We start from the raw sequence: 143,503 nt of genomic DNA on the forward strand, positions 1-143,503 counted from the left end.
TGCATCACGTGCTGCGCTGCTATAACTGATAACTAAAGGCTAATTTATTTTTATTTTTTGTTTGTTAAAGCACGCCATCTTCATATGTACATCTGCATGTGACATTCTTGCCAGGTAGTCTGTGGAGACTGTGGAGACAACCTGTGGAGACAACCTGTGGAGATGTCATATGTACTTCTATGCCTCAAGTTTCCTCTAATAACCTTATGTGTCCTTGCTGAGACTCTATCATGGTGCAAATGCTTCTACCCAGCCAGTTTGTGACAGACGCTTGTGTTTTTGACAGCTGTTGGCGTCCTTCAATGGCCCTGTCCCATCTGCCACTCAACGCTCCCTCAGCTGGTGCCAAAGCTGCTTGAACAGAGGCACTTTTGATTCCTTTGGGGACCTAGTAGTAGGGCCCTTCCTTTATTATGTGCCATGTTGTCACCTCCAGCTGTGGTTCTGCACCCCTACAGCCTGCCTGTCTACCCTCCGGCACCCCAATGTTACTCTGGGCTGGTTCAGGTATGATCATTTGTAATTATATATAGATTTATCTATGTGTTTGTGTCTGTGTGTGTGAGATAGAAGAGACATTTCTGTGTCAGTGACAAAGCCCAGCTGTGGCTGGCTTGGTGGTCTTGGGACAGCTGATAAAGCTTCCCCCCATCGATAAATCTCTCCATTCCTGAGTTATTTTTACAGAATTGCTTAGACAGGGAAAGTCTTCTCCTTGTATGGGAAGAGATATTTACAGCTTCTGAGAACCAGGAGATCAATCCATTCTGTCCCATGTTCTACAGATTTCCTTTAGTTTGTACACCACATGGAGTCTGTCCACTGAAAGACTTTAGAAATATAATGGATGGAACCTCTATTGTATATATTTTTTTACTCACTACTAGTCTTAAAGTTTAAATAGTAATCTTGAAAAGCAGAATTGACTTTGGCGGACAGCACAATGGATTTGATGAAAGAGAAGGTTACACCACTCAGATTCTGCTCTATTTTGGGGTTGGCTGTCTTCTAATTTCACAATGATGCCACCCCATATGTAATCCTTTAATCATCCAAAACTGATAGTAATTTTGAAATGACATATAAACAAATACCATTCCACCCTAAGCTTTAATGCATTGAGGGCCATTCCTGATATTATAAGCATTTTGTGAAAACTAATTTACAGGTGACAGGATGTCCTCACTTATGTCACAAGTTTAAATTGTGCTCAGTCTCTTAGAAGGAAAGATGTTGGTGTACATGAATGAACTGATCATTGGTAGGGTTAGCAAAATTTTGATGCTCAAATGGCTTTACCATATAGGTGAAGCATCTTAAGATCCCTTGCAGGTATGAGATGGATGGAGCTGGGAGATGAGCTGCTTTGATGGTGCCCTGAGGAACATACTCATCTCAAGCAGTTTTATTTACTTTTTGACCAACCCTGGATACTTAAAGAATGATTAAAATGACATAATTAGCTCTTAGATTGCCTAAGTGTCTCCCTCCCACCTCCCATATTTTCATTTTCTAACTGGGATTGTGCAGCCCCCTAGACTAGGCTAAAATAGGATTGGGGGATTTGTGGTCCAACAGTTTGGTGTAGTGGTTAAGGCACCAGGCTAGAAAGTGGGAAATGGTGAGTTCTAGTTCCGCCTTAAACATGAAAGCCGGCTGGGTGACCTTGGGCCAGTCACTCTCTTTCAGGCCTAGGAAGGAGGCAGTGGCAAACCACTTCTGAAATCTTGCCAAGAAAACTTCAGGGACTAGTCAGGCAGTCGCCAGGAGTCAACACTGACTTGAAGGCACCAAAAAAAAAAAAAAGTTTTAGGAACCCAACCATTGTCCTGATATGCGGTATGAACCAAGCCAGCATATCAAGCCATAATATGATTTATGTTCTTGGGCACAGCATGTCATGCAAACACAGCAATTGCATTGTCTTAATTTGGACTAGGATTTACCATGTTGTCTGAACTCAAGCTCTGTGTATTCATTTTTGATGGCTAAGTGCATACCACATGATAACCAACAGCATGTTGACTGAGGTACTTTTGAAATGATTCAGAATTCAAACTTTTCTGTCAATCCTTTGTCAAAAAATGTGTATCTGACCTTCCAGTCTTATTTTGCATTAATTATTTTATTTTTTGGGGGGGTGAAATCCACACATATTGTTCTACCTTTATCGCTGTGAGACACTTGTGTCTCACAAAATAATAAGAGGAATTTGAACCATTGCAAAGCCACCGATTAAAATGAAACAAGAAAACATATGGAACATAATAACAAAAGCAGAACAATAATGTTTGCCAGAAACAATGTCCATAACAAACCAAGGTAGACCCCAGAGATAGTGTAAGACATTTTGTGACCTCAGGTAGAAATTTGAATCTAATAATATAATTAACATGCTTTAAATGATTTGTTACTTGTGTTGAGTTATTATAATGTACAATTCAATTGTGCCTGAACACTTTTACTGCTTACAAGAGTGCAATGCAGAACTAGATAACCTTATGCTCTCCAGCATCCAATCAGCATCAACCAGCTTGTCTAATGGCAAGGCTCTGTGGGAATTGTAGTCCAGACATCCTGTGAGCATCAGCTTGCTTATTCCTACTTTAAAGGGTTGTGAATTATCTGCTTATTTTATTCTTTCAATACAAAAGAGAAGCACCACTGAGATTTTATTTTTGCTCCTTTCATCATAGCATTACTAATAGTACTAACATTAATGAAAACATCTGACAACATTTTTAGAAGCTTTCCAAAATGGGCTGGCCCTACCATTAGACAGCTGTCTTTGGTGGTAGATGCTTAAGGGCAGTACTCACACTCACCTGACTGTTCTCTTGAACCTCCTGAACTTTCCTCTCTGTTGGAGGGCCACTGTGTGTGCCACTGTTCTGCTACTTTTAGATATGGTAGAGATATACTCAGCAATGATATCCGAAAAGGCGCTCCCTCTGCTGACACATTGCTAATTGCTATGTGTGGCATTAGCAACGAATAGCCCAACTGACTCATTTGAAAGCATAGGCCCACTCCCTGGGCAAGAGAGCATTCATACAATTACATTTAATGAGCCGGCTATGACCATTCCTGAGCTAATTGAGTTTGGCAGAAGTTCTCCACACCTTAGAAGTTTCCTAATGTAATTAATGCAATCTGCTGTATGTGGAGCTACCCTTGAAAATCGTTCAGAAGCCTCAAATGATGCAATATGAAGAAGCTAAAATGAGGAAGCCGGTTACTAATCAGTGCAATTCCACCTGAGTCATCTAATGCCCATATTTAATTCCAGGCACAATTCAAGATGTTAGCATCAATCTTTGAGCCCTTAAAGAGTCAGGGCCTGGCTGAAGAACCATCTATCCTTTTATAAACTTTCTTGAATGTTAAGATCTGCAGGAGAATCCCTTTCAGAGATGTCCTGGACTTCAGAAGCCCATTTAGCAGTCATGCAGAAGAGCCTTCTTTCCCTTTGCTTCTAAGCTATTGAGTACATTCTCTTCTCGGCTTTCCTGCTAGCCTCATAAAAATGCTTTGCTAACCATTTTTGAGGGATGTGTCCTCATAATGTCATCTCCATCTTACCCTCATCCTGGACCTACCTTTAATTTCAAGTTGGAAGCGGTGTTTTCCTTCATCTCCCAATACAAAACTACCTGTGCAGACAATCTAGTGTGCCTTGGGGACAAGTTGGGGATGTGGTGGTCACAGAGCACAATCTGCTCTAGAAACATCCTCTCCTCATTTGATTGCTGGCGCTGCCCCCATGGTGATTTTGGCTTTCTCTGCAAGAGGATTGAATATCTGCCTTTTTTGTTTTGTTTTGTTTTGTTTTTACACAGGAATATCAAACTCCCAGGAGATTGATAAGCCTGACAGGACTCCTGGTATTTGGGGGTGGGTGGGAGGGTGGGGTGTATATGTATCTGCTGGAGAGATCATATAGGAAAATACATGGTGTGTGCATACACACCCAACTGTGGAATGGAAAGTAGAAGAGGCTCTTTGCTTGACCAAAACAATTTGAGGGGGAAATTGGTTTCCTGAAGGAGAAAGAAAAATCCAGAGGCACAATCGCATCAAGAGCTTTCTGGTTCCAGCTGCACATTTTTGTAGTTTAAATCAATTCTTCCAATTACTCAGGCAAACCTTGGGAGGGATGGGCTATTTGGCATGGGTGTATTGATCTTCTGTTTTTTCTGAGAAGGCTCTCAATCTCCTGGGAGAAGCAGCGCACAGTAAATAATTAAAAATAAGGCTAAATAAATAATAAAAAGGAATGGTTGAACCCCCCAGAGTGTTTGGCGGTTGGTTTTCCAACTGCAGGTGACACTGGGTGGGAGAGGACTCTGCATTAAATTGTGAAAGGGCAACAGAACTGCCCCCTCTTATTGCTGAGATATAGTAAAGGTGGGAGTAGCTCAATTTATGTTGATATACTTTCCTCCTGAGTCAAGGATGAGAGGAAAACGCATTCTGTTCTCCCTTTAGGACAGCAGTTTAAGACTCGGCTCATCAGCCAGGCTTGAACTGTTAGTGATTTTAGGAGAATTTATATAGTATTCACATATTTTAATGTGTCTTAAATTGTCTTGTTTTTATACTTTGTTGTTCAGTCTTTGTTGTGCTTCCTGGAGTTATTTTTAAAACAAAAAATAAAAAAACCCCACAATGTTGTTATCTCCCTTGAGCTTTCTGTGAATGAAAAAGCAGGGTATGCATTAAATCAAAAGCAAATAAACTCAAAATTTGACATAGACTCTGCCGTCAATGCACTTATTGCTGCCACCACACTGGTCAAAAATTTAAAAGAAGTTATTAGTCTATCTCCAAACCTCTCAAAAAAGGATAGAGGCAAAGTTAGGCTAAGAGACTACAAGATAGGGTTTATCCTTGGAACAATGGCAAACCTGAAATGGATACACAGGAGGCGCTAAAGTCAGGGCCTATACCATGCTTCCCTTACTTGGTGCCCTCCAGATGTATTGGACTTCAGTACCACCGCCAGTCTGGTGGTCTATACCATCTGGAGGCCTTGGTGCAAGAAGTATATCTCATGCAAAGAAAACATTGAGCTTCTTGAAAAGATCTTCATCTTGAACAGTTCTTGCCAATGATTGGGCACTTGTTCAGTTTGCATTACTGAAATGGGAATCATATCAGAAGGAAGTAAATCAAGATATGGGACGGTCACAGCTTTATGAGTTGTGTGCCTGAAAGCATGCGGGAAAGCTTGACTCTTATTATTAAAATAGTTCAAAACAAAACAAACGTTCTGAGTATTAGCTGTGAATTTATTATTATTTTTTAAAGTTTTGCAAGATATAGGAAAATCTCTTCCTAGAAAAAGCAGGGACTAAATTAGAGGTGTTCCCCGTGCAAAATGTCCTGCTAGGCAGAGAAAAGACAACAAAACAGTATTTTTCCAGGTCATGATGGTACAATAATAGATTTTAGGATACAGGGGTATTTCAAAGCATTAGAGCAATGTGAAGTGGTTTGCATGGTGCTTATGACTGGTGTTTGCAAAAGATTTCTGAAAGAGAGGTCCACTTAACAACTCTAAGCCTGGTTTCCTGCCAAAGGCCCCTCATTAAACCCTCCCCAAACCTCCAGAAGATTCCTTGATATATGTTCTATTTATGAATGTATTTCCCCCTACCCCCCGCCCTTTTGGGCAGTGAGTGACAAGAAAGTGCTATAGTCAAGTAGAGCTATTTATAAGAGCTGAAAGTGGAGCCAACCATGATAAGAAAGAGTGTTGGAGGACTGGTTTTCAAACAAGCTGGTGATACTGTTTCCAAGAAAGCGATTTTCCCTTGTTGGGGTGGGAGAGAGTACATCAGTCTCGGGAGCAAGTTGCAAGGCTGGAAAATGTCATCCATATCTATATTCTCCCTTTGTTTCCCAAATGGATGGCAAAGGCTTTTTTAGGAAACAGGTGGCACAAAAGCACCCCTATCCTATCAGACTAAGCTTGTCTTCAGCTGCCATCTGTGTGAGAGCTTCTTGGTTACAAACACGCGCACACCCCCTCCCCCCCCCCCCCCCCCCGGTTGTAAGCAGATCAAACCTACTAACTCCAGAATAAAGGTGTATCTATACAAGAGTTTAGTGAAACTCTCTTTTCACGTGTCAGACACTCTGGTGGGTGGGCAGCAGTTTTCCAAAACACAATTCCTGCTCAAATAAGTACACAGCAACCAGTATGACATAATATTTGCTTTGTTTAGAATGTGGTGCATAGCTTGTACCTCTGGCAAAATAGGAGACGCTTGTTTTTGGCAACCAATAGTTCTGCAGTTGCCGACTTCAGCTGCTGAGCGTTTGCTTTTTAATCCAATAGGCTGTCTGTCATCGTGATTTCAAACTATCCTTCCTTTATTCCTGGGCATTTAAGGTAACTTTTTCTTTTAAGAAATCAAGCCTCTCTTAATCATCATTCCTTTGAAGAAAGCAGAGACCTCCCTGCCCCTGCTGTGCCCATTTAACATTTTGTCCAAGTTCTAGTCACTTTCACAATTGGACCTTACAAAACCATCTTATCAAACAGAGCAGTCTTGTCAAGTCTTGAAGCCTTGATTTTCCCTGCTAATATAAGTAGCAAGAATCTTCCCCTAGCAGTGATCCGCTTCTAATGCTGCCCAATACGTAGAAGGCGTAATTACACAAAAGCCCCATTGTGAAAGCAACTAGGGAACACACTTTTGAGGGATAATAGCATGAAGACAGGTTGGGATGTTATCATGTATTCTGTGAGTGAAACAGTTGTCACACTGACAGAGTAAAACACTCATGGAGATCACTCAACACAGCTGTTTCTACAGTTTATGGAATGAGTTTCCATATGCTCATTCAGACACGAGAGAAATGCAAATCAAAAAGCATTTATCTTGCCTCTCTGTTTTTTCCAGAATAAGGGCAGGATTTAGTGGGAGGTCTCTGGATATTTGCAATGTGCTCCTAAGGGTTTCTGATATTTAACAGCCTCCCCAAAGGAAATGAGGCTGTGATCCAAGCTCTGCCCATTTTGTATGTGCATATATGTACGTATATACACAAAAGGCTTGGACTTCAATGCCACCTTTTCCATTTCTTTCTCTTTTGGCCCACTTTGGACACTGTAATAAGAAGTAATGTAACACCAGACTATTTCTGTAAAAGAATTGTTTGATCCTGTGAAATCACTATGTTCGAAAAATTAACAACAATGCCTATTTATATTAGTACTGAAACAACAATGCATTTTCTTTCAGGCCATCTCAATTAATGATTGGGTTCACACAATATTTCAACCAAGGTTTACCTAAATATGATTTGTTGACTAAGCGACAGTTGGCTGGGTTTACAGTGTAACACATGGTGCTGTCATAAATCACGACTTATAAATCTCAAAGTCTGGATTCACATATCACAGTAAATTTTATAAGCTCATTATGATTTTACACCGTGAGTGGATCAGGCCTCTGTCTTTGATTCTGGAGGCCAGGTTAACTCCTATCTTAATTACCTTTGGAAACTAGTGAAAATGGAACCTATCTGCAGAGAGCATTGGGGGGATGATGAATGGGCTCCACCCGAGCTACTATTTCATTAGTTTGAGTTTTATACCTTGTTTTTATTGTTGTATACTGTGGGGAGTCTGTGCAGCTTACAGCAGTATATTAAATGGATAAATAAGTAAATAAATATTGGTGGAGTTCATACAACTTGCTAAGACATCAGCTGTGCTTTGCAAAACACAGTGACTGAGCTCACATCGCAATTCTTTCTGCATCTGTTTAATAAAATCTGATTGGATCTCATTTCTGTAAACTCATGCGTGAAACCCTATGTGTATGTACACACAGATTCACAGATTGGGTCTTCAGGGAACAGGTAAGATTTCACAAAGGGAATAATTCTTTGGAGGGATAAGGAGACAGAGATTCCTACCCGTATATTCTATTCTCACAGTATACTTAATTGAGCCAGGGAGAGGAGGTGGAGGTTAGTATGTCATGATAACAGAAAAAATAAGATAATCAACTCAGTCATTTAATCCTGAGGAAGTTAAATTTAATCCCAAACAGATATAGTCAAGATTAGGGCAAGACTAAAATCTTTATTCCTGACATCTCTTTTTCTATATGAAGGCATTTCCTCTTAGCATTCAATTATGTCAGTCCAGGACAAGAGAAAACAACTGGGCCTTAATTTCTTCAATATTCTTCTGGCGCCTTCTTGTAACTATCTAATCATTTCTTATCCAATCTGTTTCTGTCTCTGACAAAGAAGATGTGTAGGGAGTAAGCTCTGAAAGATCAAGTTCAATTTGGCACAGTGATTTTTAATTAATTATTATTATTGTTGCATCAGTCCTCTCCAAACACCAGTCTTTGTAGAAGAGGTGTAAAATCCACTTGGCATCCACAGCCTGAAATTCATGGCATGGTTGCGTGTATTAACGTCAACTGGTGCTTAAGGTAATGTGACTTCCTGGAATTGTTGGAGCGCTGAACAAGGTGAACCTCAGTATCAATGCCTGGTTAAAATGCTGAATGCTGCATGAGATGACCACATAATACTAAAAGCAAATGGAATTTTAAGAGTTAAATTGCTAAAGTCTGCAACCCTATTTAAAACTTTTCATGTAACTATGCCATAAGTAGAGTAAACAAACTCCCTATAGATGTTTTGGACTATAGACCCCAGGGTCTGTAACTGTTGGAGTTATTACTGTTTGCAGGAGCTGCTGTCCAAAACATCCAGCGGCCACCGGATTAGCTATTCCGGCCTTGAAAAGATGCCTAGAGCAAAACCATTTCGCCTGCTTTTGTCTGAGGCATCGCTGCACATCCTAAGAATCTCTCTCAGTTTTGCATTCTTTCAAGGATCAAACTTTGGCTCCGATTAATCCCCGTGCCTGCCTTTGGACAGGTGGGGCAGGTGCTAAACCACCGCAGGACAAATTGCAAATTCCGAGAAAGATCTGCAGCTGTCGGCGGCCGCCTTGATCGGGTCTGGTCTTTTAAAAAAATCTCTCCATCCCCCACCCCCGCCTTTCTTCAAACAGCTGAAAGACAAAGACTCGGTGCGGCAGCTCCAAAGAAGAGCAAAGAGGGAGTGGGCGGAAGAGCTGATAAGAGAGCAGCCAATCCGAGAACCCGTGCGCGCTGAGGTTCACGCTGATTGGCTGCGAGAAAAGCACAAGGGATGCCTTTATAGTCGCGGGGCGCGAGCCGAGGAGGGGACGTGTGGATGGGTGGGTGTTTTTCCCCGAGCGTCCTTCCCTGCGTGGCAGCGGTTCGCAGCAGAGGTGGCAAGGGATGGGGCCTGTTGGTGTAGGTGGGTGAAGTACCTCAAGCTTTTGAGAGTTTCCCCTCCGCCTTCCCCCTCGGTTTTGGGAGCTGGGACCCTTGGCGGGAGAGGGGATGGAAGGGGGGGCGAAGGGGCTGCAAAACTGAGGGAGGTGGGAAGTCTCGCGCATTAGCTGGGGATCCTTCAGCTCTGCTCCGCGAGGGTCCTAGTTCCTGCTGCAGCATGAGAATTAGAATGAATTTATGACTTTCTTAATTCTTGAGGGCAAAGGCATTTTATTTCACTTGGCATTTTTATAGCTAGTCGGGATTTGAAGCGTGCATGCTGGGAGGGTAGCTTGCGTGCTCTGTTCAGATGTTATGCTGGTGTGTGTGTGTGTACACATACATTCACACACATTGGTGTTCTCTGCTGTACTTCACTATTGTATGTGTTGTGTGGCTGTTGTAATGGGTTACTCTTATCATCTCTTCAGCTCTCCAATTATTGCTTAGCTTACACATCTAAAAAAAAAAGTTGTAGAGGAATACAGAGCTAGTTTTGATTCTCTTTAATGTAAGGGGGATGGTGGTGGTAGAGGGAAACTGAGTCAGGCTGTCAAGATTCAGCTATTATACCCTATAACAATAGTGTTGCAGTAGTCCTGGCGGTGTCTGTTTCCCATCCTGCCCTACCTTGAAGGGCAGGATAGTTTTTCCCAACCTGGTTGCTTCCCAATGCACCAAGCAATACAGCTTCTGGAATATGGGTGTCCCATATTCTCCCCAAAGACCTAGGAACAGTTTTAGGGTGCTGAGGATAAACTGAGAAAACACCCCAATCAGCTTATATCTCCGAGCATTTTATTGCATGGCTAGATAACACACATACATATGCACATGTGGACACACACGCACACAGAGTTTTAAATGTGTAGTACAGAGTTCATAGGGTTTACCCCACTTTGTAGGGTTGTAGTGAAGATTAAAGTCTCCAGGGCAGTTTGAGCACAGAGGGAAGATCCTTGTCATAAGATTCCCTGCCTTAGAGAAGACTTGAAATCTCTGGGGAGGCAAGAAATACATTTGAAAGAAGGGATGGTCTTTCAGGTATCTCTGTGAAAGTAATTGTTGTTTAGTGGATATGTGGATGTTATGTTTTATTCTCAAAAGTCTGCTTTGGAAAATGGTTCCTTTTGCTTCTCTTGGCTCACAGGTTGTGGCGGTGGTCAGCTTCATTTTCTCCTGATCTTTACTCTTTGCAGGGTAGTCCAGATGCTGCGGTGCCACCCACTGATGCCATGACACAGACGTTCCCAGCTCAGTACCCACCGCCGCCACCCCAGGCCCGGCTCCCCCCACAGTACCATCTCCACAGTACCCCTTCGGAGTACCCATCTCCAACTGCCCTGGATCACAGCCTGCGCATCTTCCCTGAGCAGGGAACAACTGCGCCGGAGCCTTTACCGTTGCCTCCACCTCCTGCCGTAAGTGAAGGGTTGGTGGCCTAGCCCTCATGAAGGAAGTGCCAAGGCTGAGGGCCACCTCTGGGCTGGTTGGGGAACTCAACTGTAGGTCCCAGCCTACGTGATAACTCTGATAATTTCTCGGGTATTCCTCAAGAACATTCTGGAGCTAGAACAAGGTTTCTAAAAAACAAGGGTTTTTTTTTTGCATTCTCTCTGGCAGAGAAAACAAGTCATGCTAAGAAGGGAATTGGATGGCCTACATTCCATTTCTATCACATCCTCTTCCTGCATCTCTGTATTTGGACCCCAGTGTGTCATATTATCCCAGCTATCAAAATTCCCTGCTTCTTTATGAAAGGGATAGCACAGTGTTTCTCAACCTTGACAATTTTAAGATGTGTGGACTTCAATTCCCAGAAATCCCCATGCTGGCTAGGGAATTCTGGGAGTTGAAGTCCACACATCTTAAAGTTGTCAAGGTTGAGAAACACTAGGATAGCATCTATCACAGTGGCGTGTTTGGTGGCTGGGTTTCCTGAAAGGTAGGGGGGATTTAGGATTTAACATGGGAATGGATTAAAGTAGGACTCCGACATACCCAAGGTTTGGCACACAAGACTTTGCTTAACCCACAGCTTCCTAGAATGCTTGGGTCTGTCTTATATCCCCAAACCCTTTGGATTTCCATGATTGAGCCTTGGTATAGATGAAGCAGTAGAGAAGAGCATCTCTGACCATGGGCAGAAACTCTGCTCTTATGACCCCAAAGTTAACCAGAACCAGCTCCTCTCATTTCTAGAGTCCAGGGGTGACTGAGGATGAACAGAATAGTCAAATGGTGTACCTTCAGAGCCAGAAAAGACTTGCACTTTTCATTTTGTAAAAGAAGCATGGAATAACCATCACATGTCTGTGAGGTTCTGTTGCGTGTAAATGTTACTGAGCCTTTTTGCAATAGCATAGTTATAGTAGGTGGTCGGACCATCCTTGGTTTGGATACATTTCAATCAATAAGGAAATTCTCTCTCGCAGCCCTCCAGGATTATGCACCACCTCCTGGATTTCCTTTTCCTTTCACTTCCTGTCTGCCTATCTAGAAAATTGCTCCTTTCCCAAGGATTGATTGATTTATTAGTTTTGTACCCATCCTTTCATTGAGGAGGTCAAGGTGGCATACATTGCATTCCCTCCTCCTACTTTTCACACCGCAACAACCCTGTGATGTAGGTTGGGCTGTGTGTGCGTGCATGAGAGAGAGACTGCCCAAAGTCACCCACTATACTTCCTTAGCTGAGGGTAGACAAAAATCTGGGTGTCTCTGCTCCTTAACACCTTCACTGCTACACCCATTGGCTGTGTTGAGGATTTTCGTTGGACCTATTTCCTTCCTAGCCCTCTGCTATCTGCCTCTCTTCCCTTTCCATTCAAGCAAGCTTTCTCTTCTCTTCCCTAATCCCAGTTTCTTAGAAAACGTATATCAAGACATCTAACCCAAACCTAAAATAGGATAAATTATTCAGGGTCTTGAATTTGTTGTGTATTAGGACTTTCAAGGAATAAATTCTGGAATGCAGAAAAATGTCTTTTACTGAGCATCTGTAAATGGTGATTTACTTTCTATGGAATCTCTAGTCCTTGTTGACTGTCCATGCATAGCCTTGTGCAGATTAAGATGCAAAGTCACAAGACATAATTCAACATATGGAACAACTTCACTGAGCTCTTGGACCAGCAGTTCCTAATTAAGCTCAGGTCTTAGTTTTTTTTCCTTACTTTAAGAAAATCTAGTCCCTGCCCATGAAAATCCACTTTTGGGCCCCTCTCCTTCATTTCTTTTTAACAGCTCTGAACCTGACAGTATTCACTGCTTCTCTGCTCCCTCCCCACTGCAATATGCAAGGGTTTCACTTCTTATTGCTTGCTCCCATCCAGGGCTGCATTGTGCTTAGGCTCAACCTACAGATTTGCTTTCATAATGATAGGCTGTTATTTTTTTGTTTTAGTGCAACATAGATCTCCTCCTTGAATATTCCCAAAGAGAAGCAGACTTTTGTAGAAGGAAAGGATGGTTAGCTTGAGGCCAGAGACCAGTAAGGTTGGTTTCTTTGGGGCTGAGAAGGAGGTAGTTCTGCTGAAGAGAGGAGACTTTAAAATAATACAGGTACAGGCATAACATATCCTTCATTTTTTCAGCTGCTTGCTATCTAGAGCCCACCCCACTTCCTTTCTAATACTTCTGTTATTTGTGGAATTGTAAAGTGATCATAGGAACTAGATACTTGAGATCCCTCATCACTTCCATTCCTCCTAAGCCATGGTTGAGGAGAGGTATGGGATTTCATAGTGCACCAATATCCCTCCAACCCTGCAGTGCACAATGTTTGGACACTTCTTGGTACTCAAACTAGAGTGTACTGTAGATTGCATTGCCCTCTATCTTCATGGATACCATCGTTGTAGAAAGAGGAGAGAAAGTATCAAGCTGGGAAGGTGGGGAGCTGCAGTGTGAATGCCCCTAATGTACATCTGCTTAATCGTGAAGTAAGATCCTTCTGTCTTGACAGTGTCTTTTTCCATCCATGTTGCTGACAGGTACAGGACCTGCCTGAGATGTTTTACTATCCGTATCAGTACCCTATTTTTTTCCCCCTGGAGTGGCTCAAGAAGTTAAATCCCAGCAGGAAGTTCCACAGTCACCATGACTTGAGTCTGTCTGCTTTTTGACTGTGTTAGTAGAGGCATTACTTCCAGCAGTTTTCAGAATATATTTGTTCTCTGTAAATAAGCTGCAAGACTCTTTTGTTCTCTAGAGAAGCATTATTCTTTCATGTTGATGCATGATAAAATCTAGCCTGCAGCTCTTGCTGGACTCTCTCACACTTCTATGACATATAGTACCTACCACTTGCTTGCTGGCAATTTTCAGTGCTGAATCCCACATGTATTTTTAAAAGATATTGCGTACTGAAACTTTGGCAACCGTAGCTGATCCCTTAAGGGCAATTAGACAATTTGTTGTAATTAATAGGCAGGACAAACCATTCCAGATCTATTCCAGACTTCTGCTAGAGAGACAGGATCAGTGAGGCAACCTAGTACTTTCCAGATATTTCAGACTACAAGTCCCAGAGGTCCCAACCAGCATAGCAGATTGTGGGGGTTGTAGTCTATCTGGACAGTAACAGATTACCTCCCCCCTCTCATTCTGCTGGCCAGATGGCAGCCCATCTACTTAGAAATCCTCCAGTGTTTTGGCTGGGGGGCACCTTTTGAATTTGGTGAGCACTAAGTCTGCTGAGTGGCTTCCCATTCAGAACATGGCTGCTCTGGTCATATGGCCTTTCACAAACCAAAACTTTAGAAGAGACATGGAAACACAGATCTCTGGCCCTACAGTAAGTCACATAGTTGTTGAGAATCTGTTGCAGTCTTTGGGCCGAGAGTGAGCAGTGGAGTTAAATATTGGTCAGATATGGGGGCAAGATGGTTTTACATTGGCTTTTCAAGCGGTGTCAAAACCCGTTCGCCAAAAATCCATGGTACTCGATACACTATCTGTCTGTGAGGTATTGTATGATGGCTATCAATACACAAAACATACCCACACAAATGGCCAATTATTTATAAAGTATTAAGAGTAGTATTAGTTTAAACAGGACTTTGAAAAGAAACATCCCTTCCTGGTTGCCTGAAGGTAGGTCTGATTTATTGTTTGTGACCAGTTGAGTGTCCACTGACAATTTGGTATTCTGTCAGTTTCAGCTTTCTTGGTTTATTGCCAACACTACCCTGAGATAAAAAGTATTTTTAAACACGTGTAGTAGAGGAGTAAAATCAAAGGTTGTGTGTAGTGCCAGAAACTCTTGCATGTGGCCTCTCCAAAATTTCCCAAAGTTATCGTCAAGCTGTAATTTTCAAAGTGGCAGAAAGAGGAAACAACTAAATACACAACTGGAGAGTAATCATGTTGATTGTTCGCTTAATTAAATAATAGAAAAGAAATACAGTTTTCTCTTGGTCCTGTTATTTGGGGGGGGGGGAATTATCCGCTAAGACCAAATGGGGTCTTTGGCCTGGAAAAATTGGCACAACCTGAGGTATAAAGATGAGGCAATATCTTTCAAACGGGTAGAATGGAAAGGTTTTAGATCCAAAGCCTTGGGTCCAGGCAACCTCTAATTCATGGTCAGAAGGATCCAATAATTTCTCATTCGGATGCACCATGAAATATCTCCTTCCTTTTCCACCCCTCAGGGCAACAGAATCCTCCTCCCTCTTCCTAATCCATCGACTGAGGCAGTGGCTTTGGTGCCCATATTGGGTAATAACGCCTTTCTCCAGCCAACAGCTGCACCCCTATCAGATTCCCTGCTCTATCTCTTTCACCTCCTCCCCCTGCCCCAAATCTTTCACCATCTTCACCAGCAGCTGTTTATCTCTGCATGGACAAGTGGCACATAGCTGATAGCCTCATTTCAAGGACACCACGTCCTCTGATAAATTGTAAACAGAGATGGCCAGAGACTGTTTCATGCCTGAGGCAAGAAGTCCAACAACACTTTTTCCCCCCTTACATGTGACAAAATAGTAATAAATAAATGAACAAAATGGATGCTTTTTCAAAAACATCCTAGCATCTGTCACTTGAAACAAAGACAGACCTACCATTAAGCCAAATGCAATGGTTGACTTGAGCAGATTTGGGTGGTTACAACAGGATGGAAATTAGACTGGTGTTTGCATTGTTTTTGGCCATTTTATGGCCAGAGAGAGAGTTGTGGGACTTTCAGTTCCAAATGCCAAGTCATTTTGCAAATTTTGGGTCTTTTGCATCTTGACAAGTGGGTAGAGAACATCATTTTGCTCAGACAATAAAAAGTCTTGGCTGATCCTGAAGCAAGTTGCCGTAGGCAGCCCACAGCTTCTAAGAGAATCCTCATACACTGCTCCAGCCTGTTTCACAGACGCTAATTTACTCTTCGCTCTTAATTCCCAAACTAATTGGGTTGCCAACTGCCCAGAGGAAAAGCAAGAAAAGAAAAAGGGGGGGAAAAAAAGCAGATCTCTTGCCTTTCTTTTGTGCTTCTAATAGCAGCGCACAAGTTGCAGAAATCAGCAGGGCAAATTTTTCATAGCATGGAGCCGCACAATCGCCTGCTAATTCCTACAATTCAAATTGTTTTTAAAGACAACCGCAGGGACTGTTTCAAAAGTTGGCAACCTCGCTTGCCAATTCAGCACCTGGCTCTTGTACATCCAGGCAATTTCTGATTTTTGTTTTCCTTGCACTGAATAAATGCCAGAATATCTCAAGGGAGAATGATCCTGCTTGGCCATATGCTTCCAACTCTCCTTTTTACCTTCACCTCTAGCAGGTTGAGATTGCAGGGATTAGACTCTGACCCCCAGCCTCACCCCAGATACTGCTGAGGCACGGCTGTGTTTTGGGTGGTGTGCTGGAAATTTAACACAGCGATATCTAGAGGGCCACAGGTCCCCATCCCTCATGTTAAAAGGTATACTTATTATAGAACAATATGACTCTTTGTCCAACGTTTTTTTCCCCCCACAATTTCGAGGGTGTCCTTTGGTGCCAGTTATGTCTAGGATGCTTAATGTAAGTGCTTAATTTACGTTGAATGTGTTGGCTGCGCTAGCAGCAATCCTGTCTGTTCCTTCCCCCACATATTAGTTTTGTAGCCTACTTTTCTTTTTTAGCATACCATATGCTTTAGTTACTGATACATCCTTTATGCACTTGTCATGGTGGACCAAACAGAGGGCGTTGCTGTAACTCGTCTGTGTGTTTTCTTTCTTTCTTTCTTTTTCTCATGGAACGTGAGAGCTGCAAAAGAACTCCTAGCTTGTAGCAAAGCTGTTCTTGCAATGACTCCTTGTGTCTTTCCCGGACTAGGGCCTTTTCCCGAGGTGCTAATGGCAGCGTGCGTGGACCTCCCGCCGAGCTCAGGTTTTCTTCCAGGCATCTTGGATTCCATCACGTTTCTCTTGTTCTAGTCTCATTAATACATGAATAGTTAACCTACTCACTGTGCAACTGCACCTGCCTGTCTTCTCAGCCTGACACTTGCCCCCTCCCCATCCCGCCACTCCCTCTGCATTTTATCCTCCCAGCAAATGTTGGGCCCTGTTGGAAAGAATTTAATCCCTGTTGAACTTGTCTTTACAAGCAGGAGTCTGTAGCCTTGGGGGATGCATCTGGCTGCTTGGGGGGTGGGCATGACGATGGGAACTAGTGTGGTATATTGTCCTTGGGATGGGTAGAGGAATGGGGGCACAGGGGAAGGTTTGGTGGGCTGAAGGGGATTGGCTACTGCTTGGTGGGTTGTCTGCATTTGGGAGTGGCTGGAATTGTGTGTCTTTGTGCTTTAATCGCAATACTACAGGTGCTGTGTGCTAAGACAAGCAGAATCACGGTCCTGTTCCCTAGTCTATAAGCATGTTGACAGAGGGTGCGTGCATTGGATGAGCCAGGCAGATATCACTCTGGATAGGGTTCAGAAAGGAAAAGGGGAGCCATAGGAAGAAGGTTGATCTGAGTCTGATTCCCTGCCAATTCCTGAGGGAAACTGAGTTCCCACAGTCTCTAGGCTAGGAAAAGCAGCTGAAGAGACATGTTTCTGAATGGAAGTTCAGGAGAGAAAAGGTTGGAGAAGACTGACTTCATTGCCATGCTTCAGCTCAAAGCTCCTGCCTCCCACAGCTGCTTTTCATCTTTAAAAGATGGGGAAATGTTACATTCGTCTGCTGTGCAATTCCTGGTTTGGTGCTGAATGAAACACGTTGCTATACACCGAATAAACTCTTCCAGACAAAATATAGAAGCATGCATCAGATTCCAATTCAGATTGAGCCCTTCTATTTTTGGAAAAATAAACGCCAGCTTTCAGAATTTGAAAATTTAGAAAATGCTTGAGAAGGAAGATACTGTATTTTTCCAGCCCAAGGGCATAATCAAATGCAAATTAAAAATGCATAATACACATATTAAATTAGCAACAGAATAATATATGTTCCAGATAGTTTGACTTAAAATAGGCTTGGTTTTTATAGACGGCAGATGAGAGAGCAGCAAACCTATTTATGGATTGTGCCACTTTAGATGCAATAAGGGCTCATATAACTGAACGCTCAGTTCCATATGAAATAATAATTAATCCCTACACGTAGATGTTACGGAAAATTTAATCTTGCCTTTTGCTACATGCTAGCGTTCTTCTGTGGAAGTGTACGCCAAACTCAGTTTTCTCAGTGTATTTGGCTATTCAAGCAAATTCAAGTATTTCAGACCGGGACTAAATTAATTCATTACAGGCATGTAGGTGGCATTACAAGCATGTAGGTAAGCATTCAGTGGTGTATCCCTCCCACTCTGAACTCAATGCACTTTCCACCATATACAGACCATGCACATTATCTCTGACCGTTCAGGCACACTTTCCATTCATACACAGTTAGCCTTGTTTTGTGATTAATCTCTCATGCTGTGACCATTGCTATCTCAGCTGATCATATGACTACTGCTTTAAATAAACTGGTCTGGTTTGCGCATTATGTTTTGCTCAAAGGGGACTTGCTTGCTTATATAAAAGTAGCCATCATGATTTGTAAAACATGGTTTATCACTTAGCATGATGTGAATCCAGCCAATCATGTGTTTAAAGTTGTAGCAGACCCACAAGTTCTCTTTGTACGTGCCTGTTATTTTTCTGGTAGTTGCATCCATATGTGATCATGCATGCCCCTAATAGGCCATGCCCTCTCATGGCTAATCTGTAGCAGGAATTTTGAAGACAAGTTCAACTCCCTCCCCACCCCGGCCAGATTAATGGCTTTTCTGGCTCTTCTGTTCCTCCCCCAATCCTTCGGCACTTCAGACATTGCAAGATAGAGGCTGTGCACATTTGCTCTGTTCTCAGAATGCTGCATCGTGGAAGTTGCATTGTGGAATAAGAAGGGCCATCTGCATGGAGAAGAGAGAGGTGTGGTTTTGGGGTGGTTCTCTATCACTGGGTACCCTGATCTTCTCCACAACATTCTCATAAATTATATCCTCTCTCAGCTAGTCTTGCTTCTCTCCACTAACAGTTTTCCCTGTGCTGCCATGTGTCTGTCCTGTTTGCTAACCCAAGACAAAATGTTTGCTGGTGCATTGAAATATGTTCTCAGTGAATTCTTTTTCTGGGGGTGGCAGGAGGGGAGGTTGGAAAGAAGAAAATCCCGTTCCCTTTAAAAGGGAAATAATGGATGTGGTATTGAAATTGAGATTTGTGAGAGCGAGGAAGAACTCTGGATTTCTCAGAGCTTGCACATCATTAGGCAAAATGAACGTGGAGTCATATAACTGGGGCAGGAGGCTCTTAGTATGACACCATTCATGAAGTTAGCAACATTATGGATGGTTTCTAAAGAGCAAAAGATAGGCCCAAGGACCTAAACTGGATTGGAATCCTGGCAGGGATTGATGGAAGGTTTGTAATTCATTGTTCCCTTGATGCAGTTCCTCCCAACTTGTTATTAACTGGGGGAAAAAACATTCACATTATTAATAATTGTGGGAAGGGTATCCCTCTGCTTGGCCAGCATCACTTACACCTGCAAGGGACTCGAGGCTTGATAAATGCTCCTTCATGTTAGAAGATATCCATGCACATAGAATATTGGCCCACCTGATACATAATTAGGCTAGAAATCATTTCTCAGATGGGCTACTTTTCTTGTTTTTTTTTTTTATTTATTACTTGAGAGAATACTCAAACCTAGGATCTTCCACTTGGTTCCTTAAGTGATATCTTCCTAGGAATTCTGCTCCATAGGTATATGTATGTATTTATTTACATTTATCTGCAGCTTCTTTGTGAATGCTGTGCAATTTGAAAATTAATAGAGATATTAGGAAGCAATAGAGACAATAGGAAAAAGAAACCAGGAATCAGTTCTGGTATCTCTCTTTTGTACTGTTACATCATAAGCCAGTGTTGTCCAAACTTGGCCACTTTAAGATGAGTGGACTTCAACTCCCAGAATTCCCCAGCCAGCATGGTTGGGAATTCTGGGAGTTGAAGTCCACTCATCTTAAAGTGGCCAAGTTTGGACAACACTGATCATAAGCCAAGTGCAAGGGATAGTTCAGAAAACATAGAAAGGATTGACCATCTTCTTGTCTGAGCTAAGCCCACTAGAGAAAGCCTCATTGCCCTGAAGGGGTCATAAATTTGACTTTGCTCAAAGCAATCTTTTGTCCAATTGGGTACCCTCCAAAGGAGTAGGGACATTAGGTCCTGAAATCTCCAGCCACCATGGCTGGGGAAAATCTCAAAGACCCCTTCCTGAAACCCTGGAGGGATCACGCCATATGAAGAAGACAGTTCTAGCTCAGTAGATCTATAGCTTGAAAGCAGTTTTCAAGATTCAACATGAGGATGGTGTAGGTTGATGGTTACCAAGTTTTACAGAGGATGCAAGGGGCTGCTGCCACCATATGTAACCCAGCCTCTGTGCTTTCTCCTATATAATGGCCAATACATTTCTCATGGAGATGTTGCTATATAAGTCTTCCCTGTGCCTCATGGCAACTGGTTTTCTTTCCATAGACTGTAGTCAATCACACTGCAAATTTCAGTATCCTCCCTTGTGACTGCTTCAAACTTGAATTGAATTCAACCTGATCTCAGACACGTTCAGCCTTCTTTTCTCATCCATGGCTGAATTACAGGATTTGGAAGGTCCCTCTCTTGGTGAATATGGGGAGAGTTGACCCAATGATGTGTGTGATCCTGCTTTCTTCCCGTCCCCACCCTTCCCCATAGCAACCTGAAGAAGTCCCTGCACCTGAGCTATCTCCAGAGACAGAAGAAGCCGAGAGCGAGGAGAATAAAGCCCAGCCCAAGCGCTTACATGTGTCCAATATCCCTTTCCGCTTCCGTGATCCAGACCTGCGGCAGATGTTTGGGGTAAGTCAGTTCTCCCTGCATCCTTAAGGAGACTTACCTGACTTCAGTGCTGGAATCCTTAATCTTTTCATTTACATTGGTTTCTTTAGTAAAAAAGATCAGGTCTTGTGTTCAGGAAGCACCTTGCAATATCTGTGAGTCCCAGACAGTTGTCCAGTATTGTAATACTAACTTCAGCACATTGCCAGCTCTTGAGATCTGAGCTAGTAGAAGCACAACCTGTATTTCCTGATGTAGGAAACTATGTGGGATGGGCTGGATCTCCCTGCCATAGGATGTTACAAGTGTCTATATTTCAGGTGAGTTGTTGGAACAATACCTGCAATTTGCTCCAAAAAAACATTGAGACCCCAACAATTCATCTAAAGAACATTGGTTATTGGATAGAATAAAAAGCAAAATAAACAAGCATATACTTTTAACAAATACTGGTATATAGTTTGAGCCCATATATATGGCTGTGAATGAGTCTCTTGATAAGAACAGGGCTGTGCATTGCTTCTGACAGTGATTGATTTTCTTTCTGTTTTCCAGCAATTTGGAAAAATCCTCGACGTGGAGATAATCTTTAATGAGCGTGGCTCGAAGGTACTGCCAGGAGGGGGAGTTTCCTAAGGAGGATGCTGTATTGTCTGCGTTCTGTGAGCAGAAAAGAAATGCAGGATTTGGTGATGGCAGACAGTCAAGCAATGCAACTTTTTTGCAAGGTTGCATTGATTTTTAGGAATGGTACTGATCCAGCCCCAAATTTTGCTAGTTATTGCCTTGACACATTCTGTGACAGTGGGCGTATGTGTTAGAATGATGCTTTGCTCTGACTCATTACTACACACCAGACCACGCGGGTGATGTCACTAAAGTGCCGTGAGCTTCCCTCCTCTCTTTGCAGCGTTCCGGTGTGTAGTAATGAGTCAGAGCAAAGTGCCGGCTCTGCTTTGCTCTGACACGCTGAGTGCTGGACTGCGCGGGTGATGTTACTAAAGACTGCAAACAGAGGAGGCATGGTTTAAGTGCCATCAGTTGGAGGAGGTGGGAAGTGCGCAGTTGCAGCCCCGGTTACAGCCCTGGCTCAAATGGAGGCTCCGCTCTCCCAGCCCTGCTGCTTGAGGTGAGAAGCCGCAGGGCTCATACATTGGCATATAATACGCATATCGGTGTATAACACACAGCTAGGATTTCAGCCCCAAATTTTAGGGAAAAAAGTGTGTGTGATACGCCAATAAATATGGTAATAGTGTAAGCTAAATATAGCTATATTTCCTTTTCTTATCTCATGCCTTTAATTTCTTTGGCTCACTATTTCTAATTCCCTTTCTGTTGCTTTTTATGTGTGTCTATATGAATGTAGCCCCAGCACATCTGTTGGGCCCACAGTTGGGCAAGGCAGCTATAACAATTTTTCTTAGGGATGATACCTATCCTTGCCTGTCTCTTCAGGCAAGATGCTTGAGTATTTCAGTGTGAATTTTGGCTTAAAGTTTGAAACCAAAATAAAGAACTTAATTCTCTGTGGGAACAGCTTTGTACTACCATTAGAACAGGGATGAGATCCTAAAGACCTCATGAATCCTTAAATTAGTAAAATATAATCAATGCATGCTCCAAGGTTGCTGAATTCAAAAAGGTCTCAGGATTGGCAGCAAGATAAATAGGAGAGAGTTACTAGGGTTGAAATGCTTTGGATTTGAAACAAAACGACACTTCAGAGTGCAAAGAGAGATCCTGTCTGCAACTCTTTAAAGCAGCCTCAACTTTCCCCAGGATCACATGGCAACTACAGAGGACTCCTGCATGTTCTAGTAGCACTTTTTTGGAATTCAATCTGAGTGCTGCACAGCCATGTAACTCACTTCTGATTGTTTTTGCATTGCAAGTAAATCTTTCCAGTTTAATCTAGTGACACAGATCTGCTATTTTCTTAGGGTTTTGGGTTTGTTACCTTTGAAAACAGCCAAGACGCTGACCGGGCACGAGAAAAACTAAACAGCAGTATTGTGGAAGGGAGGAAAATTGAGGTGAGAGTTTAATTCATGTATCATACAAGCATGTATCAGCATATATAACTTTGTTCAACATGGTGTTTACTATTGGCCCCAACTTGGGAGTCTTCTAGATATATCAGCTTAAGCTCCCAGAATTCCCAGTCACCATGGTTATTGCTGAAAGTTTTAGGAGTTGGTTGGGCAAGATTGGTGTAAGCCAGCCTTTCACAACCTGGTGCCTTCTGAGTTTTTGTCCTAGAATCCCTGGCTGTGTTGGCCAGGGGCAGGGAAGAGTCCTGCCCAAACCATCACGTTTCTATAAACTAATAATACATTTAATTTTCCAAGTGCTGTTTTTTATGTCAAGTTTGTTTACTTCAGAAATTTCTGAACTGCCCACTCAGGCTAATCTGGGGGTTGCAGAATCTAAAATATCAGCATAAAACAGCACTCTTAGATGCCCACATAAATCAACCCAACCAACATACATACATACATAAAACCAGCAAAATGTAGCCCACCATAGCCCCCCAAGTCACCACTAGGTTATGTCTCAAATGTCTGCTTAAAAAGAAGTCCACATCTTTTTCTTCTCGTACAGAGATGGGACCTTAAGCAGACCCTTTCTAGATGGTCTCATAAGACTGGAAGAATCATCTGAAATAAAATGGTCTCTTATATAACCCAGAATATGCTGTATAGGTCTTTGATGACCAGCACTTTAAACTGGGCCCAGAGCCTACTGGCAACCACCACAGCAACCACAAAATCACTATTGCAATAGTGTTCTGTACTATGTACAATTCTGTACCAGTTGTAGCTTCTGAGTTATCTTCAGAGGCAGGCCTATGTAGAGCGTGTTACAGTAAGCATGGTAATAAAGATGGGACATCACGAAGTTGAGGTGGGGAGAACCCCAGAACAGCCCAGTGAAAACTCTTGTGGGGAGAAAGACAGAAACTGCAGGAGTGGAAGCAGAATAGAATACTGGGGACTAGAACTATCCCTTTTGTTAATATTTATTTGTACCTGAGTATACTAGAGGAAGCCTAAGTCTTTGAGTGGTAGTCCTTATGTTGCCAAAATATGTACCACCAGCACATAAGAGGGAGTTATCAGAAAAACAGCACTTCAAACTGAGCAGTTCACTGAAGGTTCCTCTTCTAAGACTCAGTGCAATACTTAACAGCCAGGGAAGCAGGATATGTTGTATGTACCTGCAAGGAATACTGAACAGATTTATATGTGAATTCACCCAAAGTCTTGCATCTTAACAGCCACGTCAAGACTTCTTCAAAGACAAGTTATAATACCAGCCTGCTTTACTTCTAGAAGAAATGAGTACAACTTGATGCCCATGTGATCTGACTTTCTGCTTCTTTCTCCCATGCAGGTCAACAATGCCACTGCCCGTTTAGTCACCAAGAAACCCCCAGTGGCACCTGTAGTGAACGGTATGCAATAAATGCAATATGTTTTCTTCTACATGCCATCTTTAAAATAGACAGTCTAGGGTTCTCACACTAGAACATGACAGCAAAGGCCTGCTCTTGTGCAAGACAGTACCTTCGTTTTTCTGACTAGCATGGCAAGTAGGTGCTTGGGGCTAAGGCGAAGCAGGTAGTCTGCAGTTCTCATATGTCCTCCCCCAGACCTCTTTTTCAACCTCCAGAGCCCCCAACTTTGGAATGGGTGGTTTTTTTTTCAGCCTTTTTTTGTGATTTGGGAGATTTGGGGGTTTTAAGGAGTTAAATGATGTCATAAACTTGTAGAAGCTTAAGACATATTTCATACTTCAAAAGCCATCCACCCCCACCCTCAAATTGGACCCATTAATTCTGATTTGGAGGAGGTTAAGGAGCCCAAAGCATGCCTTAATTATTTGCCAGGCTTAACACCACCACATTTACCACCACTACCCAAAAAAAAACCCTGCCAAAAAAGCACTGAAAATGATGGCCCTGTCCAATCCAGTGATGTTATGATGTCACTGGCCATGACTCCCTGGGCAGAGGAAGGATGATGATGATGATATAGCCCTAGTCTCAAGTAAGTTGCCAATTCCGAGTACACAGTGCTCTGCATCTTTCTTTTTGTCTTTACTCCCATGCATTATGGCTAGATTTGTACAACATGTTTAACCACGCTGGTATAGACTTGCTGAATTTGGTTAGTTTTTTTGTGACTTAGTGTGTTGTGCAAATGCAGCCAGTTTGGTTTCTTTATGACACTTTGTTGGGTCCAGATGCTTAGAAAAGTCTCATGGTTCAAGAATATTGTATGAACTCAGAAAATGATCTCATTCATTAACCAGGTTAAGAGTGTTGGACAAACCCAGTTTATATCTTCCAGTTTTTGTTGCAGCGGTGCTGCCAGGTTGAGCTGGCCATCTGCCAGCCCGTTAGAAGAAGAGCCGTGGCAAGGGATAAAAAGGCCTGTATGCTGAAGTGCAGTCAGTAGGACCTGGTGCCACATGAAAGACTTAGGCTTCAGTTGTCTGGAACCCGGTACAGAGTCCGAGGGAGTAGAATACATCAGATGTCACGCTCCAAGTTCAGAGAGTGACCTCCATCTATTGAAAGGAAAATCCCCTAACACTGTCCCATTTCCCCCAGCCCCCAACTTTTCCTGATACAGTAATTAGAAACTCTGATATTGGGGAAGCTAAAATCCATACCAGGAGAAATTGTTGATATGTCTTCTCTCCCCTCGACACCCACCAAATATTGGGCTTCTGTATCCAGAATTCCCGGCAATGGCCGTGCTGTCTGGGAGTTAAAGTCTATGCATCTGGAAGGTACCCAGGCTAAAAAATGTTGCTTTAGATCCTAAGCCCCCCCATGCCTCTACCATGCTTTCAAATGTAGAGGCTATATACCACCAGGACACTGTATAAAGTTGGCAGAATAGAAATGAATCAATAAATGGGGCAGCTTGTAATGGGATGGAAATATTTAAGATGCGTGCAGATTCCACAAAGGCATCATTTCTGCCCTGGCATTCTGTTGCTGGCATGGATTTCCAATAGTTTCCAGGGTTGTAGTACTCCAACTAACAAGACAGAATTACTTCAACCAGCTGTCAGACACAGTCCCTGTCTTTCTAAAACATATGCATGGGCAAATGGCTTGGCATTTTCTGTCAAGGTTGGGCAGGTTCTGGTGAGCTGGGAGATTGGCCAGATATGTGGGGAGACTGGCAGAGCAAGAAGAAAGAAGATATGAGGCATATTTTTCATTTGATTCTTCTCTCTGCCTGGATGTCGTTATAGGATGGAAAATCAATCCTGTAGTTGGTGCTGTCTATGCTCCTGATCTGTACACAGGTAAGTGTGTTATGTGTTAAACTATACGCAACAAAATTGGCATGAAATACATGCATGTGTACACACACACACACACACACACACACACCCCTGCATTCATACAGGTCAAGAATATACGTTTGTGTTGATTACATACATATTTCAAACTAATATGTGTGTATATGTACATTTGTATATGCGTGCACATGTGCACGTGCACACACACACACACACACCCTGAGGCTAAGAGAAAAAAGTATATAACAATGTTAATTTAATTTCCATATTTTTTAAAAAAAGTTCAATTTTTTAAAAAAGGAAAAAACAATGCCATAAGTTGATCAAATGCTGGAAGTTCTCTTCATTACCCCATTTAAAAACAAAAATGGAAATGTTGACAGAAAACATACTCTCAGCAATCTGTATCCTCCGAATGTGGTATAATGACTAGGATTATTATCCTCCCACTTAAATTTTTGGGATTATTGGGCCTAGCATTTTTACCCCAAGTTGAAACATTAAGCACACTTAACTGTGGTTGCTTCCTAGAATCATTCTTTGTAAGCTGCTCTGCCCCTTGCACTGGTAATGCTTTGAAGCACAAAACAATTCCTTTCTTTGTCTGTTCTGCTCAGTTCCACTCCTGTTCCAAGTCTGCCTCTCTCATTTCTCCCTGTATTGGAATGTGCATTTTCTCTCTCTGTTTCTGTCTTTTATTGCTTCCTCTCACTCAGTGGCGAGCATCCCTTACCCCATGATGGCACCTGCTGCTCTGGCCTATCGTGGGACCCTGCGAGGGCGTGGCCGAGCCACTATCTATAATCCCATTCGAGCGGCACCTGCCCCCTCTCCAGTTCCAGCCTATGGCAGGTGAGCATTGACAGAGATCAATGAGGAGCTCATGATGGCTTGTAGGACACTAATAATGCCTGCTTAAAACACCTTCCCAGTCAGAAGCCCTCTAGAGCAGTACAGTGGATGATGGGACCAACCATCACATCTGGAAGGTGCCAAGTTGAGGAGATTTCCTTAAGACATCTTACTAAAAACCTGGATATTTCATTTTGTTTAAAAGTGTATTTCAAGCAATATAAAAGTGAGGCGGAGGAATGCTTTTATTTTGGACTTGAGTTTCCTCCTTTCCTGTATCAGCTCTCGGGTTGATTCAGCTCTTCTCCTCAGAGCCATTAAGGCAACTTTTAAAGCAGCTGCACCTTGCTTCAGTCTCCCACAGAAGCCTGAAAGATGTGGTTGCTTTACTAAATGGCAAAGAAGTGCTGTGCTTGTGCTTCCATGATGTTTGAAGCTCTTCTACATCATTTTCAAAGCAGGCACAACCCTCCTGGATGGTCGGTTCGTAGGTAGGTAGGAAGGCAGCTAGAGAGGGAGGGAGAGAGGCGCTAGGGCAATATTTGGGAAGAAATGCCTTGAATATAGGAGGGCAAATTTGGGGCTGTGGGAATGGAAAGATGGTATTTGGATTCAAAGAAATGATTGTGGGAAGGGAAAAGAAATACAGAATTGCAAGCTAGCTACAGGGTTGCGATGTGCCTCAAAAGTCCCAAGATGAAGTGATGGCCACTGGCTCAGATGGCTTTAAAAAACTTCCCCCTCTCCTGCCCACTTCTGCCGTCCAATAATGTTAGGACTGTTGACTAAGGAATGTCAGGGAGCCACAGTCCCATCCTCTCTGGAGTGGGGTGGGGAATTTTGTTCTCTGGTGAGCTCAGGTCAGGATGCAGATAAATGAAGCCTTCAGAGATGTTATGCCTCTCATTTACTGGAGTGCAGTGAACAGAAAAGGCATCGAATATTCTTGCTTTTTTCTTCGTTTTTTTCAATAACCGCCTGCCTGCTGCACTTGTGGCCTGATCCAGCAAGTCTTGGAATGGGCATATGAACATCAATACTCAAGTGCTTTGAAGACTCTCCATAGTCTCTCATGCCAGATGCACAGTTCTTCTTTCTGGTTGTTAAATGGTCCGGGGAAGGGCATTGTGCAGATGCTCAGGATCATGCTTTGCTCCTCATATGTTGTATGATTAAATTTATAATTAAAAGCAGCTTCTTAAGAAGACTAGCTGGCATTTGAAAGGGGTGGGTCTAAAGGGAAAGATGCTTCCTGCTGCATACTGATATTTCTTCTTCCACCCAGCGTGCTCTATCCAGATGGTCTATACAGTTCCGACCTCTACGTAAGTCCTCCTCTGGGTATTTCTGGGGATTAGGGCCCAAGGGTCCTGGATGGGGGTGCCCAGCTCAACAGTCCCAAAGCAGAAAAGGGGTGGCAGGACTCATGACCCTTGCAGGGATACGGCTATGTTCTTTGAGGGACAGAGTCAGTTCAGAGCCAAAAAGGACTTTGCGTCATCTTCGGGAATGCCAACATCATGCTTATTCTTCACTTCTAGTTTGTGCTTCAGTGCAGAACTTAAAATGTAGGTGTCCATCCTGGATAAAAAGAAGGCATGGTGCATTCTGATGTTTCTTGCACTCATGTCATACACACTGGAAGGGGGTCACACAACTTGCTAAGGCCATTTAGGAAAGTTAGCCAAGTTCTCTTCCTTCTTAGCAGAGAGGACAGACAGAGGTCTTTTCAGTACAAGTAAACTGGGTCATTCATCCAACAGATTACAAGACTGAGAAAGCAGCTGATCACTTTAATGCTCCTTTCCCTTTATATATCTCTTTTAGTAGGTTTTCCTAAAAAATTTGCTAAAAAAAAAATCATCTCCTTGGCCAATTTTTCTAAATGCACAGAACCTCCACTTGCTTAGCAGGGTTGAGATCTGCCCTGCCTTTTTCTTTTTTCTTTTTCTTTTTGGCAGCCTGCCTGCCATGGGCGAGCCCTACAAAAGCAACTATATTGTTTGATGTTATTTTTCCTTCCTCATAGGTGTGGCTGTTGCAAGCAAAAAAAGCGCTGCTAGCGCTTTTTTTTTACCAGAATAATATTACAAAATAAGAGACAGGAGCAAGTGTGAAATGCACATGTATACCAAAGCTCAACAAACACGCTCAAACCAAGTAGAACCTTCATATTTTAAATGCACTCTGAAGCTTAACATTAATGGGGTGCAATGGCATGAATGTTCACACCAGAGATTAAGAAACCAGCCAACCCAACATTGGAGCAACAGTTTTCACATTTACACAACTCCAGCAGCAGTAGCCATATGTGTGTGTGAAGCACACAGCCTTGTATTACCTACTGCAGAATAAAGCACAGCACATGCAGTCTATCATCCACCCACATTGCTGCTGTATTCTTTTTAAAAGCAGCAACTTGCTAGGTTTGAACCACACAGCAGTGCTTCTGCTTCACAACCACGTCACTCAATCCAGTCTAAACCAATAGCAACAGCAACATGAATGATCCCTGTTGCTCTGCTGGAATTTTTTTTTCCCCCAAAAGCAACCCAATCCTCAACCATAGAACAATTTTTCCAGTTGAGGTGCTCAGAATGCTCAAGCAAAGCTCTACAAAACAGCTAATTTTTATTTCAGCCTTGAACTGAAATTGAATGGAACTCTTGGAACACCTCTGCTTTGTTTCGTGCTCAGACCCCTTGTTTTCAGAGTGGACCTTTTTGCACTGAAACATTTTGCATGTTCCTACCGCGTCATAAGCCACCCAGTCCCATTTTAGTGAATCTGTTGATTAAACCAAGTCTAGTTAGGTGGGCAGGCCAGACTACAACTGAAAGTATAGGGAAAGGTGGGGAAAAAAGGGTGTGCTGTGGCATGGGGCTAGCTCAACTCCAGTGCGCACTGGAGGAGAGAAACCTATTATCACGTAGTTGATGTGTAAAAAGAAAAAAAGGCTCTTCTGAGCAGAATCAGATAGGCAGAATGACAGCTCAAGGTTCCTCTTCAGTTGACAGGTTCAGGAGCAGGAAAAAAGATAGGTGGACGAAGTCCTTCTGTTTTTCCCTAAGAAATTGATGGGAGGTAGGGGTGGGGTGGCAGGGTGTTGGAATGATTTTTATGTTAGCTGCTTTTTGCATTTTAGGGTTATCCTGCAGCGTACAGAGTGGCCCAGACACCAGCAGCTGCAGCCACGGCAGCAGCATACAGCGATGGGTATGTAGAAGCTTGGATTGACAGCATCAACTGTTTTTTGAAAGCCTGTTGCAAGGGGAAGGATTCTTCAAGAGTATGGGGATCGTTCGTGCCTCCCTTTCTAGTAGGCAACCTCACAGAAATGCCAAGCTGCCCATTGGCAAGCAAGAGCTTTTCCTAGCTTTGAATGTCCTCCTTTTCCTGGGAAAAGAAGTTGATGAACCCAGCGGGGAAGCCCTGCGGGCCATATCTGGCTCATGAGTCCGAGATCCCCCCCACCCCTCACCTTGCCTACTGATGTCTTCTCAAATCTTTTCCCCACTGCAGGTATGGACGGGTCTACACTACTGCTGAGCCTTATCACCACGCAGTGACCCCTGCCTATGGGGTTGGCGCCATGGTGAGTCATTTCATGAAACGGCCACGCACGCCACATCTGGAAAAGAGCTGGGCAGGGCCAGAAAGTCATGCTGTCCAGTCATATAGCGTAAGCCAAGAACATCTGTACAGTTTAGGCTCTAGTGCAGTGTTGTCCAAACTTGGCCACTTTAAGATGAGTGGACTTCAACTCCCAGAATTCCCCAGCCAGCCATGCAGTATAAATACTGAGCAGATAAACAGTGTCCCTCCTGTTTGAGTAGCAGACGTTTGCACATCAGTTGCATTTGGAGTAGCCAACTCTGGAATGGCAAAAGAGAAGGGGGGGGAATAATAGTGAAAAGTTGTTTAATAAAATATGCACAGTAGTCATGCAACCATCATCAGTTAGAACTCGCAGATCTGAAGAATACAGATGCATGTAGAAAGAATAAACTTTGAGGTATATGGTTACAGATATATAAACGGTGATTTTTTCCCGTGGAATATAAGATACACAGATGCAGGATTCTTTACCCATCCCCCTCAAAGTTTGTTAAAGCCGCAGCTCTGAGTGTGTTTTTATGAGTGGGAATTGGGCAGTTTTTGAAATGTTAAAATCATAATATCAAATGAGGCATTATTGTACCACTGCAAAATGCCCAGCAGATGGCAGTGTTCACTTACTCACTGACAGTGTTCCTGCCATTTCTTTATGTCCTGCTAGTCCACACCAGGTAGGTAGTAGGATTCCAATTTTGGTTCTTGATTTGCCTGTTGAATGACTTTTAGTGGGAAAAACCCTCTGCGATACTTTCAGAATAGAAATCTTCCATCTCCCCTAGAGGGGAATGCAGAAGTGAAACCACCAGCGCAGCTCTCAACCTGTGAGAGTACCTGTGGCACCTGTGACAGTAATGTTGCATTAGGTCTGAAATTATGTGTTACACTGGTGAGGGGCAGGAGAGGGCATTCACGGGGAGCAGGAAAGTAAAATATAGATTAGGGAGGGTTTCTTTTTTTCCCCCCAAAGTGACATTTTCTTGCATTAAATCTATTTAGCTCAGGGAGGATAGGAGTTGTGGGTCTGTATCCTCTTTTATCAATTGGGTTTTGCATCTTCCTTATCTTTAAAATTCCAGTGCTGTTGGCTGTTATTGACTGACAGGTGGAGAAGAGGCCCTCCTTAGAACCTTTGTTCAAGCATTCCATGGCTTCCGTTGCTTCGAGGTCTTTATGCTGTGTTTCTAAACCAACCCTCACCTCTCACGCTTGCTTTCTCTCTTTCTGGCAGGCTAGTTTATATCGAGGAGGATGCAATCGCTTCACTCCATACTGAAGGACCAAGCACTGGGGCTGAGCAACCAGGAGGTGTCCGTCAGTCGATGGCACGGATGCTGGGATCCAGTGCTGAGAACCTTGTCTCTCTGTGTGTGGGTGTGTATGAGTCTGTGTATGAAGGAGAGAATTAGGCCGTTGGTGCAGATATCTCCCACCCAGCAATACACTTGATACTGGGGGCTGCTCAGGAATTTTCCCTGACCCTGTAAGAATCTTTAGTGTTATTCACAATTCTGGCTTCTTCTGTGTCTTCTGATTGGGTAGAGGCAAGGAGGTGGGCAGCACACCGAATCTAGATGCAGACCAAACTGCAGACAAACAATCACGGCTAGGTTATGGGCCTTGGGATCAGCAGGTGTTATATTTAAGTAAGACCACGGTGAGGGGAGTTTGGGGAAAGCCATCTCTTGAACTCTGTCCCAAAATTCTTGTATGATCCAGCCATGATTAGAGAGGCTTCCAGTCTTTGTACTGGATCTGATGCATTTTAAAATCTGCATTGAGGCTCTTATACTTGTTACGGCCTCAGATAAGGAACTGGGGGGTGGGAGGGGGGCACACTGCAGTTCCATTTGCCCAAATACTCAAACTCTGATCAAAATAATTAATTTCCAAGCCCGTGGGGTCAAAACTATAGACTTACGCAGTCATGGTTTTCCCCAGGAACCTTGGGAACTATTATTGGGAATTGCTGAAAATGGTCAATCCAAACTCTCTCCTGGTCCACTTCCCATAGTTCCTGAGGGAGAAGGCATGGTAGTTTGCTGTTACAGAGGTGACATGGAGCAAGGGTGGAAAATGTGTCACTCTGCTGAGGTGGTTGGATTCCAGCTCCAGTCATCTCTGCCACTGGCTAGGACTGATCTGGAAAAGGCCATCTGGAGGGTCTCAAGGTCCCTGCTGCTGCCATACCAGTAGACTCTTTTGCAGTTCTCTGCTTTCACCCCTCATTTGCCTATCCTTTTCCTTCTCCTTGACTGCTCTTTTATATTTTTCTCCTTCATGCTGAGCTCCCACTCGTCTCTTTTTTTGTGTGTGTGCTTTCTTGTATTTCCAGTCTGCTTTGGGTATCAGCTCAAGACAGGTGGTAGCTGAAACAAGGCTCTTATTTCCTGTAAAAATGAAAATCATGTTTTTTGCTTACAAATGTTCCCTGTTATGAAAAGATGTCAACACATTTCAGATGTCCTCCCCACCTCCCGCCCCCACTTCTCTGAGTGGCCATGATGCAGAAGAAAGAGTTTGGTTTGCAGGAATGACATAGCTTTACTTGCATCAGGAGAAAGCAGCTTTATCCAAGGGAGTCATTCTCAGGGCAAGTCCTAAATAAGCAGGCAGTGCTTTTTTCACAGTTCTTCCATACCCCTCATTCGGTGCAAGGTCTTTTTGTCTGGGTTGAAGAACAAAGTGCTCCTGTCTCCCTATTTTCAGAAGCTGACTGGGCTGGGAGTGAAATCTTCCTTTAGCATTGGCCGCGGAGCAGTATCTTGCATTCGTACTGAGGGCAACAGGCTTGCTTACTGGGCCCAGGGCCAGCTGTGTGGCTTTGCCTTCAAACACTTTGTCATTGTTTGTCATTATATCCAGCATGTATCGGCGGAGGCAACCATCACGCTCTGCCTAATGAACTGCAGCAGTTCAGCCCATCAGCGTATGGAAAAGCACGCAGAGCCATACGTATAGGCATTGTCCGTGATTACATCCACCGCTGCATCATGTTCTCAACATTTTTGGAAATGATAACAGTACAGACTGTTACGCTGCAGCCTATGCACTTAAAAGGCATTTCTCTAATTCTGGTCTGTGACCGTAATAAAATATTGATTGATCGAAAAGGCATTTCTAAAATGTTTTGGCGTGGACTGTGCCTCGCACTCCTATCTCGATCTTTCTGATTTTAATGCCCTAATTTTGCTGGGATTGATCTCATAAATCAAGAACAATTAATAGGGAAGGGTTATTATTTTTTATATTAAAAGGTGAATGCTTTTAGCTGGAATACAGATAAATACTTCATTGTGGATGTCTAGGAAAGATCAACAGATTAGTAATATCGGAAACTTGAATGCTCATCGATTGGGAAATTTGCATCCACTGACATATGTTGATATAGATATATACACACATGCATGTTAGTATAGGACTGGAGCCTAAGGATTTTTTTAAATGCATTTTTTTAAAAAATGGAATACATCTAACCATCATTTTCTCCTAAAGGCTGTTGATCCCAAAGCAGAATCCATTTCTGTTTCTGGCCATTTTGCTTCACTGTATTTCTGAGTTTCTGTTGCAGTGCCTCTTAAGTTCACAATGCAATATCTCAGGGAAAAACTTCTAAATATAGATGCTTGTTCTTCTTTCTGCTGTTTCCATGTTACTGTAATAAAATCCTGATTCTGGCTAATTTCTATTATTCTGCTTCTTCCTCCTTTTCCTCCATCTCTTTTTCTATTGCTGCATCCTTCCTCTTTCCCTTGTTCAGAATGATGCCTTATTTCCAGCAGTCCATTGGGGGGTTGGCAGGGGTCTTTCTGAAAGGGGCAAGCTAAGATTGGAAATAGGCATTAATCTGGAGAATTGTGAGTGGCTTGAAAAAAGAAAATGTTCATTTGTTATTTTTTAAAGTTGCCAAACAGTTTGCCTAATGGTGATAGTAGAACAAAATAAACATGTATATGTGCACGTGAGAAGCAATGCTCTTGTCAGATCACTTTGGCCCCTATAAAACTTTTTGCTTGCCCCTGTTTAAAAAGATTTGGCTGCCATAAATATCGAAAGCTTTCCTACTACTCTTTGGAGAAAGGAAATCCAGTGTAGCGATAAAGTAGGGTGAGTCTGTTGCCATTTTTAGAATGCCCTCCCGTGAAGCCATTATGTAATGCTGGATTTTCACCGTATCTGCAGCAATTGGTAAGTTGCCTTGGGTGCTCCAAGACTCTGAATTACATTTCTAGCCCCTGTAGACATGAAGTATGAACTTAGAGGGCAATGTTTGCTGAAATCTTAGTAAGCAAAAAGATCAGAGGAATTGGCCTAATTTAATTTAATTTAATTTATTTACTTATCAAATTTGTATGCCAGCCAACCCCCAATGGCTCTGGGCACCTCACAACATCTAAAATAAGGAAAACACAACAATAACTAGTTTGAAAATTGTGTGTGTGTGTAATCATAAATAAAAGAGTCAAGGTTGGGTTTTTTTTTACTTGACCCAGTTCACTATCCCAAAAGTGATGTGGCGTGAGTGTATCTATGATTTTTTGAACTGCAGGGCGTGATTTGGAGTGCTGTTGTTTCTGATTCCTCAACCTACCTTCCCACTCCTTTCTCCTAACATGCTGCTTTTCCTAAACTAATATTTTGTGTTGCCTTGTTTAATAATGCCTTTTCTTGGAATGATTGCAGGCTGAACTAAGATCTCTTGGCTTCCTAGAGTTGATTCCATTTCACTGCCATCAAAAGACAGATCTTTCTCTTAGAACCTCTCCCCATGTTTCTGAACAAAATTGTGTTTTTCCCCAGCACGGTCACCCCTACTAAAGAAATGTGGCTCCAGACAGTGGGGCTTTTGCACCTTGAGTTAACTGAGTAAAGCAAGAATCTACTGCAGTACAACTTACTGGTACAGCTATTAAAGGTGCAGGAGCTCTGCTTTCTTTCGCACCTGGCCATCCTAATCCAGTCTACTGCTGCAGCAAACCTCTTCAGAACACTTGCCTGCATTTCAGCTAAAAATTAAACCCCTGCAAAGAAAAATTCTAAGTTAGACTTTCTCCCGCTGTGCTCATTTTGAATCTGGGGGGAATTCTTGATATCTGCTTTCCTCCCACATGCAGGCTGAAATGATTTAGTCCATTCTGTCCACTGGATTCTGCCCTCTCATTGCTACAATGTGCAGATCAAGCTTTGCAAATGAGGTTCAGGGTGTTTTAAAGGTGCTTGTTGGAACATAAATCCCATAGACCTCTGGGACATGTATTTCTGCATCAGTGGGCATCGTTATTTGAGAAAGGGGTTCCTTGCCTTTAGAAGTTCATTTTTGTTGTCACGCAGCTGTCAACTATAGATGTATATGTCCTTTTGCAATCTGGTTCTGCTCTAGCATTCTGGTTTGAATTCTTTTGCACGCGCTTTTGCTTTCTGTGAAGCCATTTTCCCTCAGTCTTTGCTTTCCTCCACTGCCTCTTTCCTCTAATGGTTTGCTCTCATACTTTTCTTTCTCTCTTTCATCTCTTTCTCTTTTCCTATAGCTTTGCCTCTTTCTTTGCTTTCATGCTTTCTAACTTTCTTGCATAGCCCCCCCCCGCTTTTTTTTTTGTTTGTTTCTTTTCCAGCTCAGGTTCAAATTAGACATGACACGGGATGAATGTGGATGGTTGGGTATAAGAAAGGGAGGCAATGGCATAACCCATGGTTTCCTCAACCTTGGCGACTTTGAGACATGTGGACTTCAACTCCCAAAATTCCCCAGCTAGCATGCTGGCTGGGGAATTCTGGGAGTTGAAGTCCACACGTCTTAAAGTTGCCAAGGTTGAGAAACCCTAGCCTAACCTTTTCCTTCTATGTTTGCTGCAAACTGTCTTGTGTTCCCAATTCAGGAAGGGATGTTCCTTCCCTTGCAGAATGAAAGCCCATCTTAAAAGGAGGGATTTTCAGCAAGTCACCTTCTGGATGGGAACAACAGCTTTGCAGTTTCTTCCCCAAGCCCTTTCTGTTTACTAGTCTGTTTGTGCTCACAACCTCTCCAGGTAAATTTTTTAAAAAAGGATGGAAAGATACATGTGACTGGATCCTCCTGTCACATTTAGGTGTAGTTTCTTGTCACCCACAGAGATCAAGAAAAAAGTCACCTTGGCAGCAGAAGTTTCTTTTTTTCCTCCTCAGATTTATAATCCCCAGTTGAGGCCTCACATAGTCACTATGTTAATCCATCACATTTATTTAATGGATCCATGATTTATTGAACAAACTACAACTGGCTGAGTTCACACAACAGAAAGCCTAGTTTACAGTGTGTTTTGCACAATAACAAAGATTAGGCCAAACAAACTCTACTGTGGTTCTGTGCTGCTTCTCATTTGTTCCTCAGCTTCTTGGAGTTTAACTGGACCCTTTCTTCTCTCTCTGCGTTCTTTGACTGTTTCCCCCAGGGCAGACTCTTTCTGGTTTGGCTCTTTGCTTTCTTCTTCTTTGCTTTTGTTTGCTCTTCTCATGCATGTGTGCTTTCTTGCTTGCTAGCTGACTTTTCTCTCTATAGCTTCATTTCTGCATGCATTCTTAGGTGAATTCTTAGGTTCACTACGTTATAATATAGCTATATTGTAGCTATATTAATTAACTGCAGTATGAAAGAATGAGACTATCTCCTGTTCTTAAAATTAAGGCAAGAAGTCATTTTGCACTGCAGTGTTTTTGTTCCACCGAATTTAAATTATCCCGGAAACGTACCTGTAGCATGTTTTTTTCCTCTTTCCAGCTTTGTTCATACGTTATCCAGTCTGCTTCTCCTCTGAACTCTTACTGCCATTTCTTTCTTGTTCAGCTTCTCCTTGTTTCCCCTTTTTCTTCTGCATTCTTGTCTTTTTTTCTTTCTTTCCTCTCTGACATTCAGGAATCTCCCCTTTTTCTTGGTCCCATGTTTGCTTCTTCTGGTGTTCCTCTTGTTTACCAAAAGCCCAGTGTAGGATACTCTTTTTCAAACCATGGCAGACACCTGTGGTTGTGATTTTGATCAAAATGAGAACTTCTACCTAGATTTGGGTCAGTATTCTGTATGCCAGGCTGCTTTTAGCTTCACTAGCAGAGGAAGATGGTGGTGGAAATCCACATATGTGTATGATGCTATGTACCCTTTAGTCCTCATTATTATTTATTTGTTCTATCTCCTGTCCTTGACAGCAGCATGCATGTATGACCTCAGAGGATCCACTCTCATGTATTGGCCAGATCCTCCTGTCCCTGAGCCACTCGCACCTAAGCATGATACAACCATGCCCTGGTAATATCTTCTTCCTGCCCTTTTCCTGTGACTCTGTCTTCATCTCATCCCTTTACTCATCTCTGTGAATGAGACAGGCATAAGTAATTCCTAGCTGTACCAGTGTTCAAGTACTGTACTATTTCCCCCTTTTTGGCACCCCATCAAGGGCAGCCTCAAATTGCGGGAAATCTGTCAGGTTGTTATTTTAGAGAGAAGCCAGGTGATCGGCATGACAAGAAAGAGAGGCCACAGGGGTGGGATAGAGACAGGCAGTGGGAAGAACCAGTTTCACGCCAGGATAGCTTTCTGCTGATTCACAGGTTGAGGGATAGCATTATAACTCAACACTGGGGAAAGGCCTAATTCCAGTTCAGCTAAAAACAATTTAAGCCAGTCTCACTCATGGCCTGGGGACGAGATGGAGGCAGCATCATGGGGGTAGGGTGCACACAGAGACAAAGATGTTACCAAGACACATTTCCCTTCTCTTCTTTCCTCACTGACTCATTGATCTTTTTTCTTGTTTCACTCTTGCTTGAATTGCCATCTCTTACACCCTCCAATCTCTTGGCTGGCCTGCTCCATTGAACATGTGCTATCTCTTTGCAATTTTCGTCTTGCATCTTCTTTCTTCTCATTGTTTACGATCACCCATCCAACCTAGCCAGGCTTTTTACATTGACTAAACATGTGCTCACCCATTTGGCTATAAAGAGGGAGGGGGAGCTATTTTTTTATCATGAAGATGGGGCAAAACAAACAAACAAACAAACCATCTTATCTTCATGTTCTTCTGTTTAATTCTTCCCTTACCTCTGGTTCAGTTCCCGTATTTAAAATAAGCCAGCTGGGAGAAGTCTTCAAGTAGCAGAACATGAGAAGAGAGAGCAAAGCAAGACGGATGTCTTGCTCGCTTCTCCCTTGCATTCCACTTAGTAGGAAGCTAAAGACATCCCTTGGGAAGGAGAGGGTGGATTGAGCAAAGAAGTTTCCATCTTGTCTGGGCTTGCCTGCTCTCCCTTCTTTGCATGCTGTTCCCTCCCCCCCCTTCTCTTTCTCTGAGTTGTGCTTGTTCTCAGTTTCTTGGTCTCCTGTGGTTTGAGGATCTATCAGTCTAAAAAAGGCAGTTATCCAAGAAATAGAATAAATGGCCAAAAGAGAGAGCCAGGGAACTTCCTTTTTCTTTTTCTTTTGAAAATGAGCTGAAGTGCCTTTAGCCTTTCACAAGGACTCTGAGAAGAGAGAGGATTGTTTCCTGATTGGATGGCACAAGGCAAAGAATTGGCCATCTTTGAAATAACAAGGGTAGTTGCCACTGTTAACTGAAATACAGTGGTACCTCGGGTCACGAACTTAATTCGTTCCGCGACTCTGCTCGTGACCCGAATCAAATTTTCCCATAATGTTCAATGTAAATACGGTTAATCCGTTCTGACCCCTACAAATTTGGTCGCCAACCGATTTTGGTCGCGTCCCGAATCAAATTTTCCCATAAGGTTCAGTGTAATTACGGTTAATCCGTTCTGAACCATATGTATTTTTTTTTTAAATCACAAAAATATGAAACAAAATACAGTACAGTGCAGTACGAAGAGAGAGAACGCTAACCTTGCTCGAGGTGACTTCTGGCGTGGAGGACAGGAAGGCGGTTATTGCTTGGAAGGAGAGTCCCCCTCCCTACAGGAAGCCACAACCACGTGTCACGGCAGGGAAAATGGCCACGGATCCTGTTCGTCACCCGATGCAGAGTTCGCAGATGGAAGCAAAATTTTGCGAACGGTGCTGTTCGTGACCCGAATTGGTCGTGAACAGAAGCGTTCGTGACCCGAGGTACCACTGTATTACCCTGCAAAAGATGGAACAAACTTGATACTATAGAGAGAGAACCAGAACTTGTGGAAGGAAATTTCAGGGAAGCCAATATTGACTAAACATTAGGAGAAGATCTCCAAGTCCCACTCTTAGACCAAAGTGAGATTTTTCTCAATGGCCCCTTCCCCATCCTTGCTTTTTTATTTCCTTAAAATTTCCATCTTATAAAAAACAGTAGCACTATGAATGCTCTTACATGCATCCCCTGCCTCTCTCCCCCTTGAAAGATGCAATCCAGTAGCCCTCGATGGATGTGGGTTGGAATACAGCTCGCATTTCCAGAAGCCATCATGGTCTTGCTGACTGAGGACAACTGGAATTATGGTCCCAACGTATTTTAAGGGTGTTAGATTTGGCAGACCAATAAGTAACCACTCTTACCCATTTCTTGCCTGCTTCTTTTTCGTTATCCTTTTCTATTCACATGATTTTGTCCCTCCTCCTCCTCTCTTCTGCTTGTCTGCTGTGATATTTTGATTTGGGCTTTCTACTTACTACTGATGTTTATCTTGCACTTGCTCAGGCCATCAACTTTTTTTCACTCTTCCTGTTGCCTTTGCCTATCTCTTTTTAACTTACCGCTTGCTGTCTTTGCCTCTGCAACACTGCGCACTTTCTTCCTTTGCACACTTGTCTTGCTTGCCATCTCTTCTTCCTTCTTTCTTCTCTCCTCAAAGCATTTCCACCATTTGCTTGTCATGATTTCTCTAAGGATGTTCTAATCAATTTTGCCACTTAATTGAGAAACAGCTGCAAGCGGGTATTTCTGTTCTAGAAATGCCAAGACTTCTACTCGGTTGCTGTGCAGCTTTTGTGCTATTGTCAAGCTACCAATGCTGAATCAGCACTAATGCCATGTTGTTGATATGCAGAAAATGTTTGGCATTTAGAATGATCCTATATATAGAATCTATATGCAGCTCATGTCTTTCCCTTTCTTGCCTCTCTTTTCTCTCTCCTTCCCCCCTTGCATCCCATACCTAATTCTGTACTGATTTTTCCCCCAAGTCCCCCAAGACTTTTTCATGCATGATGTTCCAGCCATCTGCTTTGAATCACCTCCTTAATAAAACCAGCATTGTCTGGAATGTATATTTTCAAAAATCTTTTGAATGTCCTCTCTCTGTAATTGCTTTCATACATTTATATTGAAAAGCTGTGATGTGCTTTTTAACTTCATGTGTGATACTGTGCTTTTTTCTTTTTTTCTTCAGCCTTATTTGCTCAGCCATATGCACTCTGCCTTTTGACTCTGTTCCTTCTTCTTCCATCTTTTCAGAGGCTGTCCTTGACTCTTCACTGCAATGTAGGAACCACTTTTACAAGCGGTGTTCCCTTTTCTCTCTCTTTTGCTTCCTCTCTCTTTTGCTTTCCCTTTTCTTGCTGTCCTGGCCTGTTGCCATTTTTTCATTCACTCCCTTATTAAGATAACAATTGGGGTTAGGGATTTTTCTTTCTTCAAAAAAGAGCATCAGTGACTAGGATGCTACTGATTTGAATTAAATTTGGGTTGGGTGTGGAGGATAGGGTTAGGATCAACCTAATAGTAAATCTGAACTTGGCTGATGAAAAACAACTTGCTGTTTGTTTACTCTTGTTTTTTTCTGCCTTCTGCTTCTCTCTAATGCGTCCTGAGCCATTTCTCCTTCTCTACCCAATTATTTCTCTTTGCTTTTGCCCAGATTCCTTTCCTTTCCTTTCCTTTCCTTTCCTTTCCTTTCCTTTCCTTTCCTTTCCTTTCCTTTCCTTTCCTTTCCTTTCCTCTCCTCTCCTCTCCTCTCCTCTCCTCTCCTCTCCTCTCCTCTCCTCTCCTCTCCTCTCCTCTCCTCTCCTCTCCTCCCCACCCCTCTTTCCTTTCATGGTAATGAAATAAGAGTTAAACAGCCTTGTTTAAAGACTTTCTAATTTACCCATTTTGCTTACTCCCAATTCCTGGCCTTCGATGCATACTTCTATCTCTTGCTTATTAACTTACTTTCTCTTGCTCTGTTCATGCATACTTGCCCATTCTTACTTCACATTATCTTTCCTTTCTTTTTCACTGACTCTTCATTCTTACCTGTTTTTGTTTGTGCCTTCATAGAATCCATGTTTTCCTCTCTCCTCCCTCCTTCCCTTTGTCCTCTGTGCCTCTTCTCTCTGTTGATCCCACTCTGTTTCTCACATCTTTCTACATCCACACACCCTTTCGTCTTTATCCATCCCAGAGTGCTGCAATGAAATTTTTTTAGTCTCTGGGCTTTAGAGACCATTATATAGGCCATTATATAATGTTATTCAGTTTCTTCAACATATACGAAGCTACCTACTCTGCTTTTGCAGTCTACCTTTTGAGTCTCTCCCAGGACACTTTGCCTGCAGTTCTGTCTTGGTGGCGTTCCTGCTCCTATGGCCATGAGCTCTGAAGAGATACTTGGTGTGTTCATAATTATCTTACATGTGAGTGCTAAGGCTACTTGTGGTTGGGCTTTTGTATGCTATGCTCACAAGAGTCTATGAGCAATAGAGCACGGCCCACTTCTTCAGGTATTTGGGAATGAATGTTAATCCTCTTCTTCTGCTTTCTGTTACTCTTCCTATTATTCTCTTTTCTCCCTGCTTCAAGTGCTCTTTCATTCCTTCCCTTTAAGATATCTATGCTACAATATTGCCATGTTGTCTCCAATTTACACTGTTCTGATCAACCTAATGAAGTAATACTTTCTTAGCAATCACGAAGTAATAAGTAACAGGGATTTTGTGCAATAAACTACTCCCTGACTGCTCTTTCATACAAAAAATATGGGGGAAAATAGTCAGTTGGGTCTGCTTTTGGTCTGCATTGATAATATTTGCCAATACAGGATGGTATTAATGGAGGTGCCTGTTGTATTTCTTCTGCCCTCACCCTAAACTTAGCAAGGCAGGAATATCTGAGAATTAGCATACCTTCAGATTATAACGTTTATGATCCACCATAGTAGTATTCTCATCATAGTCTGTGCACATGTACGGCCTTCGCCATTAGAGAAATTGTTTTTCAGCAGAAATTGGTTGGAATATTACATTTATTGGCTGGTTGTTCTGTCAGTCACAACGCCTTCTCTGTCTCACTTTTTGAAACCAAAAAAAAAAAAAAAAATACCTAAGAGTATAATCATGCAAAGCATATGTGTGTATATAGATGCGTGCAGGAGCCAGCAATAGACTTACAAAACAAAGCTCGCTCATACTGTCACAGCATTTCCATTCACAGATCTGCTTATATACAAATACTGTAATCACCCTGTGAAAGTCATAAGTAGGTAAACATTTGCAAACATTGCTTTAAAAAAAATAAAAGCTTATGCAGGTAGTAACGCAGCTCTTCTTGCCAAACAGCAATATTCTAATCACTGCATCACAGGAACACACAGTTACATTGCAAATTTACAATGTCAGTCCCATGGTCTGTATGGTAACATGTGGATATTTATTTATTTATTTCAGTAGAATTTCTGGTTTTAATTCTCTACATCAGATTTTGTGTTGCTATATCACCATTCATGTTTCTGAGAGAAAAACATCTAAGGATTGGGAGTAACCAAAAAAAAAGTCCCAGTGTATTCAGTGTTCAAAGCAAGTCCCAGAGTGTGACGCACTGTTCTACTTTTTATTTACAATGCTCATTTTTGTTGAATATTTTCAAATGTGTGTCTTGTATTTCTAATAAAATGGAATTTCATTTTATTAATGTTTGTATTTTTCCCCATTTCAGAGTACTAATATGGTAATGCCTATTCTAATTCTCCAAGAAATAGGATTTCAGTTGTTTCAGAGAGCTTGATTTCCTTGGAATGACATGGCTGAAGAAAGGTATGAAGAAATGCATAATAATTGCATTTGTTAACAAGTAAACTAATTGTAGGCATAAGGTTCACAGCCATGAACATTCCAAAAGAAATCTGCATATTCAGTCTAGGGATTCTGATCTCTTCAAGAAAAACCAGGATTCCCAAATGCTCTCATGCAACTCAGACTCAGCTTTTTGAGGTTGGACAATTCTGAATTAGTTTTTCAGGACAGATCCCACACTATTATCTGTTTTCAGAGGCTAAGTTTATATATGACTCAAGTCTGGTTTATTTGAAACGACTACCAAAAAATGATTTTCATTTAATCACTGCAGTTCTGGGGGTCGTATGGATGGTCTGCTTTCTCCTTGTTGGAAATGCATGTTTTGCCCAACCTCCTAGGCTCAAGCTAGCCAATACGCTTAACTTTCCCCTTCCCCAGTAAAGATCCACTATTCTACACCTGAAGTTTGTTTCTTTCTGCATTAATTGTTTAGAATTTCTCTTCCCCCTTTCCCATTCTGATGTCCAAATCAAAATAAAGCCATAATCATAGTTATTGGGGAAAATGCTGGGTTGCAAAATTGGCAAAATGCTATCACTTCACGTTCATACCTCATAGGGACTTTTAAATACAACACAGGGCTGGTGGCACCGGAGGTTTTTAGAGGATGCTTTTAGTTTTTGATTGACTCTTTTTTTTTTTTTACTTAATCTTCCCTTGCACAGCTTCCCATTATAGCAACTTCTCAGATTCTTCTCTTCTCTTTTCTTCACAAACAAGAAAAGAACAGATGCACACAAATAAGTGCTCTGAAAAATATGGATCAGGAGATATGGGTCACTACCAATTTATTTTCTTTTGGTGAGGAGGAGGAGGAGGAGATAACTTCTGTTATTCCACAATCAATGGTTGCTTGGGGCAAGACTGTGATTGGATGGCATTCTCTGCACTCTCCTTTAGAAAGAAAGCAGGAGAATGCAGAATAGCTCATAGGGTTCCTTGGATACAGGTATCCAGAAGGAAGATGACCTCAGGGTGGATTCAAACTGCATTCTAAGTGTTTATGTGATAGAATCACGGTGTGTGGGGGGGGGATGCTCTTGGCCTGAACCTTTCTCCCCAAACAGCAGCTGCTTCAACACAAAGCTTGATGACCGTAATGCCCTGAAGAGGAATTGAGTAGTCAGTAGTCACCTCTGTTAAGATCTGTGGTGTTCTTTTTCATGGGTGAAGTATCATAACAACAATTTTCCAAATTACAATTGTTTTTCAATAGGTACATCAGAAACATGGCACATTATTTGCTACGCATATATTTGAGTGCAAGCCAGATACTTCATAAATGGAGAATTAAAATTTGCTAAAATGGCTCTCCGATTATGGCCATGTTTGATTTTAGTCATATGTTCTGTTTGTAAATTCTGCACCAGTTCATCAATATGAGGATGCAGTTAGGAGGGTCTTGGGGTAGTCATAAGGGGTCATGGTAGGCTTGAAGCAACCTCCATTGGCAAAAGGTCTATTCAGAGAAAACATGGGAAAAAGAAATTGTAATAACCTACCCATATGTTAAAAACCCTTGGAACGTACGGACAATGCAAAGCCATATTGTCTTAACAGAAGAGGGTCAAAGCTGAGCTTTTTCTCTTCTAATAATTATAATGGAAAGTTTTGTAACCTTTATAGATGCCACCATGATATTCCATGCATTCATTGTAGAATGGAATAAATTCTGAAAGTTGTAATGCCATTCTAGTCAGAGATATTCTTATTAATTTCACCAAACCATATGGCCCTTCAAAATATACTGGACTGACACTCTTGACATTAACGGTGGCAAGGATTCTCTATATTTTTTATTGGAAAAAAATTTGGATTCTGTTTTTTGAAGAATTATTCTTTCATATTCTAAATTGTGGGAGTATACCTTGATGTCTAGAAGAACTTCATAAATCCAACATAGAAATTAATTCCAATTGGAAACTCTTCTTGGGCTAATCTCTTGTGCATGGGATCGTGCCACATCCAAAATCTGGGCTTTAGAGTTCAAATCTTAAATTTAATGTATAATTTAAACTTGATTTAATGTATTGTTTACTAGTTTTTTTTTAAATGACTTGAACTGTGTTAACTAAATTTTTTAGCTTAAAGTTTAACAGAGACACGGCTTTTAATTTGGAAATGGATTTGAAATATATCAGCTTCTGATGATGCAGTAAAATATATTAGTTTTATGGTATTTCACATTTGCTGCTTATCGACATGTATTTCACTCTCTGTACCTGATTCTTCTATTTGTGTCATCTATTTCTTATATTCTTTCAAAAATCTGTAACAATAAAATGGGGGTGGGGGGAGCTTCTGTGCAATGGCCTTGATGCCTTTTTTTTTAAAGTAAAAAATTATATTTTGTCCAAGCATGCTGAAAACTCATTTTTGCATGAGATTCCTTAAGATCTAGGCATGAACGTTCATTTTTCCTTTTTAAAACGCTGTTCATTAAAACAAGTATAGCATAGATTTGCCACAGGGCATGGCATGTCAGTCCTAAATTTCTGGCAAGAAGCTTCAAAGTGGCTTAGAATAACAAGTCATAAATGTGGAATCCTAAAATGATGTTAGGCCAGATCTAATATCCAGTTTTCCAAAGATCAGCTTGACAGCAAATATCAAGGCCAGAAGATCCTGAAAGCTCTTTAGCATAATGTTGCTGTGAATTTCAGGCAATTTCCCAGGAAAAACTGCAGTATTATGCATTAACCACATTTCCCATTGTTGTTGTTCATGCTAAGAACTCCCTCACCTCGGAATCCTTTGTGCATCAGAGAAAGACCCAGTGTCTCATCTAAAAACATCCTGTCCTTTTATGCCCTTTAAAATCAAAACAGCACGGTAGGACTGGTGCTGATGAGAAAAAAGGATCAAAGGAAAATGTATTGATCCCTTTTGTTTCCGCTTCTTGCAAACTCCAACTTCCAATCTACTTTCAGTTTTCTCCCCCACGGCCACTTTTCATCTCCTGCCTAAGGATTGGCAATGAAACTCATCAGATGCAGGAACCAGGCTTCTATTCTGCTTGGAAGGCAGAAGCCCTCACAATAGCACCCTTCTCCAACTGGGTGCTCTTCAAACGTGTCAATGTATAACTCCAATTATCCTGCAGGCATCATGTACAGTAGTTTGACCCATTTGGAAATGTGGGAGCCTGGGAGAAGATAGTTATACAAAAGGAGTCCCTTGAAAGATGGCAAGTTTTCTAAATAGGCTTAAGCCCTGGCACCAGTTACACAAACTTTGAGGAGGAGAGAAAGAGATGAATCAGAACACACACTACTTTTCCCTTCTTCCAGGCACAATCCTCCATTTTATAAAACAGTCTCCCTCTGTGCCTTGAGTTAAATCCCGCCCCCCTCAACCAAATCAAAGGCCTTCCTTTTGAGAAAGCATGGTTAACATTGGGATATAGTCAGGATAATCTGAGTATTCTAGTTCAAGAATGATGTCTTCATTGTGAAGGTTGTCAGGCTGGTGGTATTCATGCAGAATATTGAGAAAACTGTTGGTGATGCAAGAAGTGATGTGAGCTACTGTGGGTGGCACTACTTAAGCCACAGCCCTGCCACATGATCCGCCGTTGGTACCAGCACTCAGTGAAACTCCAGTGCAGGAAAGACAGTGTATCTCAAGCATCCATCCATCACTGTTGCCCCGACCCCACAGAATGAAGTCCTCACTCTTAGTATGCTTGGTTGCAAAAACAGCCTCTTGAGGCTCAGTCAAATCAAGTGGAGCAGCAACCTGCAGAGGACAGGTTGGTGGAAATGATGGTAACCTCAGGCCAGCAGGGGTATGCCATTCTCCATAAGGTCATGAATTCATACTATGTCTACCGTAGTAGGGTTGTAAATGTTTCATTCTGGGAGCAAGTGGAACAATGGTGCTACCCATCCTCACACATTCTTGTTTGTTTCTATGCCACATCCATCTCAGAGTGCCCTGCAGTGGGATTTGGAGGACCTGGATAGCATGGGCATGATGATCTCTCCATGCTCCTCCTGCTGGAGACTGATGCATTGCAAAGAATATTTAGGGTGGTGATATAGTTCTCTTTGCCATGGAAATATGCTTTGCCTCTCTTCTATTTTAGGCTCCTTTTATGTCACTAGCTCAGCCAGTTGCATGAGGATGTGCTACAGGGGCTCCCCGGTTTGGCTTATGGTGAGTCACTCACACACTCACAGCTTGTTGAGGCACAAGGATCTTGTAAGCTCCCCTTGCTTTCTACCTGGGTTTTCCAGACAGCAGACAACACACACAGCCCTGGGTAACAGGAAAGAAGTAATTAGGGAGAAGCACACATCACTTTCAACTGAACACTGAGTCCCAACAGGTTCTTTGAAATACACAGAGACCAAGCAAATTTAAAGTAACAGCAAAACTTTACTGATTACAATGTACATTAGCTGTTTCTCACATGCACACACACACATACTCATCCACACTTACACACGTCCTTCTCAACTGGCTGCCAGGCACTAGCTAGAGGGACAGAAGCCGTCAAATCTGGATCCAAAAATGACTCAAAGACTCAAGGGGTAGGGGGTCTTCAGGACCCCTTTTATCCCCCAAAGTCCTTGCACTGTTGATTCACAAGATGGGCAGCTACTCTTGCCTTGTTAATTTACCAGTCTGATAGCTGTTGATGGGATTGGAGGGGGGAAGGTTTCCATGTGCTGAAGCCTAACTTCCTTTGTCTGGTTCAGATGACATTTTTTCCTTTGTTTCCTTAACAACTTGTTTCCTTCTTATCTACCTCCTCAAAAGGATCTTTTAGATAAGATTCCAGGCTTTTTGTCCTCTCTGCTTATGTGCCTGCTTCATCTTTTAATTATGGCAGCTTCAGCCTAGTCTCACAGATGATGGAGGAGACTGCATCCTCAGCTGTCCCACTGGCAGACTGTACTGGCAGAACGTAGGCAGATGTGATGCACTGTCAGGTGCCGCAGGCACATAGAGTCAGCGTGTACTACGATTATGCAGCAGTGAGGTTGGTATCCTGTATTACTTGCAAACCCATGCATGCTCCCCAGCTACATGCTTCAGCAGGCCATGGTTTTTATGGGAGAAACTAAGTGCAAGAAATGAAAAGAAGCAACCCAGTATATGCTCCCTTCTCAAGGGTGGTCATACAAATGGCATTAGAAATTCTGACATTAGTTCAGCCCAGAGTCCTGGCAGAGGAAATCAGTGTGAACCCACCAGGATTCAATGAGAAAGAACCAAAGCTAATTGTACTGTAATTTGTGGAATCTGTAACATAGTTCCTGTGAAAGACCCTGCTTTGGGTACGTGTGGCAAGCACAAAGCAATGCACAGAAGACTTTGTCCTTCTGTGTAAAGTCCTGTGGATCACTCAAGAATGATGCTCCTCTGTGGATAGCACCAAAGAAGACTTTGGATTTTCCCATAACAAGATTACTGCATTTGCACAGTGCCACAGCTGCAGAAACATGCACCATGTTTTTCCACAACAATTGTCTGAGGAGCACCTGTTCAAAGTCTGTGGTACAGGCCATCCTCCTTGCTAAAGAAACTTGCAGACCTGTACATCAGGACAGTTCCCCCCCTCCCCACAAACACACATAACAAGAAAAGGGGAAGCTAAAAAATTCTGAAGAGTTTTCTGTCAATTCAGTATGATGCTGCTCTCAGGTGGTCCTGTATCATATAACCAAATTCTCCAATGAGCCAGGTGGAGTATAGCTGGTAAACAACTAGTGACTTTTCATCATGTTCCCTCAATAATTGGTAAATTCAGACTACATCCACTTTACATGCTCTACACTTGCTCTGATATGCAGTGGGAGCCCTCTCCCCTCACCCCCATACAATCCTGGCTGAAGAAAGGTGGAGGTTTGTGATGAGCATCTCCATTCTGCTGGACTCCAAGATCAGATCTACGCCTTCCCTTTCTGCAGCCTCCAGTAGATGCTGAGACTGGAAACCACCCTTGACAGGGATTGGGATGCACTGAAGGACCATAGGAGAAATCAGAGCCCAACAAAAGCAGATGCGCAAGAATGGCCAGTCAGAAGAAAAATAGACTGACATTTCAATTCTTACTGACCCTGAAAAAAAACTTCTCCACAGAGGGATGGAGGGACCCGAGTAGCACTTTCAAAGGCACAAACTACAATTCCATGAAATATATCTTACATATGTAGACCATCAAGTATATCCACCACTTACAGTTGAAGGGTCAATAATCCTGTTATTGCAAAAAATTTAAAAATTGATTGGACAGATGGGCCAAAGTGCACAACCCCCACCCCAATACAATCTGTTGTTCAGATCACATTGCAAACAAAAAAAAAAAATGCAATATCTTCTATGGGAGATAGAAACTATTCTAAACAATTCTCAGTGGATAGTAAGCATGTATAGCTATAACAAAAAACAAAAACAAACATTTGTGTGGGAAGAGATGGCAATTACCGAATCACCCTGAAATGAGATGATTAGAAACAAAGACGATTAAGATACTTCATCAGCATTTCTTCTTTATTATTTGCTCCTTATTGTTTAGATTGGGTCTCAATAATATAATGTAACATTTGGAGCCAAAGATGGAACCGAGTAAGCCAGCACTGGAGGCCAAGATGGAGAAGATCTCCACAGCCACTGTATATTTGCCTTTTGTGCTTAAGTAGACTGGAATGAAGGAAACCCAAACACTACAAAACACCAACATGCTGAAGGTGATGAATTTGGCCTCATTAAAACTGTCAGGCAGTTTCCGGGCTAAAAAGGCGACCACAAAGCTGACTGTGGCTAGAAAGCCCATGTAACCTAAGACACAATAAAACATGGTGGCTGATCCTTCATCACATTCAAGTATTATTTCTCCAAAAATGGAATGCATGTCTAGATTTGGGAAGGGTGGCGAGATTCCCAACCATAAAACACAAAGGCCTATTTGGAAAAGAGAACAATAAACCACAATGGAATTGGCCAATCTCTTCCCCATCCATTTCCTCATTCTGGATCCAGGTTTGGTGGCCATGAAGGCAAGAACCACAGTGATGGTTTTGGCCAAGATGCAAGAAACAGTGATGGTGAAAACAGAACCAAAAGCCACTTGTCGGAGGAGACAGGTCACTTTTCTGGGTGGGCTGAGGAAAAGGAAGGAGCAGAGAAAGCAGAAAAGGAGGGAGCAGAGGAGAGCATAGGTGAGATCCCGGTTGTTGGCCCGGACGATTGGCGTGTCCTGATGCTTAATGAAGATGACTAGGACCAGGGCTGTGAGCAGAGAAAACAAAAGAGCAAACAAAGCTAAGCTGATCCCCAGAGGTTCTTTCAGTGAGAGATAGTTGATTGTCTTCGGAATACAATGAGATTTATCCTTGTTTGGAAAGTGATCTTCTGGACACGTGATGCACATATCCATGTCTAGAAAGGAGAGATGTAAAGCCAAGGTGGACTAAGCTGATTCACTAACATACTGCTAGCTAGTGCCCAATTTGAAATAAGAGAAATATCCTTGCTAGCTTATAATCAATCACCAACCACAGTGTGGCTGCCCTGTGGAGCTGACCTCTACCCATTATAAAAAATGCATAGAATCTAGCCCAATCTATCTATGGAAAATTCTGGAATGATCTACACAGCCAGGTTGCCCCAGCAGAAATACAGGCTACTAACTGTTTCCCAAGGGCAGGATTGCACAACATTGTCCTGCACTTGCCTTTAGCCCATTGGGAAAGGGCCCCCTCTTTTCCTACTACATATCAAAAGTAATGTCTTCTAGCAAAAGCAGGGCTGGGTTTCATTTCAAGGAAAGTTTTGTTTCAAACTGGCTACTCTGGGCTATGACGGGAATACACTTCCTCTCTAGTCACTGGTTACAACACTTCATGGCTATTTTGTCTTTGGCTGAAGGGGGTCTGCTTAGTTCTGAAATGGTCTCTACTAATAGAGTTGTGGTGGGTTTTTGTTTTTAACCCTACTGGTGAACCAGTAAAGTGCTGAGCCTTTCAGCTGATCCCTCTTCTCCCCTGCTTCTGTACCATTTAGCTGTCTGCCTGTGGTATGTTTGAATCTCCAGCAATTAATGATGAGGTAGGAAAGGAGACCAAGACCAAAAAAATGAGCTGAGCTGAGCTGAGCTGAGCTGAGCTGAGCTAAGCTGAGATGAGCTGAGCTGAGCTGAGCTGAGCTGAGCTACTGGATTCGTGAAAAGCTTCTATGTATTATGAAGGAAGTATGAAAGGATAGACATTTTTTAATCTACATGAATGATAAAATGGTGGTTCCCCTTCCTTCCTTCCTTCCTTCCTTCCTTCCTTCCTTCCTTCCTTCCTTCCTTCCTTCCTTCCTTCCTTCCTTCCTTCCTTCCTTCCTTCCTTCCTTCCTTCCCTCACCATTCCACCAGTGGATGTACCAAATAAGTAAGTGTCAAGTGCAAGGGAGAATCAGTGTGCGACATATTGGTATTACACATTTAAAAAGAGTTGCTAGTAAGCAGCTGTCTGTCGACAAGTGCTGTTAATATGTCTATATTATATTAGACTGAAAGTAACCCTTTCTGCAGGTACTCACTGCTATTTTAGTACCTGCTGTATGTGCTTGCTAGTCTTGCTATGAATAAAAGAACTTGTTTATCATCTGAGATGATCTGATTGTGCACAATGGATTGAAGTGAGCTATGGAAATATTCTTGGATCAGCAAATGTTACACAGTGGAGCGTGGTTTATTTAAAGACTGATCACATGTCCTCAAAGAACCACTACAGAAAGGAGCATGATTGATACTTGCTTTCCTGGCAAGCCAGGAGGGGTACAGAACCAGGGCAATGCACCAATTGGACTCCATGGTAAGCATTGTCTTGGCAGTACACCAAATTGTCACCATGGCCAAAGAATTGGCTTATGCATGGGATCAAGCAGCTTAAGGATGCAGTGCAGAAAAGCCCTCTGTGGTGTCTCTTACCCTTCTGCAGTGAAACTTTGCCTGGAGGACATGGAGAACAATCATAGCAGCAGAATTTGGCCCCTTCCTTCTTTTTTTTGCTGGAACCAGGAAGGCAGTTTTGGTTACATACAGAAACTGGTGGCACCTGTCCATTTGAAGAAAGACATGGACAGTTTAGGTGATAAGAAAAAAACAAGCTTCTACTACTGAAGAATTTGGAAGAGTCTAATCATCTTGATGACATTCTGAAAGGCTTTGATGACCAGGCTGTTCTCCAAGGCTTAGGGTAAGTGTTGAGCCCCTTTTGGTAGTTTTTTCATTACATACTAGGTTTTCTGAACATCTGTGTTCTTTCTTGCTTTCCTTTCTTATTTTTAATTTTAACCCACCCAGAGTCATCTGGAGACAGGCAGTCTCCATATTTAATAGAACAATTCACTAAATAAATAAACTCAGATTTCACACAATAGGCTTTGATGGTTCTACTGTCCCCAATGTCAGGTTTTGCAAGCTGTCAACTTCCTTAGACTATCATAATCTCTTCTGTGAAATTTGAAGCCATTTATGGATGAATAGTTTCCTGTCAAGATCTAGATCAAAAGTTGAACCTAAAATTGCTTAAAATGCATTTCCTTCAAAACTGTCATTTGTTTTTAAGTAGATTGAGAATCAATTGTTTCAGATTGTGATTTTTTTTAAAAAAATGTTTTGAGTATATTCTTCTCTTGGAAGCATCAAATGTCAGAGTCCAGTTCCCAGAAGTGGAGCACCATTAGAACAAGACAGGGCTCAAAGAAGCTGTCAGACTGGAAGAAAAATTCACACCTGAAGACTAGGTTATAAAATTGTGCATGAACACCATCAGTTTCCACTATTGCTAGACTACATTGTGAAAAGATATTGAGGATGCTGCATTGATCTTTCCAGCTACTCATCTACCAAGATGCAAACATACTGATTCTTCTATTCATTGATTGTAAGTACTGTATTATAAGCTGAGTTTTCAGACCAAACCCACTGCAGCAAGATGCAAAGAAATGAATGAAAGATCCTATTAGATAAGTATAAAAAGATGTGTGAGAAAGAGCTTTCGATCACACATCCTTCAGGACAATTAATGAAAGGAGAAGGTATATATTTTGAAATGTTCCACTGTGCGGCTGGGCAAGCTTCTGTGCTGGGAAACTTTGTTCTTTACAGCATTGTACATGTCAAGAATAGAGGATCTTTTTGGGTGGTGGTGGTATAACAGTTGAGTGCAAGGCTATAGTCACATAGAGAGACTATAGAAAAATAAACAATATCCCTTGGAGCATCTTCTACCTGGCACGTATGCTTTTGGAAGGATGAAGTAGTAGTAGAAGAGAAGGGAGGCAAGGTAGTTTCCTTCATGTTCTTCAAGAGATTCTGCCAATGAGGGAGGCATAGAACCAGCCTAGGACAGACCAGGAGCAAAGGCCAAACATATGGTGAATCCAGGCAGTCATGGAACAGAGAAAGATTGGCTGATGTCTGCAGCAGACTGAAGAGGATTCCAGAAGTGATTGAGAGGAGAAGAACCAAAGCAGGGCTGCAAAAGGCAACCTTAGGCTGAGGATCTTGGTAGTGCAGAACCAAGATGGTTCAGGTGCTGGTGAGAGAGATCCACAGTGGTTGGATAGATGAGAGACAGAGAGTAAATATATTTTCTTGATTTTCCCTTTTGGGTACAGCAAGGCTTTTCTTCTGGAAAACTCAGGGAAGAAACAGTTGACAGAAGCTGAATAACCTCATATAAGATGTCATTGTCAAGTTACACTTTTTCTTAGACATTCACTTTTGCACTCAACTACTTACCGCACAGTATACTTATTCTTTATTTAAACATTTGTAAATAGGAATAAATGGCACTTTGATTAATCTCTCAGATCTGTATCCAGTCCCTACCCATCCTGTGTCCTACCTGGTGAAAGCTGTGGTGCCACACCATTTTGTTCTCATCAATGGTAACTCTCTTGCCTGGGGAAGTCAGCACATCAACTCTTCCAGTCTTGACTCTCATGAAGGAATTATTTGGAAAAGTGACTAAGTTGGTGATATCAAATCCAGTGTTTAACTCTTTGTGCTTCCCCAAAAAGACTGTTTCTCCAGCACTGTTGTTAAAGGAGACCCACTGAAGAAAGGGATGCAGCTGCATTGAAAAAAACACAGAAACAAAGATAGAATTTTGTTTGTTTGTCCCATGGGTTGAAGGGTCTTTTGTTCTAATTCATGGAGCATCAGTAAAACCTGGCAGGATTCCCCACCATCCCTATAGTCACTAATAGATGATAGCAAGTTGAGTGTGGCAACACCAGTAACAGTTGTGATATCTGTGATGTGGTGAAGGTCCAGGAAACTGCAACCCAATCTGCTCGGTGGAAGGAAATGATGCACGTCACTCTCAGGACCTTTGTTTGCAAGTAGTGGTTCTCTCTTAGAAAAGGATTCACCTGCCAAGCATGCAGATCCTGAAAATTCAGTTTCTGCCTTTCCATCATTGCTCTGGGTTTGGACTTGGATTGGTACAAGGCATGTAAAGCATGTGCCACGACGTAGACAGCATTGTAGACACTGTAGCTGTGGCCAGTCATGCTCATTTCAAAGGCCATGGAAGGAAGGTTCTCCAGTGTCTCTTGTCCACTACAGGCTTCACTGTTATGCTTCTCCATCGTTGAATCTGGAAACAAGCACCTGAAGGTTTGGGTCCAGAAGTGCTCCAGAAAACTGTCTTCATTTGTTTCAAAAGGATCTCTCTGTTGGAGAAAGGATTTGAACCCTTGAATCTCACCTGAAGGAACTGTGAAACTTATGGAACCATGGAAAACATGAATATACTCCATCATCTGATAGGATGTTTCTGCTAAATCCAGCTGAGCAGTCATAATCCACACCTTGACCATAGATGCATGAGTCACATCTTCCAGTTCCCCTAATCCAATTAATGTTTGTAAAGAAAACATGGAGAATATTTCTCCATAGACAACAACAGCATTGGCTTTGCTTTTTATAATAACTTGATAGATGTCAATCCATTTCTGATGCATGTTGATATAATCCGCTATATAAGTGGCTTTTGGAATTCTCTCTGAGAAAGCATAGCAGATGCCTCTTTGGGAAAGCAGAAGCTGGAGTTTCCGCAGAAATATCTCCCCGCTTTCATTATCCACAGCAAGAAATCCAACCCAATTCCATCCAAAATGCAGAAGTAATTCAACAATGCCAGTGTGCTGGTGAGCTTCATTTGAAACCATCCGGTAGAAGACAGGCGGTTGAATTTGATCATCTGGAGCGAAAGAACCGTAACTGAGCTAAAAGGCAAAGAATAATTTTTTCTGGCAAAAGTGATAGATGAAATAGTATCGTTATTTAGCATACTGTTTTATTAATGGGGAAATAATACTTAATACTAAGATAAGCCAGGTAAATGGATAAAGGGGAGAGTGATTTTAAAAAATAGAAGAAATAATTTTTCCTAACAAAACTCTTGTTGAAAATAGCAAAATTAATTAGACTAAAAGACCAGACCTTCCTGGGAATTATGATTGTTCATTATGAAGGACAGTAGATAATTGGTGGAACTTTTCCTTTTAGTACTAATGGATAAATAGCTACTAAATAGCCTTGGAAGCCATATATGATTACTGCAGCAAGATTATTATATGCACAGAGATAGAAAGATTTGACACTACCCACTATGGAAGAATAGTTGCTGAAACTGATAGATCTTGTTGAGATGCATGAATTAACTTTTTCATTAGAGAAAAGACACTATCTATATTTATTGGTAACTGGAAACCTCTTATGGACTTCTGCATTAAAATGAAATGGCTTTGCTGATTGGACAGGATAGATTATAGAAAGAAGTGTATTATGATGTCACTTTAGAGAAGGAGGTTAAAACATAATTGTACTTATATCTTTTTTCTTTCTTTTGTATTTTCCTTAAACTTGTTTTTCTTTTCATGCAGTTTTCATGTTCTCTTTTATTTTTTCCTTTTTCTTTTCTCTTCCTTACTTTATATTAGTTGGGGTTGTGGTGGTGGTTTATTCTGATTAAGTTATTTTTTCTTCCCTGGTAGTTCCTTGGTTAGGGTATTGTTTACTGCTTGATTGTCTGAAAATAAACCACCACCATCACCCCTACACTGGCAGGGCAAGCCACTGCATATAAAGAGAGAGCAAACCCCACTCCATTCAAGCACTGTAGATGTTACCTAGCTGGATAACAAAACATTTGCAAGAAAACAGCCAAGCTCAGAGATCCCCAAGGACTCCATGGTTCAACCCTGAGCTACATATATTCTCTTCTATTGCTACCGCATATGTACCAGTGTAGCAGATAAATAATTTAGCTATAAAGTATTTTACACTTACTTTCAGCTGTAGTTTAGCATGTGGATTTATATTACACTTTAGTTCAATATAATTGGGTGATCTGTTTAGAGATTTTACACATGGGAGGAAGTTTATTTTTATGTTCTGATGAGCTCTTTGCCTTTTCATGAAACTGTACAATTTAATAAAAATTGTGAAAAAAACCAAGAGTTATTTCTTTCTCCATTAAGGATACTTGTGGTCAGGTTCATTGTACCAGGAGACTTTCCCCACTTGCAAATATGCTCCAGCAACAACTGTTTTTCCCTGTCCTATGCCCATCCCCATGATGTTGTCTTCATTTGGCCTCCACCCTATGAATGAGATTGGCTGAAGTTGTCCTTAGATGTGCCAGAACTAAAACACTGTTTTTCCCCTTGTTCTGACCCAATTCAAAAGGAGAACCAAGATGGGTAGAAGCTGTTCACCTTTGTCCCCTTTACCATGAAAAGAAGTCAAGTGATTATAGGGATTTGCAGAGGCAATAGAGGCAGGACAGAGATCAGAAATGAGCAAAGCAAATTTCATGCTGACATTGTTTTCTGGCAACTAAGGATGGATGGAGAATCTTGTCACTCAGCAATAGCTAAAGATCCCAAAAATGATTAAATTCTGCCCAACAGACTATGACTGGGTTATTCATCTCATTTGCCTATAGAGGATGTGCCTATAATGTTTGCATTACACGACACTGGATGTAGGACATTTGTACCTAAAGATACATGTTTTGGCAGAAATTGGACATAGCTTTTTATTTTCTTTTGAAGTTGGAATGCAATGTTGTAGATCTGAAAGGGAAAAAAAAGGGGGAGTAACCTCTTCTGTATCTGTTGTCAAAATTTTACAAGTTCCTCTGATGATACATAATTTTTGACTAAAAGAAAGGGAAAGTAAAGGAGTTGTGAAGTCACCAAGCTAATCTCATACTTGGGGCAGGTTGTAGATCATCAAGATTGACGACATGTGCAGCGTTGTATCAAAATCTAGTCCTCCAACGATTGCCATTAGATCTTTCTGCATGTTGCATCTGTAATTGGGTATAAATCGATCCCGAATAGAGAGAAGGCCTAGAGTAGCCTGGTGGGTCATCCTTTCATTGAAGTAACTATCATAGATTTGGAATCCCAAGGTGACATTGGGCAAAATCTTGGGGTTCCCATTGATCTCCTTGACAGCAAAGACCAAGGCCAGAATATGCTGATAGTTCTTTGGTACAACCCTGAAATGAGAATAGTGCATCCAAGTAGTTATCATTCCTTTAGCTAAACTGGGGATATCTATAATTTTCAGTTTCTTGAGTTTTAATTCTTCCCTGTCTTAAATATGTTCAGGGTTAGTTTTGCAAGAGGTTGCATATTCTTTGTGACCTGCATGAAAATCTGTATCTGTTTCCGGGGATAAGATCAAAATGAAGAGTCAACCAAATTATATCGCAAAATATCTTAACTAAGAGATTTCAGGACAGCATAAAACAAGCCAACAAACAAACAAGTGAAGATTTTGAGGAAGATTACAACTCACTAAAGACAGAGACAATAAAACATCCTAACAAAAGAAAAAGAATCCTCTGCCATTCAAAGTCAAAGTGATGGTGCTGAAACCTGAAAAAGAACTATGAAGACAAGGAGTGATATAGATATGATTTCAGATGTTTGTCCTGACCGCAGAAAATATTTCCTATACGAGGAAGCATAAGTGGTATTCAGAGAAATGCCAACTGCCACTTCTTTCCTTTTTCTATTTCTACTGCATCTGGTTTTTCTCTGTTCGGTTACCATTTCAACATTTTATGTTGACTGAAGGAGATGGAGCTGGGCTTCCGTTTTCCTGGGGGAAGGCTACCTATAGAATCCGAGAACACATGAAATAAACTTAAACAAGATTCTTAAACTCAGTAAAACGTGAGTACAGAAAAAAGAACAATGCCTTAGGAAAGGAGAAATGAAGAGGTGTCTGGGGTGGAAGGATGGGGTTTGTCCAAATCTGGAAGATGGCAGGCAAGGTATTAGGATCCAACCCCCACCCTTTTTCTGCAGGTGTCAATGGCATGCACATATTCTGAAGTAGCAACCAGCATAATATTCTAGGAATGAAAACAGTAATCAACCACATTTCATCACAGGAGAGATGTGGAAGTTACAAATAGTTATTTTTAAATGGTAGTATATAGAAGGGGAAGAAAATCCAGGGGTTCAAAGGAATTTTATAAACATCCAAACTGGAATTGTGGCAGGCCCAATTTCTTCTACCAAGATATGCCATTCATTTGCATGTTAAATAGGTGCTAACTATAACCAAATAGTTATGAATTGAAAAAGGGTTTCAACTCAAGGGTTAAGTTATTCAAACACTATTAAGCCTTCCATCACAATGTTAAGCCCTGTAATAATTACAAAAAAACCCAAACAGACCTCCATGCAATTCCATGTTTACGTGGAGAGGGGAGATAACTTATAAAAAAGAACCAGATTTCAAATGTGATTTATAAGCTGTTCCATCTGCATCCGTTCCCAAAGGGGTTCCTGGAAAACTTGCCAGCATCCTAACAGCCTGTCTACTTAAAGAATCCATAGCCAACCATTGTAGTTTCCATTGCAGTTATTCCCATTTCTCGTTTAGTTGGCAGTAAATTTCCTAAAAGGATTTTCATCCTGATCCAGAAGTAACTGACATTGAAAAAAATGGCACTTATGTCAAAATATACAGGGATGGGAATTAGTGCATTATCACTGAATAATTAAAAAAAAAAAATCTTACAGGAGATTAAGAATTTGAGAGATGGGGAGATGGTCTTTGAAGGCTTCATAATCAAGAGAAGATAGAAGGTGAGAGGTAAGCCCACCAACGATTAAGTCACCTGGCTGATCATACTGGTGAGGGATGTGAAGCAGTCTACTGAGGCTGCAGAAATTGACCTGTACATGGTGCACCATATGAGGCAGCACTAAGAATGTTAGCACTATAAACCTTGCCATTCAGAAGACAAATAATCTCCTACACAGGAGACATGGGCATGGGCCTACTCCTAGTAGCCTCTTCTGATGGGAATTAATTGTTGTGGTCTCCTAGTTGAATCTTGGGATCTGACTGACGATAAGAGCTGGGATCAGCCTCAGTAGGACTTTGGTACCTCTTCTGGTCTTTCTGTGGCTGGAAGCAACAGGGAGAGTTAACAGTCAATGGAGGCCTGATTGGAAAATTACAGGGAATATAATAATAGGGTTCTTCGACAGCAGATGGCTTGGAAAAAATAGAAAATATGTTTACTGCATATTTCTTCAAATGGGTTTCTTAGCTTTTTTGAGGAAGCAAAAAGAGTAATACACAATGAGAAAAACAAAAACTGGGTGTTGGACTGAAACAGCAAGAAGTAGTATGCCCTTTGACAGCAACACAAGAACTATCAGCCCAATGAAGTGATTCCAGATCTGTTAGACTGCAACTTCTGCCATTCCTTTCCAAGAAAGACGGGGAGGATGCTGACCTAAAGAGTTTTTCTTATTGCTTTTCTCCATCCAACCTCCTTGTACACCAAGGCCAGATCCACAGATTTGTGGATGCTGTGCTCCCCCCCTCCATGCAATCACCCAGAATAGGTCCATGGTACGTGGCTGTCTGTACAGCTTTAACATGGAATACTCTAAGAACTAAGGTTTATGGTTCCCTTGGTTGATGTTCCACTCCCACCCAACATCATCCACCATGTGAGAAGCCTCCTCCTCTAGTTGGCAGGCAAACTCTGTGGTTATTACATTTGTTTCCTTTTTCTTTCCCATCTGTGAGAGACTGTGGGGAGAAAGTGGGAGAAGAGGAGGAGATGTGGGGAGAGAGACGTTGCAAAGACCCCCTCCGCCTTTAGCTGGGAATTTACACTTTCCATCTTCAATCCATTCTTACCCCAGAGCACTATTAAAGATAGCTGTACTGTTCTTATTTCCTTGGTTTGCCAGTTACATATGTCGGGCTAGACACAATCATGCTGTCTGAGCCATTGAACTTAAAAAAAAAAATTTGTTTGTAATAGTAATTTTGTTACAGATTATAATTACAAGAGTAGAAACTAATAGAAAGTGAAAAAAAGAAAAGAATAAAAATAAAAATAGAAGGTGCAGAAATGAAAGAAAAAAGGGGGGAAATAAGAAAGAGAAAGGGAAAAAAATAAGAATATAATAAAGAAAATTAAAGAAACATATAAAGAAATGACTTCCCACTTTCATCACAGCAAGTATAAACAATTTTAGTAAATGATCACCTTCTCTTAACATACAACAAATGATCTCTTCTTCCCATATCCCATCTTATATCCCATTTACCTTTGGATCAACATGTTTTACAGGTGAGTTTCCTTTAATCCTTAGCGAAAGAAGTTTGAACTACAAGTTTAAGAACTTCATTTTTTTTGAATAAACAGCAAAAGAGTGATTAAAACTTTGATTTTAGAAAGTTACAAATGAACTAATGATCCAGATAAATTTGAAAAAAGATTTTGGAATTAGTTATAAAGAATCCTTCCCATGGGAAAATGCTTTTGTTTTGAATTAAAAAACAAATATAATAAGATTAGACTTTAAAAATTGGACACTAGAGGGAACTAGAGGGGACTACAGATTACAATCAAAGGAAAAGAACACTCAAACCTGACTTACAATTACAGAATGAAGCAAAATATTTTAACATTGGACATACTGAAGGATATTTTTGAACAACGGACCCCAATTAATTTTAATAATGTCTGCCTTGATAGATAGACTGTGTCTAAAAGATATTATGGAGGAGGAATAAGTTTACCTGGCAAGATCAAGAGTGACTTGGAAGTGGATTTCAAAATGACAGGCTACAAGAATGACATGGTAAAAGATGTTACACTAGACATACAAAAGAAACAGGCTGCTTTCTTAATAATTAAAAGGGATATACAAACAACAAACCAAGAGAGTGACCTGGATAATTTTCCTGTCTTGGATTTATAAAAGAGCCTCGTTAAAATTTTGAAGGAAGGACAAAGAAAAAAATGAAAAGAAATCAAGTTCTAGGACATTATATGAAGGGACTAAATATCAAGATTATTAAAAGTAAAAGGAAGGAATATAAAGTTGGTGGGGTTTTTTTTGATCAAGTTTAAAATAGATAGGTTGTTATCTCTGGTAATTCTTAATATACTTTTGCTGAGACCATGTCAGGCCCAGCCCAGAATGACAGAGAAACAGTCCAGCCAAGTTCTTTTATTGCTTACACCATATAGACAGAATCTTGCCAGACTAAATCTGTATCACTCTAACCTAGTGGATATACCCTGGGTGATTCTAGGGAGTGGCTATCCTAAATCTCTTCCTCTTCTCAGGATCCAGCTCCAGACTGTGTTGTTTCTTGTCTTGCCACCCGCACCCCCCACCCCGGCTTCCTGGAATGTGCTCCCTCCTTCCTGAGAACCTGCTGCTTTACTGTACTCCATCACATCACCTCCCCCTTTGTAAACACGTTCCATCACAGACCATTGACCACTAGGTGGCAGCAAAGAATTAGAAGCAGCTGTTGGATGGGCATTATTGAAACGCTGGAGTTTGAGAAAGGAGATGAGTTGTAGAGATCAGTGCTGGAGCTGTAAACTACCCGAGGACATGACATGAGGACGGGAAGTGAAAAGCCAGGAGCCATGGTTCCAGTCTCCCTCACAGCCAAACTGCTTTGCAGAAAAGGTGCTGAGCCCTGGGACTGGGCAGAGGGGGGAGGTCCCACAGCAGCCCCAACCACATCAGCTTCTCCATGCACCTTGGACTGTCCAGATGGAAAGTCTGGAGCTGGGATAAGAAGAAAACACCTCTTTTGGGTAGAGCTCCCTAATTATGACTCCATTCTGTCTAACAGCACCTTGATTCTTCCTCCAAGCCCTACCTTTTACCATAGCATCTCTGAAGGACTTATTTCCTTGATTCTTTAAGCAGCAGCAGCAGCAGCTTCACAAGAGCTTCTGTTATTTACAAACCTTTGCAAAGTTCCATTCTGTTGCTTGGTGTTTCCAAACTCTTACCAGTTTGCAACTAACTTTTTGACTCTGTGACTCACCAACACTAATACAACCATCTGCAATCTTTTGAACTGGGGATTTCATTAATAATGGGTAATCATGCAATGTTTGTTTGTTAAATTTAGAAGGTTTGCAACCTCCAGGATATTGAGGGCAGTGTACAACCTTAAAAACAATGGAAACCAAAAAATAAGAAAACATCCAGCTAAGATATAAAATCTAAAATCACCCACCTCAAGCCAAAGGCCTGTGTCAGCCCTTCAAGGTAGTCCAGACAAGAAACCAAAACCATGAGTACTAACACCACCTTTATTGTAAGGGTGGTGTTTCTTTTCTTTTCTTCCTGTTTTTTTTAGCACCTTCAAGTCAGTTTTGATTCCTGGCGACTGCCTGGGCAAGTCGCTGCAGTTTTCTTGGCCAAATTTCAAAAGTGGTTTGCCTTTATCTGCTTCCTAGGGCTTAGAGAGAACGACTGGTCCAAGATCATCCAGCTGGCTTCAGGCCCAAGGTGGGACTAGAACTCATAGTCTCCTGGTTTCTAGCATGGTGCCTTAACCACTACACCAAACTGGTTCCGCATTGTAAGGTTACAGTAACAGAATGGATGGTAGTTGGATGGCGCTGTTCCCTTGTGGGAGTCTTTCATGATCAGCACCGTCCTTCCTTCTGTTAGCAAGTCTAGGTGGGAGCTTGCTGCTAGCAGCTGGTTCATCTGTGCTGCTAGGCGTTCATGCATTGCTGTTAGTTTGTTTAGCCAGTAGGTGTGGATTGTGTCTGGGCCAGGTAGTGTCCAGCTCTTCATGTTCTTGACCTGCTGTTGGATATCTGCTTTCAGGTCCTGCAGACACTTTGCACTGGTGTTATGTATCTTCTCTTTCTCCCATATGTTCTTCCAGTACTGTTTGGTTTCTGCTGCTGGTGGCTCTGCTGTTACTCTGTTGTCGCACTGCAGTTGGGAGTACACCTTGGATGGTTCTTTGGAGAACAGGGCATTTATCTTCTTGGCCTCTGCTTCTCTAGTGTATCTCCTTAGCCTGGCAGCCTGTGTTGTGAGCCTTTGTTTAGCAGTCTCTAAGGCTTCAGATGGAGTCAGGCCCTTGTATTTTTTCAGTGGCCAAGTCCTTAATTTCTATAACCTTCTGTAGTTCCACCAGGTGACTAACTTCTTTCTGAGTTGCCTTGATCTTAGCCTCCAAACTCATTTTCTGGTGGGGGGGGGTATGTACTTCTGTTCTTGATTGTGTAGCCAAGCATCTCCAGGATTATAGTGACTGTAGCATATACCAGTTCATTGGTTTGAGTTATGATGGCAGTAGGAATTGTTGTGAGGGCCCTATTGGCATCTTCTAGGATACTGTCTGATGGTACTTCTCCAATGAGCCTTGGTAATTGGTCTTGAGTGTTGACCGTACCTATGATCTTATGCCTCATGTCAGCTGCTGTTCTCTGTAATGGACGGGTGGCAGAGATGTTCCAGCTCCAGCACATCCAGTTGTTCTTCCTGGTCTTCTTGAGTCTGGGATGTAAGGTGTAGCTGGTCTGTCTCAAGCTGTGAGAGCAGCTTCCTCTTCGCTATGTTGAAGTGTTGGGTAACTAGCTGTTTCTCAGTTACTATGGATGTAGTTCTTCTGTCCATCCATAGTTCCCTCATACGTTTCATATATCTCCTCTCATTAGGTCTACTGTTGTAGTAGCATTCCATCAATTACAGGTTCTCTTGTCTCATCCATGTATGGTTTGTTCCAGTAGCCCACTGATCATCAGATTGTCTAGGTTCCCCAACATCTGGCATGGACCTTGTTAATTTGGGCAATGTCCAAGCTGGCATGAATCTCTTAGTTTGTGTCGCTCTCATATTTGAGGTAAACAGGTGAAGTGTTAGGGGGTCTTTGCCAAGAACTCCTACTGGTAAGGTAGGTACGAGCAAGGATTCGAACCCCGGTCTCCCACGTCAAACGGCGGTGCTCTAAGCACTATGCTATCCAGCTGCTATATATATAATTTTTATTAAAGGTTTTTTTTTAAAAAAGGAAGATAAAAACATACAAACTAATATAAAGTGAGAAAAGAAAAAGAAAAAGAAAAATCAAAGAAAGCTAAAAGTGCAAGAAAGGAAAGAAATAAGCAAAAGAAAAATAGAAAAGAAAGGAAAAAATACAAAGTAGCAGCTTCTGATCTTCTTTATAGCAGTTATAAGTACAATTATAAATTTACCTCTTACTCTGTGGTTACAACATAACTCTCTTCTTTCTATAATCAATCCTGTCTAATCATCAAAAACATAAATCATAAGTTCATTTTTTTCTGTTTCATGCAAAAAGCCTATAAGGGTATTCCAGTCAGCAATAAACATAGATATTATCTTTTCTCTGATCAAAGAAGTTAATTTAGCCATGTCAGCAAGTTCCATCAACTTCACCAACCACTCTTCCATTGTGGGTAGAGCCGAATCTTTCCATCTTTGTGCATACAAATAATCTCGCTGCTGTTATGTACAAAAACAAAGTTCCATAACTTTCTTCCAACTGTTTGTCCATCATCAATCCCCAAAGAAAAACCTCTGGTTTCAATTATGAATTAATATTTAAAATCCTCTAAATCAGTGCATCTAGCTTTTTTACATGTCCACCAAACATGATAACTGTCCCTTCTTGTTCACATTTCCAACATAAATTTGAAGTGCCTTTATACATTTTAGACAATTTCTCTGGTGACTTATACCAATAGTACATCTATATACTACTAAAACTCTCATGTCTGTAACCTTCAACTGGGCAAAAAAGTGTGTCAAAGGGCAACAATTTTTGAACCAAGGTACCTAAAATGGACTATATTACAGAATGCATCCAAAATCTAGGAACCATTACTCTCATGGGATTGAAATTTGGGAATTTTGTGGCTGCGTCAGCACTATTGTGCTGCTGCGCTGCTGTGGTCAGCCTAGGTCATATGATTGGGAGGGAGGGAGGGAGGGAGGAAGGAAGATTTCTGACACTCCCAGCTTCCCAGCTTCCCACAAGCAAAGTCTATGGGGAAGCAGACAGCAAGTCACAAGCCACTCACACTGCCACTGCTTCCTTGGCCTTGGTCATTCTGTTTCTCTGTAAGGTAACACCTCTGAAGTAAGTAAGTTTATTTCCTCTAAAGTAAAGAAATATATCTAAAATGATGATCCAATGGGTCATGGGTTGTCTAGTCATTTTATAAGAATTCTCTTTAAGATTATAACATGGTGTAATTAAACGCTCCAAAATGTACAAAGGAATATCAAATGCTTGTTGGAAATGCAAAAGACAGGAAGGAACCTTTTATCATCTTTGGTGGTCCTGTAAAAAAGTAAAAAAAAATATCGGGTGGATATACATACAAAAAATTTTGAAAATGCAAATCCATTTGAAACCAGAAATCTTTTTATTGGGGATGATGGATACGTATTTAGAAAAAGAACATGGGACCTCTAATTCTTTACATGACAATGGGCGCGAGAATGCTCCTGGCTCAATAATGGAAAGATCAGGCATTACCTACACTAGAGGAATGGATAGTTAAGTTGTTGGAACTCGTGTCGATGGCAAAATTGACAGTGATCATAAAGGAAAAAACACTGAAAAAATTTAAGAATGACTGGAAGCCTTTTACGGATTTCTTGTACGAAACTGAACATAATCACATAGTGATATACGGGTTTGATGATTTGTTATAATAATAGACTATTCAGAAAGGTAGAAGTCTTATAAAGTTAAACAAGGTTGTATGGAAAGATTTTTGTATATCTCTTTTGCAAAGGAAGTCGGAAATCGGAAGTTGCCTTGATAAATGTTCGTATATGTTTGTATTATTTCTTCTACTGTATTTCTTTAACTCCTTTAATCTTTGTATATTTTTTTATTTTGTTTTCTCAATTTGTACATTATGAAAAATAAAAATAATTGGAAAAAAAGGTTATAACATAGTGTAAATTTCAATCCTTTCAGCCAATATTTTCTCATTGTCCTATCTGCATATTATAAGCAAAATTTTAGCCCACTTTATCATACATTCTTTCACTTGTTCTTCTGTTTCAAATTTTAACAGAAGTGTATACATTTTAGCGATTACATGTTCATCATTTGTACACAATTCTATTTCAGACTGTCTTACAGTGTTTAAAACCATATATTCTTTTGTCTACTTTAAATCTTTCTAATAATTGTAAATAAGAGAACCATTGACAGCTATATCCCTCTGCCACCAGTTCTTCTCTTGATTTTATTTTACATTCTCCTTGACAAAATTCTAGTATCTCACAGTAAGTTGGCCTTTTGTGTTTGCCTATTTTTTCCTCTCTATAAAATGCTTCTTGTGCTGAGAGCCACAAAGGTGTTTTTGGGCACAACCTGGGTTTGTATCTGTTCCATATTCTCAATATGGCACATCTAACATGATGATTTTTAAAATCCACATTAACCTTGACTTTATCGTACCACAAATATCCAGACCACCCAAATCTCAGGTCATGCCCATCTAACTCCAAAAGCCTTCTATTTCTCAGCAACACCCACTCTTTCATCTAAATCAAACAGTAAGATACAAAATACAGTTTCAAATCAGGTAGACCCAAGCTTCCTCTTTTCTTTGCATCTTGTAACACCCCTGCCACACAAAGTTAGATATATCCTTCTGCCACTGTTTGAATGGTGCATCAGTTGTCAAAACAGGTATTGTCTGAAACAAAAACATCATTCTAGGCAAGACATTCATTTTTATCACAGAAACTCTCCCCAGCAATGACAGTTGTAGTTTCTCCCATCTTAACATCTTTTTTAACTTCATTCCACACCTTAATGTAGTTATTTTGAAATAACATACAATTCATATTTGTCATAGTGATACCCAGATATTTTATCTTCTTCTCAATCTTAAAACCCATTTTATTCATCAATTTGGTTTCATCTTCTATTTTCATCTTTTTTGTTAACATCTTCCTCTTCTATTTATTAATCTTGAAGCCTGCTAATGCACCAAATTCTTTTCATTTGCCCATTAATATTTCAATTCCCTTTAAAGGATCTCCAGAACCAGCATCAAGTCATCTGCAAAAGTCCTTAGCTTATGAGTTGATTTTTAATCTTTACTCCCATAACCCTCTCATCTAGTCTTACATCTCTATTCAGTATTTCAAGAACCAAAACAAACAAGAGAGGAGACAGTGGGCATCCCTGCCTTGTTTCTTTTTGTATCTCCCAGGGTTTTGTTAGATCTCCATTAACAATTATTTGTGCTTTCTGTGAAATGTAAACCAATCTTACCCATTTTATAAAGTTCTCTCCAAAAGTCATATCTTCCAAAACCTTGAACAAGAAAGCTCAGTTCAAATTGCCAGAGGTATTCTCTCCATCTAAGAAGATCAATGTGACTTGCTTTATATTATGTTGCTCCAAATATTCCAAAATAGGAGACAAAGGAGATGACTGGATCACCCACAAGTACTCCTTACAGAGGCTTCCTGTGACAAGATCGCAAATCCTGTGATCTCCAACAGGCTGAGTGCTCTAGGAGTTGTGGGAAACATCGAGCCCAAGACATGGTTCAGAGCCTTCAAAAGGACACTAGATTCACACACACTTCCTCTTTTAATTGACAACAGAAACTACTTATTATCAATTTATTTGTAAATTATAAACCTTCTGAAGGGCAAATTTCTGTACACCTGGAGAATTTCCTTCTATTCTTGAAGAAAGAGGATTCAAGTAAGTTTAAAGATTTAAAAGAAAAAAATTAATTTTTGAAACAGCAAAAGGGAGTTTAGAATGTTGACTGTGAACAGTTAAGGGGCCAGATGGATCTGAAAGAATAGTTTTTATGGACTGTTTTAAATTTTATAAAAATACAGCTGATGGTTTTGGAATTAACTGTAAGAAACCTTACTGTGGGAAAATTCTGACTCTGAAAAGAAACAAAAGATAAGACTGGGCTTTGAAGGTTAACTAGAGGGAACCAGAGAGCAATTAAAAGAGCAGCTACTTACTAACATAATGGAGGAATATTATTTTACTATAGAAGAATTTACGTCAGCTTGGGAACAATGTGTTCAGGACTTATTTCAAAACTTTTTTGACACTTCCAAAGTGAGCTAACAAAGGAAGAAAAGATCCTGTTGGATAAAACAGGGGCTGAGGATGATTTGAATAGGCATCTTAAAATGGACTTTAAAAAATTGCCAGACTATAAAAGAGATATAGAAGACACAGAAAAAGATGTTGTGGATTTGAAAAGGGACTTAAAAATGTTTGACTATAAGAGTGACATGGAGAAAGAAGCTGCACTGGACCTACAAATTTTGCTAGATGATCTTTTAACTATTAAAGGGGACATCCAGATTATAAATTAGTAGAGTGACTCTGAGAGTTATCTTATTTTGGATCCAGAGAAGGGAAGTATGAAAACAGACAGAGAGAAAAGAATCTGAGATCATCATGTGGGACTTTATATGAAGAACTGACTGAAGATCGAGCCTCTTAAAAAGAAGAAACAGGAATTCAAAGTGCACTTACTTATTTGATGAGGGTTAAATCGTACAAGTTGTAACTTTGGGTTCTCATTATTGGAATCTGTTCTTTTGACTAGGACTATAAGACGAGGATTAAAGATTTTTTTCTTATGGGAATAAATTTTCTATGTCCTATTTGTTAGAGAAAGTTATAGATTAGAATATAAAAGGGACCTATTTGATTTAGTTTAAGATATATATGTTACTATTATTGGTATTTTTTATGCCAATGGGAATGAATCTTTTATGTTTTACTTATTAGAGAAAGTTATAAGAGAAATATAACTTATAAATATAAAATGCATAATGGATTTATTTGCCTAAGGTTAAATATATAGGTTATTATTACCGGTAGTCTTAATGCTTTTGCTGTACAAGATTGATGAATTTTTTATAATTTGACTATTATTAAGGGATGAGAGATGGGAAGAAAACTTTTTTCCCCCTGTAATACTAGAAAAGGTATTAAGTTACTACAAATGTTCATTTGGAGGGAGGGGGAAGTCACTTTTTATATGTCTTTCTTTTCTCTATTTTCTCTTTTTCTCTCTTTCTTTTTTGTTTCTATATCTTTTTTAGTTCTTATTAGCTTTTATATATGTAAAGCTTTAATAAAAATATTATTTTAAAAAAAGAACCTTAATACCCAAGTTCGCTGAAATCTAAATCATGTCTATTCTTGAAAAGGATCTATGTCTTTCAGAAAATTAGTTGTATTCTCTTGAATTGCCATTTTTCACTCTCCATATATCAACCAGCCCTAAATTGTCCACCAAATCAAAGAAAACTTTGGTAATTTGTCCTGAGTGATTTTAATATTTTTTCAGAAGTTCTGTCCAGTTGTGGGAAGATAACTCCACTAATTTTCATAAGAAAAATCTCTTAATCTCTCCATAAGTTGCTTATAAAACAATATTTTGTCCTCATTTGCCACATAAATTCCCAGTATCAATGTCTTAGTCCCATACATATTAACTTCTACCCCAACAAATCTACCATGCTCATCAATCAATACAAGTTCTGGTTTTAGTTGGGGATTTATATACAAAACAATGCCTTTTCTTTTCTTTTCTTTTCTTTTCTTTTCTTTTCTTTTCTTTTCTTTTCTAGCTACATTCTTCAACATGTAAAGTCATACAGGATAATTTTTTTTTTATGCGGAAAAGTTAACTGCTAGAAATGAAACGTGGTACATGCTCCCTTCTCAAAGGTGGTCATACAAATGGCATTAGAACCTCTGACATGAGTTCATCCCAGAGTCCTGGCAGAGGAAATTGGCATGAACCCCACCAGGATTCAATGAGAGAGTACCAAAGCTAATTGTACTGTAATTTGTGGAATCTGTGACATAGTTCCTATGAAAGACCCTGCTTTGGGTACGTGTGGCAAGCACAAAGCAATGCACAGAAGACTTTGTCCTTCTGTGTAAAGTCCTGTGGATCACTCAAGAATGATGCTCCTCTGTGGATAGTATCAAAGAAGACTTTGGATTTTCCCATAACAAGATTACTGCATTTGCACAGTGCCACAGCTGCAGAAACATGCACCATGTTTTTCCACAACAATTGTCTGAGGAGCACCTGTTCAAAGTCTGTGGTACAGGCCATCCTCTTTGCTGAAGAAACTTGCAGACCTGTGTACAGGACAGTTCCCCCCCTCCTCACAAACATGCATAACAAGAAAAGGGGAAGCTAAAAAATTCTGAAGAGTTTTCTGTCAATTCAGTATGATGCTGCTCTCAGGTGGTCCTGTATCGTATAACCAAATTCTCCAATGAGCCAGGTGGAGTATAGCTGGTAAACAACCAGTGACCTTTCATCATGTTCCCTCAATAATTGGTAAATTCAGACTACATCCACTTTACATGCTCTACACTTGCTCTGATATGCAGTGGGAGCCCTCTCCCCTCACCCCCATACAATCCTGGCTGAAGAAAGGTGGAGGTTTGTGATGAGCATCTCCATTCTGCTGGACTCCAAGATCAGATCTACGCCTTCCCTTTCTGCAGCCTCCAGTAGATGCTAAGACTGGAAACCACCCTTGACAGGGATTGGGATGCACTGAAGGACCATAGGAGAAATCAGAGCCCAACAAAAGCAGATGCGCAAGAATGGCCAGTCAGAAGAAAAATAGACTGACATTTCAATTCTTACTGACCCTGAAAAAAAACTTCTCCATAGAGGGATGGAGGGACTCGAGTAGCACTTTCAAAGGCACAAACTACAATTCCATGAAATATATCTTACATATGTGGACCATCAGGTATATCCACCACTTACAGTTGAAGGGTCAATAATCCTGTTACTGCAAAAAAATTAAAAATTGATTGGACAGATGGGATAAGAGGCACAACCCCCACCCCAATACAATCTGTTGTACAGATCACATTGCCAAAAAAGAATTCAGTATCTTCTATGGGAGATAGAAATTATTCTAACTAGTTCTCAGATAGATAGCAAGTATATATAGGTATAACAAAAAACCAAAACAAACAGATTTGTATGACAAGTCATAGCAATTATTGTTTCATTCTGATATGAAGTGATTGGAAACAAAGATGATTAAGACACTTCATCAGCATTTCCTGTTTATTATTTGCTCCTTATTGTTTAGATTGGGTCTCAATAGTATAATGTAACATTTGGAGCCAAAGATGGAACCGAGTAAGCCAGCACTGGAGGCCAAGATGGAGAAGATCTCCACAGCCACTGTGTATTTGCCTTTTGTGCTTAAGTAGACTGGAACGAAGGATACCCAAACACTACAAAACACCAACATGCTGAAGGTGATGAATTTGGCCTCATTAAAACTGTCAGGCAGTTTCCGGGCTAAAAAGGCGACCACAAAGCTGACTGTGGCTAGAAAGCCCATGTAACCTAAGACACAATAAAACATGGTGGCTGATCCTTCATCACATTCAAGTATTATTTCTCCAAAAATGGAATGCATGTCCAGATTTGGGAAGGGTGGTGAGATTCCCAACCATAAAACACAAAGGCCTATTTGGAAAAGAGAACAATAAACCACAATGGAACTGGCCAGTCTCTTCCCCATCCATTTCCTCATTCTGGATCCAGGTTTGGTGGCCATGAAGGCAAGAACCACAGTGATGGTTTTGGCCAGGATGCAAGAAACAGTGATGGTGAAAACAGAACCAAAAGCCACTTGTCGGAGGAGACAGGTCACTTTTCCTGGTGGGCTGAGGAAAAGGAAGGAGCAGAGAAAGCAGAACAGGAGGGAGCAGAGGAGAGCATAGGTGAGATCCCGGTTGTTGGCCCAGACGATTGGCGTGTCCTGATGCTTAATGAAGATGACTAGGACCAGGGCTGTGAGCAGAGAAAACAAAAGAGCAAACAAAGCTAAGCTGATCCCCAGAGGTTCTTTCAGTGAGAGATAGTTGATTGTCTTCAGAATACAGTGAGATTTATCCTTGTTTGGAGAGTGATCTTCTGGACACGTGATGCACATATCCATGTCTAGAAAGGAGAGATGTAAAGCCAAGGTAGACTAAGCTGATTCACTAGCATACTGGTAGCTAGTGCCCAATTTGAAATAAGAGAAATATCCTTGCTAACTTATAATCAATCACACAATGGCCACACTGTGGAGCTGACCTCTACCCAGTATAAAAAATGCATAGAATCTAGCCTAATCTATCTATGGAAAATTCTGGAATGATCTACACAGCCAGGTTGCCCCAGCAGAAATACAGGCTACTAACTGTTTCCCAAGGGCAGGACTGCACAACATTGTCCTGCACTTGCCTTTAGCCCATTGGGAAAGGACCCCCTCTTTTCCTACTACATATCAAAAGTAATGTCTTCTAGCAAAAGCAGGGCTGGGTTTCATTTCAAGGAAAGTTTTGTTTCAAACTGGCTACTCTGGGCTATGACGGGAATACACTTCCTCTCTAGTCACTGGTTGTGATGCTCCACGGCTATTTTGTCTTTGGCTGAAGGGGGTCTGCTTGGCTCTGAAATGGTCTCTACTGGTGGAGTTGTGGTGGGTTTTGTTTTTTAATTTTAATCCTACTGGTGAACCAGTAAAGTGGAGGAAAGGAGACCAAGGCCAAAAGAAAGTGAGCTCAGCTGAGCTACTGAATTAGTGAAAAGATTCTATTTTTATGAAGGAAGTGCGAAAGGATGGACATTTTTATCTAGATAAAATGGTGGTTCCCCTCCCTCACTATTCCACCAATGGCTGCACCAAATAAGGAAGTGTCAAGTGCAAGGGAGAATCAGTGTGTGACATAATGGTATTACACCTTTAACAAGAGTTGCTAGTAAGCAGCTGCCTGTCAGACAGCTGCCGTTAATATGTCTATATTATATTAGACTGAAAGTAACCCTTTCTGCAGGTATTCACTGCTGTTTTAGTACCTGCTGTATGTGCTTGCTAGTCTTGCTATGAATAAAAGAACTTGTTTATCATCTGAGATGATCTGATTGTGCACAATGGATTGAAGTGAGCTATGGAAACATTCTTGGATCAGCAAATGTTACACAGTGGAACGTGGTTTATTTAAAGACTGATTACATGTCCTCAAAGAACCACTACAGAAAGGAGCATGATTAATACTTGCTTTCCTGGCAAGCCAGGAGGGGTACAGAACCAGGGCAATGCACCAATTGGACTCCATGGTAAGCATTGTCTTGGCAGTACACCAAATTGTCACCATGGCCAAAGAATTGGCTTATGCATGGGATCAAGCAGCTTAAGGATGCAGTGCAGAAAAGCCCTCTGTGGTGTCTCTTACCCTTCTGCGGTGAAACTTTGCCTGGAGGACATGGGGAACAATCATAGCAGCAGAATTTGGCCCCTTCCTTCTTCTTTTTGCTGGAACCAGGAAGGCAGTTTTGGTTACATACAGAAACTGGTGGCACCTGTCCATTTGAAGAAAGACATGGTCAATTTAGGTCATAAGAAAAAAACAATGTTCTACTCTTGAAGAAGTTGGAAAAGTCTAACCATCCTGATGACATTCTGAAGGGCTTTGATGACCTGGCTGTTCTCCTAGGGTTAGGGTAAGTGTTGAGCCCCTGTTGGTAGGTTTTTCATTACATACTAGGTTTTCTGAACAACTGTAAATAATTAAATAAATAAATAAACTCCTTTCTTATTTTTAAGAATCAATTTAATTTAATTTTAACCCACCCAGAGTCATCTGGAGACAGGCAGTCTCTATATTTAATAGAACAATTCACTAAATAAATAAACTCAGATTTCACACAATAGGCTTTCATGGTTTTACTGTCCCCAATGAGAGATTTTGCAAGCTATCAAGTTCCTTAGACTATCATTGTCACTTCTGTGAAATTTGAAGTCATTTGTGGATGAATATTTTCCTTTCAAGATCTAGAACAAAAGTTATAGAATATAACATTGTTTAAAATGTATTTCCTTCAAAACTGTCTTTGTTTTTAAGTAGATTGAGAATCAATTGTTTTAGATTGCAAACTTTAAAAAAGATGAGTATATTCTTCTCTTGGAAGCATCAAATGTCAGAGTCCAGTAACTAAAGGTGTAGCACCATTAGAACAAGACAGGGCTCAAAGAAGCTGTCAGACCAGAAGAAAAATTCACACCTGAAGACTAGGTTACAAAATTGTGCATGAATATCATCAGTTTCCACTATTGCTAGGCTACTTTGTGAAAAGATATTGAGGATGCAGAATTGATCTTTCCAGCTATTCATCTACCAAGATAGAAACATACTGATTCTTCTATTCCCTGATTGTAAGTACTGTATTATAAGCTGAGTTTTCAGACCAAACTCTCCACAGCAAGATGCCAAGGAATGAATGAAAGATTCTGTAAGATAAGTATAAAAAGAATTGTGAGATGAAGAGTTTTGGATCATAAACCCTTCAGGACCATTAAGGAAAGGAGAAGGTATCACAAGCCCCAGGAAAATTAAGAAAAGGAGAAGGTAGTTTTCCAGCCCATTTTGACATGTTCCAACTTGTGGCTGGGTGAGATTCCATGCGGGGAAAACTGTTCTTTACAGTATTATATATGTCAAGAATAGAGGATGGGGGGGGGGGGGCAGAGGATGGTAGTGGTATAACAGCTGAGTGCAAGGCTCTATTCACGTAGGGAGTGAGAAACCCCCCCCCGATATCCTTTGGAGCATCTGCCAGCTGGCATGTATGTTTTTGGAAGGGCACATCTCTCACCTCTCTCCTGATTCAAGTGTTTCAAACTTCTGTGTGGATAAAGACTTTGATCATTTGGTAAATAAAACCTTTCATTACATATTATTTTGTTTTTAAGGAGCTATTGGGATGGCCACTAGACCTAAACAATCCACAGCCAGCTTAATTTCAACCGTGTCATTATCTGCTGAGCCAGGCAAAATGGCGGAGGAGGATTCTTCCATTAATATGGAAGAATGCATAAGCCCCCAGAGGCTCACCCTTTATTCTTTAATTTTGGGGCAGGGGTACACCAACATTGAAAACCAGGGAGTTGTATTGTTCATCCTCTCCTGCTAACCAGGTTTCTTGTAAGGCTACTATTATCTTGAATCCAGAAAGGAATCCCACCAAATCACTGTTAACAGACTCTTTCCAGCCAGCTATGTTCCAAGTTACAATTTGTATAAATCTCTCTGAAACAAAATGTTCTGGGTAGGATGATTGGATAGAGGATAAAGATTCAGACAGTCAGTTTGTTTGTGGGGCTGGAACAATGTTGTCAATACTTCCCATGTATACATAGTTATTATAAAGTTCAGCTTTCCTTTCCCTAAGTGGTTGATCTGCTTTATCATAGGAGTCAATATTCAGCAAACTCTGATCTGGTACTGACAACTCTGTATCTGTGAGCCCAGCAGCTACTGCTGATGACAATAGACAATGTTTCCTTCATTGATTTGGGAATATAGTTTTCCATTAAAATCTTTAATTTATCGCTTTTTTATTAGCATCCAGAAGCTGATCAAACATAACGATGACTGGGCTGTTAACAGGCAATTCTTAGCAACCAGATCCAGGTCTCCATTTAAATTCTTCCTGGTATAAACACCATCTTCCCCTCTATCTCTTAGTAGAGCTCATTTTCAGAGTAACGGCAATCGTCCACTTCTCGGTCCGAAGAGGAATAAGAATTGTTAACAGAGGTTACAAGGGGAGAAGGAGAAGGAAAAGGAGACTTACATGCAACGTCCTTAAGCTGGAGCAAGTCCTTTGTCTTTGGTTGCCCAAAGGTCATCGCAGCCTTGATTTGTTTGGGCTTTCCTCTCGGCTGAATCCCCAGTTTGTCCCTCCTTTTAATCTTTCTTTTCAAATTATTTCTGTTCCTGCTTTATAATTTTGGATCCTTGATTACTGTTTGAAGTTCTATACTGTACAGCACTCTAGGATATCAATCTAATTACTTAAAACTATTTGACTAAAACTAAATAAAAGCACTAAAATGAGTAAAAATTCAAGAGCTCCTTACAGAGCTGTCACTCTATCACCATCTTGGATCCTTTTCGATTTTCCCTTTTGGGTAAAGAAAGCCTTTTCTTCTGTAAAACTCAGTGAAGAAGCATTGAGGAGCTAGTTGAGAGAAGCTGGATAACCACACATGGGATGTTATTATCAAGGTAAACTTTTTCTTAGATATTCACTTTTGCACTCACTTATCTACCACACACTAAACTTATTATTATAATCCTTTGTATATAGGAAAAAATGCCACATCGATTAATCACTCAGATCCGTATCCAGTCCCTACCCATCCTGTGTCCTACCTGGCGAAAGCTGTAGTGCCACACCATTTTGTTCACATCAATGGTAACTCCCTTGCCTGGGGAAGCCATCACATCAACTCTTCCAATCTTGACTCTCATGAAGGAATTATTTGGAAAAGTGACTAAGCTGGTGATATCAAATCCAGAGTTTAACTCTTTGTGCTTCCCCAAAAAGACTGTTTCTCCAGCACTGTTGTTAAAGGAGGCCCACTGAAGAAAGGGATGCAGCTGCATTGAAAAAGACACAGAAACAAAGATAGAATTTTGTTTTTTTTGTCCCATGGGTTGAAGGGTCTTTTGATCTAATTCATGGAGCATCAGTGAAGCCTGGCAGGTTTCCCCAGCACCAGCCGTAGTCACTAACAGATGATAGCAAGTTGAGTGTGGCAACACCAGTAACAGTTGTGATATCTGTGATGTGGTGAAGGTCCAGGAAACTGCAACCCAATCTGCTCGGTGGAAGGAAATGATGCACGTCACTCTCAGGACCTTTGTTTGCACGTAGTGGTTCTCTCTTAGAAAAGGACTCACCTGCCAAGCATGCAGATCCTGAAAATTCAGTTTCTGCCTTTCCATCATTGCTCTGGGTTTGGACTTGGATTGGTACAAGGCATGTAAAGCATGTGCAATGAAGTAGACAGCATTGTAGACACTGTAGCTATGGCCAGTCATGCTCATTTCAAAGGCCATGGAAGGAAGGTTCTCCAGTGTCTCTTGTCCACTACAGGTTTCACTGTTATGCTCTCCCATCGTTGAATCTGGAAACAAGCACCTGAACGTTTGGGTCCAGAAATGCTCCAGAAAACTCTTCATTTGTTTCAAAAGGATCTCTCTGTTGGAGAAAGGATTTGAACCCTTGAATCTCACCTGAAGGAACTGTGAAACTTATGGAACCATGGAAAACATGAATATCTTCCATCATCTGAAAGGATGTTGATGCAAAATCCAGTTGAGCAGTCATAATCCACACCTTGACCATAGATGCATGAGTCAGATTATGCAGTTCCCCTAATCCAATTAATGTTTGTAAAGAAAACATGGAGAATATTTCTCCATAGACCACAACAGCATTGGCTTTGCTTTTTATAATAACTTGATGGACGTCAATCCATTTCTGATGCATGTCGAGATATTCCTCTATATAAGTGGCTTTCGGAATTCTCTCTGAAAAAGCATAGCAGATGCCTTTTTGGGAAAGCAGAAGCTGGAGTTTCCGCAGAAATATCTCCCCGCTTTCATTATCCACAGCAAGAAATCCAACCCAATTCCATCCAAAATGCAGAAGTAATTCAACAATGCCAGTGTGCTGGTGAGCTTCATTTGAAACCATTCGGTAGAAGAGAGGCGACTGAATTTGATCATCTGGAGCGAAAGAACCGTAACTGAGCTAAAGGGAAAGAATAATTTTTTCTGGCAAAAGTGATAGATGAAATAGTATCTTTATTTAGCATATTGTTTTATTAATGGGGAAATAATACTTAATACAGAGGTAAGCCAGACATTTAACACATCAGGACTAAATTCACCAAAATATTTTCTTAAAGATGAAGATATAAGAGAAATATCCCTCTCACTGACTTTGAAAGAATAATCGTTGAAGCAAAGAAAAAACAATTAAAAGAGCAGGGTCAAAAACCTATGGTGTTTCATTAAATCTGTCTGGAAAACAAAACCAAATTTTAAAGCATTTATGAGAAAAGGAGCTTGCCAAAAATATTGGTAATTAAAAAATGGAAACTACGGAGACAGCTTTAAGATCTGGCTCTGGAAGGATTATAGACAGTTCACTTAAACTAATACACTGATTATGTGGGGCAGAGTGAATGAGTTTAGCGTTTTGATTTATACTACATTTTAGTTCAATATAATTGGGTGGTCTGTTTGGGTACATTTTTTTTAATGTTTTTATGAGCTTTTTGCCTCTTCATAAACTATGTACAATTTAAGTTTAAAAATTGTGAAAAAAATAAAGAGCTATTTGTGTCCCCAGTAAGGATACTAGTGGTTCCAGGTTCACTGTACCAGGAGGCTTCCCCTACTTGCAAATATGTTCCAGCAACAACCTTCTTTCCTTGTCCTATGTCCATCCCCGTGATGTTGCCTTCCTTTGGCCTCCAGACTATGAATGAGATTGGTTGAAGTTGTCCTTAGGTGTGCCAAAATTAAAGAACCCTTTACCAGAAAAAGAAGTCAAGTGATTTACAGAGATCAGAAATGAGCACAGCAAATTTCATGCTGATATCATTTTCTGGCAACACAAGGATGGTTGGAGAATCTTGTCAATCAACAATAGATAAAGATCCCCCAAAATAATTAAATTCTGCCCAAAAGAAAAGGATTGGGTTATTCATCTGATATGACTACAGAGGATGTCCATACTGTATAATGTTTGCATTACATGACATTGGAGGTATGACTTTTGTACCTAAAGATATATGTTTTCGCAGAAACTGGGGCTGGACGTAGCTTTTTAGTTTTTTAAAGTTGGAGTACAATGTCGTAGATCTGAAATGAAAAAAAAAAGTAACTTCTTCCGTAACTGTTGCCAACATTTTACAAGTTCCTCTGATGGTACACAATTTTTGATGAAAATAAAGGGAAAGATAAAAGGGTTGTGAAATCACCAAGTTAATCACATACTTGGGGCATGTTGTAGATCATCAAGATTGATGACATGTGCAGGGATGTATCAAAATCTAGTCCTCCAATGACTGCCATTAGATCTTTCCACATGTTGCATCTGTAATTGGGTATAAATGTATCTCGAATAGAGAGAAGGCCAAGAGTAGCCTGGTGGGTCATCCTTTCATTGAAGTAACTGTCATAGATTTGGAATCCCAAGGTGACATTGGGCAAAATCTTGGGGTTCCCATTGATCTCCTTGACAGCAAAGACCAAGGCCAGAATATGCTGATAGTTCTTTGGTACAACCCTGAAATGAGAATAGCACATCCAAGTAGTTATCATTCCTTTAGCTAAACTGGGGATATTTGATTCTACCACTTTCACTTTCTTGAATTTCTCTTGTTCCCTGTCTTAAATATGTTCAGGGTTAGTTTTGCACAGGGTTGGATATTTTTTTGTGACCTGCATGAAAATCTGTATCTCTTTCCAGGGATAAGATCCAAATAATAACTCAAGCAAATTATATCACTAAATATCTTAACTGAAGAGATGTCAGGGCAATATAAAATAAACAAGTGAATACTTTGAGGATGATTACAACTCCCTAAAGACAGAGACAATAAAGCATCCGAACAAAAGAAAAAAAATCCTCTGCCATTCAAAGCCAAAGTCATGCTGCTGAAACCTGAAAAAGAACTATGAAGACAAGGAATGATATAGATATGATTTCAGATGTTTGTCCTGACTGCAGAAAATATTTCCTATACGAGGAAGCATCGGTGGTATTCAAAGAAATGCCAACTGCCACTTCTTTCCTTTTTCTATTTCTACTGCATCTGGTTTTTCTCTGTTCGGTTACCATTTCAACATTTTATGTTGACTGAAGGAGATGGAGCCAGGCTTCCGTTTTCCCAGCAGAAGGCTACCAGTAGAATCTGAGGACACATGAAATAAACTTAAAGACAAGATCCTTATCCTCAGTAAAAAGTGAGCACAGGAAAAAAAAAAGTAATTCCTTAGGAAAGGAGAAATGCCCAGGTGTCCTAGGGGGTGGGTGGGGATTGTCCAAACCTAGAAGATGGCAGGGAAGGTGTTTTGATCCAAACCCCGCCCTTCTTCTACAGGTGTTGATGGCATCCACATGTACAAAATGGACATGGATTGTGAGGCTGCACCTGCCATTTTGCAGATTTTGACCCTCTCCCCCATGGATGCATCTGGAGAGATGTGAAAGTCAACCCCAAAGTCCCTTGCTACATGTTTGGCTCAGACCGATTAAAAAATGGGATCCTACTGCCTTGACTAATCCTTTCCTTTCTCTTCCAATTCCATTCTTTTTGCAAGATTGAATTGAATTTAGATGTATTTGGTGAATTTATCATTAGACAATGTAAAAAAACCCAGCAAACTTGCTAGTATAGTCTAGTAGGTAATATCCAATCTAAAGGCAGTAAAAAAGGGTAAGAGGAAAAACCTTTTAAAATGAATGAATGAATAAATAAATAAATACATGTCAAAAAGTGAAAAGAAAAACAAACTGTGAAATTGTTGTCAAACTGATATTTGTTTATATTAAGGAAATAAATCTAAGCAGTATAAATCCCTTGACAACTGTCCATGTTCATTTAGTCGTGAGCCCTGTTGCTTTCTAAGTGATGTGTTCAATTTGGTTATATGATCACAAGCTATTCAATAACTCCCCCACCATACAATTTTGATTTATTTATTTCTATGACGCTTCCTCCCAAAGCATCCCTGAGCAGTAGAAATTAATAAATTAAAAAGAACATACAAGGAATTAAATTAATAGATTGCACAGCACACTGTCGCTAAAATGAAAGATTCCAAAGTATGAATCAGCATAATATTCTAATAATGAAAGCAGTAATCAACCACCTTTCATCACACGAGAAATGGTGGACATTATAAATATTGTAAATTGAATAGATATCAATTTAACACACAAACACATATTACAAAAATATTAATAATGCCCTGCTTTGCCTGATATAAAAATGTAGTATTTGAATTTGCAACCTAGTAATGTTTATACAACTGTTTAATAAAATTCACATTTCAATTTTTTTTTAAAGATAGCATACAGAAGGGGAAGAAAATCCATGGGTTCAAAAGAATTTTATAAACATCCAAACTGGTATTGTGGCAGAACCACATTCTTCTACTAAGATATGCCACTGATTTACATGCTCCTTTGACATCAATAGTTGCTAACTATAATCCAATATATATAAATTGAAACAGGTTTTCAACTCAAGATTTGAGTGCTCCAAACACTATTATTAAGCCCTCCATCTCACTGTCAAGCCCTGTAATAATTAAAAAAGAAAAAGCACCTGTGGGCAATTCCATATGTTTAGGTGGAGAGGGGACATAAGTTATAAAACAGAACCAGATTTCAAAGGTGATTTATAAACTGTTCCATCTGCATCTCGTTCCAAGGGGGTTCTGGGAAAACTTGTCAGCATTCTAACAGCCTGGCTACTTAAGGAATCAATGGCCACCCATTGTAGTTTACATGGGTGTTATTCCCATTTCCAATTTAGTTGGCAGTACATTTCCTAAAAGGATTTTCATCCTGATCCAAAAGTAACTGGCACTGAAAACAATGAGACTTTCATCAAAATATACAGAGATGGGACTTAGTGCATTATCACTGAGGAATTAAAAAAACATCTTACAGGAGATTAAGAATTTGAGAGATGGGTAGGTGGTCTTTGAAGGCTTCATAATCAAGCGAAGATAGAAGATGAGAGGTAAGCCCACCAACGATTAAGTCACCTGGCTGATCATACTGGTGAGGGATGTGGAGCACTCGATTGATGCTGCAGAAATTGACCTGTACATAGTGCACAGTATAAGGCAGCACTAAGAATATCAGCACTATGAACCTTGCCATTCAGAAGACAAATAATCTCCTACACAAGAGACATGGGCATGGGCCTACGTCTAGCAGCCTCTTCTGATGGCACTTAATATTTGAGGAGTCCTAGTTGATTCCTGGGATCTGACTTACAACTGATGAGAAGAGCTGGGATCACCCTCAGTAGGAGTCTGCTACCTGTTCTCTTTCTGTGGCTGGAAGCAACAGGGAGGGTTAACCGTCAATGGAGGCCTTATTGAAAGATTACAGGGAAGATAATAATAGGGTTCTTCGACAGCAGATGGCTTGGAAAAATGAGAAAATATTTTACCACATGTTTCCTCAAGTGGGTTTCTTAGCTTTTTTGAGAAAGCAAAAAGAACAATGCTCAATGAGAAAAACAAAATCTGGATGCTAGACTGAAACAGCAAGAAGTAGTAGGCCATCTGACAGCAACACAAGAACTATCAGCCCAATGAAGTGACCTGGATAATTTTCCTATCTTGCATTTACAAAAGAGGCTTATTGAAGTTTTGATTAATTTTGTGAGAAGGGACAACGAAAAAATGAAAAGTTCTAGAACATTATTTGAAGGGACTAAAGATCAAGATTGTTAGAAGTAAATGGAATGAATATAAAGGTGGTTTGTTTCACCAAGGTTAAAATAGATATGTTATCTCTGGTAACCCTTAATGGACTTTTGCTGAGACCTTTGAATTTTTTTTTTTAATTCCTTGTAATTATGGGTAAATTTCAGGCCATTGACCGCTAGGTGGCAACAAAGAAGTAGAAGCAGCTGCTGGATGGGCATTATTGAAACGCTGGAGTTTGAGAAAGGAGTTGAGTTGTAGGGATCAGCGCTGGAGCTGTAAACTACCTGAGGACATTACATGAGGAGGGGAAGTGAAAAGGCAGGAGCCATGGTTCCAGGCTCCCTGACAGCCAAACCAGCTGTGCAAAAAAAGTGCTGAGCCCTGGGACTGGGCAGAGGGGGGAGGTCCCATAGCAGCCCCAACCACATCAGCTCCTCCTCCATGCACCTTGGACTGTCCAGATGGAAAGTCTGGAGCTGGGATAAGAAGAAAATACCTCTTTTGGGTAGAGCTCCCTAATTATGACTCCATTCTGTCTAACAGCACTTTGATTCTTCCTCCAAGCCCTACCTTTTACCACAGCATCTCTGAAGAACTTATTTCCTTGACTCTTTGAGCAGCAGCAGCTTCACAAAAGCTTCTGTTGTTTACAAACCTTTGCAAAGTTCCATTCTGTTACTTGCTGCTGGCAAACTCTTACCAGTTTGCAACTAACCTTTTGACTGCAATTCCTTGGACTGAGGATTTCATCAATGACGGGTTATCATGCAATGCTTGTTTGTTAAATTTAGAAGGTTTGCAACCTCCAGGATATTGAAGGCAATGTACAATATTAAAAACAATGGAACCCAAAAAATAAGAAAACATCCAGCTAAGATATAAAATCTAAAATCACCCACCCGAAGCCAAAGGACCTCTCAGCCCTTCGAGGTAGTCTAGACAAGAAACCAAAATCATGACTACTAACACTACCTTTATTGTACGGGTGGTCTTTCTTTTTCTTTCTTTCTTTCTTTCTTTCTTTCTTTCTTTCTTTCTTTCTTTCTTTCTTTCTTTCTTTCTTTCTTTCTTTCTTTCTTCTTTTCTTTCTCTCCTCCTCCTCCTCCTCCTCCTCCTCCCTTCAATTCAGTGTCGATTCCTCGTGACTGCCTGGGCAAGTCCCTGCAGTTTTCTTGGCCAAATTTCAAAAGTGGTTTGCCATTCTTGCTTCCTACGGCTGAGAGAGAACAACCGGCCCAAGATCACTCAGCTGGATTCATGGCCAAGGCGGGACTACAACTCATGTTTTCCTGGGTTCTAGCCTGGTGCCTTCACCACTACACCAAACCAGATTCTTGCAAGTATGAAAGCACTTCTCCCCTTCCTCACCTTTATCTTCCAGAGAACTAGGGAGGGTCCCTTCTGAGATGCTTCCCATGCACTCATTCCTTCAGTGGGCTGGGATATCTCATTTGACTATTGCCTCACCTGAGCCTCCTCCTCCTCCTGTTGTCTCCCAAGCTTATTCTGACAGACCATTATAGCCTCAGGAGAAAGCCAGGTATTCAAAGACTTTTTAAAGATACTTGGGGTGGGGGATATGGATCTCTGGGGGGATACTACTCAGAGGGCAGGTGCCATGAAAGAGAAGGCCCACTTCTTGGGTCCAGTCAAAGTAACAATGTAACATTGTTTAATTGATGGGGCCTGCATCATTCCCTTTCTGTCTGATTGTACATGGTAGGCAGAAATTATTGGAGACAGGTGGTCCCTCAAATAGCCTGGCCATATGACATGAAAGACTTTACAGTTGTTAACTAGCACCTTGAATTGCACATTAAAGCTAACTGCCAGCCAGTGCAGATTGTGGAACAGAGATATTTACATGTAATACCCATGTAAATACCCACTGCCCATAATGTCAGCTGCATCTTCCAGGTGGTCTTCAAGGACAGCGTGCACTGCAATAGTCCACATGCAAGATGACTGGATATGACTGATATCAGGAGGGACCCTAATCAAAGAATGCATGCAACTGGTGCACCAGATGTGCAAAGGCCCTCCTGGCCACAGCTACTGCCTATTCTTTAAGCAGGGGCTAAGAGTCCAGGAAAACCCCCAAGTTCTGCAACAAATAGAGAAGTGCTATCTTATCCAGGATTAATGATGGAGAATGTTTCGGCCCAGAGAGTCCAAATACCCGCAACCACTCAGGCTGTGTCTATTCCTCCCCCATTCAGAGCTTCACACCCTCCAGATATTGGGTCAAGACTTCAACAGCATCACTTCAGCAGCCAGAAGTCAAGATATACAACTGGGTATCATCAGTGTACTGATGATATCAGACCCAAATTGAGGGATAGCCTGACCCAGAAGCTTCATGCAGTTGTTGAACAGAAAGGGTAAGAGCACTGGGCCATGAGAAACCCACAAATTAGGAATTGGCTTTGATCTCCACCCCCAACCCAAACCAACTGGAATGGCCCACAATGCAAGCAGAACAGCCACTGTAAAATAGCACACTCCCACCCCTAATCCTTGTAGGCAGTCCAGAAGGATACCATGATTGATGGTATCAAAAGGTAACAAGAGATCATGGAGAACCAGAACAGTAGAACTCCTCCATCCTGGCTCCAACAGAGGTCATCCACAAGTGTGATTGATTGTCTCCCCATACTACGCTCTGATGTGAAACCCAACTGAAAAGGGGCCAGATTATCCACTTCCTCCAGGACACTCAGGAGCTACAGCCCAACTGTCAGAGTCTGCACACTCATTCCCAAAGTTCAGTAAATCCTCTGGAGACCAACAGTTCCATCAAAGATTTCTTTATTGGGAGAAATGCACAGCAGCTATAGTTTGTTGAGTCTAATCCTACAAAGCAAAACCCTTCCTTTTCAAGCCCAAACTCTCCCCCTTGTTCTTCTCTTTTCCCACTTGAAATTCTTCGCGCCTTGCTCCGGTTCTCACAGCGCTTGGCCTTGGAGATGCCTGTGTAAAGATAACAGCACCTGGCATTCTCTCCCCCCCTTCCTTCTAACTTCAATGGCAGGTCAAGCAAGCAGCTTGCAATTAGCATTTTACTATTAACCATTTAATATACATTGCGAATGGTCAATACCGAAACCAGATTGATTATATACTTTGCAGCCAAAGATGGAGAAGCTCTATACAGACAGCAAAAACAAGACCAGGAGCTGACTGTGGCTCAGATCATGAGCTTCTTACTGCAAAATTTAGGCTTAAATTGAAGAATGTAGGGAAAACCACTAGACCACTCAGGTATGACTTAGATCATATTCCTTGTGAGTACACAGTGAAGGTGATGAATAGATTTAGAGGATTAGATTTGGTAGACAGAGTGCCTGAAGAACTATGGACGGAGGTCCGTAACATTGTACAGGACGCAGCAACTAAAACCATCCCAAAGAAAAAGAAATGCAAGAAAGCAAAATGGCTGTTTTTGAGGCTTTACAAATAGCTGTGGAAAGAAGGAATGCGAAAAGCAAGGGTGAAAGGGAAAGATATAAGCAACTGAATGCAGATTTCCAGAGAATAGCAAGGAGAGATAAGAAGGCCTTCTTAAATGAACAATTCAAAGAAATTGAGGAAAACAATAGAATGGGGAAGACTAGAGATCTCTACAAGAAAATTGGAGATATGAAAGGAACGTTTAGTGCAAAGATGGGCATGATAAAGGACAAAAAAGGCAGGGACCTAACAGAAGCAGAAGAGATTAAGAAGAGGTGGCAAGAATACACAGAAGAACTATACAAGAAAGATCTTAATGTCCCTGATGTCCACGCTGGTGTGATCATTGACCTTGAGCCAGACATCCTAGAGAGTGAAGTCAAGTGGGCCTTAGGAAGCATTGCTAACAACAAAGCTAGTGGAGATGACAGTATTCCAGCTGAGTTATTTAAAATACTAAAAGACGATGGTGTTAAAGTGCTGCACTCAATATGCCAGCAAGTTTGGAAAACACAACAGTGGCCACGGGATTGGAAAAGGTCAGTTTATGTTCCAATTCCAAAGAAGGGCAATGCCAAAGAATGCTCAAACTATCGCACAATTGCACTCATTTCACATGCTAGCAAGGTTATGCTCAAAATCCTACAAGCTAGGCTTCAGCAATACATGAACCGAGAACTACCGGATGTACAAGCTGGGTTTCGAAGAGGCAGAGGAACTAGAGATCAAATCGCCAACATTCGCTGGATCATGGAGAAAGCACGAGAGTTCCAGAAAAATATCTACTTCTGCTTCATTAACTATGCAAAAGCCTTTGATTGTGTGGATCACAACAAACTGTGGCAAGTTCTTAAAGAGATGGGAGTACCAGACCACCTTACCTGTCTCCTGAGAAATCTGTATGCGGGCCAAGAAGCAACAGTTAGAACCGGTCATGGAACAACCGATTGGTTCAAAATAGAGAAAGGTGTACGACAAGGCTGTATACTGTCACCCTGCTTATTTAACCTATATGCAGAGTACATCATGAGAAATGCCAGGCTGGAAGAATCACAAGCCGGAATTAAGATTGCAGGGAGAATCATCAACAACCTCAGATATGCGGACGATACCACCCTAATGGCAGAAAGTGAAAAAGAACTAAAGAGCCTCTTGATGAGGGTGAAAGAGGAGAGTGCAAAAGCTGGCTTGAAACTCAACATTAAAAAAACTAAGATCATGGCATCTGGATCCATTAATTCCTGGCAAATAGAAGGGGTAGAAATGGAAGCAGTAACAGACTTCATTTATTTGGGCTCCAAGATCACCGCAGACGGAGACTGCAGCCATGAAATTAAAAGATGCTTGCTCCTTGGGAGGAAAGCTATGGCAAGCCTAGATAGCATATTAAAAAGCAGAGACGTCACCTTGCCGACAAAGATCCGCATAGTCAAAGCTATGGTTTTTCCAGTAGTAATGTATGGCTGTGAGAGCTGGACCATAAAGAAGGCTGAGCGCTGAAGAATTGATGCCTTTGAACTGTGGTGCTGGAGAAGACTCTTGAGAGTCCCCTGGACTGCTAGGAGGTCAAACCAGTCAATCTTAAAGGAAATCAACCCTGATTGCTCATTGGAAGGATCGATGATGAAGCTCAAGCTCAGATACTTTGGTCACCTAAGGCGAAGAGAGATTTCTTTGGAGAAGACCCTGATGCTGGGAAAGATTGAAGGCAAAAGGAGAAGAGGACGGCAGAGGATGAGATGGTTAGATAGCATCACTGAAGCAATGAGCATGAAACTGAGCAAACTCAGGGAGGCAGTGAAGGACAGGAAGGCCTGGCGCAATATGGTTCATGGGGTCACGAAGAGTTGGACACGACTTAACGACTAAACAACAACAACAACAACAATACATTGCGAAAACTAAATTAAAAGCAATCGAAGGTTCTACCTTGCGTAGATCCTGACATGCCGCCCTCCAACAGAACAAATGGTTTCACATTCGGCTGAAAACCTGAAAAACAGAAATAACATATATACAAACTGGTGATTATAATATAGCTCATTTAGGTTTATCAGGATATTTGGAATGAAACAAAGAAATGAGTTTAGGAGCTTTAATATTTGAACTGTCCACCCATTCATGGTGTGTTTTTGGGAAATGTTTCCATTGAACCAGGTATTGTAGTTTGCCTTTAAATTTCCTTGAGTCCAATATGTCTTTAACTTCAAAATGGGTTTGTCCTTGGATCATGATGGGATTTGGAGGTTGTATTGTTGGATGCCATGTATTTGATTGTTTGAAGGATTTTAATAAATTAACATGGAAAACTGGATGTATATTCCTGTAATGTTTTGGCAGAGTTAATTTAAATGCTACAGGATTAATAACTTTTTCAATGGGGAAAGGTCCAACGAACTTTGGGGCAAGCTTTTTGCATGGCTGGGAGGATTTTAAGTTCTTGGTAGACAGCCAGACCATGTCGCCTACTTTCCAGGGAGGGTTTGAAGAACATTTTCTATCAGCAAACTTTTTATGTTGGTTTCTGGCCTTTTGTAGCGCTTTTACAATTAGAGGCCACAGTTGTGTAATGTTGTTTATCCATTGATCAGCTGAAAGTTCAGGAAAGTTCTTTAACGGCAGTTCTGGAAAAGGCAGAAAGTCTTGACCAGTAGCTATTTTATAAGGTGTAAATCCAGTACTTTGGTGCACCGTGTTGTTGTAAGCTACTTCAGCAAAAGGTAAAAGTTCTGACCAATCATCCTGTTGGTGATTAGTAAAGCATCTTAAATATTGTTCTAATAATGAGTTAATTTTCTCAGTCGATCCATCCGTTTCCGGATGAAAACTGGAACTCAGGGCCTGAGTGGAACCAATTAATGTAATAAATTCCCTCCAAAACTTGGAAGTGAACTGTGGGGCACGATCTGAAATTACCCTCTTGGGGGCGCCGTGGAGTCGGTAAACATGGAGAATAAACAATTTGGCAAGTTTTTTAGCATCAGGAATTGAAGTACATGGAACAAAATGTGCTTGTTTAGAAAAAAGGTCAGTTACAACCCAAATAACAGTATTATGGTTACTTTCAGGTAAATCAACAATAACGTCCATAGAAACTTCTTTCCAGGGTTGTTGAGGAGATGCAACAGGTTGCAAAAGTCCCAAAGGTTTCCCTCCTCTCTTTTTTGAAATAGCACATATAGGGCATGTAGATACATATTCAGAGATGTCTTTTCTCACGGTAGGCCACCAAGATTACCTGCGTAATAAATGCAAAGTCTTTATAAATCCAAAGTGTCCAGACGTTTTGTCATCATGGCCCTTTTCTAAAATGTGTTTATGTAGTGAAGCTGGTACATACAATTTGTCTCCCATCCACCAGGCTTGTTATTCATGTTCATGTTATTTTTATTGTTTTTAAACCATTCATCAGAGTCCATTGCTGCATTTAATTTCTGAAGCAGTTCATTAGTAGGTGCTTGTTTAGGAGTTTTGGTTTGAGCTCTGGTAAGTGCTACTGAGCCAGGTTGTGATTTAGGGATAACAGGAGCGACTATCTGCTCTCATTAGCTGTTGTGTCGAGGCAGTCTGGATAATGCATCAGCCAAAAAGTTTTTCCATCAGGGATAAACTTCAATGTAAAGTTAAAACGGCTAAAAAATTGAGCCCAACGCACTTGTTTAGGAGAGAGCTTTCTAGGTGTTATAAGGGCTTCTAAATTTTTGTGGTCTGTCCAAACTTCGAATGGATGTGGTGATCCTTCTAAGAGGTGTCTACATGTCATTAAAGCCCAGCGGACAGCAAAAGCCTCTTTTTCCCAAACAAGCCATCTCCTTTCTGTGTCAGTAAATTTGCGGGAGATGTAAGCACAAGGCTTGAGTGATCCCCCTTCATCCTTTTGGAACAAAACTGCTCCAATGGCCACATCAGAGGCGTCAGCTTGAATTACAAATGGTTGATTAGGCTCAGGGTGCTTCAAAATTGGTTCCGCAGTAAATAACACTTTTAAGGCTTCAAAGGCTTTTTGGCACTCCTCAGTCCATGTTAATGGGGCTCCAGGCCTTTGAGCTTTTGGTGTTCCTTTGCCTTTGGTTTTTAACAAGTCAGTTAAAGGCAAAGCCACTTGTGCAAAGTTTGGAATGAACTGGTGGTAGAAATTAGCAAAACCCAAAAAACTTTGTAATTGCCTTCTAGTTTTGGGAGCTTCCCACCCCAAAACATCTTTTACTTTGGAGGGATCCATTTCAATTCCTGCATGTGATATGCGATACCCCAAATAGTTCACTTGTTGTTTATGAAATTCACATTTTGACAATTTGGCATATAACTGGGCATCCAGTAGCTTTTTTAACACGCTACAAACCAACTTTACATGATCTTTCAAGTTATCAGAGTAAATGAGGATATCATCCAAATAAACCAATACTCCACGATACAAATATTCATGAAGCACCTCATTAATTAGTTGCATAAACACCGCAGGGGCCCCAGAAAGCCTGAAGGGCATGACCTTGTACTCATAGCAGCCAAAAGGGGTGGAGAATGAGGTCATCCATTCGTGCCCTTCTTTAATGCGCACCCGGAAATATGCATCCCTTAAATCCAGTTTGGTAAACACTTTCCCCTTAGATAATTGAGCTAACAAGTCCTTCATAAGAGGAAGGGGATATTTGTTTTCTTTACAAATAGCATTTAGGGCCCTATAGTCAGTACAGAGTCTTAAACTTCCATCCTTTTTCTCCTGGAACAAAACAGGAGCAGCCATCTGTGACTTAGCAGGTTGTATAAATCTGGCCAGATTGGTATCTATAAATTCTCTTAAAGCTGCCAGTTCCTTTTGGGTCATAGAATATGTCTTTTTCTTTGGGAATTTAGCCCCTGGTTCAATTTCAATAGCACAGTCAGTGTCTCTGTGGGGAGGCAATATGTCTGATTCTTTTTTGCTGAAAACAGCTTTCAAATCCCTGTATGGTTGAGGAATGTTCTCAGTCGACTCCCGGTCCAGGTTTTGAGGCAGACTCCCACTGCTTGCGGTTGCAGCCGTCGCGCCTTTTCCCTTGCCCGGCTCAGACCCCAGCTAGACACCATCCACAAATTGCATTCGTCCTGTTTTCCAAAAGACTCAGGGGTCCCACCGTCTCACCCAGCTTGCTCCCAGGATCAGGGCATAACTACCCAAAGGAGCTACTAAACATTTAAGAGTCTCTCGGTGGGTCCCCACTTGCAGTTCAAAAGGCTCAGTGCAGTACAGCACAGCCCCTCCCCCTGCTTGAGATCCATCCAATTGGTTAAATACTATGGGGTTTTTTAGTTTTTTCACTTTTAGTTCTAAAGCATTGACCAGAATTGGACTGCTCAGACAGCACGAGCAGCCAGTATCCATTAATGCAGTTAGCGTAGCTCTGCGCTCTGTTCTGGGTGCTGATATAGTCACTTTTACCGGGCATCGGTTTGGTGCAGGCTGGCACGAAATGCCCCGGCTCTCCGCAACGAAAACAGACGCGTTGCTTTGCCGCTCTAGGAAATTTCTCATCTCCTCCTCTCGCTGGTGGTTTTTGAGGCGCCTGCGCAGAACCGCTGAACTTCCGCCTGAACTCCGGATCCACAGCCATCCAATCGGCTTCCATCTCCACGGCATACTCGATCCATCCATCAAGGGTACGTGGGCTTCCTCGCGTGCAGCATAGTTGTCACAGGTCACGCCGCATAGCTTGCTGGAAGCAGGCAATTAACTGTTCCGGCCATTCGGGTAGCTTCCTTGTGATGCTCCGGAATTCCAAAGCGTATTTGCTGATGCTGCAAGACCCTTGCCTCACTTTAACTAATTGGGAGCAAGCCCTCGTGACTGCTCCCGGGTCCCCAAATCTCCTCCGTAGGGCTGTTAGAAACTGGCCAAGGTGGTGCAGCTCAGGTGCTTGGGCTTCGCACATTTCGATCAGCCACGCCCCTGCCTTCCCGGAAAGCGCCCTGCAAACGTAGATCACGTGCTCTCGGTCGGAGGCGAATAGGTGACCCGTTTGCTCCATGCACATTGTGACTTGAGCCATGAAATTAGGCAATTCACTCGGTTCTCCGTTAAATTTTTCGGTTAACCCCCAGCGTTTTAGGAGGGCGTCTTGGTTGCCTTGAGGCGGGGCGATCCGTCGTCGGGCAGCCGGGAGGTGCACAACCCACGCGGCTTGAGCAGGTGGAGGCCCCTGGGCTGCCGGAGCGGTTGGAGCTATCATCGCGGGAGGAAGGGAGATGGCTGGCTGCGTCTCCTCTACCCTCTCTTCTCCGCACTCCCCCTCTGCCTTGGGGCCCCAGAACATACCTGAACGCCGTATTATCTCACTCAGCCCTCTCAATTCATTTCGTATCATGCTGTTCTCGTCTTGCAGCATGCTCATGCCCTCCTCTATGGTTCCCATGTGGGTGGATTCTATTCTCCCCATAGCTAGAGCCCAACGCTCTTCGGGACCCATCTCCAGGAACAATGTTCCCCCATACAACTCTTCCCTGCTCCATATCTTGGTTATACACCGCTCGGGGTCACGGGGTGGAGGAAGGAGCACATAGGTGGCTGTTAGGGGTTCTTCCTCCTCTTCGCACCCCCCTTCTTCTCCGAGTTCAAGAATCTCTTCCTCCATCCTGGGCTTTCGTTGAGAGGGACTTCCACAGTGGGATTTTTCCCCGGCTAAATCCCTCGCTCGAAATGGTGAGACTCAACAAAATGTCAGAGTCTGCACACTCATTCCCAAAGTTCAGTAAATCCTCTGGAGACCAACAGTTCCATCAAAGATTTCTTTATTGGGAGAAATGCACAGCAGCTATAGTTTGTTGAGTCTAATTCTACAAAGCAAAACCCTTCCTTTTTAAGCCCAAACTCCCCCCCTTGTTCTTCTCTTTTCCCGCTTGAAATTCTTCGCGCCTTGCTCCGGTTCTCACAGCGCTTGGCCTTGGAGATGCCTGTGTAAAGATAAGAACACCTGGCATTCTCTCCCCCCCCCCCTTCCTTCTAACTTCAATGGCAGGTCAAGCAAGCGGCTTGCAATTAGCATTTTACTATTAACCATTTAATATACGTTGTGAAACTAAATTAAAAGCAATCGAAGGTTCTAGCTTGCGCAGATCCTGACACCAACTGCCTTCTCAACAACCTTCCCTAAAAGAGAGGATGACTCCATTGTATGGATCCAACCACAAATCATCTCCTGAACAGCCTGTACAAGCCAGGAGGGAGATGGATCTAATGAACACATAGCTGGGCTCACCACCCCAAGGACCCTGTCCACTTACTTTGGGAATCACACGTGCAAATTCATCCCATCTAAACCTGGAAGACTATGCCTAAGTCAAAGTCCAAGTGAGTCTGAATGACTAAAGTGGAGAAATTGAGGTATGGGGGAGAGTAAAGGAAAGAGGCACTTTTTGCAATGTATATTCATACTTAAGTTCAAGAAAACATTCAATGATTTGCTCATATGTAATACTATGCACTTACATGGGAATTTCCCAGCATAATTGATGTGAATCAACAGCAAAACAATGAACACCAAATACACTATCAAGCTACAACAATTCTTTTTACACAGTTGCCCACAGTTCCAGGAAAACCATTAAGAGTACAATTGGTCACACTATAAGTTCCTTTTAAGGAACAGCATTTCATTTATCATTTTTCACAGAATAAATCCCAGAGCTTTGGATAAAAATTAAAAGAAAACCAAATTCTGCTACCACACCATCTGCCTTAGCACTTGTAGACAGTTCTGAATCACTGCAGGCAGTCCTGAAATTTTGCACTGAAGCTCTCTTGAGACCTTATCAAATGGAAATCCACTTTTAATAATCATAATGGTCTGTGCCATCATATATCAAAAGAATGGGAGAGATCATATATGTCATATCACATTTGGAATAGTCAAAGTGATTATAATATAGTCCAAAATGAGGAAGTAAATAAAATATACAGTGGTATAAGTCAAAAACAGGACTGATATTAAAGTTGCCAAAATGCTTCAGTGTTTGAAGACTATATATGAGCTAACCGATTTAGTACCTACACTAAAAGGAAGGGAAGCTTGAATAGAGCAATACAATCATGCTGCATATACATTTTTCAGATTATGTTTTTACTTTAATGGAATATATATCTCAAAGCAGATGGCCAGTGCAACTAAGATGACATGCACGAAATAAAATAAATAATTACAGAATGGTTGAATGGCGACAGAGAGCAGATACCACGTTCCACAACTTCTGGTAAAGTAGGAAAGATAAATGTTAGGTTGTGTTTATTTCCTCTTTATTCATTGGTCCTTGCTGTTCAAATGGGGCTGCAACCCAATAATACAGCATTTGGAGGTTAAGGTGGAGCACAGTAAGGCTCTGCTAGAAGCTAAGATGGAGAAGACCTCCACAGCTACCATGGATTTGCCTTTTCTGCTCAGGTAGACAGGAACAAAGGAGAGCCAAACACTACAAAACATCAACATACATGTCAAAATCAGGGAAACGTGGTAAGTTTCCCAACCACATAATGCAAATGAGAACTTGGACAGGGGAAGAAAAACAAAAAAACAAACCAGTGGAGATGAATTTTCCCCCACCCATTTCCTCATTCTAGAGCCTGGTTTGGTTGCAATGAAGGCTAGAACCACAGTTTTGGGTTTAGCTAACACACCAGAAAGGGTCACTGTGAAAATAATCCAAAGGCAATTTGTCAGAGGAGGCCGGTCAGTTTCATGGATGATTGAGGCATAGGAAAGAGCACAGAAAGCAAAGCAGAAGGGAAGCAAGGAAAGTGTAGGTGAGATCCTGATTGTTGGCCCTGATAATTTGGAATGTTCTGATGCTTAACAAAAATGGTGAGAACCAGAACTGTGAGTAGAAATAAAAGAAGAAGAAACCTTAAACGCATTCCCACAGTTTCTCTAAATGACAGAAAGTTTATCATTTCAGGAATACATTGTGTTTGGTCCTTGTTTGGATACTGGTTGCAGATGCCCAAGAATGGCCAGTCAGAAGGAAAATAGACTGATCTCTACAGCAGATCTACTACAGCGGCACCTCTCAGCCTCATAGCCAGGCTTTTAACTCTTACTGACACTGAAGAAAACCTCCATACAGTGATGGAGGGACCTAAGTAGCACTTTCAATAACACATACAACAATTCCATGAAATATATCTTATATATGTGGACCATCAGGTATATCCACCACTTACAGTTGAAGGGTCAATAAACCTGTTACTGCAAAAAATTTAAAAATTGATTGGACAGATGAGCCAAAGTGCACAACCCCCCCCCCCAATACAATCTGTTGTTCAGATCACATTGCAAAAAAAAATAATAATAATACAATATCTTCTATGGCTACTCTAAATAGAACTACTCTAAATAGTTCTCAAACAGATAGCATGTATGAATAGCTATAACAAAAAACCAAAACAAATGGATTTGTATGAGAAGTTATAGCATTTACTGTATCATTCTTATATGAGGTGATTGGAAACAAAGATGATTAAGACACTTCATCAGCATTTCCTGTTTATTATTTGCTCCTTATTGTTTAGATTGGGTCTCAATAATATAATGTAGCATTTGGAGCCAAAGATGGAACCAAGTAAGCCAGCACTGGAGGCCAAGATGGAGAAGATCTCCACAGCCACTGTGTATTTGCCTTTTGTGCTTAAGGAGACTGGAACGAAGGATACCCAAACACTACAAAACACCAACATGCTGAAGGTGATGAATTTGGCCTCATTAAAACTGTCAGGCAGTTTCCGGGCTAAAAAGGCGACCACAAAGCTGACTGTGGCTAGAAAGCCCATGTAACCTAAGACACAATAAAACATGGTGGCTGATCCTTCATCACATTCAAGTATTATTTCTCCAAAAATGGAATGCATGTCTAGATTTGGGAAGGGTGGCGAGATTCCCAACCATAAAACACAAAGGCCTATTTGGAAAAGAGAACAATAAACCACAATGGAACTGGCCAGTCTCTTCCCCATCCATTTCCTCATTCTGGATCCAGGTTTGGTGGCCATGAAGGCAAGAACCACAGTGATGGTTTTGGCCAAGATGCAAGAAACAGTGATGGTGAAAACAGAACCAAAAGCCACTTGTCGGAGGAGACAGGTCACTTTTCTGGGTGGGCTGAGGAAAAGGAAGGAGCAGAGAAAGCAGAAAAGGAGGGAGCAGAGGAGAGCATAGGTGAGATCCCGGTTGTTGGCCCGGACGATTGGCGTGTCCTGATGCTTAATGAAGATGACCAGGACCAGGGCTGTGAGCAGAGAAAATGAAAGCGTAAAAGAAGCTAAGCTGATCCCCAGAGGTTCTTTCAGTGACAGATAGTTGATTATCTTCGGAACACAATGAGATTTATCTTTGTTTGGAAAGTGATCTTCTGGGCACATGATACATATATCTATGTCTAGAAAGGAGAGATGCAAAGCCAAGGTGGATTAACTTAGTGATTATAAATTAAAGCTTTATCAATTATAAATTAAATTAAAGCTTTAACTTTTTAAATAAGCTGATTCACCAACATACTGCTAGCTAGTGTCCAATTTGAAATAAGACAAATAACCTTGATAGCTTATAATCAATCACCATCCACGGTGTGGCCGCACTGTGGAAATGACTTCCACCCATTATAAAAAATGCATAGAATCTAGCCCAACGTATCTATGGAAAATTCTGGAATTATCTAGAGAACCAGGTGGCCCCAGCAAAAATATAGGCTATGAACTGTCTTTCAAGGGCAGGAATGCAGAGTCTTGACCTGCACCTACCTTTAGCCCCTTGGGAAAGGGGCCCCGCTTTTCCTGCTACATGTGAGAAGTAATGTCTTCTAGCAAAAGCAGGGCTGGCTTTCATTTCAAGGGTGTTTTGTTTCAAACCAGCTACTTTGTGCTATGACAGGAATATGCTTCCTTTGTAGTCACTGGTTGCAACACTGCTTGGCTATTTTGTCTTTGGCGGAAGGGGGCCTGCTCGCTTCAGAAGTGGTCTCTACTAGTGGAGTTGTGGTGGGCTTTTGTTTCTTGCTTTTAATCCTACTGGTGAACCAGTAAAGTGGTGAGCCTTTCACCTGATCCCTTTTCTCCCCCTGCCTCAGTACCATTTAGCTGTCTGCCTGTGGGGTGTTTGAATCCTCAGCAATTAATGATGAGTTGAGATAGGAAAGAAGACCAAGGCCAAAAAAAAATGAACTGAGCTGAGCTGAGCTGCTGAATTAGTGAAAAGCTTCTATCTTTATGAAAGAAGTGTGAAAGGATGGATATTTCTTTTCATCCTTTCACACTTCCTTCATAAAAATGGAAGCCTTTCGCTTCTATTTTAGGAAGGAAGGAAGGAAGGAAGGAAGGAAGGAAGGAAGGAAGGAAGGAAGGAAGGAAGGAAGGAAGGGAGGGAGGGAGGGAGGGAGGGAGGGAGGGAGGGAGGGAGGGAGGGAGGGGAACCACCGGGTTCCTTCCTTCCTCACTATTCCACTAGTGGATGCACCAAATAAGAAAGTGTCAAGTGGAGGGGAGATTCAGTATGCAACATATGGGTATTATACCTTTAACAAGAGTTGTTAGTCATCAGCTACCTGTCTCACCATTGCCCTTAATAAGTATATATTATTTTAGACTGAGAGTAACCCTTTCTGTAGGTATTCACTGTTGTTTTAGCAGTTACTGTACATGCTTGCTAGTCTTTTTGTAAATAAAGGGACTTATCATCTGAGATTATCTGATTTTGGACATTGGATTCAAGTGAGCTATGGAAATTGTCTTGGACCAGCAAATATTACATAGTGGAGCATGGTTTATGTAAAGGAAGATCATGTGTCCTCAAAGAACCACTATAGAAAAGAAAGTGATTGATACTTGCTTTCCTGGAAGGCCAGGAGGGGTACAGAACCAGGGTGATGCACCATTTGGAGGCCATGGTAAGCACTGTCTCGGCAGTACACCAAATTGTCACCATGGCCAAAGAATTGGCTTATGCATGGGAGTCAAGTAGCTTAAGGATGCAGTGCAGAAAAGCCCTCTGTGGTGTCTCTTACCCTTCTGCGGTGAAACTTTGCCTGGAGGACATGGGGAACAATCATAGCAGCAGAATTTGGCCCCTTCCTTCTTCTTTTTGCTGGAACCAGGAAGGCAGTTTTGGTTACATACAGAAACTGGTGGCACCTGTCCATTTGAAGAAAGACATGGTCAATTTAGGTCATAAGAAAAAAACAATGTTCTACTCTTGAAGAAGTTGGAAAAGACTAATCATCTAGATGACATTCTGAAAGGCTTTGATAACCTGGCTGTTCTGCAAGGGTTAGGGTAAGTGTTGACCCCTATTGGTAGGTTTTTCATGATATACTAGGCTTTCTGAATATCTGTGGTTCTTTCTTGCTTTCCTTTCTTATTTTTAATTTTAACCCACCCAGAGTCATTTGGAGACAGACAGTCTCTAAATTTAATAAAATAATGAATTAAATAAAGTCAGATTTCACACAATAGGCTTTGATGGTTCTACTGTCCCCAATGTCAGGTTTTGCAAGGTGTCAACTTCCTTAGACTTCCATCATCACTTCTGTGAAATTTGAAGCCATTTATGGATGAATAGTTTCCTGTCAAAATCTAGATCAAAAGTTCAACCTAAAATTGCTTAAAATGCATTTCCTTTAAAACTGTTATTGGTTTTTAAGTAGATTCAAAATCAATTGTTTTAGATTGTGATCTTTTTAAAAAAAATGAGTATATTCTTCTCTTGGAAGCATCAAACGTCAGAGTTCAGTTCCCAGAAATGAAGCACCATTAGAACAAGATAGGGCTCACAGAAGCTGTCAGACTGGAAGAAAAATTCACACCTGAAGACTAGGTTACAAAATTGTGCATGAACACCATCAGTTTCCACTATTGCTAGACTACATTGTGAAAAGATATTGAGGATGCTGCATTGATCTTTCCAGCTACTCATCTACCAAGATGCAAACATACTGATTCTTCTATTCATTGATTGTAAGTACTGTATTATAAGCTGGGTTTTTAGAACAAACCCCCCACAGCAAGATGCAAAGAAATGAATGAAGGACTCTATATAAAGTATAAAAAGATACATGAGACAAAGAGTTTTGGATTGTACAGCCTTCAGGATAATTAAGGAAAGAAAAAGTTAGTTTTCAAGCACATTTTGACATGTTCCACTGTGTGGCTGGGTGAGCTTCTATGCTGAAAACATTGTTCTTTACAGCATTGTACATATCAAGAATAGAGGATTTTTTTGGGAGGGAGGGTGGTAGTGGTATAACAGCTGAGTGCAAGGCTCTAGCCATGTAGGGAGTGAGAGAAAAAAATATCCCTTGGAGCATCTTACAGCTGGCATGTATGTTTTTGGAAGGGCTTTGCTTTGGGATGGCAAGTCTCTCACCTTTCTCCCAATTAAAGTGTTTTCAAACTTCTGGATTATTACACTGTGTGGATAAAGACTTCGATCATTAGGTAAACCAATCCTTTCATTACATTTTGTTTTGTTTTTAATGAGCTATTGGGATGGCCACTAAACCTAAAAGATCCACAGCCAGCTTAATTTCAACTGTGTCATTATCTGCTGAGCCAGGCAAAATGGCGGAAGAGGATTCCTCCATTAATATGTTAAAAGAGATTCTGGCTCAGGTACAAGTTTTGAAGCTGATGCAACAATTTTTGGCACAGCTTAAAAATGATTTAAAGCTGATGCAAAATAAACTGGCTTGCTATGAGGATCGATTGGCTACTCATGAGGTTGTAACTCAAGTTACTCAACTCATTTTAATGGAACAGGATAAATCTTTATAATGAAGGATTGGGTGGACAGATTTATCTTATGGATACTTTGACAAAAGCTAAAGGTGTGGTCATTTTGGTTCAAAAAGGATTTTTAATTGATATACAACAGGTTATTACTGATGTAAATGGGAAATATTTAATTTTATGTGCTGAAGTAGAAGGGATTGTAATTGCTATGCTTAATGTTTATGGGCCTAATTTAGATTCTCCTATTATGTTTTATGAATGCTTTCCCTATGTGAATAAGTATATTTATGATAAAATGGTAACAGGAGGAGATTTTAATCAAATATTGGATCCTGAACTTGATAGAAATACACCGCTATGGAAAAAACAGTCATTAGTGAGGGAAACAATTAAGATTTATATGGAAGAATTGAATGTAATAGATCCTTGGTGTTTGATATATTCAACTAAAAGAGAATATACGTTCTATTCAAATGTGCACCAGAAGATTTTTAGGATTATTTTTTAATATCATTGACATTCTATTATCAAATTCAAGAATGTAATATTGATGTTTGTTATCTATCAGGCCATAGTGCAATGATTTTGAAATGTGTGTTTCAGAAATCAGGCTTATATTTCAGTAGTATTAAAAGTAGGTAAAGATCACACTCAGTGTGCTAATTATCATCAAATCTCATGGATTAATGTTGATACAAAGATCTTAACAGCAGTGTTACCAAAGAGATTACAGCAAGCAATATTTATTTATTTATTTATTTAGTAAACTTGTCCCCGCCCATCTCCCCACAATGGGGGACTCTGGGCAGCTTACATCAAATTAAAATCATAAATACATGATTAAAAGTTATATAAAAAAAACCACACTTACAGAGATAAAAAAGATTAAAAGATCCAAGAAGCCAATAGAGGCCACACCAGGCTGCTAAGGGGCTAGCCAACCCCATTTCTGACATCCTCCCTCCCCGCCCCAGCCAGATGGCAGAGCCAAGTCTTCAAATCCCTCCGAAAGGCCTGGAGTGAGGGGGTCTGTCTCACCTCTGGGGGCAAGATGTTCCAAAGGGCGGGGGCTACAGCAGAGAAGGCCTGTCTTCTGGAGTCCCGCTAGTCGCAGTTCTTTTGCTGAGGGGGTCCAGAGCATGCCCTCTCTGTGAGATTGGGTGGGACGGGTTGAAATCATGGGGGCGAAGCGGTCCTTCAGATAACCTGGCCCCATGCCATGTAGGGCTTTAAAGATGATAACCAACACCTTGAATTGGACCTGGAAGCAAACCGGTCCCCAATGCAGCTCACGGAGCAAAGGTGTTATATGGGTCCTTCTTCAGGCTCCAAAAATTGCTCACGCGGCTGCATTCTGGACCAGCTGAAGCTTCCGGATACTCCTCAAGGGTAGCCCCATGTAGAGCGCATTGCAGTAGTCTATCTGGGAGATAACAAGGGCATGAGTGACCGTTCGAAGGGCATCCCAATCCAGGAAAGGGCATAACTGGTGCACAACCCGAAGCTGTGCAAAAGCCCTCCTGGCCACGGCTGCCACCTGCTCTTCGAGCAGGAGCCGTGAGTCCAGGAGGACCCCCAGATTATGCACTGGATCTGTCTGGGGCAGTGCTACCCCATCCAGCTCCAACGATGACAACGTCCCGGATGCAGGGGAGCCATTAACCCACAGCCACTCCGTCTTGCCAGGGTTCAGCTGGAGCCTGTTCCCCATCCAGACCCTCACAGCCTCCAGGCACCACAAGAGGGGGGTCACGGCATCACTTACCTCACCAGGGATGGAGATATATAGTTGAGTATCATCAGCCTACTGATGATACCTCATCCCATGATGACTGATGATCTCACCCAGTGGTTTCATATAGATGTTGAAAAGGAGCGGAGAGAGAACCAACCCCTGCGGCACCCCACAAAGGAGGGGCCGAGGATAGGACCTCTCGCTCCCTATCACCACCGATTGGGATCAGCCCCAGAGAAAGGAGGTGAACCAGCACAAAACTGTGCCGCCCACCCCCACATCCCTGAGCTGTCCCAATAGGATACCGTGGTCGATGGTATTGAACGCCGCTGAGAGATCAAGGAGAGCAAGGATGGTCGCACTTCCACCATCCCGCTCCCGCCAGAGATCACCCATAAGTGCGACCAATGCTGTTTCCGTTTCATAGCCGGGCCTGAAACCTGACTGATAAGGGTCCAGATAATCCATTTCCTCCAGGACCCTTTGGAGCTGCGAAACCACCACTTTCTCAACCACCTTCCCCAAGAAGGGGAGGTGGGAGACTGGACGAAAGTTGTCCAGTACGGTAGGATCCAGGGAGGGCTTCTTGAGGAGGGGGGGCACCAACACCTCTTTAAAGGGCACTGGAAACACTCCCTACGGCAAGGATGTATTCACCATCGCCTGGATCCAACCACATGTTGCCTCCCGAGCTGCTTTCACCAGCCAGGAGGGGCATGGGTCAAGATGACAAGTGGTGGCCCTCACAGTCCGAAGGATCCTGCCCACTTCCTCAGGAACAACAGGATCAAACCGTTCCCAGATAACTAAGCAAGAGCGATCCCCCGGTATCTCCCCAGACCCTGCACCACGCTCGGAGTCCAACTTGGAACGAATCTGAGCTATTTTATCCTGCAGGTGCTCTGCAAATTCCTCTGTGCGGCCCTGCAAATGAACCGCCACATCCCCCTTACAGAGGAGGGACCTGGTGATCCCAAACAGGGCCGCCGGGTGGCACTCTGCAGACACAATAAGAGCGGAGAAGTATTGATACTTCGCTGCTCTTATCGCCACAATGTAGGCCTTAGTAGCGGCTCTAACATGTGTTCGGTCGGATTCGGTCCGTGTCTTCCTCCAGCGGCGCTCTAGACGTCTCTTGACCCTCTTCAGCACCCTCAACTCCTCCATAAACCACGGGGAGTGTCGGGGCCGATGTGGCAAGAGAGATCCTGTCCAAGGCCCCAGCCGCTTCTCTATTCCAGGCAGCAGCCAGGGCCTTCACTGGACCGTGCAGCAGGTCCACGGGAATATCCCCCAGCTCCCTCTGAAACCCTGATGGGTCCATCAGGTGCCGGGAGCAGACCAATCACATGGGTCCTGCCTCCCTGCGGAGGGGGGTGGCATAGGAGAAACTCAGGGTCACCAGGACGTGATCTGACCATGACAGCGGGAAAAGCTGTACATCTCCCCTCAGATCACTTTGCCATTGCTCAGACAAGAAAACTAAATCCAGCATGTGGCCACTATCTCGGGTTGGGTCTCACACAATTTGAGACAGGCCCATGGCTGCCATGGTAGCCATGAACTCCCGAGCTGCCTCCGAGGACCATCCCAGGGATGGCAGGTTGAAGTCCCCCAGAACCATAAGCCTGGGGAACTCCACTGCCAGCCCCGAGATGGCCTCCAGCAGCCCAGCCAGGGAGGCTGCCACGCAGCAGGGAGGCTGGTACAGTAGCAGCACTCCCAACTGTTCACGGGCACCCAACCTAAGAAACAGTGTCTCACAGCCAGATACTTGTGGAGCAATGCCCCTGAAGGCCACTAGAGACTCTCGGATGACAACAGCCACTCAGCCTCCCCTGCCCTGGTATCTCGGCTGGTGCCACACCGTAAACCCAGCTGGGCACATTTCCGAGAGGGGCACCCCACCTTGGGCCCCAGCCAGGTCTCGGTGATACATGTCAGGTCTGCCCCCTTCTCAGTGAACAAGTCACCTATGATGGGGGCCTTGTTTTTAATTGACCTGGCATTAAGCAGCAGCAGCCGGAGGCCAGGGCCCCTATGAACCTGCTGGTCAGCACCTGGGAGTGAGCAAGGAGGGCCGGAACACGCCCCCGGTAGCACACACTGGGGGCGTCTTCCCCGAAGATGGCCTACCCCCCTGCTCCCGCCATATCGTCCCCTACCCATCACCACCTCAATAATGTAGCCCCCCCCCATCATCCCCGGGGGTGCCAGGCCCAAGTGCCTCCAATCCCAGGCCCTCGGAGTCCCCAATCTGGGGCAAAGATCCCTCCATCCAATCAAACATCTGCATTCAAAACCAAAGACTCCCAGGTGAGGGGAGATCTCGCCCACACACCAGCTCACGCTCTCGGCGCTGGCTGAGACCCACTCCCCACCAACCTCACACCACAATCACACTCTGCCCCCCTGCACGACCTCTCTCACTAGTCGGCAGGGCGGGCATCCCATACACTCACTCACACCTCCTGGCTCTCACCCAGAAGGTGGAGCCTCACATCCCCATACGCTCCTAGACTCCCCCCAGACTCTCACTACCAGGAGGGAGTCCCAGATACCCACTGGAGGGACCCCACGGCTCTGCACTGGCACTGGGCGGGATTGAATAGGGGTGGCTAGATCCTGGAGCCCCAGTTCGCCCCTCTTGAAAACAAGAGTCAATTGGGATGCCGTCTAGCACCCCCCCCCGCTGCCTCACTGTTCCTCCAAAACCAAGGGATCTTCCTCCACAGTTGGACAGCCGCCTTGCATCGGGGCCTGCTGGAGTTTGCCGCACCGTCCAGGGCTTGCTGGGGCCTGCTGATCCTGCTAGGCCTGGAGTCCGTTGGGTCGTTGGGCCCACTGGGCCTGGGGTTGGAAATGCCATGCCGGACCCCGCCAGAGTTCGTCGTGTTACGCTGCCAGTCGCTGGAGCTTGCCACGGTTCATCTGGGCTCCCCGCGGCTCGCTGCACCCCATGGGTGCACCGGTCACCACCTGGCAGAACTCTCTGCGCCGCTCCAGAATTCAATGGGCTTGCCATGACACACCAGCGCTTCCCAGGGCCTGCCGCATCGACCCCAAGCTCGTTGCGGATCGCCGCCCATACCAGGACCCGGTAGAGCTCCCCGCCCTGCTCTGGGGATCGATGGGGCCCGTCACCCCGCACCAACACCACACCAGAGTTAACCAGGTCTGTCGCTTGTCACTTGCCCGGTGTCGCCGCTCTCCACCGCGCTTGCTCTCCACTGCGCTCCGCTGCTCTGCTGCTCCGCTACCCATCCCAGGGCTTGTGCCTGGGGGACCCATCCGAGGGGAAAACCCCTCCCAGGTCTCCCCCCGCACCCAATTCAGCCCTAGGAGATGGAAAGAATCCCGGGGGGGGGAGTAATCCCACAATCTTCCCCCCTTAATGCAGCGGCCGTGCCCGGCATTTTCTGGCGGTCGCCATCTTGGATCATATCATTTCTTATTCAGAATGATCAAGCAGGGTTCATAAAAACTAGGCAAACAGCAGATAATATTAGTTGCAGATTTAATAGACTTGAATAAAAACAAAGATCAATTCGTAATTTCATCATTAGATGCTGAAAAAGCCTTTGAGAAAATATACTGTATAAACAGTATACTGTATGTTTCCTGTATTAAACAGGTTTAGATTTCCTTTGGAATTCATAAAATGGGTCGCCCACATCTAAAGTAAAGGTTAATGGTATGTTCTCTGCTACTTTCCCATTATTTAGAAGAACTAGACAAGGATGCCCACTTTCACCCTTGATTTTAATATTTGTGTGCAAACCTTGGCTTGTGCTATGAGACAACACAGGGAGATCTATGGAATAGTAGATACTTCAGTTGAATATAATTTGGTCAGGGGACCTTAAACTAAGATTTCTACAACAAAAAATTATATTTAGGATTTACTGGACACCATTACATTTGAATAGAAAATTCTGTCTAAGACAGCATTATGTTGGAGATGTAATAAGGATAATCCTTCTTTAAAATACATTTTTTTACAATGTCCTATACTTCCTAACTTCTGGGTGAAAGTACTAGATTACATAAATATGACTGTGCAACAAAAATTAAAATTTTCAGAAGATAATATTCCTTTGAATTATATACCTATTACATGGATATTGCAAACCGGACAACTTAAATATAATCTCTGTGCCCTTACTGTGGCCAAAAGACTGATATTGCAGCATTGGAAAGGTAAATGTATGGTCCAATTCATTCATGGATTGAAAACCTGCAGAGGCTTCCAAGGGAAGCAATTGAGAGGAGAGGAACCAAAACAGGGCTGGAAGAGGCAGCCTTACACTGATGATCTTTGTAGTGCAGAACCAAGATGGTTCAGGTGCTGGAGAGAGAGATACACAGAGGTTGGATAGAGTAAGGAGAAAATAAACATATTTTCTCGATTTTCCCTTTTGGGTAGAGCAGGTTCTTCTGTAAAATTTGGCGAAGAAACCTTAAGGAACTAGTTGACAGTGGTTAGATAACCGCATACAGGACAAGTTACACTTTTTCTTAAATATTAACTTTTGCACTCACTTATTTACCACAGCTACACTTATTCTTTATTATAGTCCAAGGTAATAGTAATAAATGCCACTTCCTGTGTCCTACCTGGTGAAAGCTGTGATGCCATACCATTTTGTTCTCATCAATGGTAACTCCCTTGCCTGGGGAAGCCATCACATCAACTCTTCCAATCTTGACTCTCATGAAGGAATTATTTGGAAAAGTGACTAAGCTGGTGATATCAAATCCAGAGTTTAACTCTTTGTGCTTCCCCAAAAAGACTGTTTCTCCAGCACTGTTGTTAAAGGAGACCCAATGAAGAAAGGGATGCAGCTGCATTGAAAAAGACACAGAAACAATGATATGATTTTGTTTGTCTTTCCAGTAGGTTGAAGGGTCTTTTGATCTAATGCAAGGAGCATCAGCGAAACCTGGCAGGTTTCTCCAGCACCAGCCATAGTCATTACCAGATGATAGCATATTCAATGTGGAACACCAGTAACAGTTGTGATATCTGTGATGTGGTGAAGGTCCAGGAAACTGCAACCCAATCTGCTCAGTGGAAGGAAATGATGCACGTCACTCTCAGGACCTTTGTTTGCACGTAGTGGTTCTCTCTTAGAAAAGGATTCACCTGCCAACCATGCAGATCCTGAAACTTCAGTTTCTGCCTTTCCATCATTGCTCTGGGTTTGGACTTGGATTGGTACAAGGCATGTAAAGCATGTGCCACGACGTAGACAGCATTGTAGACACTGTAGCTGTGGCCAGTCATGCTCATTTCAAAGGCCATGGAAGGAAGGTTCTCCAGTGTCTCTTGTCCACTACAGGTTTCACTGTTATGCTCTCCCATTGTTGAATCTGGAAACAAGCACCTGAAGGTTTGGGTCCAGAAGTGCTCCAGAAAACTGTCTTCATTTGTTTCAAAAGGATCTCTCTGTTGGAGAAAGGATTTGAACCCTTGAATCTCACCTGAAGGAACTGTGAAACTTATGGAACCATGGAAAACATGAATATACTCCCCCATCTGATAGTATGTTTCTGCAAAATCCAGCTGAGCAGTCATAATCCACACCTTGACCATAGATGCATGAGTCACATCTTCCAGTTCCCCTAATCCAATTAATGTTTGTAAAGAAAACATGGAGAATATTTCTCCATAGACAACAACAGCATTGGCTTTGCTTTTTATAATAACTTGATAGATGTCAATCCATTTCTGATGCATGTTGATATAATCCGCTATATAAGTGGCTTTTGGAATTCTCTCTGAGAAAGCATAGCAGATGCCTCTTTGGGAAAGCAGAAGCTGGAGTTTCCGCAGAAATATCTCCCCGCTTTCATTATCCACAGCAAGAAATCCAACCCATTTCCATCCAAAATGCAGAAGTAATTCAACAATGCCAGTGTGCTGGTGAGCTTCATTTGAAACCATCCGGTAGAAGACAGGCGGTTGAATTTGATCATCTGGAGCGAAAGAACCGTAACTGAGCTAAAAGGCAAAGAATAATTTTTTCTGGCAAAAGTGATAGATGAAATAGTATCTTTATTTAGCATATTGTTTTATTAATGGGGAAATAATACTTAATACAGAGGTAAGCCAGAAATTTAACACATCAGGACTAAATTCACTAAAATCTACAAAGTTTCCATCTTTTCTTAAAGACGAAGATATAAGAGGAATATCCCTCTCACTGACTTTGAAAGAATAATCGTTGAAGCAAAGAAAAAACAATTAAAAGAGCAGGTTCAAAAATCTATGGTGTTTCATTAAATCTCTCTGGAAAGCAAAACCAAGCTTTAAAGCATTTATGAAACAAATAGCTTAGGAAAAATATTGGTGATTAAAAAAATGGAAATCTATGGAGGTAGAAAGCTCTAAGATCTGGCTCTGGAAGGATTACAGAAACTTCACTGAAACGACTACACTTGATGCTATTATATTTCAAATTGTTTAGCAAAAACAAAAGGGATGTAGTAACACTGAGATATACTTTCATGTTTGCTGGGATAGTCCAACAATCAAACCATTTTTGACATAACTCTTTAGGGAGATAAACACTTTATCCTATCAACACCAGAATTATGTCTTTGATCATTGTTGGATGGAGAAATGAAAATATTAAAAATAGACCTGATCAGAGTTAAGCTGGTGGAAGCAAGAGTATCTCTAGTCCAGAAGTGGGAGGAGACCAGCATTCCAACTTTATACCTTTTGTACTCCAAGTTATTAAAAATAACCCTAATGGAAAAACTTGCAGATACAAAATTTAAAATGCAGAGCATTAGGTATAACATCCTTTTGAATTCAGCTTGCAAGTATTTTATTGAGGTTGCTAAACATTCACAATTATTTAAGAGACATTTGTATTCAATAGTGTTGTGGATTATTTGGGGCAGAGATGAATGATAATTTCAAAGGGCAGAAATTAAAGAGGGGAGTTGCAAATCAGTCATGTGTTGTCTATGGTATATCTTTATATACCTTTTCTTATATGTTTATTGGAAGTTTTTAAAGGATTTGTATCAAGTATTGTACAAGGTTTCCTTCGTAATAAAACAAATTTAAAAAATTAACTTACTGTTCTAGCATTTTGGTAGTTTAATACCTCAATATTTTAGTATCTATTTTAATATTTTACATATTTACCAATCTAGCAGTTAAATAATTTAGGTATTTTAGACCTGTTTTCTGCTGTAGTTTAGCATTTGGATTTATATTACATTTTAGTTCAATATAATTGGGTGGTTTGTTTGGGTATTTTCTTTTTATGTTCTTATGAGCTCTTTGCCTCTTCATAAACTATGTACAATTTAATAAAAAAAATTGTGAAAAAAATCAAAAGCTATTTGTCTCCCCACTAAGGATACTAGTAGATACGAGGTTCATTGTACAAGGAGTCTTTCCCCACTTGCAAATATATTCCAGCAACAACCTTTTTTCCCTGCTCTATGTCAATCCCCGTGATGTCACCTCCATTTGGGCTCCAGCCTATGGATGAGATCGACTGAAGTTGTCCTTAGATGTGTCACAGCTAAAGTACTGTTTTCCCCCTTCTTCTGACCCAATTCAGAAGAAGCACCAAGATAGGTAAAAGCTGTTCAACTCTGTCCCCCTTTACCATGAAAAGAAGTGATTATAGGGACTTGCAGAGGCAATAGAGGCAGGACGTAGATCAGAAATGAGCACAGCAAATACCATGTTGATATCGGTTTTTTGACAACTCAAGAATGGATGGAGAATCTTGTCACTCAGCAATAGCTAAAGATCCCCAAAAATAATTAAAATCTGCCCAACAGACTATGACTGGGTTATTCGTCTCATTTGCCTATAGAGGATGTGCATATAATGTTTGCATTACATGACATTGGAGGTATGACATTTGTACTTAAAGACATATTTTTTGGAAGAAGTTGGGGCTGGGCATAGCTTTTTAGTTTTTTCTAAATTGACTTGGAGTGCAATGTTGTAGATCTGAAATGGAAAAAAAAAAAAAGAGTGAGTAACTTCTTCTGTACCTGTTGTCAAAATTTTACAAGTTCCTGCAATGGTACATAATTTTTGATTAAAAGAAAGGGAAAAATAAAGGAGTTGTGAAGTCACCAAGCTAATCTCATACTTGGGGCATGTTGTAGATCATCAAGATTGACGACATGTGCAGGGTTGTATCAAAATCTAGTCCTCCAACGACTGCCATTAGATCTTTCTGCATGTTGCATCTGTAATTGGGTATAAATCGATCCCGAATAGAGAGAAGGCCTAGAGTAGCTTGGTGGGTCATCCTTTCATTGAAGTAACTGTCATAGATTTGGAATCCCAAGGTGACATTGGGCAAAATCTTGGGGTTCCCATTGATCTCCTTGACAGCAAAGACCAAGGCCAAAATATGCTGATAGTTCTTTGGTACAACCCTGAAATTAGAATAGCACATCCAAGTAGTTATCATTCCTTTAGCTAAACTGGGGATATCTATAATTTTCACTTTCTTGAATTTCACTTGTACCTTGTATTAAATATGTTCAGGGTTAGTTTTGCACAAAGCTAGATATTTATTATAACCTTCATGAAAATCTGTATCTGTTCCCAGAGATAAGATCAAAATGAGAAGTCAACCAATTATATTGCAAAATATCTTAACTAAGAAGTTCAGGGCAGCATAAAACAAACCAACTAACAAGCAAGTGAAGATTTTGAGGATGATTAAAACTCACTAAAGACAGAGACAATAAAGCTTCCTAACAAAAGAAGAAGAATCCTCTGCCATTCAAAGCCAAAGTGATGGTGCTGAAACCTGAAAAAGAACTACGAAGACAAGGAGTGAACAAGACCATAGATACGATTTCAGATGTTTGTCCTGACCACAGAAAGTATCTCCTATACCAGGAAGCAACAGTAGTATTCAAAGAAATGCCAACTACCAATAACTAAAGGTCAACCCCAAAATCCCTTGTTACATGTTTGGCTCAGACAGATAAAAAGATCAGGATCCTACTACCCCAAGCAATCCTTTCCTTTCTCTTCTAATTTCTTTTTAGTTGTAATATTTAAATAAAATGTATATGTATATGGTCAATTTATCATTAGATAATGTACAAAACCCCAGGAAACATGCTAATATATTCTAGGCAGTAACACCCAATCTAAAGGCAGTAAAAAAAGGCAAGAGAACAAATCTTTTAAAATAAATAAATAAATAAATACATGTCAAAAAGTGAAAAGAAAAAGAATAACTTAGCTACTGTAAAATTGTGGTCAAACTGAAATTTATTTATATTAAGGAAATAAATATAAGGAGTATATATCTCTGGACAACTTGTACATGTTCATTTAGTAATGAGCCCTGTTGCACTCTAAGTAATGTGCTCTAATTTGGTTATATGATCACAAGCAATTCAATAACACCCCCCCAATACAACTTTTATGTATTTCTATGCCCACTTCCTCTGAAAGCAGCCCAAAAGCAGCAGTAGAAATTAATAAATAAAAATAACATAGAAGGAATTAAATTAATACTTAGTGCACTGTCACTAATATGAAAGATTCTGAAGTAGCAATTAACATAATATTCTAGTAATAAAACAGCAATCAACCACCTTTCATCACAGGAGAGATGATGGAAGTTATAAATATTGTAAATTGAATATATATTAAATTAGCACACAAACACATACTACAAAAATATTAATAATGTCCTTGCTTTGCCAGATGTAAAACTGTATTGACTGTATTTACAAACTATTAATGTTTATACAACTGTTTAATAAAATTCACATTTTAATTATTTTTAAAAGTCACTATATAGAAGGGGAAGAAAATCCATGGGTTCAAAGGAATTTTATAAACATCCAAACTGAAATTGTGGCAGAACCACTTCATTCTACTAAGATATGCCATTGATTTGCATGCTCCTTTGATGTCAATAGTTGCTAATTATAACCCGTTATTAATTGAAAAAAGGCTTTCAACTCAAGATTTAAGTTCTCTAAACACTATTAAGCCTTCCATCACAATGTCAAGCCCTGTAATAATTTTAAAAAATAAATCTGTGTGTAAAAAAATAAATAAATCTGTGTTTATGTGGAGAGGCAAGGTAATTTATAAGAAAGAACTAGATTTCAAATGTGACGTATAAACTCTTCCATCTGCATCTGGTTCCAAGGGGGTTCCTGGAAAACTTGCCAGCATACTAACAGCCTGGCTACTTAAGGAATCCATAGCCAACCAGTGTAGTTTCCACTGTAGTTATTCCTATTTCTAGTTTAGTTGGCAATAAATTTCCTAAAAGGATTTCCATCCTGATCCAGGAGTAACTGGCACTGAACACAATGAGACTTCCATCTCATTGGAATTAGTCCATTATCAGTAATTTAAAAAAAAAAAAACTTACAGGAGATTCAGAATTTGAGAGATGGGTAAATGGTCTTTGAAGTCTTCATAATCAAGAGAAGACAGAAGATGAGAGGTAAGCCCACCAATGATTATGTCACCTGGCTGATCATACTGGTGAGGAATGTAGAGCAATCTATTGACGTTGCAGAAATTGACCTGTACATGGTGCACCATATAAGGTAGCACTAAGAATGTCAGCACTATAAACCCTGCCATTCAGAAGACAAATAATCTCCTACACAAGAGACATGGGCATGGACCTACTTCTAGCAGCCTCTTCTAATGCAACGTAATTGTTGTGGAGTCCTAGCTGAATCCTGGGATCTGACTTACAACTGATGAGAAAAGCTGGGATCAGCCTCAGTAGGACTTTGCTACCTCTTCTGCTCTTTCTGTGGCTGGAAACAATAGGGAGGGTTAGCAGTCAGTGGAGGCCTTACTAAAAGATTACAGGGGAGATAATAATAGGGTTCTTCGACAGCAGATGCCTTGGAAAAATTAGAAAATATGTTTACCACATTTTTCCTCAAGTGGGTTTCTTAACTTCTTTGAGTAAGGAAAAAGAATAATGCACAATGAGAAAAACAAAATCTGGGTATTGGACTGAAACAGCAAGTAGTACACCATCTGACAGCAACACAAGAACTATCAGCCCAATGAAGTGATTCCAGATCTGTTAGACTGCAAATTCTGCCATTCCTTTCCAAGAAAGATGGGGAGGATGCTGACCTAAAGGGCCTTTCTTATTGCTTTTCTCCACCCAACCTCTCTGTACACCAAGGCCACATCCACAGAACTGCTTTGCTGTGCTCCCTTCCTGTGCTAAATCCCTCCCCCCCCCACCCCGCAATCACCCAGAATGGGTCCATGCTGCATGGCTGTCTGTACAGCTTTAACATGGAAAACTCTAAGAACTAAGGTTTATGGTTCCCTTGGTTGATGTTCCACCCCCACCCAACATCATCTACCATGTGAGAAGCTTCTTCCTCTAGTTGGCAGGCAAACTCTATGGTTACTACAATTTGTTTCCTTTTTCTTTCCCGTCTGTGAGAGACTAAGGGAAGGAAATGGGGGATGAAAAGTTTACTTTACATGAGAAGAGGCCATACAGTCCAGACATTAGAAATGTGGGAAGTGACATGTTCCAAAGAGCCCCTCCGCATTTATCTGAGAATTTACACTTTCCATCTTCAGTCCGTTCTTACCCCAGAGTACTATTCAAGATAGCTTTACTGTTCTTATTTCCTTTGTTTGCCAGTTATGCGGGGCTGGACACCATCATGCTGTCTGGTCCACTGAATTTTTTTTAAATTTTGTTTTTAATAGTAATTTTGTTATATATCTGTTATAGTTTTTCATTATAACTGAAAAAAGAAAAGAATAAAAAGAAAAAGAAGGTACAGAAAAGAGAGAAAAAATGTGTAAAATTTAGAAAGCCATGGAAAAAATAAGAATATAGTAAAGAAAAAGAAAAATATATAAAGAAGTGACTTCCGATCTTCATCACAAGTATAAACAATTTTAGTAACTTATCACTTTCTTATCACTTGTCACTTGTAAACTTATCACTTGTAAAATACAACAAATGATCTCTTCTTCCATATCCCATCTCTTATCTATAAACAAATCCTTAAAGCCTCATCGTTCAGTCCTGATGTCCAGGGAAGAAATGGTGGACTGAAGACGGCTCCATGAAAACTGAAGCCAATGACCACAGCAGAATGAAGAGCTGGTGAGTAGACTGGCTCTTCGATAATTACTCTCTGGACAAGGAGAGGACTTGAGATTGCCCACAAGTGCTTCAGACACTTGTTTCACCCAAGGAGACCACAAGACAGCCATCTCCACTGGGAGATGAGGGAATAGCCACCTTGTTCAAACCATAGTTGACTCCTTCGAAAGGACAATGGGTCCGTATACTTCCTTTTCTAATCAATTTTGTAAATGGCTTGTTAACTGCTTTTCAACTATAAAGAACCTTTGGGTTGACATGTTTTACAGTACCGGGTGAGTTTCCTTCAATCCTTAACAAAAGAAGTTTTAACTACAAGTTTAAGAACTTTTTAAAAAATTGGAGAGAGGGGTATAAGCAGCAAAAGGGTGATTAAAACTTTGATTTTAGAAAGTTACAAATGAACGAAGGGCCCAGATAAATTTGAAAAAAAAAATGGAATTAATTATAAAGAATCCTTCCCATGGGAAAATGCTTTTGTTTTGAATTTAAAAAAAACATAAGACTTTAAAAATTGGACAGTAGAGGGAACTAGAGGGAATTAAAGATTACAATAAAAGAAGAACATTCAAACTCAACTTACAATTACAGAATGAAGCAAAATATTTTAACCTTGGACATACTGAAGGATAGTTAATTTCAGTAGTGTCTGCCTCTATAGATAGACTGTGTCTAAAAGATGTTATGGAAGAGGAACATGTTCTACCTCACAAGATCAAGACTTACTTGGAAGTGGATTTAAAAATGACAGGCTAGAAGAATGACATGGTAGAAGATGTTAGAGTAGAGATACAAAAGAAACTGGCTGATGTCTTAATAATTAAAAGGGATATACAGTACAAACAACAAACCAAGAGAGTGACCTGGATAATTTTCCTATCTTGGATTTACAAAACAGGCTTGTTAAAGTTTTGAAGAACTTTGTGAGAAGGGACAAAGAAAAAAGGAAAAGAAACCAAGTTCTAGGACATTATTTGAAGGGACTAAAGATCAAGATTGTTAGAAGTAAAAGTAAGGAATATAAAGTTGGTTTATTTCATCAAGGTTAAAATAAATATGTCGTTATCTCTGGTAACCCTTAATGGACTTTTGCTGAAACCAATTGAACTTTTTAAAAAATTCCCTATAATTATGTGTCAACCATTCAGGCCATTGACCAGTAGCAGATACCACGTTACACAACTTCTGGTAAAGTAGGAAAGATAAATGTTAGGTTGTATTTATTTCCTCTTTATTCATTGGTCCTTGCTGTTCAAGTGGGGCTGCAACCCAATCATATAGCATTTGGAGGTTAAGGTGGAGCACAGTAAGGCTCTGCTAGAAGCTAAGATGGAGAAGATCTCCACAACTACCATGGATTTGTCTTTCGTGCTCAGGTAGACGGGAAGAAAGGAAAGCCAAACTCTACAAAACATCAATATACTAAAGGTGATGAACTGGGTCTCATTCAAAGGGTCAGGACTGATCCTTCATTGCATTCAACCATTTCTCCACTCATATCAATATCAGGGAAATGTGATGAGATTCCCAACCACACAATGCAAATGAGAACTTGGACAAGGGAACATGAAAATACAGTGGAAGTGACTGAACATTTCCCCACCCTTTTCCTCATTCTAGAGCCTAGCTTGGTTGCAATGAAGGCTAGAACCACAGTGATGGGTTTAACTAACACACCAGAAAGGATCACTGTGAAAATGACCTCAAAAGCAAGGAGACTATAGGTGAGATCCTGATTGTTGGCTCTGATAATTTGGAATGTCCTAATGCTTAACCAAAATGGTGAGGACCAGAACACTGTGAGTAGAAATAAAAAAGGAAGAAAACATGAACTAAATTTCTCTAAATGACAGGAAGCTTATTATTTCAGGAATGCATTGTGTTTGGTCCATGTTTGATACTGGTTGTCTCAGCATCCAAAATAATTATCCATGCCTTAAAAAAAAGAGGATTGCTAATTTAAAATGTCTTTAAGAGTGAAATCAGAACCATTCCAGCAATTCATATGGAGAGTTCCTAAATGAAGTTGATATTTTTCTTAGGATTGAGAGAAAATTGTTATTCCACTTGTGACTTTCATATGTGTTGCTGAACTAGAGCTCCCCAACAAAGACCAGTGCTGAGATAAAAAAGGGTTTTTGATGACCCAGTCACACCCATCATTTTGAATCCAGTGACCATTGCTATGGACATCTTGCTGGAAGTAGTACAGTCCTTATATTTTATTAGAGTTCCCAATTCGTATTAGTATATATTCAGTGGTCATTCAGTGGTCAATATGCATATTATATATTTGTCCTTCAACAGATCCATTAGGGAGTCCAGATGTGATCTGGGGCAAAATAGTATTTAGACTAGAATGATCTCTACAGAAACAACTTCAATTTGTCATGTATCATATATAAACTGAGCAAATCCAGTTTATTGACTGTATTCTTGAGCAACCAAGAATGTACAATCATAGCAGCATAAAGTTTCCTCTCCCTTTTGTACCTGCTGGAACCAGGAAGGCAATTTTTGTTGCATTCAGAAGGAGGCGGGACCAGCACATTTGCAAAAAGCAAAAAAAGTTTAATATGGGGGGGGGGAGGTGTCAACCATGGATCTATTTTGTTGCTTCATATTTTAAAAAAAGAGAGACTGACCAGGAATTTTTTTCATAGCTTCTGAGAAAATTGTTTTATTCTTATTTTAGATCAATAAAGATGCCAGGGCATATAATAGTAAAAATATTAACAGCATTTAGGAAATAACTAACTAACATATTTTAAATTTAAAAAATGGATGATAACAATAAATTGCTATAATTTTCTATGTTAAAGGATAAATAACATATGCCTGTTCCCCCTCCCTGCAGTGGTGATATTTACAACTGTATTTGTTGACATCTGAATTTGGGCCAGTGGTATTTTTAGCTTCCGAGAAATCTAAATTATTAGAATTGATCCCCAAATCCTACCAAGAAATCCCACAATTAGCCTTTATTTTATTTTATTTTATCTGCGCTCAGTCGTTACCGACTCTGCAGTGACTGCTTGGACAAGTCCTTTTGCAGTTTTCAAGGCAAGGTGTTTCGGAAGTGGTTTGCCAGTGCCTCCTTCCTAGAGCAGAGCCCAGCTGGCGAGCACAGGAGGTGGAGTTTCCGTTGCTTCGCGCCCTTTTCGGGCACACACGGTTTTTCGCGCTTACCGGCAACTGCTCCCGAGTCCTTTTTTGCAAGGCGCTGCCAGCATTTTCCTCCCACCGGAGTGAGAGTACCCATTTATCTACTCACGTGAGTTTTCGAACTGTTGGGTTGACAGGAACTGGGGAGGAAACAGGAGCTCACCCTGCTAACGCAAAGGCTGGACTCGAACCGCTGAAGCGTCGACCATTTCTGGCCGGCAACTTTCAGCGTCATTAAGCCACTGCGCCACCGCGTCCCCCTAGCCTTTATAAAACATGCTATAAATAAATACATTTTATATGCAAATATTAAAGACTAAATGGAATTAGAGATCCTCATTTTGTCAACAGTCTTACTGTCAATTTCAAAATATTCAATAGGTATTAGATTATGGTTTATTCAACAAAAATATCTCAGACTTATTGGACCCCATTAGATTTGCATAGAAAAGGAATGAGTAAATCATTCCAAATCTTGTTGGAAATGCAATGAGAATAGCGCTTCATTCAAAATACTGTATATGCTATTGCAATGCCTTAGAGTTATTATGTTCTGGGAAGAAGTAATTGCATGTAATGATTCATTTTGAGACATGGTTTTAGTAGTTTTGTGTATCCGTAAGGATGTCCAATAACATATTTGGCTGGACAACAGAAATGGATTCTCTATGCCTTCTAATTGCTCAGAAACTAGTCCTTTAACATTGGGAAGATACATTTATGGACCCAGTCACTCAGTGGCTTCAAGATAAAATGCTACTTGTGACTTATGAATGAGTTGCTTACAGATGTAGAATATGGTTACCCTTTATTGAAACTATTGTCAAAAGCGGTATATACATACCTACATTAATGTATGAAAAACTCTTATACATATGACTGTCAAATATATTGTGTAAATATATACTCTTTCCTTCAATCAATATAAGGTAGCATTGATGGTTCTCCCTTCTCCTCCACATTACCCTCCAACACATCCATGCAGCAGATTACAGTGATTGATCCAAGATCACCATTTTTTTTTTTGGTCTGCGCTCAGTCATTACTGACCCTGCAGTGACTGCTTGGACGAATCCTTGCAGTTTTCAAGGCAAGTGTTTCGGAAGTGGTTTGCCAGAGCCTCCTTCCTAGAGCAGAGCCCAGCTGGCGAGCGCAGGAGGCAGGGTTTCCGTTGCTTCGCGCCCTTTTCGGGCGTGCGTGGTTTTTCGCACTTACTGGCAACTGCTCCTGACTCCTTTTTTGCAAGGCGCCGCCAGCATTTTTCCTCCCACTGGAGTGAGAGTACCCATTTATCTACTCATGTGAGTTTTCGACCTGTTGGGTTGACAGGAACTGGGGAGGAAACAGGAGCTCACCCTGTTTAGCGCGAAGGCTGGACTCGAACCGCCGAAGCGTCAGCCATTTCTGGCTGGCAACTTTCAGCGTCATTAAGCCGCTGCGCCACCGCGTCCCCCATATGATGCTTGAAAAATGTTCAACTCTTATGCACATTTAATTTAAAAAGCTAATATAAAGTTAAATAGGAATATAATTGGTCAAGTATGTTTCAAAAGTAGAGGTTTCAACAGCTATATGGACCTAATATAGCCATTGCTCAATTGTTCAAACAATGTCCAACTCAGAGATTCACATTCTGGAGTACAGTAAACTTTTTTCCTGTAGGTCATAAGTATTGTAGTTATTTATTACCTGTGCACATTTTCCACACCAACTTATTTTCTCTTCATCAATGGAAAATTCCTTGTCCGGAGGAGCCTCCAAGTCCATCTTTGTAGCTAGGATTTTCATGAAGGAATAATTTGGAAAAACTACCAAGTTGGCAACATCAAATCTGGATTTTAATTCACCACCATCATCAAAATAGCATGACATCTCCAGCACTGATGTTAGGTGAGATACACCTAAGTAAAAAATGGACTAAATATGGAGAAACAGAACCAGGGGAACTGTTTAACACCTAAGCATGTTTCTTCATCAAAAATTAATTATTTCCACACGGGGGAAAGCCATCCTGTATAAATGGGGATATTTTAAAGCTCTAAATGCTTGCAGGCCTCCTCAAGTCCTGTTATGTGGCCCCATGATAGTGGGGCTAGGTTTTCTTGGGAAGAATAAATGAAGAATTTTGGGAGTGTATGCCATGAGTATATGCTCCTAGCAGGGAGTCATCCCAGCTCCCAGCAAAAGCAAACAGGCACCTATATGAGGCAGCAGCAATATAGGAAGATGTTGGATGTGAATGATTCCATTAACAACAATGGCTAAGACATCATTTTGAACTGTGCGTTAGAAGGCAATGGTTAAGCAGTTCTGTATTTTATTAAGAAAAGCAAAGTGCTGCAAAGTGACGGAAAATAAATGTCAGATGATGGGCACCTCAAGTCAGATAGCACTCAACATGCTACTGAGGAAGAGCTAAGGCTCTTTTGTTTGGGTCCAGCCAATCGACCCTAATTACCAGGTTCGGGACGTGGTGCGAGGTAAACAGAACACCAAGACAAAAATCAGACTTTTTATCCACTTTATTTCAGAGCTCTAAATAAGTTGGAGACTTCCAGCGAAAGGAGGGAGTCCTGATTACAGATTTTACATAGCTTATATACTTTTTCTTCACAGGATCCACGTGACAGTTTAAACAAAGAAACCGGTTAACTTCTTATAAACATCTGTTTCACCAGGTCATGGTGACTTCAACCAAAGATGGACATCCTTCCAGCTATACATTAATTATTAATCATTATCCATCTTAAACTTATCTTAACCCCAACTCTCTTCCCCTTACTCTATCAGGATAATAACATTACAGGCATATAGATCTTGTATGTCCTGTCAGTGGCCCCAGCCATGGCCCCTTATCAGACTGACCACAACTGGTCTCTCCCATCTCTTCTATAGGATCAAGGAAATCACAAATCATATAACCATTCTTATCTTCAAGGATACAATGAAAGCATTAAAATAGTATAGCTATATTTAAAGCTAAAAGACTACAAAAACAAGCAAGGGGGTTACAAGGAAGTCATAAGGCACATGACTATCTTTAGAAATTGCATGGGCATGTCATTGGGAAGAAATATATCACTCTCGACAAGAACACTGAACACAGTTTCTGTCACAGATGCACACATTCTCATATGCTACCCACCCCCCCATGTCTTCATATGCAGGTACAACCTCCACATACTCAGGTCCACTATCAAATTCAGTCCCCATCACTTTCAAAGTATTAATGGTGTTTATGATGTAGTTAGTTACTGATGTTACCCTGCAGGAAAAGAAAATCCAACACCGCAGAAACAGAATTATAGTGGGAGCATGGCTCATAAGAAGCATGTGAAAGATTAAATGAATCAACTATACATTGGTATTTTAGGCATCAGCAAATTGGAATGGACTGAGATTTGACACTTTTGGTCAAAAGATCATACTGTCTACTATTCAGGACGTTAAAAACAAAGAAGTGGCATTTCATAGGAAGATTATAGCAAAGACTGGTTCTTCCAGAAAATTCTTCATTAACATCTCTGTATAGCAAAATGAAGAAAGAGTGAGATAGAAGGTGGAAAGATAAGAGGGTGATTGAAGGAGGTTCAATTTGCAGTTCAGGTGGTTGTGGCCTATCCGGGATCCATGGGCATAGGGAAGAACAGAGTATTACAGTCAGGCCCTTCTGGACAACATCTAATGAAGTCTGCAGCCTGCTTCAGAAATGCAGCTAAAGTAAGTTCCTTGAGCAACTCCATCCAGTGACACCCAGGACTAATTAAAGCTACCTCTGATATAGTTTTACAAGTTAATCGTTCATTACAGGTCATTGTGGCAGAACTAAGGCCTACAGATGAAGTCCTCCAGCCTGCTGAAGCCAAAAATAAAGAGAAGCCCCTGCCCCAGGCCTAGCTAAGCACTAAACAGTCTATCACATTGTCTCAAAAGGCCAGAGACAAATCTCTGGATTTCAGGAGAATCCAGACAGAGCCTAAATCAGATTAAACATATTTTCAATATTTTCAAAGCCTTTCTCAAGTTGAAAGACTGCTCCAACAAGATTTGAGCCAGCTCCAGCTCAGCTACAAATAGTGCCAGCTCCTTTCTGAAGAATTTACAAACTTCTGAAAAGAATTAACTCTCAAGAAAGCTTTTAAAAGCAAGACCAAAATTGCCATCGCAAAATGCAATATCAGAGGTAGAGAACCAAATTAATGTCCTGCAAGAAACTGCCTTGTGCTGCTCCAGTTCTTCCAAAGTCAATAAAGTCATCCACAGTCATCTACAGCTAGCATTAGAATTGGCTAGAAGCTAAAAGACATCAGAATTTAATCTGTTATTGCATGCCAAAACACTGATTGGAAACCAATCTCAAGATATTGCAGGAGGAAAAAGAGACACGCAGTTTTCTTAGCAATATTTCAGAAGTAGTTTGCCAGCAACTTCTTCCTAGGGCTAAGAGAAACTGGTCCAAGTTACCCAGCTGGTTTTTGTGCCTAAGGGAGGAATAAAAAAATTTCCTTGTTCTAGTCCAGCACCTTTAACCACTGCACCAAACTGTCTCTCCAGAGGGATATTACTTCTCTCCTTTTCCTAGGCTCTATACTGAGCTTTTCCCTTTGTTTTAAAATAGAAACATTTTTTTTTCCTGTACATAAAGAAACGGAGGGGCAGGTACTCTTCCATGCCTCAGTCAGCTTTGATGTGTATTGAAACTCAGATGCTGCTGGCTGTCATTGAATGTGGGCCGGGGAATTGCCTGTCCATGTGTTACATCTACCAATTTGATAAACATGTCTAACAAGCAACAAAAGGTATTGGCGGTCAGTAGGTCATGAACAGTTGGAGAGTTAGTGCCACTGAATCCACATTTCCAACACAAAGAGCTTTGGACGGACTGGACATTTCTTCCAAAGCTGCCACAGATATCTCACATATCTTGCTATCTTCAAAGACAGCAATTCCAACAAGGCTATTACTTAATCCAATCCAAGCACAAAATGTATTTATTCTTCCAATTCTTACCATTGTAACCTTTCAAGGCACAATTCTTATCAAAATGGCTTAAAAGTAATGTCTATAATAATAAATAAAATCTAGCTAGCTAGCTAGCTATCCATACATACATTTTGGGATTCTTCCTGCAAGGCATTTGATGCTACCACTCAGTAGAAGGAATTATTTTTGACCGTCTTCTTTCTGAATGTGCCACTTCCCTAATATTTCAAGGAACAATTCTTTATTGAGGATTAGAGTTCTTTTTCAAGATAATAAGAAATACAGATGGTTCTCTGTGTTCCTCTAACCAAAGGTGAGATCTTGGTAAAGAATGCAGTGTAAGTACAAGTTACTTTATCACCTGTTTGAATTGTTTGAAATATTATTATTAATCAGCGCTTCTCTCTTCTTTTTAATTTCAATGCTGCATTTCAAAATTATTATTGTTGTTGCTGATAATGGAATAGCAGTCAAAGTTAGGCATGAGGAGTAATATTGTAATTAATAGGGCAGTTTGTTATGATTGATTTGATTATGTTCCATCAAGTCGTTTTCAACTCCTAGCAACCACATAAATAGATTTTTTTTCCCATGACAATCTATCCCTAACCCATTCTTCTGAGTCTCTCAATAGTGCACTCATCGCCACCATAACTGGGTCCATCCACTTGCTGCTGGTTGTCCTCTGCTTCTCTTTTTTTCCACATTTCCCAACATTAGAGCCTTTTCCAGGAAGCTGAGTCTTCACATAATGTGGCCGAAGTAGGATAATTTGAGCCTGGTTATTTGTGCCTCAGGTAAGAACTCTGGGCTGATTTGTTTGATGATCCATCGGTTTGTTTCCTTGGCTGTCCATGGTATTCTCAGGAGTCTTCTCCAACACCAAAGTTCAAAAGTGTCAATACTCTTCCTATCTTGCTTCTTCAAAGTCCAACTTTCACTTCCATAGAGCATCACAGGGAATACCACAGCTTGCACAATTCTGATCTTTCTAGGTATGGACAGATCACAGCATTTGAATATCTTTTCCAAGGTCTTCATGGCTGCTCTACCCGAGTGCTAGTCTGTGGCGTATTTCTTGACTGCTTGTTCCTTTACTGTTAATGATTAATTCTAAAAGGCAGAAGCTATCCACCACTTTGATATCTTCATTGCCAATTCTAAGGCTGGTTGTTGTATCTGTTGTCATTAGTTCGGTCTTCTCTATACAGTATCTAATTTTAGCCCCATTTTTTCACTTTGCTCCTTCAGTTTTATTTCTAGACTCTTTACATTTTCAGCTGGCAAACTAGTGTCATCAGCATAGCACAGGGTATTGATGTTTCTTCCTCTTAATGTTATGATTAAACGACTTGCTTAAAAAAGAGAGTGCGGATTTATTTATTTGATTTATATTTCGCCTTTCCTCTTTGTGTTAGTGTTAGCCACACTACCCAACCCTTTAAAAAATTGAACCCGCCCTTGCACAGCCCGGCGGCTTTTAATTGGTCCTAGTTTGAATGATAGAAGGTACTGGCTCGCGGAAGGCAACAGAGGAAGCGTGGATTGGACAGAAAGGAGGGCAGTTACTAAGAAACCAGTATCTGTCTGTAGAGATAGGAACAATAGAGAGCAGCACTTCCTAAACAAAGATGCATACCAATCACACTATTCCCTTCCGGGGTAAGCAGCAAGCATGCAAACCACAGAAAAAAAAGGAAGCTGCAGTTAACAGAAGAAAGCTTTTATCGCCTAAACATCCTTTAAAAAAAAAACAACCCGCTGCTTTTTCTACCTTAAGTTTTATAGAGTCTTTTCAACAGCTTCCTTATTATGTAGGAGAGATGAAGGCACTTATTTTCCCAACAGCTAAAAATCAGGACTCCTCCGTCTGCGAATTACAAAAAGCCGAACGAACATTAAACGGCAGCAAAGAGTTTTCGGTCTCCATTGGAGGCCATCTAAGGGATTCCCCTTCTCTCTGCAGCCCAGATGCGGCAAACTTACGAAAGAGCTTCCTGAGACATTCAGGTACGAAACCACCACTCAGCAACGGAGCCTGGGGCGCTCTAAACGTTTCTATCTCTAGGCCGCGCTCGAACTCCCTTCTCGCGAGAAGAGCCGAGGGTCTCCTTTCCGCTTCAGCTTCCCAGCCGCGCCGGCGGTGTCCCGAGCAATGGGAGTGGGGAGGTGAGGTGCCCCGAAAAAGCAACGGAGAAGGAGGGGGCGCCGCGGACCCCCGCGACGCCCTCCCGCAGCTGCTCCTGCGCGTGCTTCCCCGTCCCCGGAGGACGGCGGCGTGTCACTTCAGCCCTGTCGCGTCAGCTCCTTTCTTCCCTCCAAGAGGGCATTGGGGGGGAAGAGGATGGAGCGGGCTGCTGTGGCCACCCACCTTCACGCTCCATGCCCTCCCCGCTTTCCGGCTGGGCTTGGGCGAAAGGAGGTCCCCGAGGCGCGCCCCGTCCTTCCTTTAGATCTGGGTAACATGGCTCTGGAGTCGAGCCCGACTCCTGGTGACGGCTGGCACGTCCATGCAGTTTTCTTGGCGGTGGTAGGGATGGGGGTGGCCGCTGCTTTTCTCCGAGATGTCTTTGTCCCTCACAGCCCCGGGTTTCCTGGTGGTCCTCAATCCAAATACGAACGAGCCCCGACTCTGTTAAGCTTCCAATGTCAGATAGGTACAATCAGCATTTTTCCAAGTCCGTGTTCTCAGTGCATAACGGCATAAAAATAAAGGGTGAATCTCTCTGCAAAGGGGGTCTCCCCAACCGAAGGGCTCTTAGACATATTAGAAATCCAGCAGCTAGATTGAGATGCTACTCAAAGCAGTACGTGGTGTGCTTGCTTGTGGCTTAGCCTATTCTATGAACTTGCTCTTGTGGCTTGCAAGTTGTATTTTATGTTGATGTGACTTATTCTAGAAACCGTGGCCTAATCAAAATAGAGCTTAGTAAAATGCAAAGCCAGCCTTGCAATTGCAGCATCAACGTATCTGGCATCAGGCTGGGGAGGTAAAGTGTATGTCTAGGATGGTATTAAAAGTGGCAGGCAACAGAAGCATGAAGGTCTCTAAGTAACCTTGAGGGATCTAGCCAACGTGACTGAGTTGTAGTTAGCAAGGCAGTGCAGAAGGAGAACTCTTCCTCTCAAAGGCTTCCTTAAAGCTTAACTACTTGAATGGGTATTTTTAAAAACTAAAGCTAATGCACGTTGTCATACCCAGGAATGATTTCCATACATTAATCTGGCATTGCATATAATGGAGTTGCCAAGCCCCCGAAAAAAATAGGAATTCTTCTCTTAATTTACTTTTATTGTTGTGGGGTTTTGTTTTTTTTTAATTTGTTCAGTTGTGTTTGATTCTTGGAGACTGCCTGGACAAGTCCCTGCAGTTTTCTTGGCAAGGTTTTTCAGAAATGGTTTGCCATTGCCTCCTTCCTAGGGCTGAGAGGAAATGACTTGCCCAAGGTCACCCAGTGGACTAGAACTCACAGTCTCCCAGTTTCTAGCTTGATGCCTTAACCACTACACCAAACTGACTCTCTACTTTTATTGGAAATACCCCTAAATTTGTGGAACGTATCATGAGTCAAAATATTCACCTTTCTCAGAGCCTTGGTTTCATAGATATTTTGAGAAGGTAGATGTGAACATTTGTGCAATTTACTGGTATATTTTGCAAGCCAAAATAATGGATGAACAATACTTCCAGTAGCTAGTTAATAGGCTGTGATTTCATTATCCTGCCCAGCTGCTTATCTCAAAGTGTTAAAATTTAGCTCTAAACCATTCTGCAAAACTACATATAGTCCTGCTTTCAACAGTTGTTGGTACTAAATATTAGGACTTCTTTGGTGTAACACAGCCCGGTTCTGGAGGCTTCTAGTCTTATCTCTTCTTCTTAAGAAGAAATGTATGGCTTAATCCTCAGGATAGTGGGAGTTACATGTTTTTTTTCTCTTGCAGATGCCCCGCCACTGCTCTGCTACTGGCTGTTGCACCCGTGATACACCTGAAACACGCAATCGAGGCATTTCTTTCCATCGGTGAGGAGTGATTTCATTCTTTGCCCTCCTAGACTCCCACTCCCATATTGAGCTGAGGCTGGGTAGGATTAGTCTGCTATAGTTGCAGCGTCATATGATATCCTAGCATCGTAAAAACAAGCTTTGTAGGATCAGTGTTTTTAAAAGATGTAAGAACATAAGCTGTGCCCTGCTGGATCAGTCCCCAGGCCCATTTAATCCAGCAGTCTGTTCTCACAGTGCACAACTGTCCACTAGTCTCCCAGTAGATGGCCTTGAGAGGCAGTCACACTACCATCAAGGCTATTTTACTTGAGCTTGGGAAGAAGATATCCATAATATTGCATGGGACCTCTGATCTCCAATGAATTAATCAATATCTGTTCTCACAGACTGCCAAAGGACAACCCCCGGCGAACCACATGGTTGGAGAATTGTCGGCGGAAGGACTTGAGTGGGCAGGGTCTTTGGGACCCTGCCTCCAAATATGTTTACTTTTGCTCCAAGCACTTTGAGAAGAATTGCTTTGAACTGGTGGGCACCAGGTAGGTTATTAAGATAGTTAAAAAACATGAAAGGGCATGCAGAATTAAAGTAGACAGTTCGCAACTGGACAGTAATGAACATCAAGGTAGACAATATCTTTCCTATGGAGAGGAATGTTCCTGCTAGGATACCTGTTCCATCTGACTTTATTTTAAAAAATACTATGAATATGGGAAACTACCTTGCTGCATCGGGCTAGGAACCAGCCATAAACCTTTTTAAGTGTGGATGGCAAAGCCCAGTGCTTTCTCTACGAATGCTTCCCTACTTTCCTGCCCAGAGAAAAGACAAAGCTGGAGAGGCAATAGGTATCAGTCTCATCAGTTTTGCTACAGTCACTTTGTGAAAACAGCCACAAACACGATATGAGCATTCCAAATGTGTCCACACACCCAAAAGGTTTACCTACCTTTGAGATGCCTTTTTTCAGCCTTTTAGCTGAAAAGCTAAAAGTCTCTTTCAAGTCAAGCTCAACCTCTGGTAATTTTTATAGGCACATCCATGTAATTTTCTTGGCAGCAGTATGGAAGTGGTTTACCATTGCCCTTTCTAGGACATGTTTTGATTTCTCCATCTAAACTACAGTCCTGGTTGTTCTCTCATAATCCCCCATCCCAGTACTAACCAGACCTGACCCTGCTTAGCTTCCAGGCCCAGAAAAGGTGAGCTGCATGCTTCTACCTGCTAAGACAGCAGGGAGTGAGGCTAGGGAAGGGAAGTCAAAGTGATCTGAGGGCTACTTAAAAAAAAAAAAATGTTGAAAGCTTGGAAACCAGTTTGGTTTGTTAAGGATGACCAGTTTTCAGTTTAAAATATTTTGCCAGGAGTGAAAAGGGCAGAATACCAGTATGAGTTAAATTCTGAAAATTTAGAATGTGATGACTCCAGCTGGAAATCAAGAGGATTTTTCTTTCCTACAGCAAGAGCGGCAAATCCTTAGGGTGACCAGCTACAGACTCGTGTATCACATTAAATCTGGACTCTTCTCCTGCCCTAGTAACTCCATTTCCCCAAATAATAAGTGTGAGGGAGATCTTGAAAAGATCTTGGGTAGTTGTACTAAATGGTATTGCCAGAACAGATAATAGGCTTAATTTGGTAGACATTATTTCAGAACAAGAGTTCTGTGTTATAGAGGCCAAACAGAATTATCTCTAAGGGAAAGGGCTAAATATATGTGGCCAAAATTAATTAGTTTGTTTACTTAATCTGTACACAAAAAAACTGGACAAATAATACTTAAAACAGAATGTACAGGTAATCCTTGTTTAACGACCACAATAAGGACCAGAAAATTCATCACTGAGCGGGGTGGTGGTTAAATGAATCACATGGTTCCCCGTTGATTTTGCTTGCCAGAAGCCAGCTGGGAAGGTCAGAAGTGGTGATCACATGACCGCAGGACGCTGCAACTGTCATAAGTGTGAGCTGGTTGCCAAGCACCTGGATTGCATGAATGCGGGAGACCGCTGCAACGGTCGTAAGTGTGAGGACCAATCGTAATTATCACTAAGTGAATGGTCGTTAAGCGAGGACTGCCTGTAACTGGCTAATATCCAAGGTCCTGTGGCTCTCAGAAGACCTGCCTTCTTATCCAGCAATCCACAGTCCAAGTACTGGGCTTTCTGCAACCAGTAACAGTTTGCATGTATGTGGGTTGTTTCCTTTGTAGCGGTTATCATCGTCTCAAGGAAGGTGCTGTTCCTACAATATTTGAGCTTCATGCAAAGCCACGCCGGAAATCAAAGCTAAACAGTTCCAAACTTGCAAAACATCAGCAGAAGCAGAGGTGAGTCCTGTTTTTCAGATCTTATGTTCTCTGTAATCCTGTGCATATTTATTTGGAAGTATGTCACAGTACATTCAGTGATGCTTACTTCTTGATAAATAGTATAACATTAATAGCATAATCTCTTAATCCATTACTGGATTAATAGTAAATTTAAAAGGAATTTTGTGTGTTATAGAATGGAACTGTGCGATCTGAGATTGGGACCAAGGGAAAAGATATGGATGAAGCTAAGAATATTAAATGTGGAAAACATCAGTCCCAAAATATAATGTAATGGCTTAATTGGATCATTTATTTCTTCTGTGATGTGTATCCCCATCTTTTTATATTCTTGCAACAGTATGTTATGAGAGTTACTTACTCAGGGCTGCCTAGAAAGTTCCTTGTTTTCCCATGGCCAAGCCTCTCTCCATATTGGCTTCTTACAGACTTTAGGAAGAATATGTCCTATATGGGCTTCCAGCATCTGCAATCATGTTTTTCCCAGATGGTTACTCTGCATCACAGCTTATGCAGCTGTTACTTCTCACCTGACCCAGATTCTATCCTTTTTCACAGCTGTGGCCCCTGCCCTGCAGAGGAGACAACTCCATTGTGTATGGACATTTCCTGTTTCCCTGTGCAAGAGCTGCCAAGTCCTGGGGCTGCTCCCACTAGCGGTGAGCCTCGAAGCCAGCCCAACCTCTCAGGGTCAGAACCAGAGAGTTTGGCCACTCTGTCAGACATATCTCTGGAACAGTCACCAGCTGCTACAGGCCAAGAAGAAGCCTCTCCTTCTCCAGCTCTCCCAGAACCTGTGGGGAATCCATCTCAACCTGTTTCTCTCTCCCTCTACATGCTGCGGCTCCCACCCCCAGCTGGTGCCTACATCCAGAATGAGCACAGCTACCAGGTGGGTAGTGCCTTGCTCTGGAAGAGGCGGGCCGAGGCAGCGCTCGACGCTCTGGGAAAAGCACAACGGCAGCTGCAGGCCTGCCGGCGCCGTGAACAGAGACTCCGCCTGCGCATCTGTGAGTTGCAGCGTGAACGGCGGCCATACAACACTGATGCACATCGACGGCTTAAGGAACACCTGCAGGTCTTTGAATTGCAGCTACTGAATGACATTGAATAACTTTTGAACGGGCCTAAACTCATCTTGCTTTGTGTGCTGGTGTCACAAGCTTGGGCTGTCTATTTCCCATCTCCAAGCTATGTTGTATCAAAACTTGGGGCTCTACAAACTTGCAACCTGCTTGATGCAACCCTCTTTCCCCTTCACCATTCATGTTTATATCTGTAAATAAAGATTCTTTTGTATAAGTAGATGTTCCCAGCTCAGCTGAAAGATACCTGGTTGCTTGAGGACAGATTCAGGAAAGGCTGTTATTTTGAGAACTTCATTGTGGTGCTGCCCTAGAGGGTCATAGTATTTCTTTAAAAAAGCTGCTTGACGTCTTGAATTTAGGGCTTGTCATGGTAGCTGAGTAGAAGAAAAGCCTTCTTGATGCTTTTCTTTCAGTTATAAGCCTGTACAATATGAAAATCTTGTAAAGTACTATCTTGTCACAAAAGAACTTCTCCCCACCAAAAATCAACAAAATCAGTATATATGTAATATATATGCATGTATCATACTGCCAGACAAATATGGTAATAATTTAAATCTAAATTACATAAAGAGGAAACTTACCTCTTTATGGTAGGCCCCCTGAAGGATAATTTTGTACAAATCATTTAGCTGTTTTAGTATGTAAGCTGCCAGGCCATAAACTTAGACATCGCATGAAGCAAAGCTAATTGCTGGAGCTAAGTGAAGCCTAATCTAAATATTAAATTTCAGGAGAATGCCTCAGTACTGAAACAATGAAGAGAAACCTTTGGTGCACAAATTATGTATGTTTTGAATAAGAACTTTTCTAGATGTGCTCCTGAAATAATGCTTTCCAAAATGTCTTATTCACTACACCGGATGTTTTGGATTCTCATTCAGTTCTGTGTCTGGAAGACTGCCTGCATGCAAGAATCTCTTGCTAGATCAAGGAAATGGTCTTCAACTCTAAGTAAAATTATTTTTAAAAAAAATATTTTTATTAAGAATTTTGATTATAATACTAATAAGTAAAATCACTTCCATGGCTTGTCTAAACATACTGGGATTAGTCAAGGTTCTGCCACCTCAAGAGAGCCATCAATATGCTTTCAAGCCTATAGGGAATGTCTGGATGTGGCTTCATAAATATTCCTCTCCTTGAATGTTTAGCTTTCATTTTTAAAAAGCAACATCTAAGCCATTTTTCTTATGAAGATAAGGGAAAGTAAACAAGCAGAATTCTGCTCAGTTGTGTGCTCATAATATTCTGGCTGAAGAGCACATAGGCCAAGCTGTGGGGTCTTATAGTTTGTAGATTTTAATGTACTAATATTTAATACAATAAAATAAACTGAACATAGTGGAGTATCTGCATTTCAGCTGATATGCACCAATTCTCTGCTTTTCTCAAAGCTCCGTTTTACATAAAGATCTTGAAGTGAGAGGTAGTGTGAGAGATTATTTCCAATCAAGGGACCCCAAACAGGATTCTTGATATGACTGCCCCCCCCCCCCAATCCTGAAGCTACCTAATTTTTTTAGACCTGGCAAAAAGAAACTTGTAGCCTTCCAGATATTGAATTAATACCAATTATTGCAAATGACAAGGGATTCTTGCAGTTTAACAATATGTAGAAAGCCGTAAATTCCCATCTCTATTTTAAACTCTGCACACATCACTGCTATGGGAAGTTACCTGTTCCTCCAGAGGAGATGCTGTGCTTGACATACACCAGAATGTTTAAGTTTTCCTTCTAGCCAAACACCAAGCAGTGAAGCAAAGACGGTCCTATAATCTACAAGTCAATTAAGATAGTAAAAGTTCTCTGAATGAAAAGGTCAAGAGAAGAGCAAAGGTAAGTACATACCAGGTCTTGGTCTAGGTGGTCAGTCCCAGGAAATAAGGCAATTGTTCTGGCAGTTGCTCACAGGATAAAGACATTTCCAGCAGTGGTCATTTCTCAAAGGCCAGCTTTATGTATGTGGCCTCGTGCCTACCCTAAGCAGGTAGACTGCACTGGCTCAGTTCATATGGTAAGTCTGCTAAGGAGCTTCATTCATTCATTCATTTTAGAAGAGTACAAGATATAAGCAAAGTACCAAGATACACAATAACCACATCAAACTAAATCCATAACAATAAAAATGATAAAAACCAGAAAAAGAAGAACAAAAAATCTTTCTACATACAGTTTATATGGTAAGTCTGCTCAGAAGCTAAAATAACTAATGAGTACCGGAGGACATTACCCCCAAGAATCATAGATATGGGATATAGCTGAGTACGTAGTTATCTAGGAAGCATAATCGTTGCTTACAGCTCCACTGAACATGATGAAGTCCTGATTGCTCTAGTGCCTGGTAACCTAATTTGAGCAAGTCTACATATGCCAGAATTCCAACCTGTATTTCTTTTACATGGTTTATTTATATGATTTATATGTTGTCCCAAACATAAGAGACTGGGTAATTCACAAAACAAAACAGAAAAATCATAAAACAACCTATCTGGTAAAAAAAATATATATATAGCAGTAATATAAAATAATTGTTTACTTATTTGAGTCAACAGGTCTATATATTAATCTTAAACCAAGATTAATATACAAAAAAATCACAATAAGTCTCTTTCCCTGTGTAAGATTGCCTAGTTCTTCATGGAATAGGGGCAAAAGTAAAGGTAGTTTTTAAAGTGGTAGCAAGAACTATGTGTTTTCAAGTGTTGCATTAGTCTGAACCCAAATTTCTATAGAGCTGGACTGAGGCTTTTTACTATACCCATTGCGAAACAGATCTCTAAGGCCAAGGAGCAGCACAGAACAAATTCCTACCACCACCTTTCTGACAAAAATAACCTTTTGGTTCAATTGATCAGCCTAAGTGAAGTTCAAATGATTAAAAACTATGTGGATTATATCTGTCTGTAATATATACTTACAATCTTTTTGGAGACACTTTGATGTTATGCCCTGAAAAGATCTTTTGCCTGCACTGTTGGGTACATCATCCGTGTCCATCAAATTGTTCCCTTTATGGTGCAAAATAGCAGATGGATTACCTGGAGTCCTCCTTTCCATCTCTGTTATGCTGTTAAGTACTTAAAAGGATTAAAATTGGAACAGCCAAAGGCCACTGCCTTTGGGACAGTCCATGCTAATTATCCACAGTATTGTTTCCAGTGGCTCGGGAAAGTTCTGTGCCTTTTGATAATGTATAAAGTATAGATAATGTAAACTTCTGCCTATTGTTCATGTTTCTGCATGTTTTTGCCTGCTCTTTGTCCCCTTTTGCCACTTAACTGTTTCTCGATGTTGATGTTTAATAAACATCAAGCTATATTTTTGCTCGCTGAATTTAGTGGCACTGGGCGCTTGCTCTGATTGGGATATAGGGATTGACTGGAAGTGTGCTGAGTGCAAACTAAACTGGAAATTACTCATAGTAATTTTCCAACATGCACCACACACTTAAATGAGTGACTGGACTTTTGCATAATTCATTAAATGCAGAACTACTAAATGGGCACGGTTCACACAATATGTGAAGACACAAACAAAATTAAGGTTGTGCAAGTGCTGCTGCTAGAGATTTAATTGACCCATGTGTGTTAGGGAGGCTGGTGACAAAACGTGCCTCATGATGTCACAATGCAATGTAAACCATGCAAATTATGTACCTGGGTCAGACATCGTGACCCAGGAGTGTAATGGCTAAATATGCATCATGACATCACTGCATACCTGACTTCAATTGTCCAATAACCTGGCTAACTGAGGATTGATAAGAGGAGAAAACCGAGCACAAGAGGGTAGCAGAGTACAAGATATGAGAGCCTGGACTGAGCAAGTGGTGGTGGGGAGGCTACATCCAGAACAAGGGCCGTGGTATCAGCAAAGCAAGAGAACTCAAAGATTAATTAACTTACCCAGGGGACTACATTTCCAGAAACTTTAGAGGAAAAACGTTTTTTACACATTAGGATTTTTTTTTTTTCATAACGGGCCCCAGCACCTCAATTACATCTAGTACCGGTTTGGAGGCATTTTCAGGTAACTCGCCTAACCCGAAGCCAGCAGCAGCAGCAGCAGCTCCCCGACCTTGGCTGATGTCACAGGCTAGGACCGCTTTCCCAAGAAAATTGCAAGGTTGGGTCCAGGAGGTCGTGCTCGACTTAAAGATTTATTATTTTACATTGGGAGGTGGGAAGGCTAACTTCCAAGAAACTTTTCCGCGCCCTTACCATTGGCAGGATGTCCCCCGCCCCCTTGCTTTTCCTGTTCTTGGCCGTGTGCCGGGACTTCCCGGCCCCGGCCCAAACGCTGCTTGAGTGCTGCGGCAGACGATCCCCTCTCCCCGCTTCGCTCGGCGACCTAACTTTCACTTTCCCTCTCCGCGCTGGGCAGCCGCAGACGGCGGCGCCCGAGCGGCGACTTCCTCCCGGAGTCCCCTTTCCTTTGCTCCGAATTCTCCAGGCCGGCGGCGGGCGGAGGAGAGCGGTAAGCGGGCGGGGGCCGGGAGAGCTGCCTTCCCCCCCTTCCTGGATCCGCGCCGGTTCTCCCGCCCCACCCGGGACCTCGACTGCAGCCGCCGGTTGGCACGAGCGACGCTCTGCTGCTGCCCTCCGAGCCGCCACGGAAAGCGCTGCCCCCTTATTCACCGGCTGCCGCCGGGATCACAAGGGGCGGTGCCCGCCTGCCCTCCGCTTTCCATCCTGGGCAGAGAAGATGCAGCACAAAAGGAACAGGCGGAGGGCGGGAAAAGGAAAAGGAGAGCTTCTGGCGCAGCTCTTAAGGTTCCAGAGCAGTGTTTCTCAACCTTGGCAACTTGAAAATATGTGGACTTTGACTCCCAGAATTTAGTCCACACATCTGAAAGTTGCCAAGGTTGAGAAACACTGTTCCAGAGACACTGGTAGGGGTCACCACTCGGCCAGCTACAGTGCAGCAGGCCGGAAATGGAGGGAGTCAGGGCGGGGAATGGCTGAAAGAAAGAATCAGCCTTGGCCGGCCTTCCTTTCTGCTTTCTCTTTTTTTCTGCTACCCCCTAGAGACCGAAGAAGGTGGACAAAGTCTGATGGAGCTGGCTTCTCAGGAGGCCTGATTGCCCCCCTCCCCTTTCCACAGTACAGCTGTCATGATGATAATTCCCTCCCTCTCTTCTGAAGGATCTTTTGATCTTCTCCCCAACCAGTCTGGATGCTTTCATTGGCTTACTTCTCCTTTATGGGTCCTACAAGTTGGACCTCAGTAAAAGTAAAATGGTCCAAAGAGAAGTTCAGTTAATCTGTTTGGCATTCTAAAAAAAACCAGATCCCAGACATTGAAGGTTTGGCATCCTCTCACAGGAAAAGCAATTTTCCTGTGGAGTTCAGACATAAAGAAGTGAAAGTTCAAGTTTTCATCTTCACACCAATCTTTTTCATAGTATTAACAGGAAGTTACTCTTCAGCTTAAAAGAGCTCTTAGATACTTATAAAGTCAGTTATCATATCCTTCCACATAGAAATAAATTATGAAGGGGGATAAAGAAGAATGTATATTGAGAGGCACTTAGTTACAAAAGAGAAAATGGTCTTTCTGGCTAAGAGAGAGAAAGGTTTTCTGCAGCTGCTTTTCCTCTTGCCCACCTGTTCTTCCCGGGAAGCTGCATCTCCATGATCCTCTTCTACCTGGCTAAGGAGGCTGTCTTGTCTGTTTCTTTCTGCAGCATCCAGTGGAGCTGCTTATTCTTTATCATTTGAAAATGACACTTGTGGTTTTCTGTACATTTGTTCAATTTTTAAAGATGCTGAAGCCCTGCTTCCTTTCTATAGGCCTACTTTAAACTTGGACCACACTGGCTTTTGTCCCTTTAATCTGATTTGTACAGAGCCTTTCTACTGCATCATTTACCTTTTTCTTTTTCTTCAGATACATCTGAAAGGACACAATGTCCCACACTCCCCGCTGCAAACTAGTTGACTATTTTGAAGAACTGAGTGAAGACGAATTCAAGAAATTTAAGATGCACCTCGAGGACTACCCGCTGGAGCAGGGCTACAAGCCCATCCGTCGCTCCAAGACTGAGAAAGCTGCCTACATTGAAATAGCCCGATACATGACTGAGATGTATGAGGATGCCAAGGCCCTGAAGATGACCGTCAACATTCTGGACCGAATAAATAAGAAGGATCTGGCTGCAAGAATCCGAAAGGAGATGCCGGAATGTATGTAGAAAGAGCCCTGCTGTGTACTGCTAACTGTGTGGAAAACTGCTCAGCAATACAGCCCGACTTGCTGTTCTTCAACTGTGTTGACTGGGAATGATGGGAACTGTAATGCAATACACTTGAAGGGCACCTAGTTGGGAGAAGCTGTTTTAACCCCATATTAGTTCTTGGTGGGAAAGAACCTGATCCTGATCACATCAATTTAATGTTGTAACTCTTGTGAAAGCTACTTTTCTCATCCACGTGACTGTGACAGAAGGACAAAAGGGACAGCTAATTGGCTCACTCACTCATTCATTCATTTTGTTTGTTGGTTTTAATAAGAATTGACTTTTTATTTCTAACAGATTTCCTTCAGTCTCCAGAATCAGACAATGAGACGTTTTCTGGATCTCAAAAGAAAGGTTAGTTGTCCATAGACGCATTAAGTGGCTTCCAAATACAAGACTTCAGTCAAGAAGAAGAAGGCTGATCCAAATCTCCTACCAGTTCTGTGGGTGAATCAAAAGCCCAGGATGTCAAAATCCTGGTGATTCTGCAGATGCAAAAGATTTTTTGTTCTAACTCTTTTCTAAATGAAGTGGCTGGGAAAAAAGGGGGACTGTGGAAACTAGGGGTGGATTTCTGCCTGAAGGAATTCCAAGCTTTAGTGGTCTTTTAACACATAAACTAGCCCTGATGTCCCAGTAAGAGCCATAGCTCCCATGACGTACCTCTAAATGACTCCCCCAGATGCCAAATTAAGGTGAAATCTCTCAAGATCCACAAATATCACAACCGTCCAGTATTTTTGCATAACATTTCATGAGGTCTCCAGGTGAGATTTCCAATATTTTTGTCTTGCTTTAATTAGGTGAGTGTACCACCACACAGATTCATCCATTGGCAGCTCTTGCCTAAAAAGATTGCTGATCCATGATCAAAAATAATTGTTCTAAGTATTTTTTTTTCATCTTGTGTCTTCATATCTTCAGCTTCTTGATAATGCTGTAACCTTCCTCCTTAAAAGACAGGAACCATTTTCTGTAATCCAATATTTTAGAAGGAATGCCCCAAACCTACAGAATTGTTTATAAGTAAATCACACTTGGTTCCTGGTGACAGCATCTATACAGTTTTCTTGGTGGCATTATGGAATAGGTTTGCCATTGCCTCTTCCAATCTAGACTATGTCATCGGCACTCCCATTTGGCTCCCCATCCAAGTGGTAATAAAAATTGTACCTTGTTTAGAGGCCATTAAACACTTCAGCAACTCTCACAATGTTACATTTGTCTTTAACCTAAATTAACCCTTTCCACTAAACCTGCAAAACATCAGTGGAGTCACCATCACTTCAACCTATACTCTGTCTCTTCTCTTTAGTGGAGGTGATGCTGGATCCCAAGACAGCTTATCCCACCCTCATCCTTTCAGAAGATCGGAAAAGTGTATATATGGGCGAGCGAGCCCAGGATCTTCCTGACAATCCTGAACGCTTTAATTTTGTCCCTTGTGTTCTGGGAGCAGAAGGCATTGATTCTGGGACTTCAGAGTGGGTGGTCGAAGTGGGCAAGGCCAAACAGTGGGCCATTGGTGCTGTCCGCGAATCAGTAGAAAGAAAAGGATACTTATATATGACAGCTACCCAAGGATTTTGGTTATTGCAGCTGATGAATGGAGAATATAAGGTTTCCACCACACCTATGACCATTCTTCCACTGTGGAAGTCAGTACGACGGATCCTGGTTCGCCTAGAATTCAGTTTAGGCAATCTAGCCTTTTATGATGTGGACTCTAAGGAAATTATCTTTACTTTCAGCTATCAATTTTCTGAGAAAATGTTCCCCTTCTTCCTGATCTGGGACAAAAAAAATCCCTTGAAAATCAGTCCAAGTGACTCCAGAGGGTAATTTGGGGAAGAACAAGGAGAAACAGGGTTGTGAAATGGCCCAACTTGAACCATGTTCTGTTCAAACTTTGAAGTGATTGCCGTTAGATTCAGTGAATCTTACTTCTGATTAAACACAGTAGAATTACATTGTTAATTTCTGATTTCTGCTCCCTTTGTTCTCTTCATGGGGACATTTTAAGCCCCTGAGTCTATGTATGAAAAAAGCTTGAGAAATAAAGCTTGCAAAACATTTATCCATTATTTATAAAGATTCCAAAAACAATAATATATGTTCACTGTGATTTTTTAAAAAAGGACTTTGAGAGTGAGGAATGGGATCAAACAATCCTGGCCTGCAGACATGATATGGGTCAACATTATGGGATGGAACAAACCTAGGGCTGCTGGGCTGTTCTGGTGGATCTGCAAAAAAAAATTCTTTAATGAAGAACATTTCTTGAGAGGATGGGTCCAAGTACAGTAACTCCCAAAGTGGGGAAAAAAAGATTTGTGCATCTTCAAATGGTGTGTGTAATGGTATTTGTAGACTGACCCATAGAATGCAGAGTTGGATTTCTGCACTCTGCTGAAGCAACAGCTGTACCTTTGACTTAAGAGAGGTTTCTTACAATCATTTGCAAGCAATTTTGAATTACTGTACGCTATAGATGGTGTACTTATTCACCTCTACAAAATCACTGCAAGTGATGCTGGAATGCATATCCCAGACTCAATATTGGTTAGCTGGTACTCTGAAGTATGTGAAGATTGGGAACACCAAAGCAGTTCAACTTTGTGGCAGCTGAAGAGCTTGGTAGGAATGGAACTGATGTCAAAATGAAAAATAGGACTGCTTGCCAAATGGATTTCTAGCCAGGCATTTGTTCTTTTCCAAGTGTCCTGTTACGCCTATAAAACCTTTCTAGCAAGGAACTTGCAACTCTAAAAGGATTTCATTCATGCAACTTATTCAATGCACTTAATTCATGAATGCTGCTCCTCCAAGCTAGCCTCTTGGTCTAGCTCAGTGGTTCGCCAACATTTTGGTCTCAGGAGCACTTTACATTCTTAAAAATGATTGAGGGTTCCAAAGAGTGTTTGTTTATGTGGGTTATATCTATAAATATGTACTGTATTAGAAATTAAAACTCAGAAATGCTAAAATATTTGTTTTCATGGATCCCCTAGAAGGGTTTCTGGGACCCCCAGGGGTCCCCAGACACACTTTGAGAACCACTGATCTAGCTAATCATCCTGGTCTAAATACAAGTGTGGGGAAAGAACCACAGAAATAGTTGCCTCTCCCACCCGTAGTAGTGTGTATTCTAAACACTAAGTCTCATGCTGTTTGATAAGAATCTATTTGTGCCAGTTTGAGTCATGTTCAAGTAATGCATCCAAACTATGGTTGCCTTTCCACTGCCAGGAGACAACCAGTGCATTTTAGACATCCTCCAGGGACAGAGTGAATGGCAACCGAAGTGCCCTCTGCGTAGGCTTCATTCATCAGCTGGAGCACAAGGTCACTGGGAGGTTGCGCCACCACCTCCCACAAAGGATATTGTGCTGCCAGCCTGATCTTAGAGACCAAACACTAACACCTCTTTTCACTCCACCCTTACAAGAGCCAATTGAATATCAGGAATAGCTGGATTGAGTCTGCATGTAATGTGCACACTCAGTGTGGACATAACCTGGACTCTTTTCAGAGAACAGCCGCATACAGATTTTCAGAACTGTGACTTTTAAAAATCTTGGGAAATCCTCTGTCAGGTAGTTTATGCATGTCAGACAGCTGGAGAGGGAAGGCATCAGACGGGTAACCCCAAATGGGACTGGATAGGTTGGTAAACAAAAATAATGTGTTTTACTGAAAAGTCAACAAGCAATAAGGTACAGGTATGGAACCAGGTGTACAGCACCATTTCAGATGGGAGACATGACAAAAGTGAGGTGTGCGGATTTAGAAAAAAGAGCAGAAGTTTCCATGAACATGCACCAAGCTTTTCAGAGCAAGAATTCATTCAAAGTCTGCAGAGTATCACCATTATTCTACAGGTCACTTTTTTACTTTCCTTGATTATGGGTAAAACATAAACAAAAATAAAAATCAGGTTATATTTTGGGGGAAAGGGGTTCTGAAAAGCTTATTGGAGAGGAAACACATGAGAACCACAGCTCCCTTCTCAGCTGTTTTTACTGGGGTTCGTTCCGCTACTCAGTCAAGACCAGGGCCCCCAAAGAATTTATTTGTAAAGACTGCAGAGGCTGGCCGGTCACAAAAAGGACCCATTAGCAACACTCCCAGGGTGGAAGACACCCTCCCGCCGCCAGATGCAGGCTATATCTACTTTACAGGAACAAAGAGACTCAAATTACAAACAGATTAATGGTTACAAGCTCTGTGTCAAGCAACTCCATACCCAGATACAGATGAACTCGTGGTAAGATAAGCATAATATAATAAGATAAGTAAGATAAGTACGATAATATTAGGAAAAGCATGGACTGAGCAGTTTCATATCTCTACTGCGCTATGTGTTAGACGATACCAAGTGCACAGCCCTCTCTATTTCTCACAAGCTTCAATGAAATGAAAGGACAAAAAGGGTTTTGGAAGATGGAAATCATTTTTTACAGTTCTAATGTCTTCGGCGGCGGTTTTCCGGCATACGCAGGCAGCGGTCTTACACATCCAAAGCTCGGTAGCTTTACCTGTTTATCTCTGCAGACCAAGCTACTAGAGAGGCTGGTTCGGGGATGATGGGAATTGGCTTCATTGGCGACCTAACTTTCACTTTCCCTCTCCGCGCTGGGCAGCCGCAGACGGCGGCGCCCGAGCGGCGACTTCCTCCCGGAGTCCCCTTTCCTTTGCTCCGAATTCTCCAGGCCGGCGGCGGGCGGAGGAGAGCGGTAAGCGGGCGGGGGCCGGGAGAGCTGCCTTCCCCCCCTTCCTGGATCCGCGCCGGTTCTCCCGCCCCACCCGGGACCTCGACTGCAGCCGCCGGTTGGCACGAGCGACGCTCTGCTGCTGCCCTCCGAGCCGCCACGGAAAGCGCTGCCCCCTTATTCACCGGCTGCCGCCGGGATCACAAGGGGCGGTGCCCGCCTGCCCTCCGCTTTCCATCCTGGGCAGAGAAGATGCAGCACAAAAGGAACAGGCGGAGGGCGGGAAAAGGAAAAGGAGAGCTTCTGGCGCAGCTCTTAAGGTTCCAGAGCAGTGTTTCTCAACCTTGGCAACTTGAAAATATGTGGACTTTGACTCCCAGAATTTAGTCCACACATCTGAAAGTTGCCAAGGTTGAGAAACACTGTTCCAGAGACACTGGTAGGGGTCACCACTCGGCCAGCTACAGTGCAGCAGGCCGGAAATGGAGGGAGTCAGGGCGGGGAATGGCTGAAAGAAAGAATCAGCCTTGGCCGGCCTTCCTTTCTGCTTTCTCTTTTTTTCTGCTACCCCCTAGAGACCGAAGAAGGTGGACAAAGTCTGATGGAGCTGGCTTCTTCAGAGGGATTGCTATACTTGCCTGTTTTCTTTTCTATAGGCCTTCCTTAAATTTTGACCACATCGGCTTTTGTCCCTTTAATCTGATTTGTACGGAGCTTTTCTACTGCATTATTTACCTTTTATATGTACCTTTTATAGATACACCTGACTGAGGGCCACAATGTCCCACACTCCTCGCTGCAAGCTAGTTGACTATTTTGAAGAACTGAGTGAAGATGAATTCAAGAAATTTAAGATGCACCTCGAGGACTACCCGCTGGAGCAGGGCTACAAGCCCATCCATCGCTCCAAGACTGAGAAAGCTGCCTACGTTGAAATAGCCCGATACATGACTGAGGCGTATGAGGATGCCAAGGCCCTGAAGATGACCGTCAACATTCTGGACCAAATAAATAAGAAGGATCTGGCTGCAAGAATCCGAAAGGAGATGCCAGAATGTATGTAGAAAAAGCCCTGCTGGTACTGGTAACCCAAGGCAATTAAGCTTAAGCTTAATTCCTTTGTTGGCCTCTGTTCCTCTTTACACATTGGCTTTCTAATGACATTTCTCTCAAATTCAGAGTGTGACAACTGCCTTTACATGTTGTCAGTTGGAGGTATAGAGCAAGGAAGCGTGTCAGTCAGCAGGAGGAGAAGGAAAACAGACGTGAAGGTAGGGAATGCAGTATAGGTTCTATGGTGAGATCCATCCTGTTCTCTGCAGCTCACATCCCACCTCTTGTTTTGGCTGATTCACTATCCTAGCAAACCAAAAGCACCAAGAAATTGTTTTGTGATACAATAGTTATCCCATCTGTTTTAGCTGAGAGATCTACCTCCTCGGACAAACAAGAAATCTCTTTACATTTTTATTTTGGGATTTGGGATTTTGATGAAAAATCCTGATGGTCAAGTTGTCTCAATGCTTGATACTCAAGCCCTCCATGGACTATTCAAACATAGATATTGTTTTAATGTCTGAAAGGCACACATGTTCATAGAGAACAAACTGAACATACTAAAAAAAAAAATCTTAACTGCTTTTACTTTTAATTCACTGGATTATAATTCATGCTGTCCTTTTGCTCACTGAGAACTGGTGGTTAGCTAAAATTGATCCTGCTTTCTCCAACAGCCACCTCTTCCTTTTCTCAATTTTTCCATTCCTGATAAGGAGAAAATTTTTATTAATTTGCAGCGCTACAAACAGATTTTCAGAGGCATAGATTTGAAAACAAGACCCAAGGAAAAAATGTGGGAGAGTGAAACTGGAAAAAAAAAATCCTGTAGGAAAAAATGGAGTACTGTAATGGTGAAAACTTAAAAATGTGGTGATTGTAGGATAGCGGCTAAAGTGTTGGATTGGAATCCTGGCCAATCCTTTTAGCCATGGGCCTCAATGGGTGATTTTGAGCCAGTCACTCCTTGTAAGCTCAACATACTTCAGAGGGTGAGGATAAAATGAGGAAGACTTCCCCATATATGCTTCCTTGAGCTCCCGGAGAACAGGTGGGATATAAATACTCTAAGTGGGGCTCCTATTTACACTTCTGCTCACAGAAGGGGTAGTGATGGTGATACCATTGCTACTGAAAACAGCTGTTGAGGTTTAGGAAAGAACAGTGGTTGTCCAGCCTGTTGTCTCTCTTTGAAGAGAGATGTGCCTTCCTCTTCACTACTCCTTATTGGAGCCCCATAGTTGCAGGAGGTTCTGCTAACTTTCTGGATAACTCTAGCCAACAATACCACCCAATTTGCTGCCCTCCAGATGTGTTACCCAGAGGATGGCAATTGAAATCTAGTGCATTTGGAGACATCTGGTTGGGAAAAGCTGTTCTACCCCATATTGTTGCTAATTTTATCAGTTGGTGCTCAGTGCATTAACTCAGTGTTAATGCATTAACTTTTCTTGCCTATCAAATGGTTGCAGAAGGAATGAGAGGAAACCAAGTAGGTTCAGCTTTCTTTCATTTGTTTTTAAAAACAAGAATGACCACTTATTTCTGACAGATTTCCTTCCCAAACCATCCACCATGACCAAGAAAGAAAAAAAAGAACGAGAAAAGAAGATAGTGTCAAATCTATGTGACAAGTTTTCTGGGATCCAAAAGAAAGGTTAGTTGC

The 143,503-nt window shown here is 41.6% G+C and overlaps 8 protein-coding genes across 11 annotated transcripts in view; 4 read left to right on the forward strand and 4 right to left on the reverse strand.

Annotated features, from left to right (window-relative positions):
• Positions 1-398: 398 nt before the first annotated feature.
• LOC103054364 (RNA binding protein fox-1 homolog 1-like) lies at positions 399-31,899 on the forward strand. Of its 2 annotated transcripts, none has more exons than XM_088143575.1 (12): positions 399-507; positions 10,541-10,762; positions 20,572-20,715; positions 21,250-21,303; positions 22,638-22,730; positions 24,091-24,151; positions 25,969-26,022; positions 26,736-26,871; positions 28,157-28,196; positions 30,017-30,087; positions 30,394-30,466; positions 31,718-31,899. In XM_088143575.1, exons 1-12 carry the CDS (start codon positions 421-423, stop codon positions 31,760-31,762), a joined length of 1,080 nt encoding a protein of 359 aa, XP_087999701.1. In that variant the 5' UTR covers positions 399-420; the 3' UTR covers positions 31,763-31,899. The 2 variants fall into 2 exon arrangements, with proteins under 2 accessions (XP_087999701.1, XP_007437362.1); XM_007437300.3 differs by lacking the exon at positions 399-507 and adding an exon at positions 9,168-9,324.
• An 11,153-nt stretch (positions 31,900-43,052) lies between these two features.
• LOC148215464 (vomeronasal type-2 receptor 26-like) lies at positions 43,053-54,638 on the reverse strand. Its single transcript, XM_088143577.1, has one exon. The coding sequence runs from the start codon at positions 50,877-50,879 to the stop codon at positions 49,980-49,982; it is 900 nt and encodes a 299-aa protein (XP_087999703.1). The 5' UTR covers positions 50,880-54,638; the 3' UTR covers positions 43,053-49,979.
• A 13-nt stretch (positions 54,639-54,651) lies between these two features.
• LOC148215465 (extracellular calcium-sensing receptor-like) lies at positions 54,652-56,931 on the reverse strand. The gene has a single exon (XM_088143576.1). It carries the CDS (start codon positions 55,673-55,675, stop codon positions 54,662-54,664), a length of 1,014 nt encoding a protein of 337 aa, XP_087999702.1. The 5' UTR covers positions 55,676-56,931; the 3' UTR covers positions 54,652-54,661.
• Positions 56,932-71,926: 14,995 nt separating this feature from the next.
• LOC148215466 (vomeronasal type-2 receptor 26-like) lies at positions 71,927-72,828 on the reverse strand. Its single transcript, XM_088143289.1, has one exon. It carries the CDS (start codon positions 72,824-72,826, stop codon positions 71,927-71,929), a length of 900 nt encoding a protein of 299 aa, XP_087999415.1. The 5' UTR covers positions 72,827-72,828.
• A 23,307-nt stretch (positions 72,829-96,135) lies between these two features.
• LOC148215467 (vomeronasal type-2 receptor 26-like) lies at positions 96,136-97,035 on the reverse strand. The gene has a single exon (XM_088143290.1). The coding sequence runs from the start codon at positions 97,018-97,020 to the stop codon at positions 96,136-96,138; it is 885 nt and encodes a 294-aa protein (XP_087999416.1). The 5' UTR covers positions 97,021-97,035.
• A 27,463-nt stretch (positions 97,036-124,498) lies between these two features.
• THAP7 (THAP domain containing 7) lies at positions 124,499-131,258 on the forward strand. The gene is made up of 5 exons (XM_007443520.3): positions 124,499-124,566; positions 126,343-126,422; positions 126,794-126,946; positions 128,620-128,736; positions 129,298-131,258. Exons 2-5 carry the CDS (start codon positions 126,343-126,345, stop codon positions 129,851-129,853), a joined length of 906 nt encoding a protein of 301 aa, XP_007443582.1. The 5' UTR covers positions 124,499-124,566; the 3' UTR covers positions 129,854-131,258.
• Positions 131,259-133,654: 2,396 nt separating this feature from the next.
• LOC103052018 (E3 ubiquitin-protein ligase TRIM39-like) lies at positions 133,655-138,169 on the forward strand. The gene is made up of 4 exons (XM_088143578.1): positions 133,655-134,307; positions 135,721-136,016; positions 136,367-136,423; positions 137,385-138,169. The coding sequence occupies exons 2-4, from the start codon at positions 135,740-135,742 to the stop codon at positions 137,909-137,911; spliced, it is 861 nt and encodes a 286-aa protein (XP_087999704.1). The 5' UTR covers positions 133,655-134,307; positions 135,721-135,739; the 3' UTR covers positions 137,912-138,169.
• Positions 138,170-139,618: 1,449 nt separating this feature from the next.
• The window catches only part of LOC103052493 (butyrophilin subfamily 3 member A1-like), a 6,482-nt gene continuing 2,597 nt past the window's right edge, over positions 139,619-143,503 (forward strand). Inside the window, exons 1-3 of one of the 3 annotated variants that reach the window (XM_088143582.1) lie at positions 139,619-141,101; positions 141,193-141,837; positions 143,390-143,494. In XM_088143582.1, coding sequence (XP_087999708.1) covers positions 141,561-141,837; positions 143,390-143,494 — 382 coding nt within the window. In that variant the 5' untranslated portion in view covers positions 139,619-141,101; positions 141,193-141,560. Of the gene's footprint in view, positions 141,838-143,389; positions 143,495-143,503 lie in introns of all 3 variants that reach the window. The other 2 variants (XM_088143580.1, XM_088143581.1) reach the window with 2 other exon arrangements.

This window comes from Python bivittatus, unplaced genomic scaffold (genome assembly GCF_059951505.1).
Source record: "Python bivittatus isolate LINGU-HERP-01145 unplaced genomic scaffold, Pbiv_v1 ctg000410_np1212, whole genome shotgun sequence".
NCBI classification, from domain to species: Eukaryota; Metazoa; Chordata; class Lepidosauria; order Squamata; family Pythonidae; genus Python; species Python bivittatus.

Excerpts from the sequence above, each read along its gene's own strand:
- LOC148215465 (XM_088143576.1), bottom strand. The coding sequence starts at position 55,675 with ATGGTTTCAAATGAAGCTCACCAGCACACTGGCATTGTTGAATTACTT.
- LOC103052018 (XM_088143578.1), top strand. The coding sequence starts at position 135,740 with ATGTCCCACACTCCCCGCTGCAAACTAGTTGACTATTTTGAAGAACTG. Across the intron at positions 136,017-136,366 it reads CCGAAAGGAGATGCCGGAAT|ATTTCCTTCAGTCTCCAGAA; the intron begins GTATGTAGAAAG and ends TATTTCTAACAG. Across the intron at positions 136,424-137,384 it reads TTCTGGATCTCAAAAGAAAG|TGGAGGTGATGCTGGATCCC; the intron begins GTTAGTTGTCCA and ends TCTTCTCTTTAG.
- LOC148215464 (XM_088143577.1), bottom strand. The coding sequence starts at position 50,879 with ATGGATATGTGCATCACGTGTCCAGAAGATCACTTTCCAAACAAGGAT.
- LOC148215466 (XM_088143289.1), bottom strand. The coding sequence starts at position 72,826 with ATGGATATGTGCATCACGTGTCCAGAAGATCACTCTCCAAACAAGGAT.
- THAP7 (XM_007443520.3), top strand. The coding sequence starts at position 126,343 with ATGCCCCGCCACTGCTCTGCTACTGGCTGTTGCACCCGTGATACACCT. Across the intron at positions 126,423-126,793 it reads CGAGGCATTTCTTTCCATCG|ACTGCCAAAGGACAACCCCC; the intron begins GTGAGGAGTGAT and ends CTGTTCTCACAG. Across the intron at positions 128,737-129,297 it reads AAACATCAGCAGAAGCAGAG|CTGTGGCCCCTGCCCTGCAG; the intron begins GTGAGTCCTGTT and ends CCTTTTTCACAG.
- LOC148215467 (XM_088143290.1), bottom strand. The coding sequence starts at position 97,020 with ATGTGCCCAGAAGATCACTTTCCAAACAAAGATAAATCTCATTGTGTT.
- LOC103054364 (XM_088143575.1), top strand. The coding sequence starts at position 421 with ATGTTGTCACCTCCAGCTGTGGTTCTGCACCCCTACAGCCTGCCTGTC. Across the intron at positions 28,197-30,016 it reads TATACAGTTCCGACCTCTAC|GGTTATCCTGCAGCGTACAG; the intron begins GTAAGTCCTCCT and ends TTTGCATTTTAG. Across the intron at positions 30,467-31,717 it reads CCTATGGGGTTGGCGCCATG|GCTAGTTTATATCGAGGAGG; the intron begins GTGAGTCATTTC and ends TCTTTCTGGCAG.